At 42.5% G+C, this 142330-nt stretch overlaps 7 protein-coding genes across 11 annotated transcripts; 5 read left to right on the plus strand and 2 right to left on the minus strand.

The window, feature by feature from the left end:
* Positions 1 to 9749: 9749 nt before the first annotated feature.
* On the plus strand, positions 9750 to 12343 carry arf6b (ADP-ribosylation factor 6b). The gene is made up of 2 exons (XM_075447961.1): positions 9750 to 9849; positions 10094 to 12343. The coding sequence occupies exon 2, from the start codon at positions 10763 to 10765 to the stop codon at positions 11288 to 11290; it is 528 nt and encodes a 175-aa protein (XP_075304076.1). The 5' UTR covers positions 9750 to 9849; positions 10094 to 10762; the 3' UTR covers positions 11291 to 12343.
* Positions 12344 to 20090: 7747 nt separating this feature from the next.
* On the minus strand, positions 20091 to 22606 carry vcpkmt (valosin containing protein lysine (K) methyltransferase). Its single transcript, XM_075447860.1, has 5 exons — positions 22340 to 22606; positions 20873 to 20986; positions 20712 to 20784; positions 20471 to 20590; positions 20091 to 20376 (listed from the first exon to the last, which is right to left on the minus strand). The coding sequence occupies exons 1-5, from the start codon at positions 22594 to 22596 to the stop codon at positions 20257 to 20259; spliced, it is 684 nt and encodes a 227-aa protein (XP_075303975.1). The 5' UTR covers positions 22597 to 22606; the 3' UTR covers positions 20091 to 20256.
* Positions 22607 to 23321: 715 nt separating this feature from the next.
* msh4 (mutS homolog 4) lies at positions 23322 to 29409 on the plus strand. The gene is made up of 20 exons (XM_075448644.1): positions 23322 to 23502; positions 23684 to 23821; positions 23928 to 24091; positions 24190 to 24300; positions 24447 to 24562; positions 24652 to 24825; positions 24934 to 25106; positions 25206 to 25273; positions 25391 to 25465; positions 25588 to 25652; positions 25744 to 25913; positions 26013 to 26149; positions 26318 to 26421; positions 26903 to 27027; positions 27676 to 27876; positions 27964 to 28082; positions 28188 to 28316; positions 28521 to 28695; positions 28781 to 28869; positions 29144 to 29409. Exons 1-20 carry the CDS (start codon positions 23322 to 23324, stop codon positions 29339 to 29341), a joined length of 2712 nt encoding a protein of 903 aa, XP_075304759.1. The 3' UTR covers positions 29342 to 29409.
* A 469-nt stretch (positions 29410 to 29878) lies between these two features.
* ktn1 (kinectin 1) lies at positions 29879 to 47909 on the plus strand. Of its 5 annotated transcripts, none has more exons than XM_075448524.1 (36): positions 29879 to 30022; positions 33818 to 34503; positions 34699 to 34857; positions 35226 to 35342; positions 35430 to 35560; positions 35702 to 35806; positions 35940 to 36080; positions 36248 to 36354; positions 36882 to 37026; positions 37571 to 37667; positions 37778 to 37962; positions 38154 to 38222; positions 38325 to 38362; positions 38457 to 38547; positions 38843 to 38911; positions 39004 to 39041; positions 39169 to 39259; positions 39339 to 39407; positions 39508 to 39545; positions 40659 to 40749; positions 40861 to 40949; positions 41060 to 41156; positions 41375 to 41415; positions 41534 to 41624; positions 42410 to 42496; positions 43898 to 43987; positions 44083 to 44169; positions 44261 to 44350; positions 44469 to 44561; positions 44671 to 44739; positions 44840 to 44923; positions 45245 to 45328; positions 46313 to 46396; positions 46494 to 46589; positions 46681 to 46791; positions 46898 to 47909. In XM_075448524.1, the coding sequence occupies exons 2-36, from the start codon at positions 33819 to 33821 to the stop codon at positions 46925 to 46927; spliced, it is 3789 nt and encodes a 1262-aa protein (XP_075304639.1). In that variant the 5' UTR covers positions 29879 to 30022; position 33818; the 3' UTR covers positions 46928 to 47909. The 5 variants fall into 5 exon arrangements, with proteins under 5 accessions (XP_075304639.1, XP_075304641.1, XP_075304642.1 ...); XM_075448526.1 differs by having other exon boundaries at positions 41378 to 41415; XM_075448525.1 differs by lacking the exon at positions 29879 to 30022 and adding an exon at positions 33643 to 33727.
* A 3024-nt stretch (positions 47910 to 50933) lies between these two features.
* On the plus strand, positions 50934 to 62670 carry peli2 (pellino E3 ubiquitin protein ligase family member 2). Its single transcript, XM_075488067.1, has 6 exons — positions 50934 to 51251; positions 56260 to 56389; positions 58536 to 58637; positions 60373 to 60570; positions 60771 to 60959; positions 61125 to 62670. Exons 1-6 carry the CDS (start codon positions 51175 to 51177, stop codon positions 61701 to 61703), a joined length of 1275 nt encoding a protein of 424 aa, XP_075344182.1. The 5' UTR covers positions 50934 to 51174; the 3' UTR covers positions 61704 to 62670.
* Positions 62671 to 71729: 9059 nt separating this feature from the next.
* On the plus strand, positions 71730 to 95978 carry tmem260 (transmembrane protein 260). Its single transcript, XM_075448316.1, has 16 exons — positions 71730 to 72294; positions 75351 to 75382; positions 76769 to 76920; positions 85468 to 85645; positions 85746 to 85859; positions 86204 to 86383; positions 86502 to 86542; positions 88646 to 88732; positions 89624 to 89732; positions 89892 to 90064; positions 91173 to 91344; positions 91915 to 92054; positions 92634 to 92810; positions 93705 to 93758; positions 94023 to 94107; positions 94252 to 95978. Exons 1-16 carry the CDS (start codon positions 72186 to 72188, stop codon positions 94510 to 94512), a joined length of 2064 nt encoding a protein of 687 aa, XP_075304431.1. The 5' UTR covers positions 71730 to 72185; the 3' UTR covers positions 94513 to 95978.
* Positions 95979 to 116152: 20174 nt separating this feature from the next.
* Positions 116153 to 121472, minus strand: otx2b (orthodenticle homeobox 2b). Its single transcript, XM_075447770.1, has 4 exons — positions 121389 to 121472; positions 119066 to 119273; positions 118437 to 118588; positions 116153 to 117932 (listed from the first exon to the last, which is right to left on the minus strand). Exons 2-4 carry the CDS (start codon positions 119160 to 119162, stop codon positions 117309 to 117311), a joined length of 873 nt encoding a protein of 290 aa, XP_075303885.1. The 5' UTR covers positions 119163 to 119273; positions 121389 to 121472; the 3' UTR covers positions 116153 to 117308.
* Between the last annotated feature and the right edge of the window lie 20858 nt (positions 121473 to 142330).

Raw genomic sequence — 142330 nt, forward strand, 5'->3', positions numbered from 1 at the left:
CCATAATTAACACAAAATTATTAAAGCAAACTAAAATAATAAATTAAAACATGTTCTTCTGAAACTGAAAATAATATAAAAACCCTGAACCAAAAATTAAACACTACCAAATCTCAGTATTAATCTTGTAGCACCCAAGCATATGAATAATCATTGAAAAAAATCATTTTGGCTCTTCTTGCATCTTTTTGGGTGGGAATAAACCAATATTTTTGGAATTGGGCTATTTTTGATCATTTTAGGCAATGTTGCATATTTGCAACTGTGGGTGCTACATGGTTAATAATACTTGAGTCCAAAAATTGTTTAAGACCTTTAACATTACCATCAGGATCGTCCACTGTTCGCAGCGCACAGGAGCGAAAAACCCGCTGGCTGCTACTTCTGTAACTCATGTTCTTATTCAGGGGAAAATTCTCCTATGGCCCCATCCTCACTTGGCGACCGACCACTTAATTACTCTTTCAGTGCTTAAGGTCCTGCTCTGAACAGCTGGTTCACACCAATGGCAATGGACAGGGTCTATGATTGATTATGACTGGTAACTTGTAAACTTAAAATGATTAAGCAACAACATTAATTGAAAGAGGAATGAACCAAATAATTAAACAAAAGGCTTTTTGGAAAATAAAAACAAAACCAATACATTAACAACCCAACAACCCTGATTGTGGATCGTCACAAAACACAAAACAATACACAACATTTAACCGTGACATGTGTATGACCATTTCTTTTAAGTGAAAATCTGCGATGACCATGCGCCGAGTCGTGTAGTGCAGCTCTGTTTCTTCTGGTCCAATCCTGTCACTGCTTGGTGTTTGGTTCTCCTTCTGGCTGAACCTCAGTTCAGCAGTCTGATCCGGAGCTAACTTGGAAGGAGAGGTTACGAGCACTTCACTTCCATGAAGGGGTCTTTACCACCCCTTATCCCTAACTAATCTTCTTTTAGGACAATTCAGGAGAGAATTCAGATATGTTTTGTTGACAGTGGTTGAAGATTGTGTGCTTGTTCAACCATCATCTTGGCATGATGGGCACAGCCTTCCAGAATTTCAGATGGACACCTTGTCCGTTGCTTGGCTGTGAGTCCTGTAGTGGTTCTGCTGCTGATGCAGTTAGTCTAACCTGTGGATGAATGTTAGCAGGAAAGAGAACCGAGCAGCACAACAATGCAACATGTCATCTTCCCAATGTTCTACATTCAGGAATTGCCTTTTAACAGGTTCAATCCTAGTATTCATTGGTCGACCAATTAAGTTTTCACACGAACCCCCCCAAAAAAAATAAAGCAACTGGCCAGTTGGTATGAACTGTGTTTTAGGACAATACAAAAGTAGTCACCAATCTGCTATAAAGCATTGATTAGAAATGCAATAACATCAACTTATTTTGCTGTGGAAAAAACTTCAAACCATTGATAGAACACATCAGCACAGAGACAAACACACGAAAAAACAGAAGAAAGACGAAGACTCACACAGAATTTTTGGGAAACGCGAGACGTTTTAGTAAACCATGATTAATTATTGTATCATCCACCCCCCTGACGTGACTTAGTTCGGTCCGTATGTTAATTGCCGAACTCCTCCACTGCAGTTTCTGCTCCTGTGTTGCTCTCTGCTGCAGGACAGAAATGTTTGTGGTCAGATTTTATTTTTGGGAGCAGCACAGCATCAAGCAAGCAGCCATTTCTTCTCAATGAGTAACTAATAAACCTGTTGTTATAAATTGGCTTTATTCTTAGACTTTATGTATTCATATTCTGTAGTTCACTAAATAATCTATGTTCCTAGTCTGTACGTTTACACTCTGCTCATACAAACGAAATGTATGTCAGATAGGTCTGGTATAGTAGATACACGCCTGAAACAACACTCACACACACACATTGTTTATCACATCCAAAGAACACGACAAAGACGGTGGATGGCCTGCTCATATCACTAGCAAATGTCCAATTATACTTTGTCGAGTGTAAGTACAACCTCTGTGAGATAAAGGTGGACATAAATATGAAATGTGTCCGGATATCGGGGCTCTCTCTGATGGAGGTCCTGCGAGGGCTCTGTCTCTCCGAGTTCAGCACGGCTAAACTTCACATGTGACCACCAATAAATACTTTGTTTAACTTAAGATTTCTCCAGCTTGTTCTTGGGCTTCCAATAAAAGAATCGGGCTAACACTGTTTAGGATAAATATTGTCTGCCCTCTCTTAATTCAGCTCAGAGAGTTTAGATAAAAGTTCGGCATTATCTGCTTAATTCTCACTTGTTACTTAATACCAAATTTGATTCTTACCAGTGGCTGTGTTTCGTGATGCTGAGCCATCCACAAACAGTTCAGTATCAGCATTAAGTTTTTCTTTTTTCCTTTATCCACTTGAATCAGAAACACTTCATGTGGTCCCAACAGTGTGACATCAGAGCTGTTTCCAACATCACGTGATACAAAAACATTTTTCCATACAGATTAGAATTAAACCCAAGGTTTATTTTATTTGTTTATTTATATTTGAAGAGAGCCTTGTGGCCTTGTGCTGCTAACCTTTTCCTTAGCAGTGCCACAGCATCGTGCTTGTGTTGTCAGACATCAGATCTTTGGTTGGAGATTGATCACTGTTACCTTGCATGCATGCTTTGAATTAAGGGCCCAGATCCGGTATACTATTCTCACTTTTCTTCTCAATATTGTTTTGTACTAATTTCCTTTGCTCTGCACAGTTTTGGAATGTTAGCCAAATTGTTCAGGATCCTTCTTGTTTTCCTTTGACATAAATGAGGCCTTTAATGGTGTAGTTCAGAGCTCTGTGCTTTACCTTCCTTAGAGCAGCTCTGCCTTCAGTATATTCTGTTTTACTTAAGTGCACCAGAAAAAACAACTTGGGTCATCTCTTATCGAACTTTTCTAATGAACTAAAACACATAAATAAAACTTTTCTCACAGAACATTCCATTCATCCCATTCACATCCTCCCACTTCTGCACCTCACACTCACTCTTCTTTCCGCCTATAAGAATATGTTTGAATCAGTGTATTTAGTTGGTGTTGGGTTTTGTGGGTGGGTTTGAAAACTGAAAACAATCTAAAAAAGATAAATAAATAATAATAAAACGAGTATAGGTCCTTTAAAGGATTCCCCTCAACTATGGTGCTGGCATGAGAATGTCGGCATTAACACTTTAATGTAAGAAACAACTCCTGGAACAGTTCATAGATCATATCAACATTGGCTCTCCAGGTTCCATTATTTCTCTCAGCCATGCCTTGACGTTGTGCTAGATGAACATCTGCTTACCTCTGTATGAATGCTAACAAACACTGAAAGTCTTCAGCCAGAAAAAAAGTCTGAAAAACTCTAAATAAGCAGAACATTGATGATCCAGAAAAAGTAAAAAGACACACTGTAAAACTTTAACATCTGGTAGCACCTTGGTAGGGAGAGCGTGAGGGTTTGGCATCCCTACACAATGTTCCTCCAACACTGAATACTCTCTAACCGGTCGGATTTCTTTATTTTATACCTGTTAATATTGGAGTGTCACACTCACTATGAGCTTTAACCAATAACTCTGCTTGAATTAATCCAAGCTAATTAAATTCAGTTTCATCTATATAGCTCCAAATCCCAACAAAAATCATCTCAAGGCACTTGGTCCCTCAACAATTTTACCTTCTTTGTTTTCTGGCTAATTTGGAAAAATGTGGAATTCTTTTTAACTCTATTATTTTACTCTTGGTAAGCAGAGTTTTATTTTGGACCATGAGTTGTTTGGTACATGTGTGTTAGCTTCTCCTTCAACACACCACTTTTTACCTGATTTTATCTGATTTATGGTGTGTTCTTTGATATGTTATTATCAGCCTGTGGTTTTGCTACCATTGATGCATCAACAGGATTCTGATCATTGTTGCATCTTGTGACAGCACTGATAAACAATTTAACTTCTGAAGCAGTTTGTATAAATTGTGACTTTCAATCGGAAACATTTGTTTTTCCTGTTTGCTTGAATATTGGAAGCTTTATTTTAATAGTTTATCAAAATATACACCCTGGGGAGAACACCAGATTTTTATTTCTAATTTTATCTTATAAAAAACATCTCGCTATGATAAATTGTTGGGTGTCTAATTGGAACAAATATTTGTATTTTAATTTCCATTCTAATGTCAAGGCTGATATAGATGTCACCCCCCTGATCACTTGTTTTCACTTTCTTCATTTTCGCGTGATGTTTATGTTCGGATTCACAGTCTGGCTCTCCCTCTGAGGCCTTTGTTCTGCTTGCAATGATCCCAGATTATTATTATTAGTATAATTGGCCATTTATTAGTGACATGAGCAGGCCATCCACCGTCTTCGCCATGTTCTTTGGATGTGATAAACAACGTGTGAGTGTTGTTTTAGGCATGTAGCTACTGTACCAGTCCTATCTGACCTAGGGACCTAATAGAGACGCTTTATCTGACCCACTTATTTAGTCTCGCTATGCTGTCTTAGAGTCTTGGACCATTTAAGGTCATATATTGTGTAGTATGAGCAGAGTGGAAAAGTACAAAATAGGAACATGGCCTATTTACAAAAATACAGAATATGGATACATAATGTCTAAGAACCAAGCCAATCATAACAATTTTCCCCCTTTTGGCATGATTTTATCATGTCAAATAAATGAGGTAGAAATGTTATATTCTGTATTGTGTCACACCTGTTAACGGCAGCCAATTAAGCAGGCCCCCAAACTGCAAGTGGCCACTTACTTTAAGGTGCAGCACAACCAGATAGGAGATCTTTGTTATCCCCCTTTTGATATAACTTCATTATGTGAGCTTTTATGTGTAAGCTGTTCTTCTTTGCATTTATCAGCAGCAAGCAAGTCATCATTGCACATGCATGTGGAAATAGTAAAACAATTCTATTGCGTAAGCAAAACCTTCTACACAGGAGTGTTTATCATGATGCTAGGAACAGAACCTTTCCTAGAATAGTCCAACCTTCATTACTCAACTGAGCATAACTCTGCAATGAGCACATTTCTTAAAAAGCTAATAAGTATCACGCCTCTACGTATATGCAAGGACTATATGTATAAATGTTTTAATATTTAATATCTTAATTAAAATATCGGCCTGCAATGCTACATCTGATAGAGTGTATATTTCTTAATATAAAATCAATATTCAATATGTGTCTATGCATGAAATCTGCACGGTATCTTTTAACTTATCTTGACTGTTGCTTGTTTTTAAATTCATTCAAATGATTTTATTTGATTCTCTTTATATTCTTTTATGTATTTTTAATGCTTCTTCCACTCCCTGCTGCAATGCTATTTTATGTAAAGCACTTTGAATTGTTTGTACATGAAATGTGCTATACAAATAAATTTGATTTGATTTGATTTATTCTACTTTACTACTTGTTGTTGTAGTTGAAGTAAACTCGTAAAATTTGATTTACTAAATTAAGTTAAATGTTGAATCTGTCACAGATGGATTAATCTCCCTTTCTCAATCAGAGCAGCTCAGACGTCTAATTATTTAAAAGTGGCATCTCTTTAACTGTGAACTGTGGTTTTTTTTTTTTTTTTTTTCACTAATTTTATTCATTGTCTACTGTTTAATTGAGTTAATATTTAATTGCAGGCTTAGAAGCTGCTAATAGTATTAATATATTATTAATCTTATACGGCTCTCTGGTCACTGTGGCTGTTTTTAAATGCACCATAAAAACTTCGTCCCTGATGGGAGATAAGGCTTCGACGATCTGCCTCCATCTGGACCTGTCTTGAGCAGTATGCTGTGCCTCGCCCCAGGTTAGATTCATCTCCTTTAGCTCAGCTGTCACCGTACACCGCCAGTGGTTTAATAAGATCAAATATAAATATTGATGATAAATATTAACTCAGAATTGGTGAAAACATCTCTCTTTACAGGTTGTCAACAGATTTATTGACATCATTATTTAAGCTGTTAAAGATCTGACAATTAAATGTTATGCTGTAATTAATATAAATGCTGTAATCTCTGATGAGTATTATATCAGTTCCTCTAAGATTAGGAAAGTTAATCAATTAGCTGTAATGAAAGCAAACAATGAGTTAAATTCTACATTTTCTGCTCATGTTTCTGGTAAAACTTGTGATGTTGCAAGAGAGCTAACCTCAAATTTAGAAACCCTATCAGCCTAAGTTGGTGATTAAACACCATCTGCACCTGAATGTTAGAATAAAAGGTGATCTCACTGAGCAACAAGCAGTGGAGAAATATTTAGATTAGCTAAATTTGAAGTCATGTTAATATGATCTCTAAAACAATAAAGGCTAACCTTTCCTGCTTTAAGATGATAACTGTTTGACATCTGACTGTCTGATCTTGCTGTTAAATCCTGATATTTCACATATGTCACATGGTTTAACGGTCTGGTCTCTGACCTGCTTCAGGATGTAATTATGAAGTCTCAGTTTGTGAAACATCTTTTCTTTAAACAGTTTTCCAATGAAAGGAGCAAAGATTTTAAATGCTCTGCTTGTTTATCTGAAATCTTCTGAATGTTAACTCTTTAAGAGAGCCGTTAAATCTTAATTTAGCAACAAACTTACTAATTACTAAAAAATAAATTACTAACGTACTAATGTCTAGTTTTAAACATTGTGTTCTTAAAGGGATATGCCACCCCCAGGCCAAATTAAGTGTATCCCTGCATTCCCGAGACATAAATAAGTGTGTGGTGGGAGCGTTCAATCATCAGCATCCGTCTACTCCTTGACTAGTGAAAATAATTTCCACATATAATTAATAACTAGCATGTGCCTTGACCCATAGGTTATCACCCTTCTGTGCACTAAAGGTTGGCCATTGGCACCAAGACATCACCATGAGCAGATGTTTTATGTCCTCTGACTACACCCTCCCACACCACTAACATGACAACAGGACAATAAAGAGGCTTTATTAGGATACGTTTTTGTTTTAAAATGTGCATGTATGTATTTAAAATCTTGAATACCTTTGTATGCTCTGCTCTGCTAGGCTCAGTAGCACCACTGCAGGCTATGAATCTGGTTTGAGCAACGATCTTAAGGCCTATAAGTTTGACAAATAAGAAACTAAGGGTAACACACACTTTTGGTGCTCGGAAGGCTTTACTTTGTGTGATTTTGTTAAAAATCTATTCCTGAAACCCATCATGGGACTCTTACATGAGTTAAGAGGAAGAGACCAACATAATTCCCAGAAGTATGTCTGAGCTTTTTTTTCAAACTTATTTCTAGCCATGTGCTTTCAGCAGAAAACATTTGAGGCAAATCTTTCCCATCAAACATTGCACCCTAAATAAGTGCAAAGTAAAATACTAAGAATGAAAGAGCAGGGCTACATTAGAGCCCTTCCTGTTGTGTAAGTGTGAGATGTTTTTCACATCAAATATATGTCTTTACTACCATAAATTCAAATACTTTGCAAATGAATGCACAGTAAGTGTTTCAGACTTTTTTTTTTCTTTAGCACAAGTTTCTTGTGTTTACCTTAAATGTTCTTATTACAGATTTTCAGTAGATTTTGTTGTGGGTTTTCAGGTTTTTTGCAAGCGTTTGTCCAAGATGTTCGTAGAGGACAAAGAAGTGTGAGCTGGTGGGTTTATAAGCTGACTGGGGAAATATAGGCTCTATGATGTTCCCTGTCCAAAATGTTTGATCAAAGTGAAATAAATGAGAGTACTTTTCACTCATCAGAATTCTGAAAAGGTTCACCAGATGGACAGGAAAGATTAAAGTCGTTAGGCCAGATACATTTATTCATGTGTGTCTGATACTTACCAACTGTGCAAAGGAGGTTTGGGAACTGATAAGAAATATGTAGCGTCCGATAATTACCAGCTGTGTAGGGGAGTTTCAGGCTAAAACAAAGCATCTTGAGAATAACACAGAATCATCCCAGTTAGTGTGTTCAGAAGAGGCACAACAGACGTACACACCATATCCGGGCTTTGTCTACTTAATGAGAGAAGCACCCACAGAGAGACAGAGATTACACAGACATTTGGGCTATGAGGATCTCTCCAGACTTGATGCATCATTCTGTAATTCTGATACGGACCTGGTTGACAATAAAGGTTTCTGTGTTCGACCTAGTCTGTGTCAGCAGAGTTCTTCCTGCACCATCTATACATAGGCTATTTGAAGGCGACCATCCCTGATACACCACTGTTGCAAAGATGATAAGAATCACAAAGGATAATACTGACATATGCATTATCTAGTAAAGTAACCTGTTACTTTGTAGAGGACTGAGGTTATCACACCAGTAGGCCTGCATGCATAATAACACGGCATGAAATGCTTGGGCATATGAATGTGGAACAGTTTTAGAGCTTTAAATTTGACGTGTATGAAACGTGATATTTCCAAAAATGCTAATTTACCTTATTCATCATATGATGGATGTGTGTGTTTCGGTTGTGTTGAATTGTTGCTAAATATTTCTTCTGTCACTATAAGGTTTTGGGTTTAATATCAAAGCCTCTGTAGGGCACATACAGCAAACCACTCTGCGTCTTCTCTGCCCATCTCAGTCAGTCTGGAAAATCCTGGAAAAATTTAGTGGCAAGCCAGGTGTTACTTCCTTTTTTTTTTTGTTGGGGGGGGGGCCTTTGGGAGGTCCTATTTTTCCTTTTCCACGAAAAAAAAATGGCCGTTTATAAGTTCCTACTGCTTCAAAAACTTGATTTTTTTCCTTCTTTATTTTTCTTGATAAAAAAAGAAAAAAACTTTAACTTCAGAGCTGTGGGAGACAGCACACAAACACTCCTCTGCAACAGAGAGGTTTCAAGGCGGACAAAAGAGAAAACTACAGCCCTCCTCAAGTAGGACTTAATGACTTTTGCCACAAGGGGGTGATGCTAGTCTTTACACACAATCCATTAGAACACTTGAATATGAATATTTAAAAAATGAAGACATTACCCTCCTTATGTTAGTTATCGGTGTACGTGAACAATAAAGTAGCTCCACACACTGGACGATTTTGAGATAATTCCCTTTTATATGTGATATTTTTTATAATATTTCTAATGGAAAGAAATATATGAACACTTAAAATATTGAGGCGCTAACAATATTTTGGCCAGATGAAATATTTGCAAAATGTTTGCAGAATGAATAAAACAAACAAACAAAAAAAAAATTATTTGCATCTCAAAGTTAATATTCAGATGAATAAACAAAAATGCTTGAATAAAAGAAAATATTCAAGAATCATAAACCCATCTGAGCAAACACATTTAGGGCCTCGGTGGAAACTGGGGGACGAAAGTAGCTGAGCACCACTTGGGTATCTCAACAATAGGCTATGGGGCCCCGATGACACACATCTGGGGCCACATCTGCCCTTTGGCTGGGTTGCATTGTGATTGTAAACACTTTCCAAACTTTCTTCCTTATTTATCACCCATTTATCACGTTTTTTGTTGGAAGATTTGATGTCATTCGTAGCTGGCATATTTGACATTTTATCCCTCAAAACAGGGAGAAGATTGAACGTGTAATACAAAAAAAAAACGTTAAAAATTTAGAAAATAACAATATAAAATCCAATACTGTAAATTAAATATATATATATATATATATATATATATATTCATGAAGCTACATGTCAGTGAGGGTGTTTGTCCTGATGCTCCAGACAGTCAGACGAACTAGGCGGTATTAGCTGAATGAAGGAGACGGGAGGAAGTGGCTGTTAATGCAGTTCCACACCTTTCCGGTGTAGCTGCACTGCGACCAGCTTTCAGTTAAGGGAGGAAGACGGGAGCTGAGTAAATTTACTAGTGTCCAGAGAGGGAGACAAAAGGTAGATAACTTGTATTTTAGCAGACTGTTTAACTCATTAACGCTGCCGTGAACCATTTTGTTATTTCCTGTTATATTTGATGTCCTGATCGGATTAGTTTACTGCAGCTAACTACCGTTGGCTAGTTAGCTTAGCTCGCTAGGCTGCAAGCTAGCTAATGCTGGCTTACAAACCGTCTTTTACAGCCACGAGCGGTAGCTCGCCGATTTTCAATGTCTGACCCTCCGTCTGAATCTCTTCTCAGGGCGACCAGAGTTTCATGAGTGGATACCATTGTGTCGCTGAGTCGACGGGATTTTTCTCTCGAAGTCGTCCCTTTCGCCACGGTGAGCTCGCCTGGTGCGACGCTCCTTGGAGAAGCCGCAGAAAGCTGCTTTTTCTCCTCAGACAGCAGTGAAGAAAGCAAGGGCGCAGCCGGCGAGGAGGACCGCCACACGCTAACACCAGAAGAAATTTCAGTGAAAGTATCGTGGCTGCTTGGGGGATCCTGTGTACACACAAGCCGTGTATGCGCTCAGCTGCCTGATCGACACAGTCTGTACTTCTCACATAGCTTTGTGTTTAGCTCAGCTGAACAATGAATGTCCAGCAACAACTGCTGCCAAGTTCCTAGTCCAACAGTGTCATGTTGTGTGTAGGCCCTGAATACATCGTGATACTCTGAACATAAATGTCACTGCACTCAGAAGGACCCTGGCAGACTTTTAAGTGAACCCCCCCAAAGTGCTGTTTGTTAGCTTTAAACATGTGTGTGCATTTTTGACTCCCCCCACCTACATATCATCTTCTCTGAGTCATGTTCTCATCACTAAGCCTTTACTAAACCTGAAGTGACGTTGTTTGTGGAAAATCAGTAACGCAGTATAAGAAACTTTTCTTGTAGAAACAAAGTATTTATGCTCAAGGGTTCAAGATGGGGAAAATGCTCTCGAAAATCTTTGGCAACAAGGAGATGAGAATATTGATGCTTGGACTCGATGCCGCTGGAAAGACGACAATCCTTTACAAACTCAAACTGGGACAGTCTGTGACCACAATCCCCACAGTTGGCTTCAATGTGGAAACGGTCACATACAAAAACGTCAAGTTCAACGTGTGGGATGTCGGAGGCCAGGACAAGATACGTCCTCTGTGGCGACACTACTACACAGGCACCCAGGGCTTAATTTTCGTGGTGGATTGTGCGGACAGGGATCGCATCGACGAGGCAAGGCAGGAACTTCACCGCATCATTAATGACCGGGAGATGAGGGATGCCATCATCTTGATTTTTGCCAATAAGCAAGATCTTCCGGATGCCATGAAGCCACATGAAATCCAAGAGAAGCTCGGATTGACCCGCATCAGAGATAGGAATTGGTATGTTCAGCCCTCCTGTGCTACCACAGGTGATGGACTGTATGAGGGTCTGACATGGCTAACCTCAAATTACAAATCTTAATGATTAAGTGCTGACTGTTTTAGGTCAAAACTACAATAAAGTTGCAAGTAACAAATAACTTCTCAAAATGAGTATGTTTAAGAAACTTTGATTATCTCCCATTTATTTTTACTACTACGTTTGCCCCACGACTAATTTCTCTTTGACTGGGTTTGCTTGTGCTCTGTAGCAGGCTTGTATCACTTTCCTTATTGTTGGGGTTTGCTTCAATAATTAAATGAATTGGTCCGAAGGTTGAAGCCACAGAGATCACCATCTTTGCCTATTCTTTTCGCTGTTTTATATAGTTTTTCTAATGAAGTTTTTGTCTTCATTCTTGGACTAAAGCTTGTTTCGAGGTTCTTCATTCTCTGTTGCATTGAACTTAATCTCCCCCCCCCCTTTTTTTCCCTTCCCTTTGAAGGTGAGCTCTTTAATGTCATGTAGCCTACTTGAAGGACTTAGACATCTATGTCAACGCAGTACTGTGATGAAAAGTATTCTTCTCAGTGGTATTGAGAAAGCGGGGGTAAAAATGCAAGGATTAAAAAAAATAATAATAATAATTAGGCACTGCTTACATTTCATAGTCATCGAAAGGAAAAAAGATGAATCCAACACATTTTGTTTCCCCCTCCGATACCCTCATGTGGGCTATATAGTTAATTGATTGACCTTTTGTGTCACGTCTATCTAATTGTGCTGAGTATTCAACAAATAGGCCTCCAGTAACTCAGAAACACGCTTGTCGGGATGCATTTATAATTTTGGATAACACGTAGCCAGTTGACACAATCTTTCCAAAGGAATGTCATTCAGCTATGAGCTCTCAATCTGATACCACAGTTGATTAGTCTCAGTATTGGGACATTATATGATAGCCTATATCTGTAGCATGAGTACGTAAGTACATTAACCCTACATCAGAGTCCATCTGTCGTGCAGTCAGAGGGAGCTGTGTGCTGGTGAGATGTTTAATGACACCCTGTGGTGCAGCTCTTACTCCTCTTTTGACTGGGGGAACTATGTACAGAACAATGTCATTGTAATGTCTTATTAAAAAAGTGATTTTAAGTCTTATGTCTCTTTTTTAATTTTTTTTAATTAAAGCCCGTTGACTTGTGAAAGATGAAAAACTTGGTGGTGGCAGGGATTATTAAGCCGTCCGTACGGCGATTCTTAAGAAGCACAAACTTTTAGTTTAGAAGTAGATGTGTTAAGTTTCAAAATACCCCCCCCCCCCGGCCGGTTCGACCGCTATTTGGCAGATTATTCATGAATGGCTCTACGTCTGTGCTCAGACTAAAAGCTTCTGGCCTCAGTTCCCTTGCCAGTGAACCGAGAGAATGTAAAAAACAGGAAGTTCAACTGCTGGCTTTGAAACAACGGCGGAGCCACGTGATGGTTCGCATGAGAGTTGGAGGGTTTGCTCAGATATACAGCTGAGTTGTGGATTCTTTCTGAGGGTTACATGTCAGCTGTGAACCATAGATGAGTCGATGTGACTTCCTGAGTTTGCCTTCACTTGGGGCAGGCTTTAAAAATCAGAGAGAAACGGTGTTCTAGCTGCTGGGTAGAAAAAAACTAATAATCGCCTGTTGAAAGCAGTCACGATGGAACCACTTCTTCCACTTTTTCTTAACAAGGACACTACTATGAGTTCTATAAATAGGAAAAGACTGACTTCATTAAACTTCTTAAAGATGAATTTCTCGCTAGTTTTGACAAGCAAAGGGTTCTTTGTACTGCAGACGTAAGAGATATCTCGGTAAAGTATCCTGTTAAAGTTCTGCTGAATTTTTCAGTTTAACACAGATAAAGTGAAGCAACATTAGTTTTCATTAGGGCTGAATGGCAAGGGGGTGTTTTATGCCAGAGTGAAGGGTTGATGGTCCCAAATGATCTGACGGCAGTGTTTAAAGTTTCAAAAGATTAGTTAAAATTATTCGGCCAGCTTTACCGAACACCTGTCTTTTTCCATAGTTTCATCCATCCACAACTAACACTTTGTAATGCGAAACAATGTGAGAGGCAGAGGCAATTCAGAGGCAGGCGGTTTGCCTGTCGTTAGATTCCTCTGCATCCACAGACATTTGAGCATTTCTCCATGGTGGGGTTTGTTGTGTGGGAAATCTGGTGCTTTAGCAAGTTACTCCAGAGGCCTCAGGATGTTTGTTTAAGCACTGCAGAGGTTACCGTCAGACAGGTCACGTGACAGAAAGATATGACTCAGCTTCTTGAGATGTTTCACACTACTCGCGTACATAACGACGAAGTCAAATCCTGACTAAAAAGAGCAGCGTTAATGAGAATGACCCTTTACAAAATCTACAAGTTGAGAAAGTTTCCGAGCGGCAGATGGTTATTTGTTAATACTTGCTCTCATGGATAGCTTGGTCAAGGGCCTCCATTAGATGCTGATGGCAGCTTAATTGGCTGGAATGACCGCTTTGGTTCCCACCACTTCATTACAACCATATGATCCTCACAGCTTTATTGGCAACATTCATGCCCCCAGGGCCACGGACAGAGACTGTAAGCAAGTTTTAATGACCTCCCCTCTGTAAAGATGAGACCTCCTGGCCCTTTAGTCAACTCTCAATGCTCAGCTGGAATTCCTTGCACTTCCTTAGAGGAAAGGTTACGAATGGGTCTCAGGTCATAGAAGGAAGCTCAGTAATTTGGGCTTTGTGTAATGACCCTCATTCCTCTTGTTTATGAATTGTTAGGAGGCCGGTCAGGTTTCCCAAAAAGCTGGATTTAGTAAGATTGTCTTTAGTATAGCGATAGAACAGGTTCTAGATATTGCCACATGATGTATTGGCGTCATAATTCACAACATATGAAGGGCTTAATCATTCGCACTGGTTTGCTTAAGACTGTGTGTGACTGACTTGTCTTAGGTGGCCAGAAAGCTTGTTTGTTGGGGCTGTTCCTATGACAGCAGCCTGATGGGATATCTGCCAGTGTGGCCTGGTGTTTTTGGTATCACATAGGTGGCTGAGACTGTGCTTCTGTAAGTTTCCACTCAGTTCCTCTATTCTCCATGAAAAGGGGAAAGCTGTCAGAAGAGACCCCTCTCTCTCTGAGTCAAGTTCTGCATTATCAGAACGAATATTTTCCACTTATTCTCCAACGATGACTCATTACTCATTACTCAACTTCAGAGATAATAAAACAGCTCAGGAGCTGCTGTGGTGATGGCTGTTGAGCTGTACTCCTCCCATGCTTTTTACGAACCTAACCTGAATTATCTTTGTGGTTTTTCACGTGTGTGGCATGTCTTTCTCACTTCACTTCCTCTGAACTCCGGCTGCAGTGCATCATTTCTGCAGGTGGTACTAATATGATACTTATTTCTGACTCTGGGCCTTGAATGTAGTCACTGCTGGCTTAATTTTGGCCTACAATTTAGCAGCCACACCCATCTAGATAATCACTGTAGGATTTGTGATGCATGCAGACACAGATATTCTTGTCCACACAGCCAAACACCATTATTACTGCAGTTTATCTGCCAAATGTTAGGGGGGAAACACCTACTCTAAACCACAGTTCTTGCAGCCTGGTTGAGTGTCTGTTTATCCTCAAGGACACTAAAATTGTCTCTCTGGTTGTGAAGCTGCTCCCTCTATAGCGTCTTGGAGTGTGTGTTGTTGCTGATGAACTCATACAGAGCTCAGTGTAAAACAGGTACGGAAGTAGCTGAAAGTTGTTAGGTTTCCTGCTGAGGGTGAGGTTGAATGACACGGTAAACGCTGCCGTTAGATAGATGCACTCTTATTTCTGTACTGTGGGTGTAGCCTGGGTTTCTTTAGACTGCTGTTTTTTTTCTATGGTTTTGTAATGCTGGCTATAATTTGGTATATAGCCAAGTCAAATGAGGTTGAAAATGTGGTGCTATGAAATCCAAGGTGCACTGGGCAGTGGTCCAAAATGCATTCCATTCATATCTGCATCTGAAGGTTACCTGCTGTGGTGAAATGACAGATTCAAAGAACCAGAAGGTCGCTATGAAGTGTTGGCCTGACATATTTAATTTGTGTGCAACTTGATACACAAAGTGCTCATGCAGGCATGAACTGTATGATTTAAGCACAAACCGTGCCGTTTCACTGGCCTGTAAACGCTGATTTTTCTACCACCCAATTTAAAAGCTGCTACATTAGCTGTTAGTTAAATTCCATCATGTGAAAACAGAGTTCACATGGATCCTCCTGAGAACTGACAGATGTTTTATACAGCTGTGTGTGTGGGTGGGTGGGTAAGAGCGAACAAGTTTGTTTTTCCACGCATAAACAGTGTTTAGCTATAACACACTGAGAGTAAAGAGTATCGTAGCTGAGTGTTAACCATCTTGCATTCAGATTGGAGCTATACAGTATGGGGAACAGTATTAATAGTGCAGCAGCTTGCAGTCACTCGGCTCAGGAGGTATAGAAATATACAGTAGTAGCATCGGTTTCTGGAGCAAAATGACATCAGTTGGAAGTTTTTTTTAAATAATTTGTTTGTTGCAAACATTTGCCCAAGGCTCACAGGTACAGTACACAAAGCACTGACCTTTGCCCCAGAGCATTCGTTTTCCCAGTATCATTAAAAATTGATGTTAGCATCAAAGTGTGCAGCAATGTATGCTGGAGTAATTCACCCAGCAGAAGCACACACTAGCTTTCCCACAGTGACTGACAGGAGGATGAAGATCTATGCGAAACAAGCCCAAAAGCTTCAGTAGTTCGACCACCCTTACCAATTAGATCTGTGTCTCTGACAAGGTCGCTGGAATTACAGCTCAATCAGAGTATTGGGTGACACTGAATCTGGATTAAACAACGGTTTCTGCTTGGAAGAAATTCTCAGATCTGTGGCGAGTCAGGCGCTGCTGCTCACACATGATCTACAATCAGACTACTGAGAAGTTATGAGTCAGGGAAATGCTTCATGCTCACGCAGTTTTCCTTACTGTGCTGGGCCACCACACGTCCTAATCACGACAAACACGACAAACACGACACTCCTCTAGAATGCCGTGGGGACAGCATACATAGGAAGTGAAGGCTCCTCAACTCTCTTTGGTATTTACAGCAAGGAGTTTTGCTATTATATATTAAACATACACAGAGAATATGATAATGGTTTAAAACCTTCAACTGCACCCAAAGACTTTAAGGAGCAGTTTAGGTTTGTGTTGCTGGACTGTCAAATGTTATTACTTGAAACAATTGCAGGCACAGTCTTGATGTGATCGCACTGAAAGGACTGGAAGAAGGGGTAAGTGTGCACAATATTCTCACAGTGCTGGATTTGTGTGCCCTCTCAACTGCAGCACAGCTGTCTTAACAGCACCCCCGCTCTCCTCCCGATCCCCCTTGCAGGGGTGGGAGGGAGTCAGCATTGTGTATCTATAAGCTAGTTGTCCTACAGTGGTACACTGCCAATTCATGCCCTCAAATCAAATCCAGTCAACAAGAGCGGCACAAATTCTCAGCATCGTTGTGTCGGTCCCCTCATTCCAGATGGGGATAGAGACTGTGCTGAAAGATGACACAAGTCACATGCTCTATTTTGAAAGTGTGGTCTGTTGCCTCTTTGTGCAGCAGGAAGTTCAGTTTGCCATGTGAAAGAGAGAAAGGGAATATCTGTGTGGATGTGGCGAGGGGTGGGGGCACGTGTGCAGGACCAGAGGAGACACACATTTATCCAGCCTTCCTTCTATTTTTAATCATCCCAGTCTGATGTCTATTCTTGAGCCACTCCCAAATAGTGAGAAATGAGTCTTCCTTTCTGGAGCAGTGTCTCTTGGCTCCAGGCGGTGTAATGATGATGGTGACACAAAAGATCCTCTGTGTCACTTGGCTGTGATGCAGCAGAGTTGGGCACACCACACAGGCTGGTAGAGTCAGACTCTCTTCCACCCATCTGGTATGGAGAGGCGCTGCGCTGCTGCTACCCCACGTTACCTTGTTTTTATAGAAGACATGTGGATCACGGAGGCAATGCACATTCATTTTATACTCGCCAGTAAAACCACGACGTTGTATTATAATTTAAGAACAGACACGGTTCTAATCCACCCCAGAAATGTATTCAAGTAGTTTCTGAGGACTTGAACTGTATTGTTTTCTTTGCAGGTTTTCCACACAGGTAAGGAGTTACCCCTTTTAAGAGCACCATCTGTTGGCAGCAAATGCCCCCATTCTGTCTTGCTGCAGGCGGTACGTACACGAATAATCATGTAATGGTCACCAGAATCAGCTGTAATGTGCATATGATCACAAATTACACAGACACCACTGCTTCACTGTGGGCTGTCCTCATTTACAGCACGCCTCTTTTTATTCCCCTGTATGTTAGCCTAATTAGCCAACCAAGAACCACAAGAAGGCTGCAACTACACTCTTTTAATCGTTTCCGGTTCATATTTAAGGAGGACAGAAGGCCACAGAGACAGGAAGACAAATTCTAAGTTGTATGACTAGATTAGACAAAGAAATGTTGACACAGGGCAGTGAGGCTCCCCTCTAGTCCTCTAATCTCCCTTGTAACCCCCCCGGGTCCTGTCCCCATCACAACGGGAGACATGGATTTAATACCAGCTGCGAGTCAAATTAATTAGCTGGTCAAAGCCAAAGGAGACCTCAACCAAAGGTTAATTCTTACTGTAACGGTCCGGCTGCTCTAGACACAAGTGAGAGGGCAACAGAGGGCCACAGGGAGCAATTATTTTCAATGATCCGCTGCACTTATTCAAAGTAACTGTAAAAGATAGCAGTTTATTTCAGATCCTGTTGTTAGAGACTTAGTCATTGATAAAGGCCGACTGATTAGACCTAAACGCACCTCCAGCTTTCTCTTTATTTCAGACTTCTTGATTTCACTGTGTATTCAATGTTGGTTATCAATCAGATATTCTATTGGCCCGGGCTGGGTCTTATTTGTATGCGAATGTGTTTTCTGTTGGCTTAAATTAATGTTACATTTAAAGAAATTAAAAGATCTGTTGGCATTTTCAGTCACCTGTGTCTGCTTGAATAAAAAGAAAAAACTAATCATTAAATTCAGGAATATTGATGAATGTTCCCTACGAGACCTTCTTACCTATGATACTGTTATATATCTCAGTTAAGCCTGTTAGCTTTTCAATCAAGAGAAATGTCACTCAGAACATGAGGATCGTTTTCATTAATACATAATTAAACTTGACAAATACGGTTCAATATAGTGATTTTGGTATTCAATGGGACCTTAAAATCCCACAATGTCAACCTCAGCCATAACATTTTTATTTGGTCTGTACGTCAGAGGCCACCCTGCTCATTACACCACAGCTCTACTGTGTAAACAGAGAGCAGCATGAAAGGCTGTGAGGGGCCCCTGCATGCCTGTGGGACTATGGGGCGTACTTCATGGTTTTATGCTTTAAAAGGAGCCTTAATCTTTCACCTAATCTGGGACTTGGAGTGGAATTCCCCGCACATGGAGGACAAAAGCCAGCACACGGTGTGTTGGCCTTGGATTGTTTAAAAACCCTGTAAGCCACAAAAACAAATTAATTGAACCTTTTAATTAATTTTTTTGGAGCCTACTTGATGTAGGAAATAAACATCTTCACGACTGAAATCATCTTTTAGTTGTGGGATAAGCAGCCTGACACTCAAATTAATTGATGTTTTAGTGGCCTGGCTGAATGTTTGAGCCTTATAACTTCTTGTGTTTGGGGATTTTAGCTAACTACTGCCCTCTAGTGTTTCTAATGCGTAAAGTCTGCATTTACAGACCTCACAAAAAAAGCCCCTCTCTCAGCTACTTATCATAAGCCCCTTTCACACTGCGACCCGCTACCTTAGCGGGTCCAAATTGCACCTTCGACCCGCGTCGAGCAATGTGAACGCTTGGCGTGTCAGGGTGACCCTAGTCGCCTGAAGCCGAGTTCAGGGGGCGTTGCCTAGTGGCAGAGCGTCACACGAAACACATAAAATGCTGGGCGTGTACAATGACGTAGGCACAAGCCATGCGTCGGAGGTAGGGTTAAATACACCTGTCTGCATCAAATTTTTCAAAGAAACGATGGCGGGACACCTTGAGATATCGTTTATGCAATTATATATGCAGTTCATGGAGATGTTACTTTACGGTGCGTGGGAAACCACGCTCTCCCATCTTTCTCGCCAGCCCTTCAAGCAGAGGTCCATCCTTCACCGTCCCTGAAATGTGGCGGTAAATAACGTCCTCTGCTCGGAGGCTGAGGAGCTCGCGGACCTCCTTGTCTCCCCAGTTGGCCATATTAAAAAATGTCTCCAACTTGATGTAGGCTAAAACAGAGTAAAACTTGTCCTCACCTGTCGCTGTTATTCTGAATCAGCTGTCCATTCTGTCTGTTAAACTCCTCACGCCACGCCCACGTCCGACCCGCGTCGATTGCGTTCACATCAAACTCGGCTCGGCAAAAAGACTAGGGTCCGAAGCGGGTCGAAAGGCGAGTCGAGTTGACGCGGCAGCCCGGGTCGGCAGTGTGAACGCAACAGCGGACACGCTAAATTCGCGAATTAAACGCGGGTTATTCGGCAGTGTGAAAGGAGCAGGTGCTCATTTTGAAGAAAGGTGTCGAGAATGAAACGTCCTAATATAACAAGATTGTTAACTCATATACAATGGCGAAGATTGGCAATGCTTAAGTGCAGAGATGCGTTACATTTCTTGCAGTAAGGAGACTCATGTATAAACATGAAAAACACTATTATTAATTGCAAGACTAATACTCAACACTAACATCCACTAACAAAAATACGGATATTTATGTGCATCATGTATCCATTCGGGACAATATTTAATGATATTTTATTTCTAAATAGCGAAGCAGTTAAAAACATTATATAAAATACACTTACGTATCCTGTGCAGGCTAAACAGACTTTCAACTTTCTGTTTCACATATTTGACAGGTTTTTTATGTGGTACTGGGATGAATGTCAACAAGAAAACAAGTTTCAACCATAACAAAGTTGGGCTTTTCTTCGAATGTGCAGAATGTGAATATCTGGACTACTGAACTCTGGGTCCTGTTTGTCAGAGGGGATCTTCTCACAGCTGAAGTGTTGTTGCAGCAACTGAAAAATAATGACAAGTACCTCAACTCAGTAAGTGCAAAAGGTAACACCAGAAAGAATAATAAAACAAAATAGGCCTTTGTTTTGCTCTCACATCAAAAAACTGCCTTTCCACCTCTGGATTGACGCCCTCAGTGCGTTGCTCATAGCAACAAATTATGCAGGTCTCCGGCCCAGAAAGCAGCTTCAAACTCTCCACCAGTGGAACAATTGACTGTGGAGGAATAAGTGATGACTCACAATGAGAAGCGTTGCACAGCACACGTTTCAGAATTGTAGTGACCATGAAATTTAACCAATGACGGATTGAACAGTGGAAAACTGTTGCACATCACCTGCTCATAATAGATGCAATCTGCCATCAGGATATAATGTGGGGGGGGCGAGAACTCAGACACATCGTCACCCCTTTTAAGAGGAGAGTTAGAATGTGGTTAACATACAGTTTGTGTACAATTTGAAATATTTTTCAGCATAACATGAAAAATATACAAACCATTTCAGTACCTTGGCAGTTATGGACCCACTGCTGATGAGTGCCTGGTTCTCCTCAATGTTTACGGTCAGAAGACTCTGCAAATCTTCCAGGTCTGTGACGATAACCTGTGCTCTGTTAGTATTTAGGATTAAAAAAAACCAAAACAATAAAAACTAACTAGTGGACTCACGTTTATAATTTGTTTTTATTATAATAACCACCATCAGTGCTGACTCTTGGTATTGGATGTTCAAAAACAGCTATGCAAAGCAAGGTTATATTGTATGTAATAAGACTCTGTGTCTCCATGAGATTACCTGCATAAATAAAGACGACGCTGAAGTTGGCTTCCAATTCGCCAGCCTCCATTTGTGAATGAAAGGGATGGGCATAAAGGGCCATTTCACTGCATTTTGATCACCCTAAACTAGGTCCTGTATGGAAACTTACATTACTTAGACTGCTCAAATCTTGATGGAATTATTCTAAAGAAGCTATAGATTCATTAAAACCTTGTTTGGGATTTGTGAAACCTTTCTTCTTTCTTTTTTATTTTCATTTGGACCATCCAAAACCAGATCCTGTATGAAAAATAATCAAATATGGGCTTAATTATTCAGCACGATATAAATTCTTTCAAACACACTTTATGATTTGTGAAACCTTTCTTTGTCCCAAAATTCACAGAAGTCCTCGCCTCTCCATGTTCATCTTTATTTCCATGAGGATCTCCTGTTTCTCGCTACATAGGAAAAAGAAGTTGCCCGTGGTCAACCTCTGCCACCGCTTCAATCCGTGTCATTTTTCTGACTACGGTACTTCCAGAGCCTTTATTGTTGCCTGTATCAGACACCCCATAGTTCAACCATTACAATGCCCTATTCTGTATTGGATACTTTGATGAAATCTGCATCACAAATGTATTGCTGTCATCTCGTTAATCTTTCCACTAACATGTGCCATCATTTCTGCTTGTCTTCTCCTGCTCCCATCATAGTCATCTTACCTCCCATCTGAGTGCAGACAGGACCTTCTTCGTCCCTTTAACATTTTTTTTATTTACAGATGTCTGTAAAACAACTGTTCAGCCTAGTCTTAGCCTTGCAGCCATTGAGACTGTTTGTGAATGTGATTACCTGCCATTACAAGAAAAGCAGTAAAATGGCCCTGTTCTGCATTTTCACAAATCAGAAAAAGGTCTCACAAATCCCAGACAAGGTTTTAATGAATCTATAGCCTCTTTAGAATAATTCTATCCAGATTTGAGCAGTGTAACTATTGTAGTTTCCATACAGGACCTAGTTTAGGGCGATCAAAATGCATAAAATGCAGTGAAATGGCCCTTTATGCCCATCCCTTCAATTTGCATATCGTGGGCTGGCGAATCGGATGCCAACTTCAGCGTCGTTAAATAAAGGCTAAATAAAAAGTTAAATATGTGAGAGGAATAACATAATACATCCTAAATGTATTTGTTGATCTCACCCGAGTGTTGCTGCCATCAGACCAACCACTCCTGTACCAGCTCCCAACTCAAGCACAGTCCTGCCAGACCACACGTTGACTTCTGAAGACGGATCATAAAATTGTTTTGTCTCCAAATATTTCGCAAGAACCATAGCTGCATCCCAGACAACACACCCAACGTCCCCGATGTAACACTGCTTCACCTGTAAGGCACAGCCGTCATTTCTCTCAATTTCTCTCACAAAATATTTACTATCGTCCATGTCGGCCGCCATGTTGGACAAATGAGGAACCGGAACAACACTTCCGGTTGGATTTTTCCAGAATAAGAGTTACTTTGACAGAAATGTGGTTCGTGTTCACATAACAAGCACTTTTCACTCAACAGAGGGGACATTTGTTTGTGTCTAACTATTCGAATAAAAGTGGTGTCAAATCCTGTTTGAAGATTTTCCCGTTACACGTCCTCTCTGGTTCCAAATTAAAGAAACTTTAACTTTAGTGTTCTAAACATACGCCCAAATATTCCCAGAATAAAGTGAGTGATGGTTCATCATGAGAATGACGTTAGCTTCCTCTTTGCTTTGGCTTGTGGTTTAATTTAGCTCTCGTTTGTTCCTCTTCTTACAAACTCAGCCTAACGTTTTACCCTAATTTTATTACGGCTTCGAGCATTGCACGATTAAGAGACAAACTGCCCTCTTTTCCGCTATGAACTACATTTTTATTTATTATTAATTTAGTTTAAACTGCTCTTTATCATCATCATTGTTTTGAGTGGGAAATGATTTTAATATTAATATTTCTAATTAATTAATTCGTTCTTCTTCTTCTGCTACTTTTTCTTTTGCGCATTTCGCGCGCACGATGACAGTAGCAGTTGTTGCTAGCTAGCTGAACATTGTTTGCATTTAGTAAAGAACTCGATTTTCTGTTTGAATAAGAAGCCAATTGAAAATAAACTCAGCACACGTACACGTGAGTTATACATGTTGTTAAAATGTATCATAGCAGTACAGAGGAGTTAACTGACGGTGACAACTCGGATTGTGGACAAAACGGTGCTTGGTCCCCAGCGGACAGACGAGGAGTGAACGAAACCACTACTTCATATGGCCCGGCGTCATCTTCAGCTCTATTACACGAGAGTTCAAATGAGAGCAGTGCAACCTCCAACCAAGGTGCATCACGACTGCGAATTGCCTCAGGTGATTTTGGATAGACAGAGTAGTTGAAGGTTTACTTGTAATTTTAGTCAGTGGCAATTAGGTCAAACATCATAGAATATACAAGCAATGGCATTTTTGTTATTTCCAGAAAGAATATGACGCAGTAGTTTTCGGATATTGTCTTGACAAACAGTAGGTGAGCGCAACAACAACTTCAGGATAGGGAGGACAGCTTCATCCCTCCTGACGTCTACCTCAGACACCTCTTCTTTTCGCAGCCATGGAGGAACACCGAGATTCAGAAGGACACCGGGGTCTGCCGGGCCCACAGGTTGACACTATGCACAGAAAACTCTGGATGAACTCTTACTTCAACCTCAAATATTGGCACTGTCTGAAATGAGGTCTTTCCCATTCAAATTGATTTTTATTCACAGGAACATGTTCCTCATCTGCATCCACAATCTCTGGGGCCTCTGTGATTGTAGCAGTGGTTGAAGGGCGTGGTTTGGCCAGGGGGGAGATTGGCATGGCCAGTCTCGACTTAAAATGTCCAGAGCTTGTACTTTCCCAGTTTGCAGACACAGGAACATATGCCAAGGTAACCTATCCATTTCGTACTGGCTGACAATAATAAATGAGGAGAGGATGTGAAATACAGCGAGGACGATGACTGAGTCATTTATTGTTCTTATGAAGGTTATAACCAGGATTCACATCTTGGTGCCAGTGGAAATACTGATGCCTGACACAGCCAGTGAGAAGGGGAAAGGGACAAAGCTGTTCAGGCTTATCACAGAGAATTTCCCGGTACAGAGTGGGCATTATGAGTAACACACTTTTATTTGTGATTGATCACATTTGGTTGCACTGCTGCGATTAGCTCTGAAATATCTAATCTAGAACATGCGTTATTGTGAGGTAATATTTGTATTTTTGCATGTTTTCTTTAACAGGGTGTTCCTTTCACTGCAGTCCAAAGAAAGTATTTCAATGAGAGGAAAGGACTGGAGTACATTCAGCAGCTGTGTGCTCCAGAATTTGGCACCGTCCTAATGGAAGTACAAGCAAAGTAAGCCTCTGTACAGTAAACTAATGCACAGAAAGAGGTCTACTGTAGCACTATGCCTTTATATTAATCCAGTGTTATTATTTATGTAGGTATTACTGCCTAGCAGCTGTAGCTGCTTTGCTGAAATACTTAGAGTTCCTCCAGAACTCTGTTTATGCAGCCAGGTCTCTTAAAGTGACCTTTAAAGGAAGTGAACAGACTGCCATGATTGACTCAGCCTCTGCCGCTAACTTGGAGCTGGTGGTCAATAGCAGAGACCACAGGTAAGAGAGACAGCAAGGGGCAGGAATGGGAGCCATCTTTTTATGTGGTGATTTTGTAACTGTTGGCATATTCAGTCTACCTCTGCTTTTACTTGTTTCTTAATGCAGGAGTGAGCATACTCTTTTTGGGGTGCTTAACTTCACAAAGACACCAGGCGGTGCCAGGAGGTTACGCTCCAATATCCTGGAGCCTGTGGTTGATGTGGACACCATCAACATTCGCTTGGATACCATACAAGAGCTGCTGCAAAACGAGGAACTGTTCTTTGGCCTGAAGAACGGTCAGGAGTTGCCATAAAACAGTCTTTAATCACACGCAATATTTTTGCATACTAATGATGAGGGCATGATACAGTATTTGTTCCTTTTGCTCCCATTAGCCGTAGGTAATTTCCTCGATATTGACCGGCTGCTCTCTGTTCTTGTCCAAGTCCCAAAGCAGGAAACGGTGCGTGTTGTTCTCTTATTTCACATGAGCGTACAAGTCACAGCAATTACCTGTTTCAACATTCACAAGTCATTCTGTTTCTGGTCGTTTCTCAGTACTTGGCCTTTTATCGTTCAGGTTCAAGCTGCTGAAGCTAAGATTACTCATGTCATTCAGCTGAAGCACACGCTGGATCTGGTACCACGGCTAAGGGTCTGTGGCTGTTTGTATTCTGAAATAAATTCACAATCATTCAACGGCTACAATTACAATAAAGGGGGGGAAAAAAGTCAGTTAAATGGCATACTAATGATCCCATTCTACTTTATGAACAGATGGCGTTGAAGAACTGCAGCACAGCCCTGCTCAAGGCGTACAGTAGCACACTGGAGGACAACAGGTGCAAAGCCTTCCACCTAATCTTTATTTATCAAATTTACTTACTATTCCATACTGTATTTTACCTCCGTGTATATTTGTTCTTGCTTCAGATTTGACATGATCCTAGAGCAGATCAAAACAGTCATAAATTGTGACACCACATACCTGAAAGGGAGCTTGAACATGCGCACCCAGAAGTGTTACGCAGTGCGCCCCAACATCAACGAGTTCCTCGACATCGCCCGCAGAGCTTACACTGAGATAGTGGATGACATTGCAGGTGCTTCTGCCAGTTGTTCAGTGAATTTCGTCATCTTGCAGTGTTGATGTAATTTATTCATACCTCATGGCATTTTGTGTGTGTCGTTGTTCTGCGCAGGGCTTGTGAACCAGATGGGGGAGAGGTACGGCTTGCCAGTGCGCACCAGCTTCAGCACAGCTCGAGGTTTCTTTATCCAGATGAAGCTGGACGGAGCTGTCTTACCTGAGGGGAAGCTCCCCCCAGAGTTCATCAAGGTAAGATCCGCCACAGACAAAATGACCAACTGAAAGCAAACAGGCTAAGTAGGATAAAGGAGAATTGAGAATCTGCTGGTGATGAAGGAGACAAAATTGACTCCAGCAGGACACTAGAGCTGACACTTCGGAGACAGAAAACCAGCATTTTAATATCTTCCCTCTTAGGTAACCAAGCACAAGAACAACTTTGGCTTTACCACCGCAGACCTGATGAAGATGAATGGACGCTGTGATGAAGCCCTGAGGGAGATCTTTCACATGTCTTATGTGTGAGGAGTCGGTGATCTTTACAAACTTTCACAGTAATGTTTTGTATGCAGTCAAATGTGCAGCACTGAGTGAATTTCTATTATCAACCAAAGAAGGTCTTAGTCTAATTTCAGGACCCATTCGATGAATCGATTAGTTAATGGAATGTAATTTCAGGCGATTATTTATTTGTATTGGATTCGTTAACTTGTACAGACGGGTGAAATCTTGTGGAAGTCTGAAAGTGTTGCATATTGTTTACTTTACTTTGTCGCATTATTGCAGACTTATTTTACCGACTGTTTCTCTGCATGAGAAAACAGTCAACAAAAAAAAACCACAAGCAACTACTCTGTGGGTTAAGGTTGTTAAATGCAGGTTTTGTGCAGTTCTCTCTTGTTTTTTCATTTAATTTTGGATTACTTTGTGTCCACAAGAGGGTGCTGCTTGCAAGCTGTAATTTCTGTTTCAAAGCTTTGATTTCCTCCTGTCTCTCTACAGGGTGATATGTCAACTTCTCAGCACCATCCATGAGCACGTTCACTGCCTTTATAAACTCTCAGACGCTGTTTCCATGTTGGACATGTTGCTGTCACTGGCACATGCGTGCACCATCTCAGACTACGGTAAGCACGACCCAATTGGATCCCGCATCTCAGTCCAGTTAGACCAACAAATTAACTTTAAGTCTGATCTGCCGTCTCAGAGATTCTGTGTGCACATAAGGCGATACCGGCCAGTCTCACACATCACAGCCAGTAACTGCTGCTCTACCGAGCTTGTGTTTCTGCTGGGCTCAGTTGCTTTTTTGTTTTTTTTCCATGTGCAACACAGCTCCATCAGCCATGTGGGTGGTGAGTGCTGGCCCTCAGCTGTCTGAAACTGTCTCTCCATAGATGTGTGCTGACTGCCTGCCCCCTTTTATCCCAGCCAGCTTGTTCTCAGATTACCCTTCTTACATAAGTGTGCGCTGATGTTCTGTATTTTCAGAGACAAGTGCAGGAGTTAACTGCCTGTAACCACTGCACACACCTCACTCAGAAATCATTGTTTTATGATGTTATGGCTCATTTCTCAACCTAGCAGCAGTTGATTGTGTAAACATTTATTTCAACTAATCATATGTTGCATTTCTTATAAACGTAGACAGCACTGATAATCACTTAGTTGCACTTAAATTCCATAAGTAGCCGCTTTTTAATGTTTGTGGATGTAAGGTATAGTATAGAGACAAAACAATACATTAGTGTGTGTTTTTCTGTTGTGTCTGCCAGTGCGTCCGGAATTCACAGACACACTGGCCATCAAGCAAGGTCGTCACCCCATTCTGGAGCGAATGGCTGTCCAGCAGCCTGTATCAAACAACAGCTACATCTCAGAGGGCAGCAACTTTGTCATCATAACAGGACCCAACATGAGCGGCAAATCCACATACCTCAAACAGGTGGCATTGTGTCAGATCATGGCCCAGATAGGTCGGCAGCAAATCTTCCAACCTCGTGTAAAATTGTGCCATTCGTCGATGTGACTGGATTTTTGACCCGTCTGAATTCTTTTCCCAGGCTCCTTTGTCCCTGCTGAGTACGCCTCTTTCCGGGTCGCTGATCAGATTTTCACCAGAATCGGCGTAGATGATGACTTTGAAACAAACTCTTCCACCTTCATGTTGGAAATGAAGGAGGTTTGCTTTTTTGTTTTTTGTTTTCACATTCACATTTCACATTCTGTAATTACATTCTTGGCAAAAAAAAATCTCTGATGCTGTTCGTTTTTTCCCCCCCGTAAGGTCTCTTACATTATTCATAACGCAAGTGACAGGTCATTGATCATCATAGATGAGTTGGGACGTGGCACTAGTGCTGAAGAAGGCGTCGGCATCTGCCACTCAGTTTGTGAGTTCCTCCTTAGCCTGAAGGTAGAGTACACGCCATTGCAGTTCTGCCCTGCCTCTCTTCTCTCTGAATATAAGAACCAGATCATTCAGATTCCTATGCTCTACATCAATCATTTAACATTTTTTTTTTAACTTTGATTAGGAACACCTTTTAGGCTAACATTGAAGAAGTTGCACCCTCTCACCGGTGTTTCTGACTTGAAGGCGTGTCCTGTTTCTCCGCAGGCGTTCACTCTGTTCGCCACGCACTTTCTTGAGCTGTGTCAGTTGGAGTCTCTCTATCCAAACCTGGAGAACCAGCACATGGAGGTCCAGCACACACGCAGTGGCGACTCGGGTGCAGACCGAGTGGTTTATACATATTTGCTAGGTCGAGGATGCGCTGAAGAAAGGCACTATGGTACAGAGCCAGTGAAATGCCAAAAAATAGTCCCGTTGTATTTTGACACGAAAATATTTACAGAGGGTCGGTTTTGCTCTTTTAGGTCTGAGAGCGGCGGAACTGACTGCATTTCCTCCAAGTATTATCCAAGAGGCAAAGACAGTTGCATCTAAAGTCAGCCAGGAGCTTTTGGTATGGTTATCAAAAATGACATTTTGACATCTTCCCATATTTTCTGCCTAAAGTTCTTCTCTGTGCCTTTTGTAGACAATGCATTTTAGCCGATGCTCTTTAAGGCAGGCCCCATACAACGTGCAATAAACAATAAGGCAATATTAACTCCTGAAAAAATGTCCCATTGCCTGAGGACTAAAAGCAAACATTTTAATGTCCCAATAATGGCTGTAGTATTTTTCACAGGAATGTAGGGAAAGGAGACAAACTTTAAAGTGTCTCATTTTTGTAGGCCAGACACCACACTGACCCGGAAACCCAGAGGCAGAGAGCCGTGTACCACCTGGCCACTCGCCTCCTGCAGACTGCCAGAAACTCCAGGCTGGACCCGGAAAGCCTGCGTATGTATCTGAAGGGACTGAAGAAGCAGTATGAAGCTGAGCTGCGGGCTGCGGAGCCGCCGGAGTCCATCGACACACAGGAGGAATAACAGCCTCGGAACTTCACTTGGGAAACTTGGAAACTTGGAAAAACGACAGTTGATAATTCCTTGGAATATTGAGCTTATTTGATATTAAATTGATTTCTTTAACACTTTTTTGTCTGTCTTATTTTAGAAACAATTTTAATCTTTGAAAAAACTCAGGCTTTATGTTTAAAAAAAAAAAAAAAAAATACATATGAGTAGAGCAGCAAATACTTATATTCCTACACATATATTTTTATTTTATTTTATTTTATTCTTATTTTTATTTTTACTGTCTGTACGCTGTTACTGCAAAGCAATTTCCCAGCTTAGCGGAGCTGCCACAGAAACATGTAATATATATGTTTTTTTTTTTTACAAATAGATTTGGGAGTAGCGCAACAATTACTCCGCTTTTTGCCTTGTAATTATTTTTTACTTAAGACTTTAATTATTAAATGTACGGAAAACGTGGCGCCATGTAATGTTATGTCATAACCGGAACGCCACGAGTCACAAAACAAGCGTTCCCCTAGCAGGCTGACTATGACCCGCCCCCGTGAACCAGAAACAGCAGATAGTGTGACGGATAGCGCAACAGAAAGCCAGGCAGGAGCTGCCCTGGGAAGTCGGGAGTCAGCCAGAGTCAACGCAGATAAACGCCACTTCACCATTAGCAAGGGAAACAGTCAACTACAGCTGCAGGTATGTCGTGGACAGCGGTTTGCGCTGATGTTATGTTTATTTCTTGTCAAAAAGCCACTCTTCCCGGTAGTAGCACAGCTTAGCTTTTCACGCAGGCCTGGGAACGGCCCGCAGCAGAGGAACGGAGCCGGAGACCGGTCAGAGATTTCAGGGGAGAAGGAGGCTGGGACTTTAGCACTAGTAAACGAGGCCCGTGAGGGCGGCTGTCCACGCCTTCAGAGAGGCTGAATGCCAGTGAAAGAGCACCGAACTGTTCCTGCTAACATCTGTCAGGGTCGTCTCCGCTATATTACTAATTGGATTGGCCGGCTAGCGTTAGTGTCATGCTCACGTTAGTTTGCTAGTTAGCGCTGTTGTCAGCTAGCTCATTCATAGTGCTGAGCTGTGGACACCAAGACAAACCTAGGAAGTGGTGACGAGCCCTTTCCTGCGTGAATTGAAACAGTATGTACTTGTGGACATGCCCAGGCCACAGTTGAGCCTGCACAGTTAAAGAGATTTTACGCTAGTCATTTTAGGGAAGAGATTTCGTCGACATGCGTGCCTCTTCTTTCGTTTTCATGATTCATTTGTCACTGTGTGACACGGGGTCCAGATGGGATCACTTAACAAGGAGATTGGACCGCTTTCGCTTTTTCTGTGATTTTTCGGCCCGTAGCTTTTGACTTGGTGTAAAGATCAGCTGCCATTACGGGTCTTGATGTAGTAGTCTGTACAAGGCCGGCGATTTACGCTCAGCATGACCAAGCAAGCAGGGACATTGAGTGCTGAGGTGGCGTAAGGGATATCCCCCCCTGTCTCAACACAAGTTGAGTTGCTCTGACTTATTTCTGGTTCTTGCGATGGGCGACACTTGTCCCAGAGAACGCGTCACATCTGAGTTGAGGCGGTGACTAAATATACTGCCACTCACTGTCCTGCTGACCTTTAAGTCCGTCTAGTTTATTTTGCGGAACTGGGTTTAATGCCAAGTGAACTTTGAACTCTTTTCTAAATGTCATTGGAAATCCTCTCTGCTCCAGAGGCGCGTTGGTCTCAGTGTGAGCAAGTTTTTGAGTACGAAAAAGATAACCCTGAGCCTAAGTTTAGTTTGGGACTGATGCTGTGTATCCTTTAGCTCGATGACCTCTTTTCTGGTTTATCAGAAAGCTGTCAGAAGGCTTTTATCTCGGGGATGTTTTGATTGACTCTTTATTAACAGTGCTTTGTAGTTTCCTTATTACAGTCTGACCAGTAAGAGCAGACGGCTTCAGCAATCAGATGTAGTTGCACTGATAACGGTGCTTTATCAGTTTATTATCCTTACAGCCTCGGACAGGACCAACATTTATTTTCCCTTAAGGTTATCACAACTAGATTTTAATGCCTGTTTCTTTTCTGGATACAAGTACCCACATTTTGTTGAATAAGCTTGGTCACTGTCGGTTATAAACTAATACTACTTTCATTTAAAATTTTGTATCACAAACCTTTGCAGTTGTGGGTTAGAGTTGGGGAGGAAAAAAGCATTTTTTTTGTACTGTTCAAAACCATGTGCGTGTTACCAGTTCAGAGATACTAAGCATAGATTATTGCACGGCCTTGTTTTCAAGTACTGACTGTGCTGCTTTTGAGGCCTGATGGTTATCAGGAGTTGTCTCTGCGTCCATGTCTGCCAAATCAGGAGGCCTGGCCAGCCAAGTGGGTAGATTCCGGGGAGCCAACAGCCCGAGAGGGCTTTGTCCTCCAGGCTCATTTTGATGCTGGAACGAGGCTCAGGCTGCATAAGGAACCCCATGCACCTTCCACCATGAGGCCTTGGACTGAAAGACAGAAAGCAAGCCTGAAACTTTTACACCACTCACTCCGCCCATACTCCACATGCCAAGAAGTAATGTTGCTTCATCAGGAGTTATTTTTCAGATTATTCTTTTCTCGCAAGCCACTACAGGTAGTGGTTGTTTTTAAACCAAAACCTTTCCTGTAGAACTCGGTGTACTTAGGATCTTACAATATGTTTGTAGTCGGTTCAAGAGCCGGTTTTAAAGAGTTGTATCATCCAGGGAGCTGGAGTTTTGGGTTTTCTATGCTGCATGTTGGCCTACATTTGAGATTTCTGTTCTGATACGTGGGATTTAATTTTGAACGCGTTCTTCTGAGTTTTTTTCGCCGAGCTTTTGCAGACTGAGTGTGAAGGAATGCGCTCTCAGGAACTGGAGGGGAAAGGTTAACCGTGTAAAGCAATCAGCTTTCAAGATCACACGTTCCGATGTTGTTTAAGTCGAAGCTCTTCAAAAAAGCATTATGGAATACAAAACAAACAAAAAAAAAAGACGTTGGGTAATAACTTATGCTCAGAGGAGAGGTTTATTGTTTCAGAACTCCCAACAGAACCGGCGCATCTTTTTAGTTTGTTGTGGAAGATGTGACGAGAGCTTTTTCGAGGGAGGAGTAAAACCGAATCAACACTACACTATAGGACTAAGCCTTTCAGTGCTCAGGAAGCAACTGCAGTGGAAAGTTATTCTTAAATGTATTATCATGGGTAATCTGCTTAATTACTAAAGAGGCCTGTTCTACGACATTGACTCCTTCACTGTTCGGCTGCCATAGCTCTTGGCTGTAGGATGGGATTGTGCCGCACCGTCGCTCGCTGTCAGAGCCGTCCGGTGTTGTTGACCATGCTGTGCTGATGTCATCACCCTGGGCTTTAACTCGTCCCTATTGTGAAAAAGTCTGTTTTTATTTTTATTGCGTTAGTTTGCCAGAGATGCTCAAGAGGAATGCTTGAAACATGGCCCTTTTATTCACTCTGCCTCTTCTTTAATTGATACCCTTAAAAATGTAATTTCTCTTATTACTGTAACAGTTGTAATTTTTTTTTTTTTAAACTGCAAGAATGAAAGTATAAGAGTGATGTCAGGTGAAAACCATAAGCTCTCTTTATCTGCATTTTGTTCCCCCAGCTCATTCTTACAGTACACAACACATCATTCCTAAGAAATGTGATTGGCAGACGCTAAATCGATGTCTCAGGACCTCTTGACTCTTTGTGGTAGAAAAAGCTCTTCTCCCTTGGCTTTAAGCAGGAAGGGGCCAAACTGCAGCTGTGGCAGACCTCAGCCTGTCACACTTGCATGTGGGTGTATTTTTGCCTCTTGCAAATCCATCCTGATATGAGTTTAGACCTCCACCACGTTGTCCTTATGCGGGCCGACGGAGGGACGTGAGTAAATGAGACTGAGCTATTTTCTTTTTAGCCTAGTTGCCTTTCGGAAGTTATTGACCTATTTTGCTCCGATTTTAAGCCAGTCTGAGTGAAGTCAAGTCTTTTATTTCTCGGCTGATAATCACATTTGTCCTATCTTGCTCTTGCGGTCCATGTTTCAGGTCGTTTGCTGTCTGTGATCACGTATAAACATAAAGAAGGTGTTAAGCTGTCTAGCAGGGGTAGCGTCGACTAATTGGATCATATCACTGAGAGAGGATAGGGTATGTTCTCACTTGCACCATCTCTGTGCTATCTATGTACTAACACCCCCCCCCCCCCCCCCTCGTGAATACATCTCATAAAACAGTGGTTGACCTGCAAATTACTATTCGCTCAGAGGGGCAGAGGCGTGTGCAAGAATTCTAGTGGATGGAAATGTGCTGCACGCTGATTTCACTAATTCGTTGAAATCGTAGGTCATCTCTGAAACATAGCAGCCTTTGACAGTTGTAATTGTGAGTAGAAATTTGTAAGTGTATCAAGTGTAAAGTCTGTTTAAAAATAGTCAGCACAGACTTAAGTGATCCTTTTCTTCCTTTCTTCAGAATGGCGGTGGATATCTACGACTCTCAGTACCTTCTTATCCTGGCCCCCTCCCTGGTCATCGCTGTCATGTTTCTCTTCTTCTGGCTCTTCATGAAAGAAACCTCTTACGACGAGGTGCTAGCAAGGCAGAAACGGGACCTCAAGCTGCCACCAACCAAGCCAGACCCCCGTAAGAAGAACGAGAAGAAGAAGAGCAAGAAGAAGGAGATTGCCAGCGGAGGAAGCGGCGGCGGAGGAGAGTCGGAAGAAGATCTGCGGGATTTCGATGTGGCTGATGGTCCCAACGAGTCCGGTCTGGAGGCAGAAGAGGAACCTGCACTAGTGGTTACACCAGATCCTGCTCCACCAGCACCTGCTGCCTATGTGCCTGTTTCAGTGTCACCAGAGGCTCCTGCTGGCCTAAGGGAGAGAAAGAAGAAGGAGAAGAAGGCCGCCAAGGCTGCAGCAGCTGCAGCTGCCGCCGCTGCAGCAGCAGCAGCTTCTCTCTCAGAGGAACTGGAAGTAAACGACTCCAAGCCAGTCAGCCGCAAGACTGAGACCCCGCCGGCCGCAAGCAAACAATCAATCCCACCTTCTCCGAAATTTGAGGTCCAGATCCAAGCTGTTCAGACTCCTGTTCAGGCTCAGACACCTCCTCAGGTCTCTGGGAAGAAGAAGGACAAGAAGAAGCAGAAAGTGGAGCCTGGTCAGTAAGAAAGGGTGCAGTTCGTTGTTGGGGAGTATCTTTGGTAAATCATGAATAGCTAGTTGGTTGCTTTATTTGGGTTGATACTTTGGTCAATTTTTTTGTTGGAAAAACTAGCCTCTTCCTCACGTTCAGAGATTTATCCCAGTAACTGCAATGATTTAGGTCTTCTGTCCTGGCTTGTCTGGTTTTTAGTGGATGTGCAGCAGCTCGAGGTGAAAACAGATCAGGCCCCAGCACCAGTCAAGAAAGAAGCTCCCACTGTGGCTGAAACCAAAGTGCTGGATGGTGCAACCCCAAGTTCCACCAGTGGAAAAAAGAAGAACTCCGCCAAGAAGCAGAAAACCGAGCCGGGTAATGATCAAATCATAAAGATGCAACGATTGCAATTGTATTGGCCAATTCCATTTTTCCCTATGATTTTTTTTTTTTTTTTTTTTTTTTTTTTTTTTATATATTCATTTTCTAAAGGCCTGACTGGCTGACTCAGATTTTTGCCAGTTTTTTCTAAGAATTACATCAAACTGTTATAAAGTCATTTTTGTGCTTTAATTGAACATTAAACTGTAACTGGTCTTGTCGGTCAAACTGAAAATTGTCCAATGACGCTATCTGGCTAATAAATCGCTGCATCCTCATCAAGTAATCTCAGATGCTAAATAGCTTGGACTGAAGCTTGTATTGTCTTATGAACTTTGTTTTCTTTTTCTCCTAAAATTCAGTCGATGAAACCCACGTTGCGGCAGATTCGGCAGCTTCTTCCAACCACCAGGCAGCTCATAACGATGACGTACAATCCAAAGGGTCTAGCAAGAAACAAAAGAATGAGACTGATAAAGGTCAGGGGTTGTTTTTTTTTTCTCTTCACGCTATGACCCAGCCATTTGATATCCTCTGAAACTGTATCGCTCGGTGTGTCTCATCAGAGAACACGGAGGTGAAGCTGAGGGAGCTGCTCTGCGGTCTGTCCAGCCTGGCTCTGTCGGACTCAGAAGCCGTCAGTGTGATAACTCTCCTCCGAGAGAAGAGCCCCAATGCCTTGGATGCCTGGCACAAAGTGAGAGATTAATACGCGATGAACTTGAATTAAGCGTTGCGACAAATGGCACGCTGCACTGTTTGTAACTGGTAGGAGAGCGATTAGTTTTGGTTTGACCTCCACTGCCTGCTTTTTAAACGTGGCGTCCCTCACCTTCAGTCCACAGGGAGGCCTGACCCAGCCGCACAGGAACGAGAAAAGCTTCTTACAACCCTGCAAGAGGAAGCCTCCATTGCCAAAGACAAAGTGAAACAGCTCAGTCAGGTCTACATTCCTGTCTTCTACTCTATCCATCATAACACCGTTAATCCATTTCCGACTGAGTCGTTGCATTTCTGGCATAATTGCGTTCATTTCGGTCAAGAGCTTCACTTGCCCTCTCGCCTTTCTGCTGTAGGAGCTTCAGGTTGAGAAGCAAAAGACCGGGCGGGTGGAGACTATGATGAGAGACCAACGTGCTGCCATGGAGAAGGAGCTGGGAGGCATGCAGGCCAAAGCCCAGGGCAGCTACAAGGAGCTCCAGACCATGCAAATGAAGGTGAGGGCTCAAGTTTGACTTAGTTGCATTATAGCGGAATGACTAATTCCAGTTTGAACGGTGGGGAAATATAAGGACTTTAAAAGTGAAGAAACTGAACTCTTAACATTCTTTGGGGGTCAAGGCTCATTAAGAACTGATTAAGACTGAATTCTGTTTGTGCGTAGTTTCAGCAGGCGAGGGAGCAGTTGGAGACCCAGATCACTCGTCTGCAACAGGAGAACAGTATCCTCAGGGACGCAGTCAGCTCGGCCACCAACCAGATGGAGAGCAAGTCAGTGTTCCACTCGGTCATGCTCTCAGGAGCTCCATACACTCACTCATCTTAGTGAATGCTTCAGTGACTCATTACATGTCAGCATTTCAGTTCATTGTGTTTTTTGTTTTTTTTTTAGCTTCGTCACAGATGTCCTTTTTTTTTTAATATCAGCGTACGGGGATGAAAACATTTAAAGATTCTTCTGGTTTCTGTCTATGAACCCCTAAATAACACCACACTTCATGATGTTTATTTTTTAAAAGTTGTCGTCGTATGAAAAACGATTTAAATCCTTTTGTTTTAGAAGGTGACTTCAATCATAAATGCTAAAGAAACTAGTAAAGACTCCTTTTTGGTGAACTTTTGTGCATTTTCATGTTGCTCTAACAACACTCTTAAGATGTTATTTTTTTCCATGACATGAAAAGTGAACTTGCACAGCGGAAAGTTTGTTCAGAGCAGGCTATCAGTAATTTGCTTCTTCCAACGACTTCCCGAAAATAATGCCCCCATTAACCATTTTCACATCGTGTGCTTGGTAGGAATTCAGCAGAGCTCAACAAGCTGCGTTCTGAATATGCCGGTCTGATGAAAGAGCTGGCAGACACCAACAGCAAGCAGCAGCAGGAGGAGCACCAAAGGAAGTCACTGGAGGTCAGCTACAAGCAGAACGTGTCCCAGCTGGAGGTACGCTAATCCAGATGCGCAAAGTGTTTATTCAGCCTATGCCTCAGTGACCCCGACCCAGACAAAAATGAGCTAAGTTGTACAAGACCTGGGCTTGCTGCGCAGCTTCAAATCTGGTCAACGGGTGTGGCAGCATTACAAGGGAAATTGGGGGGGGGGGGGTTGTAGTGGAAGTCCCAGGGAGGGTTGTGGGAAACAGAACTTGAGATGGGAGGGTCTGTTGGCTTTGGAGGCTGGAATGTTTGAGGCTTTGTGTTGTGGATAAACAACACTTTTCCTGCTAGACACTCCTATCAGCCCTCCATGTCTTTTCATGTATCGCGATTATATAAGATGGAAACTTGTTGCTTGGTTGCTGGCTTCACAAACAACTTCAGAGTCTAAAACTTCAATGAAACGGTCCACGTGATGATGCCTAGACTTAGAGAGGAAGAAAACTGAATATAGAAATATTGTTTTTCAACGTCTCTGCCTTCTCAAGGCACCCATGCTAAAACTTTCTAAGCACTGGAACAGTTACACAAGTTTCTTCAACCCCCCCCAGGCCCAGCTACAGGATGCCAAGCGACGTTGGGAAGAATTGCAAAACTTCCTCCATAATGTCAATGCCGAACGAGAGAAACTTCAGGCCTCTAACCAAGGTGAGAAAACGGAACACCGTACTTAAAACGCTTTGATTTCTTCTCACTTCTACACGGTAAAAGTAACGGATCGGGTAACATTCAGCAACCGAGTCTGCGTGTCCTTGCAGAGCTCCACAGCCAGCTGCTGGCGGTTGAGACGGAGATGAACAACAAGAACAAGGAGATCCAGAACCTTCACAGCAGCCTGACTGAAGCCATGGTGTCCAAGGACCGGCTGGAGCAGAGAGTGCTGGAGCTTATGGAGATGTCCCAGCACAGCATGCCGGACGAATCGCTGCAGGCCCGGGTTCAGGTGAAGCGTCGCAACATCTGTCACGCACACACACAATAAGCCCATTGTATTGTCATAGCAGGGATAAAAGAAGTGGTTGGTGTCATTACACGGAATGGCACTTCATCAAGTTGCATTATTGATTATTTTAAAGTCCAGTTTTCTGGAGTCGACATCAGAATGAATCACTGATACAATCTTTTTTTTAACAGGAACTCATGAATGAGAACAAAGGTATTCAGGTCCAGAATGAGAACCTACAGGCCCAGATCTCTACACAGGTGTGGGTCAGCTTCACTCATGTCGGATTAAGACTATGAGATCCGTACGTATAAATCTGTGCACGCATGTTGGCTAATGAGATTTCTCTGTTCCACGTCCAGGCCACGCATGTCTCCCACATTGAGGAACTACAAAAGCTGTAAGCGAGACTTTGATCTTTTCAGACTTAATGATGGCATTAAAATTCTATTGGGCCTTAACAGGATGTGCATCGCTTTCCCTGTTTGTTGTAGGCTGGCTGATAAGGAGTTGCAGCGGAAGAGTTTGGAAGATTCTCTGAATGCTGAGAGGAGCAGCGGGGCTGGTAGAGAAACTAACATGCAGGTACGGTTTACAGGGGGCCTCATCGACCGCTTCTTGTACCAACTCGTCAGTGGTTCATTAGTCTGCAGGAATTTGTCATTGTGTTAAGGGGACATGTAGATTTATGACGATATACCAGCATGGCAGGAAGACGCTGTGCTCACATTTGCTGATTTCAAGTGGATATGCTTTATTTCTTGGCTTTATGAACCCAAGAGACTACTTTGAGTGCTGTTCAATTTTTAAATGAGTGTGCCGGCTTTCAGATCCTGTGTTTTCTTAGCATAATGAATGTTACTGGCCTTTTCATCCGCAGGCTTTGCACAATGAGAACATGTCGCTGAAGGCAGAGATTCAGAATCTGCAGGCACAGATTTCTGATCAGGTTAGCTTTGTACCTTCGTTTAAAAGCCCATACGAATCTGCACGTTTTCCCCATTGTGACGCTATTTATATTATTTGGCTGTCCCACTGCAGACTGCATCCCAGCTGGCTTTGGACCAGTTCCAGCAGAGGTGGGTGTGAAAACTACAATATGTTATGCATAAATCAGCTGGTCCAGCTTTTTACTCTCTTATCTATGAAACTAATTACCCATAATTAACAAAGAAGAGAGCTCATAAAACACTGCTTTCCACCCAGTGTTCGGGAGAAGGAGGATAACATGAAAACCGTAGAGGGACTGTTGGAGAAGGGACTGATCGAGGTGGCCAACAAGGAGGAGGAGCTTAAGGTGAGGTCTCGGCCTGTTTTCATCACAATGCTCAATGCTCTGAACAAACCCGTCTGAAGCAATTTTCTCCTTAATGCAGGCTGTGAGAGAGGCGAACGAGGCACAAAGGGAAGAAATCGAGGATCTTAAGAGAAAAACGACGGAACAGGTGAATTCTGAAATTCTCACGGTGGAAAAAAATCATTTCCTGATTTTTCTTTTTAAATCGTATTCTACATTTATTTGTTTTACTTCTTCTTTCCTCAAAGGCGTCATCACAGTGGACGGTGGAAGAACTCCAGAGCAAGTAAGTCCAGTCGAGTTGATTCCGGTAACTATGGGTTGTAATAATGAATCCGAGCTAAGGCTCACTTTCACCCACCAGTTGTTCATCGCACACTAAAACCGCTTTGAGTCAAGCAGTCATCTCCATTAATGTGATGGCAACTGAACATGTTGGCTTCACAGCTGAACTGTGGTAACTTTTAGGGAGAAATTAAGAGCAGTCTTAGAAGTTCAGAACTCGTAACGTAGGAAGAAGGATTTGCATGCAGTCACATTAGTGGCCTGCATAAGTAGATGTGGGTTAACTTGGCATATTATCTGCTTTTTCAATGAATTGCATCATTAAAGACGGTTAGAATGACATCTGAACATTCCCAGTCCGTTCCCTGCAGTCATAAAGGTGCAACACGGAAGCATTTTACCCCGCAGTGACTCAAACGCAAAGAAAGAAAATGATGAATATTCTTCTCTCTTTCTATTTGAAGCACAGCTGCTCCCTTCCACTGTCGGTATGTTTCAAACAACTGTAGGACACTCGTCAGACTTGTTAGGGCCGTCTGACATGTTTTAAGTAAACTGACCTCATTCGTTTTACCTCGCTTTGCGTGTCGTCCAATCTCGCACAAAGTGCGATTATTGCACCTGTACCGTGGCTCACCCTGCGATGGGTTTTCGGAATGAAACCCCGATGATCATCAACTTAATGTCCTTTGTTTAGAATAACAGCTATTTTTAAGAGATAAATGAGGCCATAAATTTTCGTCTCATCCCATGTCTGAAATGAGATGCAAAAAAAGATGCAAAGATCTAACTTTAGTCTCAGGAACTTTGAAGAAGTCAGTTGAGCCACCCCTTACACACTGCTTTGATTAAAAAGTAGCTGATGTGAGTTATAATTGCATGTTATGAAAGCAGAGGCTTTTACTTATGACTTGACCGTAAGCACATCAAACTACTTCCTTGTGGCTCTCCAGGATACTCCTTGGACACGCCCCTCATAAGAATTCTTCTGCCTTCAGAGGTTACCTATTATTAGATGTTTGTCGTTGTTGTTCCCAACGTTTAAATATCAGCCGATTCTGTGTCGCTCCAGAATGTTCCGTCTAACAGGGTCTTGTTTCACTGCGCTCCACAGCATCCAAGAGAGGGATTTAAAGCTTAAGTCATTGGAGGAGAGTCTACAAGCAGCACAGGACAGCAGCTCTGCCAGAGGGAAGACTGTTGAGGTGTGGACTTCTCTCCCTTTCAGTGAAACGATCAGTGTTCAGCAGAAAACATTTGTTCTTGTGATATTTTTCTTGTTTGAGTCCTCGTCTAAATCCGGTTTTGTCTCACAGGCTCTGGAGCTGCAGTTGGAGCAGCTGAGACAAAAGGGGACAGAGGAGGTGATCAGTTCTGGTACCCGCGTCCAAGAGCTGCAGGCTCAGTAAGTCAACCCCACACACACACACACACACACACACAAACACGTCGCTGTGGGAATCTGTTGCGCACTTCTTTGAAATCGGAGTGTTAATGAGCAAATCTGAACCTCAGGCTGGAGGCAAAGGACCAGAAAATCCTGGTGCTGGAGGCTGAGCTGGAGGCAAGGATGAAGGAGCTGAGTGTGAAGGTGGAGCAAGTTCAGCAACAGGTGAGAAGGGAACAACAAAGTGCAATCGTTTTTTTCTTTCTTAGTTTGAAATGCAAAGGTGGAGGAGCATATGACATTTAAGCAGGAGATTCTCTTTACTGAGCTAAAGCTTTTGACACTAAAGTTCATATTCTACTTTCTTAATTGTCTCTTTCTGTTATGAGCATCAAAACATATTTGGCTCTCATTGCGTCCTCACTTCTCTCCTGCTTGTATAGCAGTCCCAGGCAGGAGTGCCAAGCCCAGAGTTCCTCGAGGCGTAAGTACTGTTTTAACATTTTCCCTAACCCACGATTGCATTTTTCTGATGGCTTCTTGTGCCTCCGTACACAATGTCTAAGCATCATAATTGAGCAGTTGTCTCTGTCATATTTCAGGTTGTCAGAGAAGGAGGGGCAGCTCAGCAGTCTTCAGCTTGAGCTGGCTGAGCTGAGGGACTCGATGGAGCTCCATAGGAGAAAGAACAACGTAGGTTCCTTGCAGCATCAGCCTGAACCAAAATGCAGCTGGAGGTTCCTGTTTATGCCTCTGAGAAATCATCCTCCTTCCTTTGTGTGTCACCACAAAACTTCCCCATCCGCACAGGCTTGCACACTGCATATATATCCATACTCCCTGTTGTCCACTGTCACTTAGTCTTACCTGTGTTGCTTTTTGTTTGAATTTTTATGCTTTGTTTTGTAGCCACATTGAAAGCTCTCTACCAAAGAATGTGTATGCAGCATAATAATACACATCAGCACCGGTGTCTGTTTCTGATTTGTATTGCTTAAACTGAGCATTGCATAAGAGGGCTTCCAGCCTACTCTTGTTGTGCTCGCCGTTGGCCATCACTGTTTCAGCGGGCTTGTTTGTGCTTGTGGGTGATTCAGAGCTTTAGAAATGCTCCCGTGTTTTTTTCAGAGGCATATTCGATTTGGGAAGCACAAGCATATGTATTGTCTATTTTCCGACATTTCTCATTTTCAATAGAGCATTTTTACTTTACATATCCTGCTTATTGTTTTTACCCACAAGTGGTGTCAGACTGGGACTCGAGGCCTTTTTTTTTATTTTTTTTTAACCACTTTTATTTTTTCAGGAGTTAGCTGCATGGGCTGAAAGCAGAGTAATTTTGTAATGAAAAATGCGTTCGGATTGTTCTGTCACTCTAGCAGGTTGTAATTAAGGGTCACTAAATGTACCCCCCCTCCCTCCCTCCCTCCCCCGAGGCTGAACTGAAAATAGTATCTTTCTGGAACTGACCAAAACAGGAGCTTCGGGAGAAAAACTGGAGTGCAATGGAAGCTCTGTCAGCCACCGAGTCCATACTGCAAGGGAAACTCAGCAAAGCTGTCAAGGTTCGGCACCTCACCTCAGTCTGCTTCACTCTAGTTCCAATCTGATGCACTCCCCTCCAAAATGTTGTGTTTTGCCATAATTGACCCAGTGAAATTTTTTTTCCGCCATCATCCATGACAACGCTGCATACTCATTTACCTTACCGTCACTTTTCCGCCTTTGTTTGACCTCAAGATTTTTAATTGGCTATGTAATGACTTTGTTGAACTACGCAACTCCGTTTAGGCATCTCCGATTTTGTGAGCACGTAATTAATTTATTTTTTGTCTTCGAGCTTTGCCGTGCTAAAGATCTGCCCGATGCTCAGGCCGATGCTTGGAAATGAGTTTGCAGTGACTTAGTCATTTACTAGATGTCATTAGACTGAGATTCATGGATATCATTTTACAGCTTCCTGTCTTTCTTTCATGTGGCATGGCATGTTTTCCCCCATTCTGCTTTGTGTCACCATACTGTCAAAATAACTAATCAATGGAGATCTTTTATTTCTTCTTTTTTTGTCTTTTAATCAATATGCAACGGTCCTTTTATCTCTCGATGTTCTAACGACGAGCATAAAGCAACTTTTTATTTTTATTTTTTATAAACATTTCGACCTGTTGCTGGTCTCTTTATGTAGTCATGGAGTTGGCAACTAGATCGCTGTTCTATTAACGGTACCACTGAGGTGTGTGTATATTTTCGCCGCCCTCCCCCTACATTAGCTGAGGGCACATGCTGAACCATCAGCAGAGCAGCTGCTCCTCTGCCACTTGAGTACAGTAGAATCACCTTTTCAGAGCCGAGCCGGGGAGCTCCTCTGCAGCTGTTGAGTACTATCAATGCATGCTGGTTGTATTCAGCTTCACTCTTGCCTCAGAGCTGCTTTGTGACAGTGGGTTAATGTGAGGAGGAATTACAGTGCCAGCTGGCTCATCTTTAGGCCTCAGAGTGACAGTGCAGGATGCTGCTTCATCGTGGCCGATCTGATGGCTCCCTGTTTATTTATTGAAGAGTTTCATGGTACCTTTATACTGTGGTGAAAGCAGATTGATGTATTTGCTGTTCCAGGAGGACTAGATCATTTTACATGCACTGAATTTGAGGTTGCTGACACTTGGTCTAAGTGTGGTCTGTTGAAAGACACCCTTATTCTCTCCAGTGCAAATGGAAGTGGGAGTGAGACGGCGTTTATCCTCAATGCCAGATGATGCTAAATGGTTCATTTCTGACTGATTGGAGAAGCCTGATCAATGAACTGATGACTGGATGAAATAATCATGAGAGTATAAGAGGGTTATTGTGGTCATAATGTATTTTTGAATGACCACTGGACAATGTAAGCTCATTAACTGCACTGTTTGCACAGCGAGTCTTCAAACCCCTCCTTTTCTTTTGTTCTTATTCGTTGTACCTTGTAGGAGAACCAGGAAGCACTGGCACTGTCTCAGGCTGAGTGTCGAGATGTTCTGCACAGACTTCTTCCCCATGTGCCTCTGCCCTCTGAACAGGTATTGACAACACTGGCTTAATACGTTTCAAGCTAATTGTATTTGAAAAACAATTATTTCACTCATGTTTGACTTTCACCACAACTGTTTCCCAGAACCATCAGGAGTGGCTGCAAAGATTCGAAAGGGCAGTCGTCGAAAACTCAGCTGCACAATCCAGCCAAGCATCAGGGGACTCTGAGGTAAACAAATACGTGGAAGTGTGTAGTCGAACATCATTTCTGTTTTTTTACCGAAGGTAGAAATGGATAATAAATGCTGTCGTCACGGTAGGAACTGGCTGAGAAGCTTAAAGAAGCCGAGGAAACCCAAAAGATTCTACAGAAAGACTGTGAGACGTACAAGAAGGTTTTGGCAGAAACGGTGAGAGGGGGCTTTTTATCTTTTTTTTTTTTTTTTTTTTTTTTTGAAAGAAGTTACAGTCATGGTTATATGCTGGTCTCGCTTCCAAACTGAGCTGTCGTTCCTGCTGTGGCCACAGGAGGGCATCCTGCAACGCCTCCAGAACAGTGTGGAGCAGGAAGAGTCTCGTTGGAGGGTGAAGCTGGAGGCATCGCAGGCAGAGCTCAAAGAGGTGTGTATTCATGTTCTGCAGGTTACTTAATGAATATTAAATAACTGAGGTCAAATATGATTACACTTGGCACTCTTTTCAATGCACCATTCTTGTTTCTTACCTGTAGATGAATCAGAAAATCACAACTTTGGAGCAAGAGATTGAGAGACTAACAGACGGAGCGGAGCTGGAGAATGTCAGTCCACCTCAAATCTACCGCTCAGATCCAAACTCCCATGTACTTTTGTAAAAACCCGTTTTCATTTCTGTCTCTGCACTTGTGTCGCGCCCTGCAGCTGAGAAGAGAAAAGCAGCACCTGGAGTCTGAGTTGGAGCGGGCAGAGCGTGAGAGCGCCACCTACGTGATGGAAGTCCGAGAGGTGAGCAGAAACTGGGCCGCTTTGCCAAGAGTTCGCTGTGATCGTGTTCAAAAGCAAAAACACCATCTCTGTCATGATATGTTGTGTCATTTGGGGCTCAGGTGAATTTCACAACACAGGTATTGTGAACGTTGTTGCCACCCAAATCCATCGGATACGCATCCCCCTGTAATAACTGTTGCTGTATCATTACATGGCTCGGCTAAAGAATAAAAGCTGTTGCCTTGTGGCCTGATCAGCTTGTATCACTGCTTAAACTTGCTGTCCTAGATCAACTCCCACAGACCCCCATTAAACAAACCATCTCAAACTTGATTTCAGCTCAAAGTTCTGTTGACTGAATTGCAGACCAGACTTGATGGCTCATACACAGAGGCTATCAGGCAGAATGAGGAGCTGAGTTTGGTAAGCTTGGACCACCCTCTAGCTAGAGCTCCTTTAAAATCTATCCCTTACGGCATTGAGCAGTGGCTCTACACTGACTGCCACAGGATGGGGTTCTCCAGCTTCTTGCAAAACTTGGGGTCATCATTTGCAATGTCTTTAAGAAATCTGAGAAATAGATTGTGAATGATGACTTGCCTTCACACGCAGTGACGCTTACAAAACTAAACCTTCTTTTCTTCGCCTGCATTCTGCTTACAACCACGTGTCATTTTCACACGGCTTACCAGTCAACTGTTTCTCTCTGCAGAGGCCAAGCGTGTCTCATTTTGTGCTTCACCTATAACCAACTCCTGCTTCTGTTTTGTCTCAGTCTTTGTCTCGCATAAATGGCACTGGAGTTTTTTCAGCAGATATCATGAGATGTCTGTGGTTTTAGAATATTTTGGTTATGTTGAAACCAACAGTGGCACTCTCAAATGTTTCCCACTTCTTGATGAGAATTTCACAAAAAACTCCTACAAAACTGCTACAAACTAGTGTAAATTTCCTCAGCCAAGGACATAAATGGCAAGCTTGTCAGTTCATGGTGATGATGTGATGGAATTTATCCTTTTATCAATTAGTCATGAAGACGGAGGAAGAAATGACTGCACCTTGTAACTTTCCAGAGCTTTAAAATCTGATTTCAAAGTACTACAAACCAGTGTGTAATGTTATGGTGTCTGATAAGTCATAGGGAGTGAAAATATTACTCAAACTGGACTTCCTGGACTGTGACTCATCGTCTTACTGGTATCTGTTGCGACACGCCTCTTCTCATATAGTGCTGTTCTGGGTTTGAACATTGCCTTAATAGGTCAAGCAAATGTTGGACTCTTTTTTTTTTTTTTTTTTTAATTTATTTTTTTAAGTTGGTGGAACGGTTTTGGAACCTGTTGTATGTTTTGAGAAACTGCCGCCATCAGGAAGTTATCAGGTGCTGAATGTCTTTGTTGATTCCAGCTGAAAACTCGGCTCACTGAGACGCTGTCCAAGTTGGAGGAAGAGGAGAGCGAGAGGCAAAAGGTGGCTGGTGATCTGTACAAGGTAACGACCCCAATTTGTTTTTTTCACAACACTGCTGATAACGATTAAACTCAGTGCTATGTTTTTAATTAGAGGCACTTTCTGACCCTCCTCGCAGGCCCAGCAGTCTCTTGAGCTGATCCAGGGTGAGCTCTCAAATTTAACGGACAACGCTGATGACCTGATAGAGAATAGTAGTCTGTCGTCACAGAGAGTAAGTGTCTGCGGTAGTTTTTGATCGATTAGAGGTGGTGACATTTGGTGCTTTAATAACAGGTTTAAACTGGCTATTGTGTCTCTGGCAGGAGGAGATCGACAGGAAGGAGAAGACGACTGCAGGACTGAATCAAACGGTCACAGAAATGCAGCAGCTGCTCCAAGCCGTCAGCAGGCAACTCTCTAAGGGACAGGAGGGCGTAAGTTTGTGTCCCTTGCGAAAACAATAATACGCTGTCGTCATGTCTTTCAACTTGTAAACAGTGTATTCGAACGTGCAGTTTGAACATTTGTGCTCTCCTCCAGGAGGCTGACAAAGATCTACCCAAGGTATAGTGAGAGGAGGACAGAGCACCTCGCAGCCACCCTGACTGCACTACAGAGACCACGTTTGACCTTCGGTCTTGTCACTACCACACAATACCATACTGTCACACCCAGCCACCTCCTCCCTTCCAACCTCCGTCACGTCACCTGTACTGTAGGCAGCCTCCAACTGACTTTGAGGGGCTGATAAACCACTCCTAGGCTCACTGCTGGCCCATAGGGAGCAGGCAGAGGTTACTGTTCAATTCCAAACACTCCAGGCACGGTACCAAAACACAAACTACTCCACTCCATCCACATTCCTCTTCTTTTGCAGCATCGCCAGTTTCATTTTAAACTTAAAAATGACCTCCAGCATAATTTAAACTGTGTTGCAGCCATTCCTCTGTTTTAAAATGCCTGTATTTTTCCAATGAAATCCTTTTGAATACTGCAGTAGTTTTGTTATTTGTCTCAAGGGGGCAGAGATACAAATTTCCAACTTAACTAAACAAACTTTGAGTTTTCAGTACTTTACTTCTTAACTTAAAAATATGTATTGTTTAAATGTACCCGTTAGGACCTGCTGAAGTACACTATGTCGTTGATTTGTTAATTTGCCTCCTGACCGGAGTTTTACCACAAACTGTACATCGTTGTGCATCCATTGCTCCATGCATACCTTGGCTCAGCACTGGGTGGGAGAGAGCAGAAGAGGTCTCTGCACGTCAGATGGGTCACTACGTGACTGCAACTATGGAGATGCATTGACAAATTGTAGTCAAATCTGTACTGCAGCTCAAAAAAGAAGGGAGTCTGTGACCCTGGCTGTGCAAGGAGAAAGCTGGGTCAACACCTTAGAGGTTTTTAATTCTACCGCAACTACTAGGAATAAGCGTCCCATTTCATCTGTAATCAAAACTCGCGATCTTGTTGCTAAGTTCATTAACACTGAAGATTTTGTTCTTTTTGTAACGGGTGATGTTAATAAAAGGGATGCTTAATAAATCTGTTCAGTGTCCTGTGTTGTTTCAGTTGTTCCGCCGCAGTCTCTCTCTTGGCCACTTGGGGGCAGCACACAACTTTGGTTGATATTTCACATAGATGTGTTTAATAGCCTTGAAATACGTCAATATGCAGAGGGAAATTACTAAATTTCTCTTCATATAGCTTTAGGTGGCAGGTAAGTTCCAATTGGAAATACAATAAATTGTTTGTCACGTGCCTGTGTTATTTTTAGGAGGAATGTGAAGATGTGCTGCAGCCTCAGTGGTGGCACATTCGGGTGTGATCTGATTCCTGTGACGGGGAACATGCTGCACTTTGCCCCAGAGTAGGACACACTTGTTTCAAGAGGTTTTAGGAAATATTTTCAATTGGAATGAAGATGGGGAAAGGAAGTGAGAGCGAATAATAATCCAAAATCTTAACAACTCCAGTTGGTTGTAATGCTGAAAGAAAAGGATTTCAGTCATGTGGCACTTCAGTGAAATAATTTGAAAGTGTACTGCAAGCTCTGAAAGTGCATGCACATAATGGCAAGGGTGCACAGAAGTGCTGTTTTGGGTTATTTTGCCAGTACCACTTTTGTATTTGATTAAAAGTATGAATACAAGTTGTATGCGACTGAACCCGAGTGGATGCCGGCTTTATCTGCGCGGAAAGCTGTTGCTCTCCTGCATGTTAAAAGACCTTTAAAACAACAAGACTGTTGTGCTGGCTGAGAGGGTGGGGGGTGTCAGGTCAGGAGCACAAGCAACATGGGATCAGCACATTCCTCACATTCTCCCACACCGTCATGCTACAGTCAGCTGATTGGAGATCTGGCTTTTATTTTCACGGAAACCTGGCAAAGCATCGCACACCACAGCATCTTCAATATGCGACCTAACCAGATCCCAGAGCCCGCTGATGGGGTTGGTTTGCTGAACTACGTTTGAACGGCCTACTGTGGAGTTGCTGGTTAGAAATATTAGTTGAGATGTTCCGATTTCCAATATGTTCAATCGTGTGATGTCAAATAATATATATAAAAAAAAAAAGAATTATGGTGGGAAATGTTCCATCGCTACTCTTCCTGGGAAAACCTGATTCATAATAATGTGTGGGGAAATGTAGGCAAATCCAGTTTTGGGGGGGGAAGCCTGCGTTTCTTCCATGTAAAGCCTGTCAAATACCAGTTCCAAGTTAACATTGACTTAGTCATTCCGTTGTCATCCTTACTCACAGTCTCCCAATTGTGCGATTTGGCTTGTTTCAGTCGGCCTCTGCTCTGCATGCTTCTTGCCTGGTAACACTTGACTCCTCCTCCCTAAACATAGATTTGCACTTGCACTACGCCAGCACAACTTCAGCAAAACGGCCCACTCCCTGCATCTGCTCTCCATCAGCGTGGTATGTGCCGGAGAGCCTTTAATTCCCACCCACCCCCAACTCCACAGCGAGTGTTTGTGTGTGTGAGTCAGACAGATGCAGAGGAAAAAAAGGAAAAAAAAACTGTAGTGCTGTTTTACACACACAATGCCCAGCAGATGAAAGCAAAGCGAAAAGAGACCCTGACACAAAAGAGCAGTAAACATTCATTATACCCTTAGCATTAAGGGCAGCCGCGAGCCCTGTAGTTACAGGCCTAAAGCTGCTTGTGCACAACTGCTGGAGAAGCTAGGGTTCACTCATTTGCGCTATTAATGGACAAGCATGCGCCGCTATGAACAGAACGGACAGATGCCAAATACATGAGCTCTATTTGTTACAAATGGGGGAAAAAAACACCAGTGTTGTATCTTCCTTTGCTGCGGAGTTTCGAGATGTAGCACATAAGGGTGGAGATGCAAATATCTTCTCCGTGGACCCTAGTGACCCCCTTCTACCTTTTGTTTTTGTGTCAAGTGTTATTGCACTTTGTAACTGAACACCAGTTCAAACAGAAGGCCATAATTACAGAGTCAACGGGGCCACTGGAGGGGCCCGAGGCGGTGGGAGCACCTCCAGCCATGCATGTTCTTGTGAAAACAAGACAGAGGCAGTAAAGTGTTGATGAGACTCGCAGACAAAAAGGGAGAAGTGGCACATTCATCAGAAAGGTGTTAGAACAATTGGACACGTGGGATGTTGGAAGAGACGGCCATGGAAGCTTCATATTCTGGCATAAGATGTAGTTGTGTTTTTTTACGAGTCAGTCTCAGAAGAAGCAACTGAGCAAAGTACAAGGCCTCTACATTATCAGATTGATTTCCGTCTCATCACGTGACTATACAGCCAGTGACTGATAAGAAGTTAGTGAGCTACAGATACACGTGTAAACCTGCTTCCAGGAAATGGAGGAAAACTAAATGAAATTAATCAAAAAGAGCAATTCTAATGTGCCAAAACTTCAATATTTCAAAGCACACAGTTGAATAATTATGTCATAAAGTTGCATAATCAATCACATGTATTAGCAAAACTGCAATAAAGCGCTAATCAAATAAAGCTTCTAAAGAGCTCAAGGGGGTCACGGACAAAATCAGATCTCCCCACCGTTTCACTCAGCCAGGAAACATACCAGGAGGATTATTTTTAAACATGTCGTTCCCACTACTATCCCCTCTACAGTGAACTGACTTAGGTAATAATTTATAAAAACTCGTGATGCTTTAAATTTCTGAAACAGCCGTGAATCTTGTAATCTTAGGACACAGATATATATAAACCCTTAGTTGATAATGACAAACTGAAAAACAGTGAAAATAAATCAGAAAAACGTATTGTCCCTTTAAGAATCCCCAGATTGTACTCTTTGTTTACATAACAGAAGTGTCGACCCATGAACATTGGGAGGGGGCAGTACAGTAGAAGTGTTACACACTCGCTTTTACAACTTGGTCATCCAGGAACAAATTAACCGCACACTATTGTTATGTAGTGATTTAAAACCTTTATATAACAATAAACGGCAAGATCTGACCAGAAACATGGTATCAAAACTGAGTTTGTAAGAACTCCCCCCTCTACATAAAGTAAAGAACAAGTGAATGGTACATTCCGGCCCTGCTCCTCGCTGTTTTTGTATCTGCATTAGAGCGATTCAACCGCCAAGTAAGTTACGTTTCACAATGTCACGCTAAGGAAGTTTGAAAGCAGTTTATTCAAAAGAAAACTGGACTGGTGTGAATATCGACACACATGCTGTTCTTATATGAAATGAGAGCGCTTCGTTTATTTTTAGGGGAGTTCTGGTAATTTGTGAGCCAGTTATTACTGTATAGCTAACGTAACACAGCGAAGCCAGAAGACTCATGTTTTCGTCAAGCCAAGAGGAGCACTGCGCCCTGTCCAAAGACCCAGTGAAATACGGAGAGCTGGTGGTACTGGGGTAAGTTAAGCACTTGTAATGGTTACACAATTGTCGTTTTACTTCATAGGCACGAGAAAGAAAGCGAGGGCCCATGTTAAAAGTTTTCCGAGAGTGCACTCACTTAGCTAACTTAGCTACGTAACGGCAAGTCATTGAAAACTGTAAATCAGCAGTTCTTTATTTCTGTATACAGCTTCGGTCGATTTCAACTACATTGCTTATAGTCACGGAGACCGTCATTTTCAGAAATTTACGAGCTCACGTTACTCCACAAACCAGACACGTGCACAGTAAGAATTGTGTACATGGTGGTTTGACAGAGTTTGAGTCGACGTTTCGCTCCGTCATAAATATAACAACCTGTGCAGATTAGCGACGTTTAGAGCAACTTTTGTGACCGAATGGACAGATCTCATGCTCGGCAGCTCAAACCGGAGCACTTCTCCCTGCCTTGAAGTTGGATTCGTGGGGTTTCAGGAATTCGGAAGTCGTGATGGTCCCCACCCCCAGGCTCCTTCCTTTACTGCTAACACAAGCTCAGACCGCACTAATTTCTGTTGGTATGCGCACATTTGTGTCCAAAATACACACGTTTCGTCTTCGAACTCAGAGGGTCGGTGTGTTTACATTTAACAAGCTAGGGATCTGAACTTTTAACAGTATCAGATGAAGAATGGGGCATGTAAATAAAGGCCTTGACATTGATCATTTGCGAAAAACCGTTCCTGGTTTGAGTAAAGCACTTAAAATTAGACACGTATCAGTTGTGTGAGTCATTGGTCAGCTGACCCATTTTAAGTGAAAGGTGAAAAATGACCTGGGCCATACCACTGTAGGAACTGGTGGTTCTAAAGTGGGGCCAGATACCTCTGCGGGGGTCCTTCAGATACTTCATGGGGTCCCTAGAAAAATTAGAAATGCTGTAATTTACATAACAAGTTACCACAGTGAAAGAGTGCTCTGTCATCACAGCCCTCAGCTTTATTCTGCCCACTTACAGAACTCGGTAATGCCATCATATAGCTGCTGACATCATTGATTACATTTTTTAAAATGGTAAACTGTGAATCCACTGTCAGATTGAACAATGTTGTAATGAAGGCGTTTTTGTTTATTTTAATGAACAAACCCATGTGTTGACAGATTTTCCTAATACAGTGGGCTGAAAAACCCACTGTATATATTGTTTTTCCTCTTGTTTCCACTGTACTCCTTCAATATAAGTCAACTATTTTTATGTCATCGTCACGATAGGCTTTGAAAATTTCCCACTTCAAGGTGCTCGTGCCCTGAGAAAGTTTGAGAACGCATTTGATGTCGAAGTTATGACAAATTACAGTGGCATGCAAATATTTATATTACCTCACACGGAAGCTTATTCTAAAATCTTTTATTTTTTTATGTACTGGTTAGTCAGGGTACCAAAGAACTGTTCGGAGATGACAGTGAGGGCATCTGCATCACATCTGGATAACTTATTTTTCATCTCCATTACAGTCTTGATGTGCTAATATTTGCCAGTGGTTAACTTTTTTGGTTAACTGTTTTGTTTTTTTGCAGAGGTACTTCTTGATAGAAACAAAAACATGTCCATGACACAGAATATTGATTACTGAGAAGTAAAGAAGAAATTTACACATGATCTGAAGGTTTAAAATTGAATTATTTTTTTTTAAGTAGTTGAATAAGTTACATTTACGGTCTCCTGAAGGCCGTAGTTGCATCATCAAACTTGATAGAATCTCTCGACCAACCTAAAACAAATCCACTAATTTCACAAGGATGTGAAACTCTTGCCAAACCCTGCGAAGCTCCAATCACGGTTTAGCACTTTTGCAACAGAAGAACGAATTATCACTCATATGGATAAGTGGATTAATTGTCCATTGATTTATTTATTTATTTATTTTTTCCTCTCATCCACTTGCAGTTTCTCTCAAGCGTTGAGAGTTGAAGCTTTGGTCACATCGATCCTGATTACAACTTCTTCAATTTGAACCTTTTTTATCTGGGTTTCTTGAACTTTGCAGAACTTCACATTGCAGTAGTTGAGTTGGTTATTTTGTTAAACGATAAAGAGATTGTTTTAGGGTGTGTATCGACACCTTAACCAACATATTTATGTATTTATTTATTTTTTAAAGCGAAGCCAGGCTTCGCATTACTGCACACGTCTCGTCTTGCCATGGACTAAAATATGTCATTGCTTTGTTTATGTCGAAACCCGCAACTCGCTTAAAGTTTTTCGACATAATTGACAATAATAAGTGTTTCTGCCGTTTAAATCAAACTTTTACGAGGTTTGTTTTAGACACTTGTAGGGAGTTGTGTGAAGGTTATACACAGAGACACAAAGACTAGTGTTGTTTTGCCGTTATTCTCCACCCGTGCAGCCACAGCCATATTGCTTATTGTAAGGGACAAAAGTAGTGCTGACTGCTTATTACCCCAGGCTGAGCATGTGCAATGTTTGAAGCTGGTACTTTTGTTCTCTGTCCCGACACGAAGACACATATGTGAATCAGATGTGACAGGTGTATAATCACTGCCATGACATCACATCCCATTGATAAAACCGATGGTAGGCAAGATAGCTGACAGCATGGAACAAAGCTTGTTTGAGCAGCAGTTCCCTCGGTGGTTTGTTGCCATGACCGTGGTGGCTCTTATTACTTGCATGGCTGCCCTCCATCTCTGCTGGGGTAGATTGGCTTGGTGCTGGTCAGTGAAAGGAGGGAAGTCTAAGGGGGGCTGCATGGGTATCTTGGAAATGAAAGGATGGATTGATCAGGACTAAGTCTTTGCCTTTCCTCAGCTTCCTCTGTTCATTGTGGCTCGGAGACTAGGCCTATTGATTGAACTTTCTACATTGGCCATAAAGAACTGCTCAGTAAAGGAAGTGTACAAATCAACTTATCAGTGGTACAGACTTCCACTGGTTGTTGTGACCCGATTCCTTCTTTAGAAGTCTCTTTCATCAAAGAGGAAGAGCTGTACCTTTGTCTTTAAGGCGGTGACCAAGAATTTAGGTGTATTTAGCTGAATCTGAGTCAGTTGACTCATGCTGCCCTCACTTATGATGCAGTTCTACAGTTTACATTGACCTACCTGAAACTATAATGGCTGTCGTCTCACTTCTGTTCCATCTTCTGTGGCCCTAAAAGACCACCCATGCCTTCCTGTCATACTCGTGACTGTTACAACTCCTCAGCATATATCCTCCTCATTCTGTAAACACTAGACGTTCATGTTAGCTTAAGAGGTAGGAGGTGCTTTTGGCTCCTTACCGCTGCCCTGGAGGATACGCGATTCGCCAGAGTCTTCTAATCCCCGCTCCTAAGTATTGGAAGGTAAATCCGCCGTCTGTCTGGCACAGGTCAAAAGGGAAAGTGATCACAATTAGTAGGAGCGCTCCTTTAAAGAGTCTGTCTTAGCTAATGTGATGGTTGCAGTTCCTGGATGAAATAATGTTGTTCCTCAGTGCGGCGATGAATCAACTGAAAGAGCGTGTCACATTACCTGCTGGTTAAGTTCGGCAGTAGAATTCATCACGATAAAGGTGTTAGTTTGCGTTTCATCTAAATGTATGGTTCATGTGAGACATTCAGGAGCAAAGGAGGCAGCAAGATGGAGTATAATTATAAACAATATAGGCCCAGCTGGTCTTTATTTAGGAGGGGGGTTCTAAGGAAAGTCTAAGATGACAGTTGTAAAGGGTTAGTACACTGATTAGTTTAATTAGTGGTTTTTTAAAAGAGAGTTCGGTATTCATCTCCCCTATGTTTTTTTTAATCTATTTAATTTAGGCTTACCCTCTGTTCTGGGCCTTTTTTTTTTTGGCTTAACCAACAGTCAGCATAAGAGCAGCAAAACCTGGAGACTTAAGGTGTTTGCGATGTTTTAAACACATGGAAGACATTTTTATTTTGTCCTTTTACACCTCCGCTCTCTCAGTGTTTTAGATATAGTGAGTCCACAGAACCGTCCAGTGCCTCTCTGGCTCTCTGTGGGTGGCTTGTCCTGCAGGCCAGCTTTGTGCACTGTCCTGACTGGGACCATGTGTTTCCGTGCCTGGCCAGCCGTGTGGAGACATGGGACAGGTGGACGAGGTCGGGAGGGAGGCAGGGAGGAGCAGAAGTAAGCTCTGTTGCCTTTATGTTAAAACAAAGAGGAGAAAAGTCTGATTACGTTGTGGTCGGTAGAATTTGCTTCCTCTGATGCATCGCTGTGCGAAGCCGAGGCGTGGGATGGAAATATTTCTGCTGTACAAAGTAGCTGTTTAGTTCTGTGTGGTTACATATGAGGGTGTGACAGAAGGCCTGTGTGTTGGATGGGAGGAAAGCATGGGGTGTCCCAGCTGTATGAACCAGCTGGTGGACAGAGAGAGGAGCAGTCTTACCGGAAGGGGCTTCTCCATTCACAAGGAGCAGCCGAGGCAAGGGGCCTCACGAGCAGAGTGAAGGGTAGAGCTGGAATCTGGTAGTCAGTGATTAGGAAACAGGAGACAGACAGATTTCAGATGCTTTTCTGGTGAGGCTTTGAAATGAGATCTTTGAGCTTTCTGTATCATTATACGCTGTTTTGAGAAAAATGTCGTGTGAGCGAGTTCGCCGCCCAGACTGTGCGTTCCCAAAGTGATAGCAAACCTGACAGGCATCCTAAAATATTCTCTCGCCTGGGACCCAGAGCAAAACAACAGCTGCAGTTTACACAGCGCTAGCTCCCTGAAATCACCAGCCCCAGTGTGCATTATGTAATAAAAACATTATCCAAGGTGACGCTTAGATTACTAATACGGTGTATTTGATTGCCAGTGATGTAATGCGTGGAAAAGCTCCCTTTCAAAACCCAAATGTTTCTAAATCTCCATGTGTACTTGTTATATGATTACAAGAATTTTGCCTGTAAATCTCATTACACACATCTCTTGTCAGCCACAAAAACTCTTTGCATTTTCATCCAGAAAAAAACAAAACAACTGTGAATTTGCTGTCCTTACCTCCCCCCCGAACCCTCTCTGTGACAGGTACAATGGCTCTCTGCCCAATGGAGATCGGGGTAGACGAAAAAGCAGATTTGCGCTATACAAGAGGACCAAAGCCAATGGTGTTAAGCCGAGCACTGTGCACATCCTCAACACACCCCAGGATTGCAAGGTACGGAACAAAGGATGAATTAGCAACTCAACGAACAGACTCCCAGTGCTTGTCGTTTGATGTATATTTTAGACAAAAATGCAAAAGGAAATGTAAACACGTAAGATTGTGTATTTTTCTTAGGTAGCTCTGAATGTTTAAAGTTGATTTGAGTTAGATTATGAGCGCTGTGAAAGTGGAATTACAGTTGAAGGAAAATCGTTAAGCAGCAGAGCAGCCCTCTTGGTGATCTCAGTTGCTTTCTGGACGTGCCGCTGAGCATTTAACGTTATTGTTGGCAGAACTCGATGTTGACTTTTAACTGTAGTTTCTTAGCTGTGCCTCATAGCTTCGCTTCAGACCAGGAGGCCGGCGGGAAATGGCCATATCCAGTATAACACGTTTGGCTTCTTGCATTCCTCTCTTTGATTCCAAAGCAAAACTGCTGAAAAAGGACCTGCTTACCTCTGCACCCTTGGAGGCTGTTATTTCAGGTGTTTCTCATTGGCCAAGCTCTTTCGCCCAAGCATTTCTGGCTCAGGTTACTATCACCCTGTGGAACATGACTCCTGATATCTGCTTAGAGGTCTCACTGCGACAGAAGTCTTTTAATCGCAAACATAGTGCTTTATTTCAGAGGAATTTGAGCTAAAACTTGGTCTGCAGTGCTTTATTCAATTACGTCGATGTTTCATTTTGTAGGCAACATCATAAAATGGTGTTGCATTGGATGTTGCACAACATAGCAGTATGTGACATTTGTCATGCGGCTGTTTTCGGCAATGGGAACTGCTGTCCCCTTCTTCCCCTTTTACCACTGTTCCTCTCTGCTACCCTGTTACCAGGCCTGGGAATAAGGAGGGTAAATTGAGAATTGAGTTGCTGCAGTTGGCCCAAACTCCCATCCCTGGCTGTGCACATAGTCGAAAATAGCTATCCATAAGAGACAAGCAGGGTGGTGAGTTCAATTTTAGGAGGGATACCAATTAGATTTATCAAACCCTAAAGAAGGTAAATGAAAGAAGCCATTTATCTCGCTGTAGACGAGACTGTCAGCCCACACTTGCACCCTCACAGTGCAGCCTACGAATGAACCGAGAGTGATCCGTGGCTGAGAGGGAAGCTCACGTGTCTGTGCACACTCTAGTGTTCATGACAGATAATGAGGAGCTCCCATGATGCTGCTGCCAGCTTTCTATTCAAACCCTTCTTACTTTGACTTTTTCTACTCAGGGAGGGGGCGGGTGTTTATTTAAATGTATTTCTCTCTGCTCAGAGCATGCGGGAACTTCTTTTAGCTGTCGAACAGGTGGAGCAAGATTTGTTTGTAGCGACGCAGTCGAGTCAGGACTGCATGGGATGATGACATTTGTCCCCGTCTGTCTCGGATGTTACAGCAGAGCGTGGCAGCTCCGATGACCCATTTTCCCTCGCTCCCTCCCTCTTTCCCGCTTGCACGTGACAAAGAAGGGGGATGTTTGGGAAATGGAATTTGCAGATAAGAGCCAGATGATAGTGGCATGTGGTTAAGTGTTGATGAGAGCTTGGCTGTAACACACTCTCCCTCAGTACACTGACTGGCAGTTCAGCTGGTAGGCGAACTTGTGCAAACTGAGGCCAGGGGACACTTTACCGTCACTGTCATGGGAATGTGACTTTACAGGCGCTTTCTGTTCCTCTTCCAGAAATTCAACAACAGTCTGTGTTTAGTTAACGCAATAAAATAATTATGCAACAAGCCAGAGGAATTTTTTTTTGCTTGAGTTTTTGCCGGGGAAAAAATGTACAGAGTGACATTGGCATGATTACAAGTTTCCTTCCAACAAGCACTAAAGTTGCTGCTGAATCTCAGGATATGAGCAATTGATCAACAGCCTTGAGTTTTATTTGTAGGGTTGGGTTTTTTTCCTTCTCGTGCAGTGAGTGTGTGTGGTGTTTTTTTAATTTTTTAGTGTAGTTCCTGTTGGTGAATCTGTTCAAGATCCGGTGTTCAATGCCACAAACAAAACAAAACATCAAAGGTTTTCCTCTGACTTCGCTGAAACAAGAAACCGCCGCTTTTGTCGTTGTGTTCTTATCCATCGACCTTTCAGGCCATGCACTAGTTGTGATTTAGCATGGTATCACAATGTAACGAGCCTGTTAGTAACGAGTTGTCCTCTTTCAGGCTGTGAACTGTAAAGGCCAACACAGCATCTCCTACACGCTGTCCAGGAACCAGACGGTGGTGGTGGAGTACAGCCATGATAAAGACACGGACATGTTTCAGGTAAATGTCAGTTCTGTGAGATTGGTACAAGCTTTAAATGACCTGCAACTAACAGTTACTTTTCTTACTGATAAATTATAATTTTGTGATCCTTTTTGTTTGTTTGTTTGTTTCCTCTCACATTCATTGGTCATTCCCCAAACATATTTGTTATAGTACAGTATATGATGATGCAAATTATCTCACCCTCAAATTCGACAGCTGCAATAAGCAAATGCTATGAATTTTTGCTTGAAAATGACTGGACAGGGGATGATAAAAACAAGTTTAGTCTTGGTTTAACTGACTGAACTTTGCGCTTGTATTCTCTTACTCAACCTTAAAAATCTTCCAAGGAACACATGTGCCCCGTCTGCAACGTCAGCGCCGCTCGGCCTGTAGCATTAATGTGAATGCAGAGTCAGGGGGTGATGACAAGAGGGACACGTGCCTCACATTCAGCCCCATATTGTGTCCATGTGGTGTTTAACAACAGTGGAAACAAAGGCACAGCAGAGAGGAAAGAGTTGGTCTAAAAGTAGGACTGCAGGACATTTTCAGCTGAGAAAAGAAATGGGGAAATGAAAGAGGAAATATATTCTTTGTTTTTTCAGCAAGACAACCTGTTTCCTGTATGTATGTATGTATGTATGTATGTATGTATGTATGTACCAACTGACTTCCAGTTCCAAGTTGTGAGACTGTTATCATCAAAATGAAATCAGAATACAGTGATTTGCAAATCTGTAAAAGCCTTTGTGTATTATATTTGTTTCTCAGCAAAGATTTTGAATTTGAACAACAAAAGGTCCATTTTCTACAGTTAAACGACTGGTTATGAAAAAGAACGTCCTAAAGAGGGGTTCGCTACATGATAGAGGCTTTAATTTGTCCTTTCATAATGGAGGCACTCAGAAAAAAATCTTGAAATTGAGGTATTTTATGTTTTGCATTCGCTACTATTTCGTGAGATGTCGCTGAAATTGATCGTGAGGTAACTAGGGCCGAATAGAAATCAAAAATGTAAATAAGCAAGAGGCAGAGTTGCTGCAAGCTGAATCAAAACTTTAATTTCCTAATGGAAATGATGGATCCCTCATCCGTCAAACTGCAAAACAAATGTGCTATCAGCTCTCCCCAGTGTGGGTAAATTACACATCTGCTGGGGCACCATTCACAGTAAAGGTTATATCCTGGTTTTAGATTAGCATGTACTGCTTTGAGATGATGCCATTTTCAGGGAATGCCTAGCATTATTTCAGCAGAACAATGCCAAACCACATTCTGAATGTAGCCCAGGTGCTAAAATTGACCTGAATGCAGCATAGAGCCGTCAAATATGACTTGAAATGATTTGAAATTGGTTGTGAACTTCGAATCAGGCTAAAACGTTTCACACTGTAGCTCAAATGTTGGCAGGAAGTGACGATAACTGCCCCATATCCGTGCCTGTAATTAATCGGTATAAAGATGTTTATGTTTATGCATTTAGCAGACGCTTTTATCCAAAGCGACTTACAATTGAAAAAGATATAACATTACAGCTAAAATCAAAGCTAACAATAAGCTACATAGAAGGAAACCACAAGTCAGAGGTGATAGGGGTGACAGTGTAGCGATAGAGTGCAGGCATAGAAGGAAGTACAGAAGGATAAAGTGCAGTAGAGGGGGCAGGGAAGTACAGGGTAAGATATCGCACAATGTGGAGTAGTTACTGAATTGTGTGGGTTTTTTGTTGTTGTTGTTTTCTGTCCAGATTGGACGTTCCACTGAGAGTCCCATAGATTTTGTTGTGACTGACACGATAGCAGGAGGCCACGAGGGAGAGGATACCCCAATCACACAGAGCACCATCTCCCGCTTTGCCTGCCGAGTGGTCTGCGAACGCCACCCGCCCTTCATTGCTCGCATCTATGCAGCCGGGTTCGACTCATCTAAAAACATCTTCCTTGGGGTAATTACTAGCCAGCCTACCACAGTGGTTCTACGGTATCTCTACTTAGGCTGTCTTTTAAGATTTGAGATTACATGTCTAGTTTTAGTGCCTTTTAGATCTTTTTTTGTGATGCAGTTTTTTTCGTGTAAAAAAAAAAAAAAAAGGGGGGGAAACGTCCATTTGCATCACCATCAACTTGTGCTTTGTGTTGGCGACAGGAAAAAGCTGCAAAATGGAAAAACCCCGATGGTCACATGGACGGCCTAACAACCAACGGGGTGCTGGTGATGCACCCCAAGGGGGGGTTCATGGAAGAGTCCAAGCCCGGCGTTTGGAGAGAGATTTCTGTTTGTGGGGACGTCTACACGCTGAGGGAGACCCGCTCAGCACAGACCCCGGGAAAACTGGTCTGTAGCTTCAAACGTGCAGCATATATATATAGAACAGATATGACACGACTGAAGAAGTTCTGATAACTATACCAGTGTTTTGAATCTTAACTATCTACTTAGCATGAGCAGTTTTTTGGTTTATTGTTCTCAGTTTGTAACTAAATGCCTGTCTCTTCACAGGTAGAGAATGAGAGTAACATACTGCAGGACGGCTCCCTGGTGGATCTGTGTGGGGCCACTCTGCTGTGGCGTACTGCAGAGGGCCTCTTTCACACCCCCACTCAGAAGCACCTGGAGGCTCTCAGGCAGGAGATCAATGCAGCACGTCCTCAGTGCCCCGTGGGTCTCAATACCCTTGCCTTTCCCAGCATGCAACGCAGTCGTGCCCTCTCGTCTCTTGAGGACAAGCAGCCTTGGGTTTACTTGGCATGTGGCCACGTGCACGGTTACCACAACTGGGGCCACCGTTCGGAGCAGGAGCCCAACGCCCAGCGAGAGTGTCCTATGTGCCGCGTGGTGGGACCCTACGTCCCGCTGTGGCTGGGCTGTGAGCCGGCCTTCTACGTGGACACAGGTGCGCCCACACATGCCTTTGTGCCGTGCGGACACGTGTGCTCAGAGAAGTCGGTCAAGTACTGGTCGGAGATCCCTCTGCCCCACGGCACCCATGCCTTCCACGCCGCCTGCCCTTTCTGCGCCTCCCAGCTCAGCCTCACTCAGGGCTGTTCCAAGCTAATCTTCCAGGGCCCCGTGGACTGAGCTGAGGGGACCTGCTCCAGCAGTGAGGAGCAAACGGGAATAACAACATGCTGTGAAACTATTCTGATTATTTGTGCTTTCTTTTGTTCGTGTAAGCCAGTCGTGGAATGGAATAAGTCTAAGTTCTGGTCATTTGCTGTGGATTTGACACAACAGAGAGCCATTACAGATTGTTAAGGGGCCTTTTTTCTGGCTCTTTGGATTTACAGAGTTGTGGAGCACACTGAACCTCAAATACCTGACTCCTCCAGAATAAAATACTGTTTCAGCTGCCCTAACCAACCGGCTGCTCTAAACAAGGACTCCAGCACTGGGCTGTTTAAACTACAATACCCGCCGACTTTTCATCAGAGTGCTGGGACAGTACGGCTGTAGGAGGAATCGACTGAATTAACTCATGAATCAGACTGAAGGAAAACATATTGAGCAGGTGTAGCCGGGTCTGTCGGGAAAGAAAAAGCAGAGAGGATGTATGGTTCAGTTCCTTATAGACCTGGGACAAAGTTTTTACAGAGCCAGACAGCTGGACTGTTGGCTGGGAGAAAAGCCAGGAGAAACTTGGGTTTTATTCATGGCTAAATTATTAAATGCTCCCCACCGGCCTCTTGGCTGTCAACTCTCAAAGGCATCCAAATCATGTAGTTCTCTAGAGGTGGCTTCCATTTGCCGAACAGACTTTTGTGTACAGAGATATAATCCAGTGCCTGAAATCCCAGTTAACTGTGGGAGTATTTTTCATAAATGAGCAAAGATATTTTGTTGAAGGTAAAATGAGAGATAGTTTTGCATACAGAAGACATGAGGAGTTGATTGCCCACATGGATTCTGACACGAGGGGTATTTTACTACACTGAGGCCCTTATACTGTTTTGTAATGCAAATGGTAATATATTTTTCTCCTTCATATATAATGTTTGTATGTGTGTGTGTGAGAGAATGTTGGAGTGTGCGTGTGATTGTGTGTGATTGTGTGTGTGTGGGTGGGTGGGGGGGTAGACTGTGTGGGTGCCCTTGGGCTGTTCAAATTGCCCTGCATCATTTCACCCCAATCTCCTTTTTCTACGATCTGGCCCACCACGCAGAACGCTAACGGAGACGACACAGAAGCTAAAACAAGGTCGCAGGGTTTCTCAATGAATGTACTGAAATACATGAACTCTCCTCGGTGATGGTGCTCAAATTATACGACCTGCTTTCTTAGTATAGGCCGAGGCCTGCTTGCAGTTAGATGCGACATCGGGGCTCTACGACCGCGTTCACCGACAACACCTGCGTGTGAGCGAGCAGGTTGGCGTCCCACGTGTGCTGTATTCATTCTGCACTGTTGTTAGCTTTATCCCATGCTGGGTCTGATCCAATGATTCGTTCGCTGTCAACCCTGGGCACATTCTCAGCAGCATCCAGAGATTATACCAAATATAAGGAGGCGCTGTTTTCTCTCCACACGCAAGATGTAACGGCCACTCTTTCTCCAAAGTGTTTCTGGAAACGAGCCTAAACCCAAACTGCTGCTGTGATGGAATGTTGACAGCTCTGGATTACAGTAAAAGGCTGTTCTGTAGCTCAGTGGGAACAATGATATTATCTTGCTCCATGCCAAATTTAGTAAGTTCCATTGTGCGTAGATGAGTCAAGTTGTCCACAACAAAGTAGCAGATGTATCTGGGACAGAATCTGTGCATTCTTCTGTGAGGATGGCTTACCAGACTGTGTCCATGTGTAGAGTTTAGTCAGTCCTGCCACCAGTTTATCAAAAACAACAGAGCCTTAGAATTCTGACATTCGAGGGGTAATGTCCCTCATACAGCAGTAGAGTTTTCTTCCAGGCTGTATTATGAGGAATCATTTTCATTCAGGTAGCGCTGAGGGGCAAAATCCGCCACGATGAAGGGCTCCTAGACTTCACAAAGAAAAGATGAGATTTCAACAGCAGCGGAGGACTGCTGGGGGGATTTCTCTTTTTGGTTCCCCAGAGAAACATTCTGTTTTTCAAATGTCACCCTTCCACCACACCAATTAGTAACTGCTTGATTTCTGCACATTTTACGTAACTGCCACGCGGGGTCATGCACTAAGCCTCATACTGTACGGTAGCATTCCCTTCTAACACTTTAAGCTCAAACACTGTGCCCGGTGCTTTCGACTGTGTTCTGTAACAGCTGCAGAGTAGCCGCCTCAAACATTCCTCCTTGGTAAACATGGGTGGGGCTCGCAGTGCACCCAAGGGCTTGTTCTATGAAATTGTCTTCTACAGGAACTCTGTACACAAGCCATAGAACACACCGATGCTCCCAATGCCTCCTTTGCAGAGAATAAAATATTTTTGTGAAAACACGCTGCTCTGAGTTGGATTTCTCTCCTCTGACGGTCGGCTTGTATTTTATACTTGTGGGTAATGCTTTGGGACTCGGGTGGGTGGGGGGGGGCCATTTGATCCACTGATTTAAAAGGCTGTGTGCATTTGAAGAGGATTTGTTGTTTTCTTTTTGTTCTTTTTTTTTTGTCTAGCTTTCGCTTTTGAACTCCAGATGCCTGCTCTGTGTTCAGACAACCAACGGCAGTAATGTTTAATCATAGTTACATATGTGTTTCATCATTCCTGTGTGTGAGCATTCCCCTGCTATCTTGGTTGCTAAAATGACTCTGAATTTTGATGGCTCCATGAGAGCCAAGATAAGAGCCAATTTTCTTGAGGTCTGTTTTATTCACATTTCATGTTCTGTCTTATCGGGATCATCTCCATGTTAGAGATCGACTGCACGGGTATCATCTCTCAATAACTGTAGATTCAGTGGGTACTTTCTCCCCTAAGCCACAGGAGGGCACTATTTCCTCAGCAATGGCGCTGTTGGCACTGCGCCCTGCCCATCAAACCACTGAGCCCGAGGTGTCCTGTAGCTACAGAGCAGAGAAATGAAAGTTTGATGTGTATATGAATTCATCACACAAACACATGAGAAACATAATAATCTAAATTGGCACGCCTGTAGATGAATCAAGATCCTGTGTTTGTGCAATTAGGCAAATGGAGGAGATGCATGTTGGCTATAAATGTGAAGGTCTTACTGATGAATCTCACAGTCTGCGTGTCTTTACTGATGCAGCCTAATTAATTATAATGTGCTTTTATTTCCTATCCGAGTCTATCCTGGCGTGATGCAAGAGAAATGCGCGAAATATATGTACAGTTGTTTGCTGTCTTTATTTTTTAATTTTTAATATGTATACAAAAAAAAAAGCATGATGGTGATGATGACATGTTCCATCATTTACATGTGACCATGTCTCCTCTATTATAAGGGCACATGAAAGGGATTGAAACACGTAACATGTCAGTTAGGCACTGGGAGAGGACTGGAGCTGTGGGATGCCATGCTCCTTAATTAACATTTCCGCAGTGGATGTGAGATGGGTTCATATGTCTGCGCACTTGCCTGTTTTTCTGAATGACAGAAGAGACAGCGAAGGTGACAGCATGCTAATTTTGGGATCACTCGGTGGCTCCCCTGCTTTAAGCAGGGCAGGGTTATGCAAATAAAGTGGATTTTTTTTTTTTCTTTCTTGAACCACTTTGCAGGATGAGAAAGGTTCATGTGCAGCACAGACGCTGCTCTTTATAAATACACAAACCGTGGCTCTCTTATCGCCACTTTTCACATTCACAGAACATCACAGGATTGCTTTTTTTTTTTTTGCGCAGTGATTGTACTAAAAAGTTTTTTATTTCCATGTCCTGCACACGTAATGGCTGACCAGCAACAGGCCCATCCCAACTGGCTTCATGAGACACACGTTAGTGACATTTGCCTTGAATATTTGCTTTTTCTAAATATATTTCAATGCCAAAACCTTCAGTGTCATTCTTGAACTCTCTTATGATACCAATCTCACTCCAGATTCACAGAAAACACACATATGCATGGCTGTTTTTGCACCACTTGATTGAGGGCTCTTTAAACAGCAAAGATGAGTGGTGGAAACTCTTACTTAATAGTGAAAAAAAGAATGATTTCAGCCTCATTATGTCGCTGGTGCAGCATTTGCCGTCACTTGTGTGTTTCCTTGCGGCCTGCTCGCCCTGAGACCTAACATGGGAAATGCCACAGGTGGCTGCAGGCTGTGTGCCAAGCTATCAGTGGGGCACCTTAGCTGGCAAGTTGAAGGCTGTGATATTTACCTCAATTACCCAGCGTGCAACTGAGCCGAATTATATGCAGATCGTCATCTGTAAATAAGAGATAGTGCTGTTCCCCTCCTGAAAAATTAAGTAACGGCACAGGCAACCCTCAGCAGTGCGCACAAGACACATTTGTCTCCCTGGTTTCTTAATAATAATCTTGGCAGTTGAGTTTTTTTTTCTTATCTTCAGGCAAATTGGGCTGCCACAGCACAGTGGCAAATATTGGACGGTGCTGTTAATTCCTCACTGTTTCTGTCCTGCTCGGTTAGTCACTATTTATTAAGTAGCCCGGTTTCATCACATTGCACTTCTGTTTTACTTCGAGTTGGGTCCATTGTTCTTTTATCTCATCTCAGGGTGAGACACCCCACACACAACTGTAAGTTTTTCTTGAAAATCATCACACTTTTGGTATTTTTCGGCTTTAGCTTGCAGCCAGCTCTGTCGCGCTACAATTCAAAGCTGTATGCAGTGCAGTTGGAAGAGGATTATGATTATATCAGGCCTATTTACTATTTCATGTGGCTCTTGATGATACTTTGTACTCAGCCTACTCAGCTTATTACTTTCTCAATGAATAACAAATGAGTTGTCAAATAAAAGGCAAATAAACACAGGCTAAAGAGCGGCTCATTCATTAGAACATATGCTGGGGAAAGAGGTTTGGAAAATCAAGCATTAAATTCAAACATTAAAGTGGGGCAGAGTTTGGCTCTTTGAGCACCTCGTATCCTTTTTTCTCTCCTGCTCTTACAGAGGCACATGTGGCGTCTTGCCTACTCATCCAAACAAGAGAACAAATGACTTTAATTACAGAGTAATTGCAGAGTATTGTGTTAATTAAATCTTTATCAGTTCAAGTAAGTGGATTGCTCCCACATGGAAAGCATGCAGCGACGTGCTGTCTTGCTCTCCCCCCTTCTGCTCTGGAGAAATTTCCAGTCTGAGACTGTCTTTTATTCAGTCTCACCCGACTCTGCGTCTCTCACACCCCTGGGTCTCACACTGAAATGATTGGGATTAGCATGATTTGGGGAAGGGGGTTGTTTTGCCAACTCTGTCAGTAGCCAGCTGTGTCTTAAAAACACCATAACAAACATGATAGCACCGACGTGAGGGAGTGTCCTCCACTGGAAAATGAGATACAAGATTTATCTTAGGTTCCTGGTGTTTGACAAAATTGAATCCTCTCATTTTAATTGCTCTCGACTAGGTGTGCTGCTCCAGGCGATGGAACCGTGAGCTCTGTATGTCGTCCCTTGTTCTCTACAGACTATTATGTTCCATTGTGCAAAATGCAGATTATGATTTGCCATATCCTTGTCATCTATCTTATTTAGGATCATTTAGGTAGCCACATGTTACAAAGGAACAGCAGTCAGCCCTGTTATTATGTGTGTTTGAGTCCCCTGCTTCTTGTAATGAGAACAGGATCACAGAGAAGAATTAATCTGTCTGAAGACTTATTCACTTGTTCAAGGCCTCAATACATGTCCATTTTACTGAATAATAATAGAATTATCATTTATTTAGCACATGCAAAAAGACACAATTGCAGTGCTTCACAGATTATTACACAGACATTTTGCAGTGCAGATATCTGCTTAAATGCACAGCCACCTATGGATTTAAAACTGGAACACATAAGAGACCTTGATCAGATGACCCTGGAGAGTGGGCTTGTTTTGCGTTTATGTTTAGTCATTTAGTAAATCTTTTTAACTGATGCAACTTACAAATAAGGAAACAACATTCAAGCTTCAGTGTAATAAAAAAGCCCCGGCCTATACATTGAGCTGTAAATCAATAGAAATCTATCTAAATCACAGAGTACAAGTGGAACAAGTACAGTTGTGCAAGTAAGTGCAGGACGGATGTGTTAGGGGGCTGGTAGCTCACTCCACTATCGCGGAACCACAAATGAGAACTCGTGTGTAGGTTTGGCAGTATCAGACAGTGTTCCTAAGAGGAACGGAGTGGTTAAGAAGGAGCATAAGCCCATATGACTGAGTTTGCATAGCTGGGTGCAGACCCCACAGTCACACTGGAGGCAGCCATTAGTGACTTGAATTTGAATCAGGCAGCCATGTGTAGCCAATAAACTTCAGTGGAGTGACATGTGTCCTTTTTGGCTGATTTAAAAAAAACAGACTCACATTGTGGACCATTTGTGAGTCTGAAGAAGAGTGTTGCAGTGACAAGAGATAACTACAACTGATGCCAAGAGCTGCGTGGCACACTGAGTCAAGTATGGCCTGATTCTCCTGCATTGTGGAGTGCCAAGCAACATGATTAAAAGACAGATGCAGCATGGTGGATGGAGGACACTTAAGGTCATCATGACACCTAGTTTTCTTGCAACTCTTGTTGAACAGGGAGGACCAAAAGCTTGTTGGGTCATCTAGTACAGCTGGGTATGATCTGTATAGCAGTGATATGAGAAGCTACATGACCAGGCCCAAGGAGGTGATGTATATTACAAAAAGGAGTGGTACCAGGACCGACCCTTGGGGCACCTGGGTAGAGAGGTTATGGGGTACATGTTTGACATTGCTGTGACACTGTGAAAGAACGCCCGGTGAGGTATGATTCAATGCGTGCCAGGAAGTTTTGACAGGACTGACACTGGATGTGAAGGGTGTTTTGTTTGCTTTTTATCACCCCAAATTTGAGGTTTGGAACATTGATAACAAACATATCCAGTCTTTTTGCACACCAAAATGAATATCTTGACCGCCTGCAGTTCTAGAATCTGAATGTTTCTCGATTTCTGAGGTTAATATTTAGTTTTTAAAAAATGTGACTTTGACAGAGTTTATTTTCTTAACGAATTCTGAGAGGGAGCTTTAGAAGTAAAATCACATTTTCTTTGGTAGAAAAAAGTAAAACTACCCTTTCACTGAGCTTTGACTGAGTTTAATTTTGTGTTCAAATTTCTTTCCGGCATATACTGATTTACAGATGGGTGACACATTACAATGAAAAAAGCTGTCATGCATTGTTAGGTCATCATTTTCAGCCAGAGTAGTGTCAGTGCTCATTTACATTAATTCTACGAGTGTGTGGACCACCCATTCTCCAAAAGATTCACAAGATTCATTGTTAAACAGTCCAAAAAACTTGCAAAGGCGAGGTCTGGTGACTGGAATGGCCAAAGTAAGCAATTGTCATCATTTTTTTTTTGTATGTATGTAAATATTAATGTTTGGTGCACACTTGATTGCCTTAAATGTTTATACCCAGGAAGAACCAACTAAACACAGATCCTCCTTTTTAAAGGCACAAGCACTGCAATTTTACATCTCTGACTATCTGCAGTGTTCTTACCATTTAGCAGAGAATGTTTATGGAGTGATGAATGGGTGCAATGTGGCTCTGAAGAAGATTCAAAAGGTCTTAACTGGATTACACCTCATTTCAAGGACGCTTAAGGTAAGATTAAAACAGATATGTTGTTAAGTTGAGGAAAATACAAAACCAAATAGACGAAATTTCACTGAGTGGTCTCATAAGCCCCTTGCTCATGCGTGACTCTGCTGTTTTCGCTTGTAAGGCAGATTTAAAAACCATCTGCAGCAAAAATACAAGACAATATGTTGATTTTTTTTGTATAAAAAGATCTCAACAAAGGAGACACGTGCACCTTTTAAATAACAGTTTTGCTCCATTGGACCGTCACAATTCACCATTAATGCCCTTTCTTATCTTGTGCCACAAATCCCCAGAGCGGGCACATTAAAACTCTCTAATCACACAACAGCACGCAAACACACAGATGCATAATCACACACCTCACATACAATCTGAAAAGATAATGAATTTAATGCATCTGCTTTTACAGTCAACTTATGTTTGTTAATAACGTGGTGCCATATGGAATGAGGGCCTCAGCCATGTGGGTAATTCAGCTCTTTGGACAAGCTGTCAATGAAAACCTTGTATTTTTTTTTTTTTGATGCACAGGGGTAGATGGGATAGGCTCGGAGGATGTGATTAATCCAGCAGGCTCTCTAATGATTCCTCTGTGCCTAAACCAGGAGCTGCAGGGCTCAGTGAATGTGCACAGAGCTGTGTTTTACCTTTCCTATCAGAGCTCCAATACGTGTACATTAACACTCAATTGAGCATTTACGCATATGCTATACAGTTTTGTATGTAGCGGGGGTGGGGGGGTAATGAAAGGTGGTTTAAGAAACACTTTATGACGTGCCTCTCCAGCACCCACCCACCAAATTCACTACTGTCTCCTCCCCGCATCCCTCTGCCAGCGCTGCAGCCCGGCGGATAACCAAGCTTGGATTAGCAGTGACATCACACTGAAGAGACGGCTGAGCCCCACTGCGAGGAAGGGTGAGTACTATGGTTTGTGTGTGTCAGATGGGTGTAAGTGTTATGTGTGTGTTCAAGACTGATTAGACGGTGAGGGTGGTGGTGAGAGGGAGGGGAGGATTAGAGAGTTGGTTAGGTGCTGACACCACTCCACCTCACCAAGGGCTCAATTTACTGAGGGATCAGACTCATTTATGGTGGGCTGGGATTATTATCAGTTCAATAGGGCAATTTCTTTATGAAAGTAACCCCTTGACCTGGGAAATGTGGACACTTGTGAGAGACATTTATAAGTTCATGTATCTTGTTCAGATTTAATCTTGTATTTTTACGTACACTTAGTTGTGTAGCAGCCATTGTAGTAACACCCTCCTTTTTTTTTTTTTTTAAATGAAGCAAAGATATCTCAGAAGGCAGAATTAGGGCTGCATTGACTACAGCATGAGCTTTTTAGGACTCTAATTTGGACAAAACCAGCTGTACTTGAGTTTGGATTTACCGAGAATGCCAATACTCAGCTGGTTCTCTGTGTTGAAATCTTTAGAAGGAATTAATCATGATTCACATGATTCTTTGACAACGCGACCCACTGAGAAAACAACTACACAGAGCAACAGTGAAAAGACAGAAGGACGTTTCAGTCCGAGCCTTGAACCAACTGCGGGGGAGGCTGTGCCCCTGAGTCTGGAGCCGCTGTTGGATGACAAATATTTCTTTTGACAGCTCAGTCTGTAGATGGTACATGCACAAATGCTGTAAAAAAGAAAGAATTCCCGGCCAAAATCGTCTCTTCAACACATCCATAATGTAAAATGTTGACGATAACACATGACCTTAGCAGTTAGAGCTTTTCAGTGATGGAAACATGGAAGTCATTCAATACACTTTATTTGAAGGTTTAACTTTTGTCCGCACCTGTTACTAAAAGAAGACACACAAATATTTACTTAAGATTCAAGAGAAATACCTCAAAGACTAATAATTTTGTTCAACATTCAACTGTATCAATTCTAGTATAAAAAAATGTGAACCCTCTCTTGAGGAATGTTACAATGATATATGACCAAAGGCCTCAGAAAACCTGCACAGAAGGCTTGTGGCTGAGAAAAGAAAATCTAAGCCTGGGACTTTGGTGAATGTCATTTATTATTTTTTTCCTATTTATTTATTAATATATTTATTACTGAAAATAACTATTTACAGTTTTAATAATTTTGACCTCAGTTCTCTGAATTTTTCAGTATGTAGATGAGGTATTAATTAGCCTTAATGTGCACTGAATTGATTTTACTGTACGTCAAAAAGACAGATATTTTACATCTATTGTCTCCCTTTGAAAATTAAAAACCAAAAATATATTATATAAATAGATCTATATCTATCTATATATGTATTGAATATATATATAGAAATAAATACTGAAATAAAACAAAAAACGACAGCGGTGCAGATCCTCCCCCAGTCTACCCTGAGAACGATGACACACCTCTGGTTTTCATTCCTGAATCACAGCGAGAGAACCAGGAACTAGTCACTTGGCTTTCACTAGCAACAGGTCTGACACAGAAGTACTCGTCCTCCTCCGCTTGAATGCACAATACGTCATATATTTGCTAGAATAAAATATGCGCTCACAATATAAATCAATACAAATAGCCGGCTAATATAACTTGTAGAGAGGCGCGTCTGTTCGGTAATATCGCGAGTTTAGCTCGTCGGCGTGGATCCCGCTGCTACTTCTCGGGAACAAAAAATGCCTCAACTCCGCATCTCAAGCTCGCAAAAATAAAGCTCAAACGTTTTAATCTGGTGACATATTAACTTCGTTTCAGCCCAGTCGAATATTTTAAGATAGCAGGAAGCTTACAGAACTATTTACTGCTCGCAACGCCACACATGTGTGGATGCTAACGTTAGCTCGCTAGTTAAGCGACATATCAGTGATAGTTATCGGTATTTTTCCTGGAAGTGAAATGTTTGCCGCGCAAAGGACGAGCTGGATAGTGACTGGGACTACAGTCGCCTTCGTCACCGCCCTGTATGTGCCCTGTGTGCAGAGGACTGTCCCCGGTGGAGACTCAGGTTGGTGCTAACAGAGTAGCTAATGTTCATGTGGTCACATGGCTTTGTTGTGTTGTCAGACAGCCAATCAGGTGGCACCTTGTTGATGTAGGGGTGCTGTCCGTGGTGCTGTAGGCGCATTTACATCCGCTTGGACGAACGTGTCAAACGTAAAACTCGCTTAAAAACTATTGACCTAAGCCATAAAACTCTCATCGTTTTGTTTAAAATGTACAACTTTAACAGCTTTAAATTAAACTCCAGCACCGCTATGCTTTGGAATGTTTTCTGTAAAAATAATTAAATGCAGAGTAAATGCGGAATGCATTCCGCTAAAGATTAGAGAAAAGAAAAGTCAAAATAGGCGATGTAATGGGACTTTTGCAACATTTGCAATCATTATAATGAGCAAACAATGTGAAATAATAAAGTTGTCAGACAATTCAACTTATTATATTACAGTAAGATTGTACTGAACATATGTTAATTATTTCTCTCTTGATGAGATAACTGACAAAACGTGTTGTTTTTAGGTTTTTATTGGGTTTTTTTGCGAGTGTTTATTGGATTTGCTAAATTGATTCAGTTACTCTATGTTATTATTTCTGAAAAGAATAAATCATTGCATTTGCTTCTAGTTGGAATTGATCACTTGTACCACAGCAGAACAGATTTTATAGGGATTTTCTTTTTCAAAAAGTTTGAATCACATTCAGGTGCTTGAATATTTTGTACAGATGATTAGGATGAGTTTGCCTTTTTGTTTTGAAAACTATTTAGTTTTGTGATATAACAATGCAGATATTCTCTACTGTGCTGCCTATCTTGGTTTTACTTGTTTGTGACCCAACCTATTAATAGTTACCTACCCAGTTTTGCTGATTTTGTTATTTTATCTTGTGGGTGTGTATTAATTTATCTTGCAGCCCTCTTTGATGAGGCTTCCCAGTGGCCTCAAAAGTGTTTCACAAAATACCTTTCCAAGTTGTAGGTGAATGTGTCTTCCAGGATTTTGTAATGCAGCTTATGCACAATTACAGTGTTCAGAGGTGATAGCAAGGTTACACACTTGTAAATATGGACTTGAAGGCATGGAGGCTCTGCTTGTTAGGTTTGCACTGCTCGGGCGTACAAGCAGCAGAAGGAAATGTATTTTGCAGAATGAAAGCAGAAGAAAAGCTCGGACAGATAGAAATGAGCTAAGGAGAGAGCAGGCAATTGGAGTGCTGAGTAGCCCTGTCGGTTGTGTTGCTGTCTAGCAGGGTCTTTGGGAGGAAAAAAATGGCCAACCCCTTCTCCACAGTGTTTAGGGACGGTGCAGGATGCCCACTCTGATAGTGCCAGCTGAACACCCTTCTGAATTCTCCAGGTCTCCGTCTCTGTGTCCTAATCTCTTTAGGTGTGATGTGCCCTGGAGAGGCTTGAGCGCAGCCCCGTGGGTACACTGTTGTCTAGGAATGTGAAGTGTGGAAATGATGGGGATTATGGGAAGGCTGATGTGGGTGCCCATGCTCCACAATCACAAAGACTCTTGGCACCCGTGCTGCTACCCCGTTGAGTCAATATTTTCCCTTTTTAGTAGTGGGGCTGCAGAACTGCATCTCTGTGGCACTGAGATGAATGTTTTGGCTTAGTACAAGTTTCTGTGTTGAATGAGGTAAAAGTGTGCCACTCCTGAGCGAAAATGAAATTGAGAAACCGATGAAGGATGAGAAAGTGTGATGTAAAATGATGGCAGGTAGCTGGCGGCTCATGCCAGGTGAAATGGAGCTGTGAAAACATTAAAGCTGTGCAGGTGGAGGAGTTCTGACTTCATGGTCCATTAGACTGATAAGACTTTGGGCTCCTCATGTGGCAGAATTTTAGGCATCATAATTCACTGTCGGTATGGTTGCAAAATATAGGAAGCATCCAGTGCCATCTGAAATACAGCCATTCTGTTCCATAATGGTTGGTAGCCCTGGCCGGTCTTGCTGTTCAAGTGTTTATTTTCGATATGTTTTCCATAAATAACCATTTATGTGTATCCTGTTTCTGTTTTAATGTTTGATTTATTAGGAATCAGTGGGATATTCAACGCTCAAGGGAAATTCATCTTAAAACTTGTGTTTTTTAAAAGAAGTTTTAAAAAAAATTTTTTATCTGAGTTATATTTTCTTCATCATACACATTGTCCTCTTTTACTAGGAATCCTAAATAGCTTGTAAAGTAATAGATACATCATTCAGTCATTCATCAGTCAGTGCTGATGCAGTGAAGAAGACCGCTGTTTCTCTGGATTTATTTGATTGGGGCAGGACTACCCACCTATCACCAGTAGAGGGAGCTGTGCTGATCCCCAGCATTTATCAATGTCATTTAATCTGAACCAAATTTCAATTTCCATGAGTGGGAGATGCAAACATTGGGTGAGAAATCAGTATAATTTGAAACGCTCTGGGTGTATTCTGGCACAAATGGGTTTGTGCCCAGATACATTAAAGCTTCCTCAAATAGCTTTTAGGGGTTTTCTTTTCACTTTGTACTGCGCCGCACACAGAGCTTGTCAAAAAATTGTGCAGCCGGCTCTTATTTTTACAGCTTACCTCATTCTGTTACTGTCACAAACGTAGCCTTTCTGTTTGTGCCCAACGGACTAAAGGAGACACTGAGACATTGGGAGTGTGGAAGCAGCAGAGAGGCACGTAGAGCAGATGAAGAAAGAGGAAAGGAAAGGACCCTGATGCATGGGGAGGATGGGACTGGAAGTATTATTCTCAGATCAGCATATGTGTGTCTTTGTGTGACAGAGCAGTGGAGAGGGAGTGTAATGGTTTGTGTGCACGTGTTTATATGTGTGTGTGTGTGTGTGTGTGTGCGGGAGATGAGGGAGGCATCAGGGAAGAAGCGAAAGATGAAGAGAATGAGCGTGCCGCTTAGGAAATGTCACACTGGGAAGATTTGCAGGTTTTGATCCTGGCAAATTAATGCAAAACCCCAGTGCAAGTATTTGATTTGGGAAAACTTTGGGAGCAGACTTGTCTCTTAATAATAATTATTGGGTTTACATTAATTTCCTCCCCTATTTTCTTCCACAGGAGAGCTGATCACCACTGCATGTGAGCTGGGGGTAAGTATTAGCTGTATTGTTTAATCAATTCACTCATTAACTCTTATAAGCATTAAGGAAGTTTAATTAAGCATGGGCAGAAAGCAGATTAATTTACTTTCAGTCCACAGGTTTTTTCCCCTTCTTTTCTATACACTTATTTTACTAAGTTGCAAGTAGAGAATGCTATAATTTGCAACCCGTTTTTCAAATCCAATTAAAGTCAATGGTAAGGCGATGGCTTTTGTAAGCTTTGCCTTATGTACGGTATAAGGCTTATTATATCCACCCCTCTTTTTTGTGTGTGTGTGTAAGCCGCGAAGAATGAACTAAATCGGGTTAACAGTTATAATAAGTTTTATTATTTAATAAAGTTTATTACGCCGCTGTGATCCTTTTAGGGAGGCTGTGTCGGTGTCACTATGCCAGTAATCCTGCCGTTAGTGCTGCAGTCCGTGTGGCCTGCCTGTCTGCTTTTCAGGCCTCCCCTAGGGCCTCGTAGGCCATCCCTTGGCCCCAGGCTGCAGGCCCCCCCGTCTGATCCCCAGAGCTCCAGAGTTCTGCTTCCCTTTGCACCCTGTGGCCTTTATCCCTCAGCCGTCCATCAGCTACATGTCTGTCCACGTGTATCAGCTGTATTATTATTATTATTATTATCATTATTTTTTTTTTTCACTGAGTTACCCACTTATCTGTTATTTTCACCAAACTATCTGTTGGTGTTTTCTGCTACTTACTTAATCTCTATTGCTCCTTTACCTCTTTTGATAGTAATTTTCCATTCACAGCCCCTCTTTCAGATTTGAAATATTTCACAGACTTGAATGTAGCTATAGAGACTTTGCTATGTTTGAGGTTACTGGTGAGGCGGTCACACTTTCACCTTTCCGCTTTGTGCTCATTTGAAGAGCTGCCCCTTCTCCCTGCCTGCATGGTTCATGTTATCAGTGCTGTGGAATGAGCCTGTGTTTAATGACTGAGCCCTTATCTGGGTGGAGGAGACTTAGCGGCTAATTGCTGTGATTGCTGAGATCCCCCAGGCGAGAATGGCTATGGCTCTGAGGTGGTTTGGGGGCTGAGGCTGGCGAGCACCACGTGCTTTACCCTGGGCTCTAGGGAGCTGCATTGTCCTTGGGAAGAAGCCAGAGGAAACGAAGGAGAGGAGGGTTATAGTGTTATAACATAGTCAGCTTGCAGACAGACCCTGCAGGATGTGTCTTAACTCTTAAAGTGGTGGTGGTGGCATTCCACCTCTGGCAACTACTAGAATCAAAGTAAAACATGCACATTCACCATCACAGCCTTATGGCTCCATCTTGCTTATTCCAAGTACAGAAATGGCAGGTTTATGGCTTTGATTTGATCTTCCATTGAGTTGAGTTTTTGACTTTGTTATTGTGTTCTTAGGTGGCTCATCCTCCTGGATATCCAATATTCACCCTCCTAGCTCGCTTAGCTGTGTGTCTACTGCCCTCATTCTCTCCAGCCTACAGTGTCAATCTGATGAGTAGCCTCCTGGGGGCTGCCGCTTGTGGCTGCCTCTGCATAACTGTCTGCAGGTATGAAAACATTTGCTTCTTTTACCCATATGCAGTATGTTCACACATTTTCTTAATGCATTTGTCCTTCAGTTCTGCCATAGTTTTGCCTTTATTGTAGCGATTGTATGAGCAAAAGTAATCTCCATGCATGTCACAGCTGTCTAATATTTGTTTCTTATAACTGGCTTCTACAACAGATGTGATGTTGGTCATAAAGGCTTTTCTCTCAAACTGAGATGCCAGGGCAGTTAAGGCAAGCTCCATCTTCAGAAGGACAAAATAAAATCAAAATTTTTTAGCTAGAGACAGTTTCTAAACATTCCTCTACTTTCTTTTTGTATCTTGATGCTGTTTGCAACAGAGAGCAGTATTTTTAGGTCCTGACAGACAGGCAGTGGTGTCCCTGATCCTCTGTTCAGTATTCAGGAGCAGAGCTCCGCCACCCTCCTCCCTCCCACCGCACTGTCCTGCCTGTTTACCCATCAGCCACCCATTGTGAGTGTGCGTGTATGTGTATGTATATCACAATTATCGTGCCCTGCCGCCCCCCACCCTGACGTCCCTGTTTCCCTGCTCCCCCACTGCCCAGCATGCTCCCAATCCTGACATGGCACGATTTCTAATCTCCCCCTTCTTGCCTCCTGGGTCTGAGGAACAGGATCTCTAACTCTGCTCCTCCCTCTCGCCTCTCTTCAACCACCTCTCCCCTCGCTCAGTCATGAGCGCAGTTTGCGGCCTCTGCATTGCCCTCTATCACCCTGCAGTTTCCCCTGCTGCTGACCCCATCATTTAAGGAGTATTTGACGCATTCCTGCTTTGTCCGTGTGTTTATCTCGGATGGTTGGCCAGAGAACCTTACATCACAGTTTTGCTGATCTCAGTCATTTTCCACGTTGCTTTGTTGGTGGCAGCTTAGTGTCAACATTTTTCCTTTTTGTCCCACTTTATGCATACTGGGGTATTTCCACGCATGTCTTATACATCTAATTTACCTCTTCCACTATTGGAATTGTTGAATATAATATGAATTCATCCAACTGTACACCTTGGCAGGCTGTGAGGACCCAGAGAGAGTGGAAGGAAATCCAATGAAAATGGGATTGTGTGTGTTTGTGTGTTCCTAGACGTGCATTGCTGAGCCTACTTCCTGTGTGCTGGTCATTGTGTATAGGTTTCAGACGATCCAGAGAAGGTCAGAATGAGTAGGGCAGGAGCTGAGGCGACGTCTGGAATGCATCAGCCTCAGACTCTGTGCTGATTTTACCTTAGAGGCGACTCAAAACCTGCCAGTTTCAACAATTCGGGACTTGTTTAAGTCTTAATGCATTTGATGAGGTACCAGACAGTTGGAGAACTGGACTCAGCTCTTGGCCAGGCTTATTTATTTCAAAGCCAGAAAATATTCTTGTAGTCTGGGTGATATTTGGCTCCCAGAGAGCATTTTAACTGTAGTCCTGTTTGTAATCTCTGGGGATTTAGATTCAGTTGTGGATTATAGTCATGTAAAAGGCCATTATTAAGAGCTACAACTACACCCAATACCCACCAGAGTTTGATGGATAGCGAGGACTTGAGCCAGAGCACACAGTCACATTATATAAGCTGAAGTGTGAATGTATAATCTATGCTTTCAATTTGGAAAAATAAGCATAAAAAGCTTTAGTTATTATCTGTTAAGGTCCTACTTTGCTCTGAGGCTGTGGATCAGTCGAAACGTTTTGCAGAGGGAGGGGTAACTGGAGAGGGAGAGAGGGCTGGTGGGAGGGATCTGGATAGTGAAGTCCTCCCTCTCGGGGGGCATTGGGCGCTTTTACAATATTAAGAATATTGGCAGTGATGTCCTGGCACAGCCCTGCAGGGGCACTCTAGCCTGGACTTTGAGGAAATGCCAAAAGTGACCGGTTGATACCTGCTCTGCCGAGCAGTGACACTCCTCTGTTGTGTCTTTGCCCGTCACAATGAAGTTTTGAGGTGTCTTTTGTTACTTCTGTCTCTTTGTGGCCCTCATAAATGTTTTCATTGCTTCTTATCTGTAGATCTGCATCAGCTCAGCAGCAGACCTCCACCCAGTCGAACCGTTGATTTGTGTGATTATGTTCAGATGGCAAAATATATTGAAGTTAATATGGGTAGTCGAATGCAGTTTCTCTCAAATAATAAACTGTAAGACCTTGAAATTCATCTGGAATACACCCAACATGGAAAGCCTTTGATGTATCAATTTAAATTAGTCAGCCAGATTGCTGTGTTTAATGTGGGGGAATGTAAGTTGATAGGCTTGGAAGCCACATCGCTCTCTTGCATAAGTTTAAATGTAGCACTTTAGCCTCCCTTTGATTTGTCAATTATAGCTCTCTTGGCTTGATCATATGGTTTGATGGCCAAATTGCATGTCTTTTTATGTTTTCACACCATGGCCTGACAAGCCTTTGAGGATGCCGGACGTAATGATAATTACTATCGATTGCATTCGGAGGTTCACAGAGGGAAACGTTTCGCTTGTGAAGTGCCACAGGCCTCAGCCATGAGACTCTGGAGGAATGCACCCTTCACAACAGGATAATCCAGACAGCTCGATATTCTGTACTCTTTCGTTTCACAGTTTATCTGCTAAAGCTGCTCTGAATCTGTGCTACCTGAGAGGAATCTCGCTCCATTCCCGAGCTTATCCTGAGAAACCCGGAGCAGACACGTTGGCATGCTGACAGCCATCAGTGCAGAAAAAAGAAAAAAAAAAAAAACAACCTCATAACACCCAGCCATCAGCACTTTTGGTTTGATCACATGATTACATAACAGGCCTGCTGAAGCACTCGTGCTTAGCCTCCCTTTTCCCTGGCGGCCCATGAGGGAAAAATGCACACCTGAGAGAGGCTCCAGCTATCTCAGTGGACGGGAGGGCGGGCGGAGTGCCAACTCCTGCCTTGTGCTGTATCCCCAGCTCCTTCCTCTAGGACCTCCACCATATGGTCACAATTGCTCATTCTTTCCTTTCTCAGGTGTTCTTTTTTTTTTTCCACGGATGTTGGCTTGTGTGTATCAAGTCAGGGTCAAGTCAGGAGCACAGCTTGTGCGTCTGGGGAGTTCTTCTTTGTGTAGTTTTGTCTCTTTAAAACAGCTGAATAAAGTTGTTTTGTTGGATAATGTCCTCACCTCTCCCCGTAGGTGGCAAGGCTGCCCCTCCTTCTCACATCTGCTGTGGTCAGATAAAATCTTCATCCCAAGTGGTAATAGAGGGCACACCCAGTGCTGTTTTTTTATTCTAAAAAATGCAGCAGATAATTTTAAGTTTGTCTGCTGAAAAGGCCCCAATCTCTGGACCTTTTGTTCCTTTTCTGCTGTATCTCACTCGTCATATTGTAGTCCAACAGACCTCCTTAACTCTCCCCATGCTCAGCATGACCAATGGTTCCCCCAGGACTCATCCTCTAATACAGTTAAACAGATGTCTAATGAAGATGTTATTTCCTCATTACTGGCTGCGGGATGGGGGAAGAGAGGAGGAGGGAGGAGGGCTAGATAGACGGCAGAATACAGTACCAGTTTAATATTCCTTTCGCCCGTGGGCCTGAGATTGTGTCTGCCTCGGACGTCAATATTACATTCCTCACCCACCACAGGCTGTCTTAATAAGGCACAGAGACGGATCAGACTCGGCAATTACAATTCACCCAGAATTAGTTAATGGAGTCTATATGGCAGCATTTATATATTCACTGGTGTGTGCCTAATGACTTTGTTGGAAAAAAAAAAACCGGCAATGAAAATGGCATTCAGTGAATTGCATAAACACAAGGTTTTTTTAAATTGTTTTTTTTTTTTCGTACCGCTCTTCCTGTCATTTTTTTTGTGTGTGGGGTGGAGATTAAGATGGCATTCTGGGAAAAATTGTCATGTCAGTGGCTGCATTGTTTGAGCAGAATTGTGGTGATTAATTTTGCATGCACTTGTAGCACTGGAGCACTCTCCTGGAGGAGGGGCGTCTGAGCGGCAGAGCCCGGGACCCTTATTTATCCTCCTCCGTGCGCGAACAGTCAGCCTCATCTACACACACTGGATGAGACGCAGAAGGCAGAGAAGCGCCTGGTTTGGTGATTGGCTGAAATTTGTCTGTGGCCTCCAATATGAAATATCTAAATAGACAATTTTGGAAAAGAATAAGGGCTGGAAATGCTGTGTGATCAAACAATTTCGTAGATCCTCAATGCTTGTGATGAAATTTTGTTGATGGCAGTTGGTTTATTTGAAAGATGATGATGCAAAATAATGTGGAACACATAAAAGTGCCATTTTGTATCAGTGATACATTCATTAAAAGACAGAATAAAATGACTGAAACCAGTACTCTAATATTTGTGTGTGTTTTTCTGACATCACACATAACTTAGTAGTTTAATTTACATGTAAGATAATGAAAACAAAAGAATCATATATGTATATGATTTTCTTGATACAATAAGTATATCCAACCCTTATCACCTAATTAAGCAATTTATCAGTTTCAATAAACCTTTTTTTAATTTAGTTTTATTAAATCTTTATTTTGATACAAAGTGGCACTAGTTGTGTGAAAAAGGGGGAGAAGGGGACACCTCTATAATATTTTCACCTCTGCACCCTCTTCACCTCTCGTAAAGAAGCCTCTCTGTTTAAGTGTTGGCACCTAAGCGTACATAACCCATTTATTTCTATATATTTTTTTTGTAGGTGTTTGGTTGCAGAACCACGGAAGACTTTATACAGCTTTGTTTTTACTAGCGATGCACAGATATATTGGCCTAACATCGGTACTGGATTATATTCAGCTTGTTGACTGAAATCAGCCTGTCGGCAAATAGGACAACATAAAGCGGTGGCAGTGGCCGATACTTATCTTGTGTGTCCTGTTTGTGTTGCATTGACTTTACCCTGAAAGTGACAAGATTTATTTACATTTAATTTGGTATGGACACAAAAAAATTTTGTTAGGCCATGTAAGCACTGAAAGTCATTGAGCTGGCATTGGTTTAACAGGCTGAAAATACTTTTGAAATGTTTTATTTGTGTGTGTGTGTGTGTGTGTGTGTGTGTGTGTGTGTGTGTGCTTGTTTCAAATCTTTTTTTTATGTGAAAGGTTTCTGTGAAGGACTTTAAAACTTTCTTGTTATTTTTTTGTAATGTGTACTGCATATTTTCTCGAGCATTTAAAGGAAAATGAATGAAAAAAACAAAAAAACAAACGGTATCGGCTATCAGCCACTGGCCAAATAATCTTTAACATCGACGTCAGTCCGGAATTTAAAAATCATCCGTAGCTTTTTCCCTTGTGTGATTTGAAATTGAACTTGGCTAAGTGTAAAGACCATAATTATATGCAATGATTATATGACGATGAAACAATTTAGCTGAAATACAGTTAAGTCATTTAGTAATGTTTCTCAACCAAAGCCACATATTGACTTGCTAACTTTGCGGTGTTTGATTTACTGACATACGCTTCAATTTAAATATTTGTATATCATTTGCTGCTTGGCTTTGAGACTTCAAAGCAATACATCAGACACTTACCCGTCATATAATAGCTACTAAGTACCCTGGCTGGTGTCCTGGCCAGAGGGGAGCCCTGGGGTGCGAGCAAGGGCCAGCTGGAAACCTCAGCCTCAGCCTCAGCCTGAACAGGCCACCTCCTCTCTCGGGCGTTTTACCCTCTTCAGGAATGTGTGATTCCTTTCCAGCGCTGCCTCCCAAACCACCACTCAGTTGGAGAACAGTGTAGCTCTGATCTGCGATGGCACAGCTGTGGTATTGTCTGTTCCCTAGGGTGGTGTGTGACAGTGGCTCCCTTGGCCAGCTCCATTGTGAAGCATCATTCAGCGCAGAGTGCTGGTGTAGGCTTTTTGTGTGCTGTTATTTAGTGATGCTGGCATCGGTCCGCCCATGTTGTAGAACCGAGTGGGCAAATGAGGCAGGTCTCATTTTATCACTTCAAAGTGATTATACCGAGCTTTTGTTGTGTCCTTGAAGGGAACATTGCTCATGAGAGTGTCTTTTATTTCTCTCATCTTTAATTTTGTTTGATTTGAACAGTTTTATTTCATCAGTTTAATTCAATCGGCAAAAAAGCAAATACATTTTGGGTTCATTTTCCTTTTTTAATCATGTATTTTGTTACCATGTTTCTGCTTCACTTCAGGGTTAATGCGTAATATTTATCATTCAGTTAATTACCCGAGTGATGACACAGGCATTTTGGCAGGGCGGATCAGTTCAGGGTAGAATAGTCACGTTGTCAGTTGTATTATTCTCCCGCTACGTCTCAACCAGCCCATTGTCACTGAGCCACAACATTTCAGCACAGCAGCATCCTGCACAGCATTGAGTCGTGATAACGGGGAACATGGCCACACTGGTGTCAGAATGTGTCCTGCTTTATCTGCGCGCCCTGGGAGCAGCCAGCCTGGTGAATGAGCTGTGGAGTGGCTGAGAGGCTGACTGGGACCCAGGTGGTCCCTCGCAGACAGACAGGTCATTTACAGGCTGCACTGTACACACATCACTGCACTCCTAATGACTGACAAGCTCTGACAGAGAGATTTGTCAGGCACTCTGAGAGAATAAAGAAGTTAAGGAACAGGAGTGTGTGTGTGTGTGTGTGTGTGTGTGTGTGTGTGTGTGTGTGTGTGTGTGTGTGTGTGTGTGTGTGTGTGTGTGTCTTTGAAAATGTGGCTATGAGAAGAGCTTCAGAAGCAGGGACAAACTTGGTGTAATAACCGCGTCCGTGGACCCCCCATGACTATTCGACACCCTGTGCTACCCCCAAACCAGCCCCCCTGCTAAGTGTATAAGCTGTGGGTTAATTGTCATGCAGTGAGGTAAAATTATGGGTGCGGGAGGTCTCTGCACCTCAACAAAAGTCCCCATCTGGCCCCCCTCCCTCACATCACCACCCTACTTCATCCTTCCTTCAAGTTACAACTAATTCCTGGAGCGGTGCAGCGAGAAAGACGCTGCTATCTCTTATTAAGACCCACTTCTAGACGCCCCAGCCCCAGCCCCCCCCCCCACTCCTTAAGTGCACACACACACTCACATTTACTGTACGTCCTGATTCACCAAGCCTGCCTTACAGAGAAGACAGAGGAAAAATAGTGGCGAGTGGAGGAGAGAAAACCCAAGAAAAAAGGGGAAGTAGTCAGCAAGCACGAGTTTTTTTTTTTTTTTTTTTTTTTTACCCTTCTCTCGGTTTCCTTTTTTTTCTGATTTACCGCGCTTTCCTCAGAAAGCTCCATTGTTCCCCTAGCCTAAGTCTCATCAGGCCTTTTGTGGCTGACTATCACAGCGGCAGGCAGAGAGCTGGAAATGTATAAATGGTATCATGCCTTGTGATTAATGGCGGTGCTTATGAGTCAGGTCTGATAACGGGCCTGCTCTCTACTCAATTTCAGATACCGTTAATGGAATCTGTCTTCTGCGATTGTAATGTGAGAGCGCCTAATTTGCTATGGAGCTTGAAGCTGTCACCGGCAAGGGATTGTGGGGTCATAAGGGACCTGGCAGCCGTTTGGCCTGCAGCTTGTATCTGCGGTGCTGAATAGAGCAGCTCTCTGCCTGTCAGTTAGCTGATAGGCTGATGAGGACTCTAAGCCACTCCACACAATGGTGGAAAGGGCCATACTGCCTGACTTCCCTAATTGTCGAGCCTGCTCATATTTCAGAGCCAGCATGCTGGGGACTGGGCTGCTTTTTTTTTTCTTCTTTTCTCTTCTTTCCCCTCTCTCTACTTGAACTTTTTTTCTTCCTTTTTCTATATTTCATCCTACATCCCGCACGCTGTCTCACCCCTTTAACGCACAGTTCTCAGCGCTATTTTTCTTTTCTTTCCCTACTCGCCGTCATTTCTCTCCCCCTCTGTCTCTCATTTTAGTAAGTGGTGGGTCTTAGCGTATGACAGATTATCCCAAGTTTGCTTCAATTACAGCAAAGGAAATGGAGACAGTACAGGAGAGGAGGAAGGGGAAAACTTTTGTGCACACATTATTTTTAAGTCGCTGAGGATGAAGCGCTATCTCCACCACCGTGGTTTCTGTGCCAGTCTGCTCGAGATGAACTGGCTGCTGGGGAGGGAGTTCTCATGATATGTGAATTATCCCAAATCGCTGTTTTTTTAAGGTCTAGTCCGAGAAGCAAGCTTGGGCAGAGGGAAGATTAAAGTCGGTCCCCAAATTAGTCTGTAGGAAATAGTGCCTTTTTTTTTCTTTTTTTCCTTGACAGGAAGTTTTTGAATGTTGTGTGAAGCTGCTGACTTTGTTGTTTTGCTTTTCTTTTTTTCCCCTGGTGCAGCTCAGAGTAACTCAGATCAAATGGGATATTTTAGAAAGGAACTAAAGTTCTGCAGCTTGTAAAATTGAGCAAAACGAAAATAAGAAGACTAAGATTGGGATGTTTGATTATTGAAAGGTGTTTTAATTTCAGAATGATTGCCAGATAGTGATTATTTTTACATTTCTTCAAAGTTAGAAAAACAAAAAGCTCAGATCTTTCTAAAGTCGTGTTTACCAATCAGACCCTTTTCTGCTACGCTGTCAGGTTGGCAGGTCCTGATCCTGGTGCAGTCCTGGCTGGAGGGCTGTTTGCTGTGTCCAGGCTCAGCTGGCAGTGGTCCGTGGTGGCAGAGGTCTTCACCCTCAACAACCTTTTTGTTGGTCTTCTCTTCTTCTTGACCGCCAGCTTCCACTGTGCTGAAAACGCCACCCAGAGGAGGAAGGTAGCTCAGTGCAACACATGCTCACCCTCACTGGGACCTTGCATCTTAATTGTCAGAGGTTAAACTCACAGTGCTGCACTGTTGTGGTTGTCCCCATCAGGTTGCTCGTTGGGGGGCATTATGCTGTGGTTTGGGGCTCTGTAACCAGCACACCCTGGTGCTCTATGTGCTGGTCATCATTCCCTGGGTCCTTTATCGACTCTTTTCTCTAAAGGTAATTCCTTAGGCCTTGTGATATGGAGCTCACACAAAACTTGTTGACAGGAAAGTAGAAATATGTTTGACTACTTCTAAAACGGCATAAATGGCACAAAAATAATCGAATGTAAAAAGATGCAGATCTGAAAATGATTGACGTTTCTCAGGGAGGAACAGTTTGATGTTAATGATATTTTTAAAAATAGACTAAGAAGGGAAAGTATGAACACAAAGTCAATTTCTGTTCACATTCCACATACTCTGTATCATACTCGTATCATGTTGGTGAGTTAAAAAAAAAACATCCATTTCGATAAGTGCAGTAACATGGAGAGCATCTTTTCTATACAATCTTAACAGGAGCTGTCTTTGCACGAACTTCTATCCCTGGGACTGTGTTTTCTCGCTGGCTTTCTGCCATACATCTACCTGCCCATCTCATCCTACCTCAACACTGCCCGCTGGAGCTGGGGGGACCAGACCACCCTGTCCGGTCTGCTGACCCACCTGCTGAGGGCAGAATACGGCACGTTCAGTCTAGTATGTGCAACATGATTCATCCCAAATCATTTGGTCCGACATGTTATTTTTTTTTTCAATGATCTTTTCTTGATTACTAATGTTTTTAGTTGTGCTGTTTTTTTTGTTTGTTTTGCAGGCAAAGACGGAGAGTTCTGTGAGCCTGACAGAAATGCTACGGTGAGTTTATCAATATTCTCCCATATTGTTTAAAAAACTGAATACAGCTGAGTTCTGAGTATGCAGTTTAGTCTCATTTTATGTATTCGATAATCACAGATTTTTTTGTGGTATAAAAATGGTATCTTCTGAAATGTACGCAAATGAACCTACTTAGTAAAATCTGGAAACCGAAGTGTTGAAAAAAAGCACCGAAAAAGATTGTCAAGTTTTGAAAGAAAAATACAGACGCAAAATTTATACTGGACACAATTGTTGACATCCGTTTGAGCCACTTGAATTAGTCCCTCAAGGAAAATGAAAACAAATAAGGCTCCCCCGCTGTGCTCATTTTCAGTGTTCACATGAGCCCAATTAACCAGCGAAGGGTGGTTTTGCTTCATAAGCACTGGCTGATTGTTCCCACTTTCTTTTTCACAAAGATTTTGAAATCCCTGTTTCAACACTGTGAAACATTATAAAGAAGTTTCACCGTGATGAATCTGTAAAGATGCTTTCAGGATGTGGTACCACGAAGACACTCAAAGGCTGAAATCTGTCTGAAGGTTGGTGTGGATTGTTGGAAAAATAAACAAACTATGTGCAAGACATCTAAATGGCTTCAAGCTGATCTGGAGCAATCTGGAGCACTGATTTCTGGCCAAGATCACACACTGCATACTGAACCCAGTAGGACTCCACGGGGCAAAGAGCAAGTAGGACACCACTATCAAAAAAAAAAAGGTATAACAAGGCGATATTATTGTGAAGAGATATGATTTTACAATTAAGGAATGATCCCTCTGACTAAGACTACTTCTGTCTCATATCTATCGACTGTTTCTTCAAGTTAATGTCATATTTAAAAGAAAAACAGAGATAGGGGTAGAAAAAGACCTTCAGATTTTGTCCTAGATTTCTAATTTGCTGTCATAGAAAACAAACCCAACTACAGCAAATTTGATGTTTAAAAAAGCAGTTTTGATATATCCTCATAGTATGGATTGAATATTATTTGGTTCGTGAAGAAAATAAAAGAAATCTATCTGGCTTAGTAATTGATGAACTTTATTTTTCTGCCCCAACATCTCTGGTTTTTACTTCGAAATTGTACGGACGAGCAGGGAAGAAGCAGTAGAGCTTACAAGGGGTTTGGTTCGGAAGCACAGTGAGGGCCCATCTTGGTCTAGAGATGGAGCATCCAGCCACTCTTTGTGATGGTTCTGGCGGTTTACACAGGTTTAACAGAAGACTCGCCAATCCATCATTTCTGTATCCCATCTCTTTCTTCTCCCGAGCAGCTTTTGTTCTTCCCATTCCACTCTCTTCTATCAAAGCAGAACTGAACCTGCTTAGAGGGCCAAATTGCTGTGTTCTGTTTCTCCAGCAGTTTGAAATGATCACTCAGCTCTGGTGTTTAAGCGTGACAAGCTGTGATGACAGACACTGCAATAGAGCTGGTGAAATTGTATTTTTCCACTTTGGCACCCCCCCACTACTGAATTGCCTCCCTTTCAACCACCGCCACAGTCATCCCACTCCTGGTATCTTTCTCCAACTGACGGGATGGAGGGTGCATGTTCATCTTTAGACCCCCCACTACCAGACCCCCCTCTGCCAGGCACCCACCCCTTCCCATCGCCCCTGCTGCTTGACGGACAAGCACACCTTCAAGATGGGGAAGAGAGCCGAACATGACAGGCTTGTCGCACTGGAGACGTAAACCCGCTGGAGTAGCTGACACACACACTCACGAACACACGCTCATGAGCACATTCACACATTCACACATAGTGTACATTGGGAGATATAGAGACTCAATAAGCTGTCAAATAGAGATGGGTATTAAGGAAGAGGCAGGAAACTATCTCTGTGCTCTGAGCAAGCGCTTTGTGACTGACAGGCGCTGTGAGGAGAGGACGGGGCTGCGGGGGGTGGATGACACAGTCATTCGTATCTGTCAATCCGATTGAAAGGAGGAGCGCACAGTCCAAGGAGTCTGTTTTGAGAGGGGATAGAGGGCATTTGATAATTGCTGTCCTTGAGTTCAGTAGCAGGAAGGGTAATTGAGCTCGTCTTTGGTGTCCATCATATATACGAGTACATGTGTGTTTGTGTGTGCAGGGCCCAGCTGGACCACTGCCTGGCAGATCTTTCACTTCCTGTTTTGGTACTTGCAGGAATAGGCATTCTCCTCTCCTCATGGGACAGGTAGGATTGACTAAGACGCCAACGTGCAACACAAAAATCTAATCCCCTAGAGTGAAAGATGGGGAACAAAACCACTGACAAAATGCTGATCCTAGAAAAAGAAAACACAAAACAACACTGAGGCATCGAGCTGTCAAGCTATCGTAACGCTCCACATTCAGATCAAAAGGGGTTGATGCGTATTTTGGATTTTAAAAAAAAAAAACACGTTTGCCTGTGAAAGTAAATCACTGCTTGTATATGGCAGTGATATTTGATATTTGATATTGGATTTTGTGGGGTGGAGCTGATGAAACGTGGTGATTCCTCTGCAGAGCACTGGCCATTTCTGGCTTCTGCCTCACCTTAAGTGCACTTAAACAACCACATACTCTCACGGATGAAGAATAACGAGGTCATTCCATGCAAATGCTAATTTAAGCATTTGTTTGAAAACTGACATATTTCTAAACATTTAATCCCTCAAATCAGTTCAGCTGATACAGGCCAGTCGATAAAAAAACTATCAGCATCTGTTGGCACGTTAGGATATTCTGACTTAAAACTGTCAGGTTCAGATGATGATTTGTTATTGCCACAAGGATAACATGTTTTCTTTCTAGTCTATAAGTACATTTTACAGCTGTACCTAATGAGTTTGTGACTCAGCATTTTTCTCGAGCTCACGATGACTCAGTCGGCATTAGAATATCAGTCATGTACCTCTTGGCTGGTACATACATTTTCTCAGACTTGTGATCTCCAGCCTTGCATTAACATTTTTACGAACTTATACTAAACATGTATGTTTTTACAGAGCAAGAAGGCATTATGATGCATTAGACTTAATATTCAATAAATTGTAACTGAAACATGTGCAATATTTGTGCTCTAAATAATTATCTTTTCTAGGAAGTGTCGCTCAGTGTCCTGGCTGTTGACTGCCATGCTGTTGGTCTATTCGCTCTTTTTTGCTTGGAGAGCCAACCTGGACATTAGCAGACCTTTGCTGCTTGGAGTGGTGAGCAAAAACTCTTGTAGATATTGGAGCGCCTTATCTTTTATCCAATGTGCATTACATCTGTTTTCCTGCAGCGATATAAGATCTGAATAAACAAACACGCTCACACAAACCTTCAAGAAACAGTGTTGTGTATGTATTGGTGTGCATTTCCTGCAGGTTGAGCGTTTTTGGCTCCAGAGCGATGCTGCAGTGTGTGTGCTGGCTGGCCTCGGCTTGAGCCGGACTCACGCTGAGCTGGAAAGGAGGCTGGGATATGGAGGGGTGTGGAAGACCACAGGCTGGGTCTTCACTGCAGCTCTGCTTGCACATATGGTGCACACCAATCACAGGTGAGAATTACATTTGGTTACAGTAAAGAAAAAAAACTGCTGTTGTTGGATGTTATGAAATCAGACATTGGACTCCGTTAACAGCAGAGCAGTGTTGTTGCTTTTTAACGAGCCTCAAACCCAGTGTGTTTGAGAGGAAAACAAATGCATGGGAGACTGAAATGCAGAATGCACAGAAAAGCAAAGTCAGCATTAAAAGCTCCCGTTGTTTCATTACAAACCAAATATATATATATTATAGTTAATTGCCCCTATTTTGTTATGCTGAGATGGAAATTCGGCTTTTTGACATTTAAATTTGCAGACAATTACAGAACTAATTCTACGAAAGCAAAGATCTTGATCACAGAGGACATAATTATTGTAGCTCATTGTATTGCACTTCCACAGGCTATAGTGATCCCAGGCTCTAATAGTGTCTCTGCACCAGGCTTTACAGATTCTGTCCAATCTGTGAGCATTTATCTGCGTATCCCTGTTGCAAAAAACTACACTGGATCCAAATGTGTATGAAAAAAGAATGATTTTTAAAGTTTAAGCGAATTGAAAACTCCCTTGGTCTAAAATCCCCATCTGTACGTTTTTTTTTCTGAGTCAACCCAATTTGTTTCTCTTGCGCTTCACACCCCAGGTCTGAACTCCACATGTCAGGTTTTTCTCGGTTCACCCCATGGTATGGGCTAAACGGAGGCACGGTTAGCACGTAGATTCTGCTCACAGAGCTCAGCCTGAGATGTTAGCTGTCCGAGAAGGCAGATTACACCAGCGTAGCGCCGGGGAGTGCCAGACAGCCATCACTGAGCGGCTTTGATCAAGGAGAGAGCATGGCCTGTGCTGTCAGACCCATCATACCTGTCTCCCCACGATTAGATAGGCAGCCAGAGAGCTGTGCAGAGGGGAAGGGGCGGGGGCACTGACAACTTACCCTCAGAGCACCTTGAAACCGTTCTTACAGACACGAACATATTCACAGCTGTACATATATACACACACACACAGCTCTGAGCACGGGTAAGGATGCATTCAGAAGTTTCTAAACACCAGTAAACACAACCTGTGTTTTTATGGAAATTGTACTGCATGGTTGCATGTGTGTTGGTGATTCCAGGGACTGTGATCAGAGCACTGACAGTGTGGTGGAGAGGTTTGGCAGGGAGCTTCTGACCTCCATCCCAAAAGACTCCATCATCCTGACCAGAGGAGACCTGCCCGGAAACTCGATGCGTTACTTACACTACTGCCAGGACGTACGGCCTGATGTCCGCCTGGTCGACCAGGAGGTACTGTATTTATCGAGGCTGCGACTGTTCTCTTTAAGACTTTGATATCTGCCTGTAAACCAAAGATTTTAAGGAAAAAATTTGAGTGGTTAGAAATATTAATGTCATAGACAGGAATTAAATGAGGCAAAAGTTCTCTCTGAGCACAGTAAATGTCAGATACTTTATTATTAAAAAGTGAAAAAAGTCTTAGTTGCTGTTTGTCAGCATGATTGCACAAAAAATACAAAGCAGAATTTCATGCAACATACCGTGCGTTAAAGAAGAAATAAGCTTTTTACGTCTGACCGGTGATGTTTTTGGGCAAAACAGTGTTGTGTGATAGCCAATACGTACAGCTTGTGGTCCGGAAACCTTTTTCATTCTTTCTGAATGAGGGACTTAGTCATGAGAGTAGATTATACGTTTGACAACAATGTAAAGACAAAAAGTCTTTAACTTTAAGCTGAAGTGTAATTTAGCAGTCATTTAGATCGGCCTTTATACCACAAATGACACTAATTATAGCGAGCAAATCTTTTACTTTTGAGTGATTTGTGTACCTCTCATTCTTTTTTTTCTTCATGGCAGATGTTGACATATTCTTGGTATGTAGCAAAGCTGGCACAGCACCTCCCTGGAGTCAACTTTCCTGGCCGATGGTGGGACCCGGTTAGCCCTGAGGAGAAAGATTCCTTCAGTCTGGAGCAATTTCTGTCCCACAACACGCAGTGAGTTTCTGACACACATGGAGCGAGCAGAGAGGGAATAAAGGGATGGTCTGACCAGCTAAATAGAAGGATGTTAAATGGAGAGGAAGAAAGAGTGAATTGGGAGGGCAACAATGGTCCAAATGAACAAGTGGGTGATCTAATGAGGCAGAGATCAGTGGGATGGTCGACACAGCGGTGAGTGCAGGGAGAAGATAAGCCCACAGAACAGTTGAGACCATAAAAGGAGTTTGATGAACTACAGAAGTCGACTAATCTACTTGATTTGGTTAAACAGTCTCTGGCGGACTCATTGCTTCTCCCTGCTCTCATGTCTACTCCCCCAAGAAGATCCGAGACCCAGAAACGGGATGGCGTTGTGTTAATACCAAGCCCACCAGGGGGCAGTGTTTGCCAGGCCAACATGTCTGTTTCTCTGTGGGGCAACACTGACCTGTGGGATTAACCCTCAGGGTCTGTGAGCAGCGCACAGCTGAGGGGAAGCTGGGAGGTGTTGGCTTGGGGGAGGAATTGATTGTCTACAATGTATTTTTGGGATTGTCATCAGCAGTCACCATCATTTTTTTTTTTCTTCTACAGGAGGGATGTGTTTACCTGCATAGGGCTGTCTGATGGAGACCCAAGCTGGGAGCATAGTTTCACTCGTTGGCCCCTGGGCGTGTGCGACTACTTGGTGCCCGTTAAAAGGCAGTTTCACCCTGAACAGTGGGCTCAGCGAACTAGAAACATCTACAACTGGAGCGAGCCGCACGACAGGTGCACACTCACAGAGCCGTTAACTCTGAACTGCACGTGTTTTTCTGCCTGAAATAGTATATCAAATAAATGCTCCTAATTTCTGTCAACATATCACATATTTCTTTTTAAATACTGCATGTGTGACTTTTTTGTAGGTGTGAGACACTTGAGGGATTAAAAATGCGCAAAGAGTCATTTTTGTGAGGCTGCTGTTGTCCAAAAAATAGACAAATCCTTCCGAATAAATCCCCTTGCTGCCCTTCTCTCTGTGGTCTTCCTTTCTCAGACTCCACAGAGCTTCCCACAGTGAGGTTGTACTCTGTTCTCCATGCTGTGATCCTGCTCTTTGTGAATTCAACCAGAGCAAGACATTAGGCCCTCAGCCATTTGAAATGAGACTGAAGATGAAAAATAATGAGTTTCTTATTGCGTTTTGTCAATAACTGTGTCAAAACTGGAATTAGTCAAAGCTCCATATTCAGTTGCTGTTGCCAGCAGCCCTTCTTTCACTCAGATATCCACGGCTGAATACTGTGACATTATTTCCCGCACCCCAACGACAAGCGTGTCCGCAGATGCCCACAAGCCAAATATTAGCTCGGAAACCCCGCTAAAATATTCTTTTGAAGAAGAGGTCAAGTGTTTGCAGTCAGCAAAGTGAAAAAAAAAGGCAGATGTGGTTTAACTCCATGTCTAATGTGCTAGCTGGTATTGTTGCTCTGTCATTTAATGTTTATGCAGCAAACATTGAATTTCAGTGTATCAAAAGCTGCAAAGTTGAGTGGAACAATATAGTCATAAATAATCATTTATAGTTAGTGGAACTGTGCATAAGCCAATGCCCAGAGCTGCTTTGTAGAAAGAAATGTGTGTTTTTCTTTTTTTTTTTCAAACTTTTTCTTGTCTGAACAGTTTTCATCCTGCTTCTTGGGAGCGTGTCGCTAATGAGGAGATGTGGCAAGCCAGGTATGTTTAAACCCTTTATAGGAGTCTCCTCTTTGGAGTGCTTGTATACTGCTAGCATGCAAATAAAAAGCTGCGTCACGATGCATACTGGCCCGCTACAACATCTCCATAAACCAGTCTTGTGTGGTAGAGCATCTACATGTACATTCTATTTGGTGCCGGCATCTACATAAATCACTCCATTGGAGTGGTGCGTCTGCGAGTGTGGATCTGCATGGCTCATCCATCCAGCACTTAGCCCTGATCCTGCGTGCTTTGTTTCAGGATGAAGACGGCTTTCTTTCTGTTTGACCTGGCAGAAAGGATGCAGGGAGAGGGGAGAACTCGCCTCTTTGAGTTGTCTTACACTGTGAGTTTGACCTAAAAAAAAAAACAAAACACTTTAATTTATCATAATGGGGCAGATTTAAGTGCCACAGACTAAGTATGGTGTAGTGTTTTTGGTTTTATACGTTTTTACATTCGTCTTTTTGTGTTTGTCTTTGCTGGGCAGCTGTATAAAGAGATTGTAGAGGCCCACTCAGACTACCCTCCAAACTGGGACAAGAACCTGGCACTGGCATGCGAGAGGCTGCTCCGCTCAGGTCACCGGGGCTACAATCCAGACAGCCTGCTGACCTGCAGTACCCAGCACTTTAGTCTATACCTAGAGAAGGAACTCACTGATCCCCAGGCACCAGCCATACGCTCAGCCATTACTCACCTGCTCACAGAGAGAGACAGGCTCCGTCAGAGCCGGAAGCAAAGCCCATGATAAGATCCACGAAGACCCACAGGCGGCTGACACACTGTGTTAAAAGACCGACCAATGTGCACTGCCCTGGGAATCAAGTGCCGATGTGCCTTTTCTCACGGTTGTAAGTTGATGCACCAGAGGGATGCAAACTGGTTTAGCATTGTTTAGTTTGGGTAAATGCATCCGGCCAAACTGAACCTCTGAGTCAGAAAGCGGACTGAGGAGGAATGCTTTTGCATGAGAACTGGCCTCTAGTTATCAAAGAGAACTGTCAGCAAATGACAGACTTGAACTCAGCCACTTCTTTTGATGAATGTTTATGGCTGGCCAGAAGAAGGTCAGAGTTTGACTTCATGAAGCCTTTTCTGACCTCAATCACACTCTGCATGCTCCCCCTAACTCACCCATTCAGTTTATCTTTACATCTCATTCTTTTTTCTCTCCCATTCTGCTCTCAGAGCTTTTAACGTGGTGATTATTTTTGCCTCCGCCTCAGCCTGTGCTCTAGTTCTCTTTTTCTCACATTAGGATGGCAAGGCTGAGATTGAGGGAAACCCAATTTGGGGGCAGAAATGGAGGATTAGAGCGGCTGCTTAATCTAGGACAGACTTGCTCAGTGCCACGCAGCTTTCTCCCCACATTACCACCACTACACACCCACCCCTCTATCCCTCCATCAGTCTATCTTGGATGGTCCTTTAAATGTTTAAAACTAATGGATTTGATGTGTGTTTTTTTTTTTTTTTACTCTCTTCCTTCCTAACAGGAGGGCTATAATCCCTCATGGATTTAAATGAAATGTGAAATGTCACAATGCCAGGGACCCTTTTAGAGGTGTGTGCATGTGTGTCGATTTTTGTTTGTGTGCACTTTCTAAATCTCCACTCCAGCTTTTTTTCTGTCAGAGCCGCACATAAACATGTTCGATTAAAAAAAAGATTGGCCCAATGAAAAGCAAAATGCTTTGATCATTAGAGAAGCACAGACTCATGCAAACTACAGTGATGCATATAGACATGTCAGACTCCCAACTTCCAGGAAAATGGACTTTTGGCCTTTTGAGCATTGGAGAGAGGGTGGAAAGGGACTCTAGAAATTCTCATGCACACCTTCATGACTTTGTTTGACTTTGAAGTGTTGTCGGGATCTGACACCTCAATCACAGACTGTTTTTTTCTTTAAATGTTAGAGTTAATGAGCTGATTACTATGACGTTTACTAAGCAACCATCCTATTTCCGTCAATGTTATAAAACTGCTGGAAAAACTTGCCATTTGAGATATGACTCCAAAGCAAAGGACAGGAAATGCGTGCGTAGTTTTCTCAGAATGTAATCTTTCCCCTCTGTTCTCCGGCCTGCTTAGTGATGGTCAGCTGCCCGGATGATGAGGTTTGACCTGCTGTAGCACAGATGATTTGGTGTCTCATAAAAAAGCGAAAAACTGTCTCTCAGCTGTCTAAAGATTAAACTATTTTGGTAAAGATTCTGTTTCTTTTTATTTCCTAATACATTTTTTGCCCTTTTTTGGTCAGTGAAAATAATTTCCGTTGTTTTGATATATGATTAGATCATGCTTTAACTTCACGTCTGTTATTGTCCTTCAATTTTCCTTTTACTTCATAATTCATGTCCACCCATGTCTCTGCCTCCCATTCCCTCTCACCCTGTCTTTCCATAACCCCTCTGTTCGTCTCTTCTCCCCTGTTTCTGAGAGTCAGTTGCCCACCCTAAATCAGCAAGCTGCCGTGGATTGTGGGAACCCATGGAATCGCCGTGACCAGGGATGCAGGCAGGGAGCCACAGCAACGCTGGAATGTGGGGCGTCTGAGGAGATAAGAGCTGTGAGCCCAGCCAGGGAAAGAGGAGGGATGCAGCGAGTGGGGGGGGGTGGGGGGCTGGAGGAGGACGAGGCAGAGCGAGGAGGGTGAGATGGAAACAGGGAGAGCGGCAAGTCCGTGAATGGGGAGACAGAAACACAACACCATAAACAGCCAGAGAGCAAGACAGTGAGACAGTGAAAGAGAGGAGGGGGACTTAGGAGGGGGGGCACACACTGGAGATGGGAAGCCAGCCTTATTCCTCTTTGCATTTCATTTACATCCCTGGCCGTATCGACCAATCGGATTGGGAGCAAAGCCCAGGGCTTAGGAGGGGAATAAAAAGACAAAATGCCTTTGCTGCTCTCATCCCTCCCTGATAATACCCCTTCTGTTTTTCTTTTCTCCTTTTCTCTAGTCTATAAGTAGATACTGTCCGAAATGCCAGCGGAAAAGCGACACCTCCGCTTGCTGTGTATCTCAGATAGACCGAGCGGGAGCAGGGGCTGAAAAGACAGCTTTAGCAACTGGGCCTATCTCCACTCCTCTCTCTGGCTGGATGGAAGCTTGAAGTGGAGAGAGGCGGAGGGCTGGGGTGTGTTGGTTAGTGTTTGGAAGAGAATAGAGGGTGTGAGAGGCATGATAGACTGAGCTGGCCACAGATTTTGCAGAATCTTCCACTCTGAAAAACTTTGCCTGCAGATTCCTTTCCTAAGCATGAGAAACCTGTTTAAAGGATGTTTACCAGGTGCCACCCATCTTTGCGAAGGTTGAAGATGCCTTGTACTTAACATATTTTTAGCTTTGGTTTGCTTGTTGATATTCTGCTACAGTTTGCTAAACTGATAGGTTTTCTTAAACCTCAGTTTATATTAGCCGTAGTTTCTTTAGCTTAATGAAATGTCTCATCAATGTGTATTGGGTAGAATTAGGCCCATTAACAACAGTCTGTGTTGACTTGATGTCATGATTGACTTGACTCAGCTTTTTGTTTGCCGTCACTCTTCAGTTGTGTGTTGTGTTTGTGTGGTTGACACTATTTGTATGTCAGGCACAGCCTGTTTGCAGGTTTGTTGAGTTCATTTGCACAGGTGTTTGAAGGGCTCTTCACTGTTAATTTGTTTGAATTTGGGTTACTTTGCACCTCTCAAGTGTTTTCCTGTGTTTAAAGGACAATACCATTGTCTTTCTGCTCACATCTTTCTATAGGTGCACCAACACTATTGTTCATCCCTGCTCTGCCATCGCTGCTGATTTTGAGCTCATTGAAAGTGGCTGTAGTTCATCTCAGTTTTGCTTTGTGGCAAAGCATTAAGATATAGCGAGGGTCTGTTACCTGCCCACACCAGATGCCTGTGAGTGATAAGGTCACCCCAGGACACTGTGGATTCTCTCCACCTCCACAGCATCCTCATCCTCAGCACACACAACCTCTCCCCTATATAATAAATCAAACCAAACAACAGAGGCAGATATGGCAGGGATTGGAGGAGGTCAGAGGCTTAGGGAATGCCACATCTCTGTTCCCAGGATCAATCTTCAACTGCCTGGTAATCTCTGGCCCCAGGCCTCACATACCTCCAGTGGTCTCTCTGGCTGGGAGATGGCATTGCCAGCCTGTGTGAGCTGGTACTCATGCTGGGTGTGAGGAGCTGATATGATACTGGGGGTGAATTGGGGGGCTGTTATAACCTGATGGTGTGGGTGGATGGAAGAGCAGGGGGAGAAGTAACAATAGCCCCTCTCTCTGTATCCAAACCTCACCTTAATCCTAACTCACAGGTGTGTGCAGATGCACTTGTGTGTGCGGCGTTTCAGTTTGGAGGTCTCCCACGTGTGTGTGTGTGCACTTTGCGCGAGCGCCCATAAAGTTAGTTTTAATCTGCAAATTTGTAAATGCGGAATAAATTTGAGTTATTCAGAGCAAACTGAATATTATCCCCAAGTTCCCGTTGTTATCTTGTGTACACACATTTGTTTATTTGATACAGCCCCTCTCCAACACAGCACTTGCGTATATCAAAGACAGCAGTGCAGAGCGTAATTGAAAACGGCTACCGTGGAGAAAGGTCTCTCTGCTTTGACTGAGAAGAGGTAGCAAAAGCCTCATTCTCTGCTCCCTTCTTAGATCCATTTAAATAATTGAGGAGTAAACTGACAAATTAGGCACCTTTATAGACACCCCTGGGCTCTCTCTGGGGTCCTTCACTTTTCCCAGTACAAGAAAGCGCCAATAGGCACAGGATGATATCTTGTGTGCTTTGAGAGGGAGGGGGGGGGTAGTGGGCCAGGAGGGGTTTCGCCAATCAAGCGGGCCACACTTCCTCCCCCAGGTTCTAATTTTGTGCCACATTAAAGAGCTCGGCCTCCATTTAGGACACAGAGAGGCATTTTCATAATTTGCCGGGTCTCTCGACTAGCTCGAGGTGCCTTTTTTCCCTCCTTCTCTCACTCTGTATCTGAATGGAAGGCCTGGGGAGGAAGAGGGAAAATTCATTCGTCTCCTTTCAGCCAACCAGCTTCAGTTCTGCATAATGTTGCTGCTAGGTGTGTATAGCAGCTAATATTTATCTCTTTAATAACTCCCCATTAGACCTGAATATTATGTGCCGTATAAAGCCAACACTGCTTATTGTTAGGTCTATATAGAAATAAGGGATTCATGTGTTGTTGATACATCGAGGCTAATTCATACGGGTCGTATTTGGCTTATGGGGATGAGTTAAAGACTGTTGAATATATTCTGCCACCATGCAGCTGAGATGCTTGATAAAAATCTTTGCTATACTATACACACAATGCGTAATCTAGGTTAAAGTTGTTGCTGACACCAACCATTCATGTGCAGCGTGCGTAAGCATTGATTCATATGTGATTGGTCACATAATTCACAGTCTCGGGGGGCATTTCAACGCTGACAGACAAGCTAATCTAAAATCCCCCAATTTACAAATGAAAATCCCACCATCCAATTGAGCTAATAGAGGGACTTGAATGGGATAATAAGATGTGGTGTAATACTGTGTAAAAAGCCTGTAATGTTGTGTTGGTGTAAGAGCCTGTGTGACTGGATGTTTGACTGTTTGCAGTGATTACAGAGGCCTGCGGGTCTGGCGCCGGCTCTGTGGCTGGGACAGGGAGTTTCTGCCCCTTCTGCTGGAGCTTCAAGGGACCAGGATGTCAGGAGGGAGAGCGCTCCCTGCGAGCTCGCTGTCTCCCCGTCGTTCCTGGTCTTGCTGGGTCTGTACTGTTGCAGTGCTTGCAGTTGTGCACAAACAAGGGAGGATTAAAGCAAAACGAATCTAAACAGACAAATGGAATTAGAGTGATGGGTGTCGGTGGGCTGGTTCACAGTGATAAACATAATGATGCTCTGTGTGTGTATGTGAGTGTGTGTGTGTGTGTTCCTGTGTCTAGGGGATTATCAGCAGTTAGGTGTGTGGTGTTTATGGCAGGGTGACTGCTTCTGGGTGTCTTTGTGTGTTTGCCTATCTGTCTATGTTTTTGTAATTATATGTGTGCATATTTACTCTGTTTCTAGTTGCGTGCGTGTGTGTGATAAATGAGTTATTCCATATGGCTTCACAAAAACAACTCTTTGCATCCTCTGCATGCACGTGGATATGTTATGCGTTTTCTTTTTTGTTGGGGTCATAATTCCACCCTGTCTGCCTTTTTTGTTTATGTTTGTCCTGTGCGGCTGCTATTTTAACCTACATGTGCCGAGCAAACATCAAAACTCCTCACCCAGTGTTTACTCTGAATACGAGGGGGGGGGTATCTCATCTTGAAGAGTGCTCTGTTGCTCATGTGCAGATGTGTTGTTTTTTTTTGTGCCAGGGGTCTGTGTGTTTATGTGCATATGTGTGAGGAGGTCAGGAGTGTGTAGGAACCAGCAGGGAGGCCAGTGATCAACTGTCTGAAGCTTCCCTGCAGAGGGGCTCTGGGATTAGGGCTAAACCCTGCCCTGCCAGATGGGCACAACACATCCCCAGCATCGCACACCAGCACCTTTAGGACTGCTCTCGCTCTGCAGCCTTCTTCTGTGGATGCTCAAAACCAGAGGTTACCAAAAGCACTTGTGATCACAGCAGATTATATGTTCTGAAGTCCAACCCAGTGTTTTCCATTTTAAAGACAGTGTTTTATTTAAGGCACAGCCATTCCTCCATCAGTTACAGTTTACATCTGATTTTTGTTACATTAATGCTGGATTGGACAGGATTAGTAAACCAAATGATGTTCGTTCAGAGCAGTAGCGTTTTCAATTTATCCCTCATTATCTTTCCTCAGGACATTGCAGAAATGTGATAGGAGAGGCGAGTGAGAGATTGTCAGGTAGTGGACAGTGTGACCAGTCAGCAGGTTCAAGGACATCAGAAATGAAACTTACAGGCTGGTTTGATGTGCTGTATTTCAGAGCCACAGGCAACACTGAAATGATAAAGTGCGTGTGTGTTGGGGGGGGCAATATCTGTATGAGTACAGATTGGTGGCTTAGGCATCAGCAGCAGGTTGATTGCTTCCTGCTTGACTTTTATCACACACACTAAATGGTATCAGCAGTCTTTAATGTAGTCACTGGAGTTGTATATTTCTTTGCTTGCTTAGGCATGGAATCTTTTATTGTAGAAATACATTTATCTTGTTCAGTGACAATTCCTTCGCTATGACTCTTACTTTATTATTGGAGGAAGCTCAAATAATCACTATGGTGACCAGTTGTGCCCCGTTACTGTTTTATTAGTTACATTTGATTATTATTTCATACTTTAACTTGTTAAAAGTCCTGAAAATGGCCCCATAGAAGCTGTGGGATAAAGTAATAAAGCCCTTTGGCCAGCATCAGCCTACTGGAAGACCTTGGCATACCACCCCACCTGGATCTGTTACCCATTGGTTTTCCAGCATGACTTAGAAAATCATCTCTGTATTACTAGAAAGCAGATTACATGAGACAAGTATACAAACAAATAAAAGATTACAAGCTGTGAACATGATTCAGTCTAATGCCCTTTCAACAAGCAGTGCTCAGCACAATGCTTTTCTCTCCCCAAGCTAAATTTGGATTTCCCCTCTGATGTGAAGGCCTGCTGGCCAGCGATGTCTTCCACCAAGAGCACAACCTCTGTAATGACAGTGTTCCACTTGACTGGCCTGTCTGCTCTGCTGGTATTAGTTAGGCTTTGGAGTTCAAGTGACTACGGGGTTTAAACATGGATTTTTTATTTTTTTTTTTTAAAGGGGGGAAGAAAGAGTCGCTGTTGTTCTTGAAAAGCTGTGTTTATCCAGGATTAGAGACACCAACATGTTAATAATTGTTTCTCACAGAACTGCAAAGAAGCACTTTCCTGTAATCCCCTAATCAGGCATTACACCTCTGAGCGAAGCCACAACGCAGGCGCGTGGTGTCTGTGACGCAGCGCGCCCACACTGTGTAATACGCGCACATCTTCCCCAGCACCACTCCCACTATGTACCCAAGCACCTGCTCTATTCTTTTTCTATGAAATCTGCTTTCCTGCAGCCATGTCACCCATTCACCAATTAGGATCAGATATGTGAACAATCTTTGTTTTCTCCTATTATTTCTCTTTTATGCATCTATCAATGAATTAGAGATTCTTTATACAAATTTAATTCATCCAGTTGAGCGGGAATGGTTATAAAGTGTAACTGAATACTTTTGAGAGATTCTTAAAGAGGAAGATGCTGCTTTGTACTTATTTTACATTAGATATATTTTCCTCCACCACATTTATCTGACCGCTGCAGCTGTTCACTGGTTTTCAGGGTTAAGATTTAACTGACCTTTTAGATTGAAAATCTGGTTAACGAATAAAGTACATAATTGATTTTAAGGGCCAGATGATATTATACGTTGTGACATGCCAATATAACATTGATGGTGTACTTTTCCTTCTTACAGTAAGAAGTAAGAAGTGATTGCATGACACTTACTTCTAACACAGTCCTGCATTGTGCTGCTGACAGTTTTATTTAAGTAAAGATTCACTGAAGACATTATAAACATGCTGAAATTAAAGTCTTTTCTTAAGCTTCGTTGGGCTTTTAGGTCCTCTGCATGGTCTTTAAGAAGACAAATGCTGTTTTTTAGTCAAGTTTTGAAAGACATTTCTGCAGCCTGATCTGGTAATAATGTGAGGAGGAGGAATGTAGGGCCTCTTGTGATGCTGCCAAGGTCAGATAGTTTGATACTTGTAGGTCAGCAGGTCAGCTGTCGTCTGTACTACAGTTACATGGGGTCAGACATGAGGCCACTGTACATGCTGAGATAATGGCACGTCTGTGGTTGGTGTTGATCAGTTGTTCACGTCTCAGTCCTCAGAATGTGGTACAAGTTTAATAAGTTTGAATATTAGGGAAAAAAATGAAAAAGCACCACCGGATTTTCAGTAATTTTCAGTATAAGACCCTTATACAATGAGCTAAACATGGTGGTAATAGTGTCATTTAGGGTTGTTTTGCTGCACCTGTGACAGGACAGCTTGACACCATTGATGAAACAATGAGTTCTGAATTATACAAGAAAATTCTAACTGAATCCCCAGAGAAATAGTTTCATGCAACAAGACAACAACCCTGAGCACACAGATGGTTCTGCCAAAGAACTGTCACCCAGTTGAGAATGTTGTAGACCTGAAGAGGGCAGTTCATGTGAGGAAACCCACTAACATGGAGGGATGAGGTAAGCAGTCGTTCGGGACTGATCAACAGTGACTTGAAACATTTAGATGGAGATGTTAGCCCGATTCTTTCATTGGAAGTCCAAGAACAAACCGAAGAAATCTTCAGTTCACAGACGAAGTATTTATTTTGGTTACAGGTAAAGTATGGCAGCGCTGGGCTCAGAGTGACAGAAATCTCGCTGAGCCCTGATCTCTGGAAATAGTTCATATTTATCTTCTATACATTATATCTAAGAACAAAGCCAATTATAACAGAGAAATATAATACATTCTAAAGAGTTCTCAAACTTTGAAGCAAAACTGTATATAACATTCTGTGAATAACTAGTGGTTACTAACTTACGCATTACTGTTTATATTGGTTTATCTAATGTTGGTGTTCCACACTATTGCATTTTGTCCCATATATTGACTTGCTGAAACCAGACCCATATGCTTGTCAGCATTTTAATTTCCTCATTCATCATTATTGTTGTGATTTGCCTTTTTCTTGTGTCCATTGCTAGCACTTAATGTTTGTTTGTTGTTCTCCTCGCTCTCTGCCCCGTCTCTTTGGAGGGCCAGGTTGGAGAGTGTGTTGAGGGGATCGGCAGGGATTAACCTGGGGAATTTAATTAGTGGAGCTGTCGTCCCTGCCCTTAACATTTCAATCGCTCTGGGCTGGTTAGCGGTGCTGGAGCTGGACCTGTGAGGGCTGTCAGCTCAGGAGGGAGGGAAGGGAGGTTTGGGGAGAGGCAAGGGGGGTATGTAGAGTTCAGAGGCAACACACGTGTTTAACAAACAGATTAGTCAAGCATCCTGGTGGAGTGTGGTGGAGGGAGGCTCAAAAAGCATCAAGGCCATCTTTTAGCCTAATCACACCGTGCAGAAGGAAAATCATCAACTAAACAGAATTGAGTCGTAACCAGCTATAATATTTTTTTTACGTCTATGTTGATTCTTTGATTATCATAGCTTAAACAGAATTTCTCTCACGACACTGCATATTAAAAAAAAAAAAAAAAAAAAAGCATTGATACTATGGACATTAAATTTGGACCAATAAGAAGTTTTCAGTGTAATATTGGCTTTTTTGGTGTTTGACTGTGCAATTAGAAATGTTGAGACATATTTATAATACAAAATGTGTTTTGTGAAAGATATTTTAAAGTCTAAATTTGATTTTAGATCAATAACTTTTGATAGAATCAATGTGTTTGGTTATGGTTTTGATCAATTTGATTGTAGTTTTTATATTACATTTATTCACAGCATGTGAAAATGTCCCAACAGGGCACCATTGTTGGGTAACCAGTATGAGCTTGGAGTAATCACAATTCAATCCAAAGCCACACTATTACATTGTAATCCTGATGCTAAATTTCCTATTACCCCATCTGGGACCCAACAACAGTCCCACCCCCTACCTACCCCCAAAAACACACCCAAAGCAACTGTAGCTGGAAGTGTTGTCTGTCCTGTTAGCACCCGCCTGGGGGATGGAGGGAGGAGGAGGGAGGAATCATGTCCAGCAAATTAAAAAAGCTCCGGTAGGAATGTCGCCAAGTCCCACAGGAGCAACCAGCATCCGTTCCTCTTCCAGAGCTGACCCACTGGTCACCAGTGAATCCCCTGTTTGTATTCCACACACACTCCTGGCCCCGGGGAGCGGTCCCACAAGCCTCCTGTGGGACTGCTGATAATTTAAGTCAAACATGATGTCCCTACTTGTTTGACACCCATTTAAAGCTTTTCAATCACATGTGTTTGCCACAGTTTATTGCGTAGCCTCAGAGCGCGATCCATGTCACACTCGTTCAAACACCTAATCAATTTTGTTTGATCGAGATCCTCATATCAAAACAATTGATTTTCTTCTGAACGAGATTGTCAGATCTCCAAATAGGTTAGATGTCCTTTTGGACATATATTTTTTTGCAAATACAGATTTTTATAAAAGCAGGTTTGACGGCTTTGGTCCCCTCCCCCAGCGGGCCTACCCATCTTCCCAGCATAGCCCCTCCTAGTTGTGGGCTGACTAGTGTCAGTGTGCCACTAATTAAGGGCTCTTAAAGAGCCATGAAGCATACTCATTAATGAACTGTAGCATCCTTACTGTCCACAGAGTGAGTGAGTGAGGAGGGGGGGTGGGGTTGAATCAGTTTGAGGGTCGGCTGGCTGCATGGCTCACAGTTCAGTTGGTGTCCAGAAGATCATGAAAGACCAACTCAGTTGAAAAATAACAAATTATAACGCACATAAATGATTTCATAAGATCAACTGTACCTGTAGTTTTGTAAATAGAGCATCTGTGCTCTAAATGTTTTTGACAACTGCTAGAGATGATGCTTTGATGCTTTTATTAAGCAAAGTTGATTGCTTTTATTAAGCAAAGTTGATTGCTTTTATTACATTTGTATCTGTTTTAGAATCTGTCAGCATTTCACATCAAATAGAATATCATAAACATGAAAATTACACTTATATATTCCCTGCCCTACACAATAACAGCAAAAATCTGCCAGTTGCCCCCTGCCACTTGTTTATTCCATTTTTATGGAAATGCAAAACAAAACAAATGGCTGTGTTTGTCTTTATGAAAGTAGGCCAAACAACCGCAGACAAACAAGAGGGGGAGTTGTAGGTCAGGGCGCCACAAGCCATGTGTAACCGTGCCTGTTGAGAGAGCACGACACGCTGTAGTAAGCCACAATAGACACAATAACATACAGACACTCCTGCCAGAATTATGTAACGCCGTCTAGACTAAACACAAAAACACGCGTGATTACTTCCAATAATAAACATTTAGTTGGAAGATTTCAGTGTAGCGCTAGAAACTAGGATGTAGATTAAAGAGGTCAAACAGAGAGTCAGTAGTCCGTGAACCCTGTAAAATTGCGAACAGTTTTGATATCTTTTATTGGAGCATCATCTCTACCCAATCCCAACACAAATTAAATCTGGCCCCAATCAAAGAAGTGTATCTTTATTTGCCATTCAACTTAATGGAACAAAGATTATGACAAGATAACATCCTCCGGCAAACGGGTAAACCTTCAAGTGTAAAATAATAAAAAGAAATAAGAAAAACTTCCACCACAGGATTATATAGGAAGCTGTGTAGCACAGATTACAAAGCCATGCCAAGAAAAAGACGGTATTAGCTCAGGACCGGTGCAACAGCATTGTGATTATGATTGAAGCTATGAAAGCCTTCTCCTTTATAGTATGTTTAGGGGAGGATGTGCTTTCGTCCATATTTGTCATCTGTTATCGTGACCGTTTAAGTTAAGTCACTCGCTTTTTGCTCCTTACAGCTAAAGATGAAGATGACAAGGTTGCTAGGGGTCATCAGTCACCATCTTTGTCCTCTGTCACAGTTTGAATCGTGTGCTGTTGCTTCATTTTTCCCTGCAGACAAGGAGGTCAAGATCCTCCTGGCCTGGACAGACTCGATTTGTCCTGACCTCCACAACCCTCCTGACCCGAGCGCAATATCCCCGCTGTGTCGTTGCCTTGTTCTCCAATGGAGTTCATAAATTACTCTGCAGCACAGTCACTGGGGAACTGCTGGTCTGCTGCTAGCAGCAAGGCATTGTCTTTTTGAAGTGGTCAATTTAATTGATGTTTGAAGTGATATGGGTGAGCCAGGCAGACCTAAAGTGGAATTTTCTCAGCGTGCGTTGTAGAAATGAAACGCTTTTGTGGCCTTTCGTTGGTTTGGCTGTCAGCAAGATCACACAAAACACTGGAGCATGGATAAACCCGCAAGGGACCCATTAATTCTTGGTTCCGGTCAAACTTTTAAGGGGAAATATCCAAATGTTTATTGAGGGGTTTGGTTGGCTGCACAGTTCATAGAAGCCTTGGTGGAAGCTTGTATTCTCTGAGTGCCTTTCTTGATTATTATAAAAAAAAAAAACAACCCACAAGATAAAATTGGTATGCAATTTTAACCTCTTCCTTTCATTGATCCCCGTTTACCTTTATTTGTTATTAAACAAAAAGTTGTTTTTGAAGGTTTCCAAGCACTTTGCATTCACTGACTCAGCCACCTAGTGCTACAGTGAGTAAAATACCGGTAGATGTGAATTTCATGTGATTCCTATTTGTTTAAACACATTTGATAGATAGATTTGATTTGGACTAGCTTTCATGACATCAGTGCCACTGACTTTTCAGTGTGAGCCTGGTATTCTCTCCAATTTATAGATTTGATTTGCAAAAGGAAACACATTTTCAAGAGTCACATTTGGTTGGAGATAAGAATAAGAGGGGGAACTTTATTCTCTTATCCACAGAGCCCCATGTTGTTCAGTTTGGTCTCAAGGCTGAGGAACTGAATTTGAGGTTTTCCAGGTGGAAGTTGTACTGAGGGGGTTAAATTTTAATTGAATTATTCATACTATGACACATTATAATGCATCTGAAGTGTGTGATTGTTCTCTACAGGGCTAACTCACACCCTCTTTAGTATTGGTTGTTGTCAAATTGTGTTGTTCTTGCATGACAGACGATTACTAAAGAGCACATGAGTGTATAAGTGCTCACATGTGAATTTCATTAGCGGCAGAAGTTGACCTGTTATTACGTAGACTACAATGTATTCAAGTGTGGACCTCATTTAATGATAATAGACGCAATTGTTTTTAGGTGCCCACCCTCCACCTCTCACAAACACATCATCCTCTTTGTCTCCTGCCCTCTTGTTTGGCATAATACCTCAGGTTAGACACACGCGCACACACACGCATACAACAGATGCCCCCTGACGCTCATTCAGATAGAGCGGGCAAGAGATCGACGGCCTCGGGTCCATGGGCTTGCCAGGCTCATGGCATTGTGTTCCCCTTGGGCAGGCAGCCGGCCTCCCTAAATACCCTTTTGTCTTGGGTTGGATAACAAAGCAGTGGCCAAGCCACTGGTGTGGCACGCGCACAGCCACTCGTCCCACTGTTCTGTGACCCAAACAGGTGGATAGGAGGGAAGCGCTGGTGGTGGCGGGTGGACGAGGAGGGATGGTGGGGTGGGGTGGGGGGGGGAGGGGAGAGAAGAGGCTGCATCTGTCCCCACACTCAACGACTCCCTGGGTCAGCCACTGCTCCATATGCTCCCAGGAGAGAGGGAGGCACGCATGCTAACCCAGACTAACAGGTGGAGGGGGGACGAGGAGAGAGGATTAAGAGAGGTAAAACTGATCAGGGAAGGATTTTCAAACTGTCAAATTAGCTGTATGAGAAGAAAGAGAGAGATTTGACCATCCCCGGAAGATTTCACTTTGAAGAGATTCTCAACCCATAAGCCATATTGAAGTGTTCGGGTGACATTATGAGAAGCAGTTTTGTCTGTTGTCAGAATGGTTTTCAGGCCCTGGGGCATCGTGTCTTCAACAGGCAACTGTTGCTGTGTTTGTGTTTTCCACGCAGCTGGCTCTCTTTCACAAGCAAGATAATTAATATGAAGCTCGTATTAGGTCACAAAACATGCACTTTCTCGTGGCCAAAGACTGTTTTGTAAAGCTCTGCCATGAATAAACTCCCTGCTGTGGATGTCAGATAAGCTGTTTTGATCAAATATAAAGCTGCAGCATATTACCTCAAAAGTGGCTGCAAATGAGCTTTATGAAATGTACGTACCTGAATCTTCTGCCTATTTTTTTTCCCGCCAGAATCTTGATAGTTTGAACACGAAGCACATATAAACATAGAAACTTCTGTATAACAGACCTCACTTGGAAGTTATGTTTCACTTTATATTGCACAGTATAAGGTTGAAATGGGCAAAAGAGGAGTGATGGCTGACCTGTAATCTGGCTTTTTGCCTTCAGGGGTACTGAACTCCCAGTTCAGTTCTGATGTTGGTTCTGTGGAAAGGTGTTGGATCTAAGAATCTCAAACAATGAGACAGTGGGTCTCCCCACAGACAAAGCAAGGGAAATCTAAAGCTCATTTATTTAGTTTGCCTCAATTTCTGATTGCCTATGGGTCCATGATTATGTCATTTCATCCCACACACTCAGTAGGTGAGACAAAATAGTGAAATATTGCCATTTGACACAAATTTGAATTGCAGTTAATACTTTAAAAACACAACTGTTTCAAGGTATTTATGGTTTATGACTCTGGAAAGTGAGATTAACTGTAAAATTGAATGTATTTCTGAACTATCTTTATAATCAAATCACTCCCATTTAACCTGAGATCTCCTGGTGTAAAATGTATGTCCCCATAAACCGTTTGGAGACTTCCTTGGAAGGCCCAGCTCCTTCTCTGAAAGGTCTGACTTAGACATTTCAGATTTACCTGCTTTTACAGGAGGCTTGACGAGCCCTCAGCGAGCAGGAGAGGAAGAATACGGCAGTGATGTTCAACCAGACTATCAAAACTGAAACTGCAAAGGTGCCTCGTTAAGGTGGCGACGAACCTATCTCACTCCTGATATTCTTGGTCATCTCAACAGGATGTACACAGGTGTTTGAGGATAAAATTTAGCCATCGTTAATGTAACAGTCATGCGAAAAAGAAAGTACACCCTCTTTTAAATTTAGTGTTTTAAGTGTCGGGGCATAAAAAAAATTCATACATACATGATAATGCAATGATAATAGTGAATAATCTGGTCTTTACCAGATTGTAAAATAGATGATTAACAAATGACATATTACCCCATTTTACAATTTGTTTAACAAGTACCAAGCCAAGCGGAAGAAGCATTATGTAAAAAACTAAGTACACCCCATGATTCAGTAGTGTGTAGAACCACCTTTAGCAGAAATAACATGAAGTAAACATTTTCTGTTTGACGTTACCAGTCTCACATCGCGGTGGAGGAATTTTGGCCCACTCTTCTTTACGATGCTGCCGCAGTTCATTGAGGTTTGCAGCATTCGTTTATAAACCGCTCTCCCAAAGTCCCACCTCAGCATCTAACTCAGGCTGAGGTCTGGACTTTGACCGGACCATTACAACACCTTCATTCTTTTCTTTTTCAGACATTCTGATTTGAAAAATAAGCCCAAATCACCACCCCTCCACCTCTGTCAGCACTTGACAGTTGGCATGAAGTGTTTGTGATATGCTGTTTGAACTTATGGGACATTCACTCCTAATAAGATTGGGATCTCTACTGATTGAATTAACGTTCTCACAGACTCCAAATTGTGGCCTTGGAACCCTTTCCAGATTGACGGGCAACAACGTCTCTCCTTCTGGACATTGTGTCAACAGACATCTGGATGCTCCAGACCAGCAAACTGACAAAACTTCTGCTCTTGCTGATGATCAGTAATGAAGTGCCTTTGATTAACAGCACCTTGCTTTGCCTGCTACTCTCTTATTATGGAAGCAGTTGGGTGCATTTTTCCACATGCTGCTTCTGTATTTTGGCTTTATATTCATGTGAAATAAATTGAGACATGGTGTAATATGTCACATGTTACTCACAGATTAAGGTTGACGATTTTGTTACATGTTCATTTAATCAATCCATTCATTTTCTATACCTGGTTAATCCAATTCACAGTGTAGCCTGCTTACTGTGGGCTTTAAAGTCTGAAGGTACAACATTTATTGTCATTGTGATATTTGACTGGTCTTTTCCCTATTGCATTCCCGAACTGAGCTCAGATTTGTGGCTAATTTTTGAGTCGAATAACTTCAGGATGACTATCTCAGATATTTAGAGGAATAACAGTATATGCAGTGAAAAGTTCAGATTGTGTGTTGCTGGTAGAAAAGAAGCTCAGTTGTGTGGCACTTCCAGAAGTTCCAGAAATATGTTTTGAACTTTTTTGCGACAGGGACGGCTGCTGTCATGTATTCAAGGCACGTTGGATAAAAGCATACACTTTCTGTCCATGAATTCCAAAGGCTTAGCTTTTGTGTGATGACACCCCCGAAACAGTTCATTGATGTATAACACTCAATGAAATATTGAAATAAGAAAGCAGAAATTCTCCTCCTGGGTTTGATTTGTCTTTTTCCTTTTCTCTGTATGCTATTTGTTGTCCATCTGATGGGGGGTGCATGGGTTTGTGGTGGTGTTGGAGCTCTAATCTATTAGATGCAGATAATTAATTTTCAGTTCTTCCAACAAGCCTCCCGTCTCAATAGAGAACAATGTTTGCAGGAGATTAAACAGATAACAGTGTAAGTTAGAAAGGGAGGATCGTGACATGTACCTGTGTTAATTGTTATGATTAGGAGTCTCATGGGCTCAGCTCGAGGATGAGGAGGAGCGAAGTGGCTCTTTTACTGGTAACTACTTTGTTATGCGGCTCAATGGAAACATGAGAATTATTGTCTAAACAAATGCTCAAGAGAGAGGAGAAACGGTTGTGTTGTGCTGCGAGTAATGGTGAATAACTCCCAGACAAAGCTTGCCTTTTGTGAAATCATTCGTGACATTGCTGAATAAATGAGGCAAGGCATTGAGATCTCATCGATAAACTGTATTGGTGTTCTGCTATTTTTCTGTTGCTGTATCTATTTTTTCTTTTTGTTGTGCAGCCTGTGGTTGGTGAGCTCACAGAATGAATAAAAATGGGCCGTATTCACCATGAAGTCATTAAATTTGCAAGCTGTTTGTGATCAAAAGTTGCGTTTGAGGCTATTAAATGTTTGGTTTGATCCCGGCCTGCTTGGAATGTCAAATGTCAGTTGTTCCTGTTTTTTCCTTTAGTTTCAGAAAGAACCACGAGTTAACACGGAAGAAAATGCAAAAATCGTACAATTGAAACATTTTTAAATGCCACTGGAGACGTTTATTTTCCATTATTGTCCCTAATTTACACTTAATCCCTCAAAGTCCTCACTTTTAGCCATGATCCAGTCGGAGTTTAAGTGGGTTTTATGGTACGTCACATTAAATCACACACTCTGATGGTCTCAGTTTCATGTGATAAACCACTGAGAACTATTTGGAGCTAGAAGTTTCACTTTTGAAATGACAACTAAGAGGAAGAAAATCAACGCAAAATTTTGAGCAGTTTAGAGAAGAGTCAGCCTCAGGACCAACTCATATGAACTCTTTATGACAACTTCATCTGTTGAAGAAGGCTGTGAAGGAGCACAAAAATGCTTTTCAGCAGCAGGCATCCATTGCAGAATAGCGACCATCTGCTCCGGCTGATGTGTTTCCTTTAACGTGGCTCTATTTGCCATTTTTGAACGACAGAAACCAGTGTAACAGAACTGAGCATCCTTTACTCGACACTACGTGGCCCATTTGATATATTCACGCAGCAAATCATATGTGTGACCACTTGGACTCGAGCAGAATTAATGACCATTTGTCATCACTTAGGGGTGATTGCACAATGAATGCTTCAGCACATTAGTCTTTACCATGCTGCGAGCTGAGGGACACCATCATTAGGTCGATGCATAATCCACTATGAAAACATTTTTCTGAATAACCTGCAGGCTTAAAACACCTATAAATTTGATCACTTGTTATGCTGTTTTATTTTTTTTTATCTCATGGTCAGCTTTTAGATATCTATAAGTTGTTTTCTTTTAATGTTTAATATATATTTATTCATTGGCCTCAATATACAGTAAAAGACATTTTGGCGCAAAACCGGACAGCCTCTGTCCAGCCTTAACTAAGTGAGCTTTCACTAACTAGGTATTAACTCAACCCATAATGTGTTTTTTAACATATGCTGAGGTCTGTTAATCTTCTTATAGGTTTGAGGTTTTTTTTCCCCCCTCCATCTCTGAATAGCTTAACAAAATATGCCTCAGTAATGGATGGTTATATCCTCATCCATGGCCCTCCTCCCACCAACTATAACTTGAAATAGGCCATCAAGTGGCTAATGAACTGATAAGCGCTCTGTGTCCTGTGGGGCTTATGAACATCATAAGCCAAATGTTAGGGCATATTTAGTGAGACAGGACTTTTTTTTTCTAAAGAGCACTTATATGGGCAAAGGACCCTGTTGCTGCAGCTGCCACTGTATGAAACTGTCTCTTCATATGCATGTGTTTTGCCACAGGAAGTAATGAATAGCTGCGGGCTGTGAAGGAAACGATAAAGTGCTCCGAGTGTTTTTCTGGACATCTCGTAAGTTCTGTGACTGTGTGGCCCTGTGCTACATCAGACCTCCTGCTAGTCGAACTGCTAGTATCATTATCAGTTTTGGATCTCTGTAAATCCATGGATTTGTGTGAGCAGTCTGAGAAATTAGAATAACATGCTTTTTACTCCGCTTACTTCAAATCTCTTTAGACTTCATTTTTTAAAACATCTAAATCTGTTATTATGTAGGCTATACAAAACCGTTTTAATTTAATCTTTGACAAGATTATCAAATTCATTGATGATGTCAAACTTAAATAATTTCAGAAAAAGTCGACTAAGCCTGGATAAGCACTTTCAAGGGGATACTGCCGGATTAGCTAAAAAATATTATTTATTTTTGTTTTTTTTGGTTTTTTTACGAGTTGTTGGCACATTTTCCAAATCATTTAAGTGTTGATTTTTAATTTTTGTTTTCATTTCATTGTTCAGTCACATTACATTTTTTTGAAGCATGCAGGCCATCAGACAAGTTGTACATTTGAAAAATAAAAATGGGGTAATTTGGGACTGATTGCTGCTGAGAGCCTTAAATTAATTTCAAGAATTCAAACTGTCCCACATCCCTGTTTCTGCCTTTCTTTCTTATGTAATAAAGTAAACGTATCTGACTTTTTTTTATCAACTGCCCTTCCTCTGATCATTATGGGTTCCACAGGACTTCACTGAGAACAAAAATGATAGTTTGACTATTTTGCACCCTCAAGTATTATCAGGGAATCGCCCTCTCGTGTTCATCACCTATGATGCAGGTGAACTTAATTGGTGTTGCTAAATAAGATCACTTACTCTGAGCTAATTTCACAGCCCTTCAGATCGGACCACAGCCTCGGTGTGCAGTCCTCCTACAGCCGTCGCGGCCTTAAACCTCTCGCAGGCCGATGCTTTGCAGAGGAACCATCCCGGCTGTTTCAGAGCGGACAGCAGTCAGACCAGGGGTACAAGGGGCGCTGTGCAGCCCCTGTTAGACAAAAACCAGGAGGGATTAATGCAGCGTCTGTTGGTCCCATATGCTCCTTAGCACTTTGGGCTTGATTAAAACTCACTGTATGAATGAAGAATAGTGGAGGCCGGGTGCCTAATCCCCCTCATGACTCGTGCGCTCTGAAGACACGAGACTCTAACAAGAGGGCTGAAGCTGTTTTAGCCGATATTGGCTTAGTATTGATCAGGACACGATTCAGAACATGGATTTAAACTGACAAGGATGGGGAGTCTTATCTTCTTCTAGTTCAATTTACTCACTTTAGTGTTTTGCTGCCATGTCTGGAATCACAGTGAATATGCAGAGGGACTCGTATTCAGCTGCATATGTAAGAATCCCTTACACAGATGCTAAATCAAGACACGATGCATCCATAAGTGTCTTAGAAACCAGCTTTCTATTCAGCTGACATTTGAAAGTGACCCTGCAGTCTGAAACTGTTTTTTTCTTTTTTCTTTCTCAGGAGTCTGTGTGAAGGAGTTGTTGACACTGCATCTCATGAATATTGAGGCTCCCACCAGTCCGAGCTATTGTCTCCAAGTTCAATTGTTTCATTGTTTTATGGCCATAACGCTGTACTTATTTGTGTGTTGCTAAACTTGGCGTCGTGCTCCACTGTTGTGGTTGAGTGCTGCCACCCCCCCCCCCCCCCCCCCCAAAAAAAAAACGTCTCTCTAACATCAACAGTCAAAGCTTGAAAATAATCTTCCGTTTCAACTTCACTCCTGAATAGGTTGTAGGGGTTGGTTTATAATTAGGTCTTTTTAAACCATAGTCCAACCACTCGTACACAAACACATGTGCACGCACCTCCTTTTTTTTTTTTTTTTTTGTGACCACGCAGGAGTGGAATCAAAGTCTCTCTTCTCTTTAACGCTTCGATTATTTCAAGCAACGCTTTTAATTAGTGCGCTCCTTTAGCGGAGACTCCAATAAAAGAGAGATTATTGGCAATGTCAAGGATGCTAATTGAATGTTGGACTTCTAACAATGAGCCCACTGCAGAGCCATGTCGACTCATTACAGATCCCATACCCGCTCTGACTTTATAGTCATCAAAGTTGAGAGTTGACGAGAGCAGCAAATAAAAACAAAACTGGTTTTAAAAGCTGACTTTGCCTCGTGACTCCTCAGATTTAGTTCGAGAGGGCGCAGCCTTTCCTGAGAACGCAGCAAGAGCAAAGTCCCACTTTAATGAGGAGAACTGAATAATTTTCAGGGGGTCGTTATATGGTCATCTGCGCTTGACTGCCCACATGATAATTCAAGAGTATTTTTGGGGGCTTTTTAAAATTTGGAATTTTATCCCATGGACATTTTTCTTCTTTTCTATTCACAACCCAGACTAATATTTACATCAATTATTAACTAGATTAACAAGTATAACATAGCAGGAAAAGATTTGCTCGTTTGTGCTGTTTCTTTACATTCCGTTATTTACTGCAGTGCATCTTCTTCAGTTGTAATAAAAGCACATTAAAGCAGCTTTTTAATCTGTGTGCACACTTCTTGTACAAGATATTAGGCTTCATATCAGAGCGATCGTTTAGGGATCAGGCATGTAAAACCGTGCCTTGGGGCCTTGAATGGGACCACTGCTGCCCTGTGCCCCAGAGAACCCTCCGCGGGTGAAATATTAGGATTAGCAGCTTCGGGAGTCCGGCATTTATTACTGCTTTCTCAAACCGAACTCATCATTACACAAGCTGAATTGCTCCATTGGAAACCTATTAAGGAAAACAGTGTGCAGCGTTGATTGAATTTTTTCACTTAAAAAGAAGAAGATGATTTAGTTTTTGATTGGTATCAACTCTAGAAGGCTGCATTTTAATCCGAAGACAACAAATGGCAGCTTTTTGACTATAAGGACGTCATGCTAAGTTATTATTTGATTGGGAAAAAAAAATCTTAATTATGTATGAGAAAACAGCGTTCGGTCCCTGCTGGCAAACGTAATCATTGCTAATTTAGACGGCAGTTATTGGCCTAATAATTAATAATGAAAAAAAGTATAGACCGCCCAACCCAAATACATCTTCAAGCAAGTTTAATAAAAGTGACCTAGCATTTTACCCCCCACCTAAATCGATCATTTTCCTGGAAATTAAGTCAAATACACATTCAAGAGATCCCCTTTAGAAAAAAACACCCACAGTTAGTTTTACGCACGTTGCCACAGCGCCAATTTGTTGGCTCCCCTCTGAAAACACAAACGCACGCACACAGATCGTTTCTCCACGAAAGAGTAAGCTCACAGGACCTTTATTCATGTCTTTTCAGCGGTGAGGTCACACCATCTTTGGGAGCCAGTGAAGGATCCACAATCACCGTGCGTCGAAATCAATGGAGGGGGACGGGGGCGAGGGGGGGCAAGTGTGGAGCTCTCAGCAGCCGAGAGTCTTTTCCAGTATGGCTAACCATTCATTATTACTACCACCATGTGCTTGTAAAGTCTCGTCTGTCTTTGTGTGATACGGAAATTTAACCAATAGCATATTTCGTTGTCAAAAAAAAAAAAAAAAGGACTTAGAAATCTATGAAAATCACAGCAGAGTCTGATGCGAGGGGGGCTCACAAATTGCATACAATACAACAGATCACAGTTTTAGAAGGCTAGCACAGATAAAAAAAAAACAAAAAAAACACATATGTACCATTTATATAAGACGCACACTGATTGTCTCTTAGAAACTACATATTGATTCCTTATAAACACTTTTTTTTCTTAAATAAAGTAGTGCATCCATGTCCACACGCCATCCTCGTGTCTCTGCCAGCAGGTAGGCAAAGTTGTGAAAGAAGCTTTAAGGAGGTCTGTCCATCCCGAGCACTTCAGCAGAATGAACTTGAGTTTTTGTTCGTGAGTTTTAGTTCCGTGGCTGTGGTGTACTTTTCTTTCCGTGTTCACTCTGTCTTGTCCTCAACAGGTGTTGTTTTTTTTTTTTTGTTTTTTTTTTTTTTTTTTTTTTGCGCACACACTGACAGACATGAATTAGGGGCTACAACTTGGTAATGAACTGAGAAAATCTCTGCCAGTGCTAAAATAAATTAAACCTTTTCCTCTAGGAGGACCAAAGACCGTCATGCCAAAAACTCGAGGCTCCCGATCGCCCTGCCTGGCCGTGCTGGGCCCACATATTAACCAGTCTGATTGTGTGTTTTTATTGAGGGGTGGCAGCGCTTTGTTTCATGTTATCGTCACTGTTTGTGCACTTTTCGACAGCTGATTGCTATGTTCACAGGACCTGGAATTTCCACGAGGATGTTTGATCCTTATAATCCAAGCAATCGGCATTGAAGTTCAGCTTCCACGATGCAGCTTGGTCCTTATAATCCAAGCAGTCTGCTGTGGAGTTGAAGCCCAGGCCGGACGTCCCGTAGCCCTGGGTGGAGAGGGACGCCGGGGACTGGTTCAGATGGCTTGTGACCGCGTTCGTGCTCATCGGACTGAGGGTCGACCCCGGGCCTGACAACTGGTGGTGCATTGGAGTGAGGTAAGAGCCGCAGTCCATACCCCCGAAGTAGGACGTTGACCCAGCGTAGCCCTGGCTGTAGCCCGAGGCCTGGGTGTAGGTCATGGGATAAGACCTCTGCATGCAGGAGGAGGAGGTAGACAGGGGATCTGAGAGAGGAGAGATGGACGCCGGACTCCAAATGGACACTGGGGCGGTGGTGGTTGAGATGGCTGGGACTGTGGTGGTGCTGGTGGGGGGCGTGAACTGGCCGCTGGCCCCGCTCTCCGAGCTCACCTCTCTGGTTGGGGAGCTTTTCTTTTTGGGAGGTCGCACTTTATTCTGTCCCCCGTTCTGCTGCTGTTGCTGCTGCTGGCGACACTTTGCCCGCCTGTTCTTAAACCACACCTGCCAAAATAAAACATTGGAACACGCCATTATAGAAAACATTCCTAATTATGACAGAAATCAACCGTTTCTCACATCGTAAAGCTCAAAGTGTTCAGCTTTTACCCGTTGTGAGGAGCCCTTCTAATTTAGAAGATACGTTTCATACAAAAGTCGCAAAATTGATTATTTTCGTTAGTTTTTAGTCTAAATCATGTCTCCAGACTTTCTACCAACCGACAGTTCGGTGCGAATGCACAGTTTCCTACAGACTACAGATGCAGCACTTTAATTATAAAATATGTATCCCTGTAAATTAGCCATTTTTTCCTCTCTCCATATAACCGAATCAACAGAGAAGCCTACTTGTTAAATCCAACAAAACTGTTAAAAACGTAATTTAAAGTTTATCATTTCATATAAAAAAAGAAAAAAATATATACAGACCCGACAATTTATTTATTTAAAAATATGTGAAGACTATTATTATTATAGCATTTGTGGAATAAGTTCTGCTAAACTCACCTGTACTCTGGACTCAGGCAGGTTGATTTTCAGCGCCACCTCTTCGCGCATGAATATGTCCGGATACCGAGTTTTAGCGAACAACGCCTCCAAAACATCGAGTTGTGCGCGCGTAAAAGTAGTCCTTTCTCGCCTCTGTTTCCGTGGCGTGGCTGCAAATAAAGGAGAAATGTAAGTGAAATGGCCCACGTTACTTAGGGGTATAAGTATAAAGAATAACGTGGGGCTGACCGAAACTAACCGGTTTCTATTTTTGTTGTTTGCGTAATTACGCACGCGTGCTTTGGGACTAAACGCCTGTGACAAATTGACATACGTTAGTCTAACGTTCCATGAATAGACAGTGAAATGAAAATTAATTAAAAAGAACACACTCGGTACATTTTGAGCTAAAAACAATGGCTTCACCAGATTAAAAAAAAAAATTGGAAAATCTAAAACTGAAATCACAAAAGGGGGACTTTAGAATAGTGTGCTTAAAAAAAATGATAAACACATCATCTGATGTTCAAGGTCGCTCAAATGAAGTATTCCGGTAGTTTATCTGTTACTTAAATTCTCACTGTCTGATTTAAGTGCGCAACCATTACACTCCATTTCTTTTCTTTAAAAAAAAAGTTTGAACCCACCTGGATAGCCCACAGATGGATGTAAAAGGTCCATCCCGGAAGTAGTTAAGCTCAAGCCATTGACTGTGTAAGGTGGTTGCTTTAGATACGACATCATGCTAATGTTTGTTTGAGGGCCGAAGTTGGAGAAAATTTTGAAATCTGATGGAGCTCCCGAGGTGCTCTTGGTTTCCTCTGCTCGTCGAGTGGTCCGTGTTGTGCCGGAGACCTGTTCCAGAGAAACAGAAGAAGCTGGTGAGGATGTGTCTTTCTGTGAAGTGATATCAGCTCAGTTTACACGCGTTTGTCGCAAAAAATATGCCTTTTCCAAAGATGCACGTCGCTTCTGATAAAGCAGATGTCCTCCTCACCCTTCGCTTGAACCAAATGAAAACGACACACGGGCGCTGGTATTTCAACAAGTCACTTGGAAATTTACTTAAAGTCACTGGTGCTTGTGCGCAGTAAAAATAAATTAAAGGTTTGAAGTGGTAGAAGAAGAAGATGAAGAAGGGGAAAAGCCATATGACTTCGGCCTGTCTTTGTTTCCGATATTCTGTATTTATTTCTTTTTTTGTAGGGTTCTAATGATTTTTTAAAAATCTAACAAATTAAACCCCCGTTTCATTGAATAAAGCAACAGAGACAAACATTTTCAGACCTAATTTGATATGATAAATCCTCTTTCCTTTTTTTTTTCGAGATTGCCACCGTTTTTTTTAAATAAAAAACGAGGGAATAACTTTCCAATTCAAAAATGAAAAACGGCAAAATATTTTGTTTGGCCAACAGTTCGTTAAAAAAAAAAAAAAAAGGCCATATGCTCCTCACTGCACGTGAGACTGTAGCAGCTCTTTATACAGTAATAAATGTGCGCTGTGATGTTGTCTGGTGAACGCGATTGCTGTCACTTCAACTTCAGTGACCCTCACCACCCGTTATCCCCACTGTGCCTCTTGATTAGTTGCATTTTTTGCCCCCCTCAATATCCAACGGTTTTAACCCCCTTATCCCAATCTGTCACACTTAAAACACACTCGTCAAACCAGTTGCTCACGCGCACCCGCTCAATAATAATTACCCTGTGTCCAGTGATTAATTATGATAAATGTTTTTGCTGCTGATGAATTAACGAGGTAATCTGTGTGGCAACTGAGCGGAGCTGCTGTCTGGTGTCGGTGCAGCACGAACTGCTTCAGGCTCCCCAAAAAGAATGCTGAAAAATCAAACGAAGGCTACTTTTGTCCTTGATAAATGTTTTTGCAAGTGCATGCGCAGAAAATGTATATGTTACATTTACATTTTTGTCAAATGTGAGTAGTTTGAAACAAAGTGATTACCTTTATGGAAATGTCATCTCAGTTGAGCCAAACTCCTGAGTCAGACGGTTAAATACAGTCTGCCACCAGAGCCCCCAAAAGACGGGTGAAATATATTAAATATGGCGTGTTGGTTTATTGTCTCCTGAATTATTTATCTCAGCAGGCAGGAGAACAGCTATAGTAGGAGGCCCTGTAGGAGTTTTTCCCATAACAGGCCTAAATATGTCCCTCTCTCTTTTAAAAAATAAAAATTAAGTGGTGCAGCTTTCAGACCAAAATGCCTCCACAATATTCCCTTTTTGCTGCATTAATTCCCTTTACTTTGACGACAAGTGTGCCATGTCAAGATTTTATTTGCCCAGTTTTTTCCAAGTCTCGAAAACTTGGTTCTGCTAATGTGACTCTGCTTCTTCTGCTCTGTCAGAGAAAAGGGTGAAATTGACAAAAAAAAAAAAAAGTATTATAAATATTTGACCTTCTGGTGCCACACTACAGACTAAAGGCATTGAAAAGTCAGACAAGCTTCAGCTTAGCTGTGAAAGTGTCGTTGTTTCTTATTAGATGAAATACAAAATTTAATTTATTCTGTCTGATAGACAATTATCAGAGGTGAATTTCGCAGCATATAGTGTGTGAATTTGCAACAGAAGCGTCTTTAAGGTTTAAGTTACTCTGAGCAGTAAATGTTCCCGTCGACTGAACAAATTGAATAAAAAAAATAATAAAAAAATGATTGAGCGAGTTTAGCTTGATTTGCAATTAAGCGCCAAAGAACTCTGAGACCTTCCTATTGGCATTTCTTTTAGTGCCTTTAAAAAAAAATAAAAATAGTTTTGGTATCAGTGACACAGCTCTGACACTTTGCCTCCCACAGTTCATTTTCTTCGTAAAGAAAATGAACTGTGGCTTATTTCTAACAGAATGGCCTTCGAATTGAGCCTTTTTTTTTCCAGGCTTACGCCTTTCTTTATCGATGGTGTCAAATCACAAAACAAAGATGATAATAATGATAATGAACTTACCCTGGTGATGACGCGTGAAAGTTCTTTGTCTGCTTGGTTTCTTTCAGGTGAAATAACAAAACTCAGTATAAATCAACGAAGTCCTGTTGTTTTTTTTTTTTTGTTTTGTTTTTTTTTTTTAAAGAAAAGTATCTCAAAACCAACCAGCGGCAGGATCAGGTGCAGCCTTCTTCAGCGGCAGAACAATAGCGCGGATAAAAGTTCAGCGTTGAGCTCCTGCATCAGGTTTTGAAGCGACGCGACGGCGGCGGACTGATGGAGGAGGCTGCGCGTAGCCTTTAGGATTTGTTGGTGTGTTTGAGAGTGAAGTGGTTTGAGTTAGATTTTGTACCAGCTGCCAGCCAATGGGAGCTGCAGGACTGAGCTGAGGTCTGTCTCCGTCTCCGTCTCTCACACTGGTGGGGAGGGTTTCTTTCTTTCTTTCTCTCTTTTTTTTCAGGGGAACAAATGTCTCCAGCTACTTTTTTTTTTTTGACGCACAGTCCTCAGCCAATAGCAGCGAGAGGGCGAGTGACAACATCCCCATCCCACAACGGAGAGGGTGCACTGATGATAAATAAACGGTATTCTGGTGGATGATGAGAAGGGGAGTTTAAAGCATGGAAAAGTCCGTGTATTTACGTTTCTATTGCGTTCTGTGTCAGGCACTGCTGTCATGGTGTTGGGCATTAAAGTGAGAGGCTAAATGCATCCACAAATAAAGAGTTTTCTAAAAACACAACAGAAAAGGGGGTGCACACTCCAAAAATAAGCAGTTCGTGTTCAATTAGTGAGCATATCGTTTGTTTTTGTTTAAAACAAATCGTATTCAAGAGAATAAGACTGAAAAAGTTCTTGTAGGAAATTGGATGCTACTTTAACCATCTTTAAGTAGAGCCTGAAATAAAAAGTAGGAATAATCTGTGAAGAAAAAAGGAAAAAAGGGGGTCCAAAGCAGAGCTCTCCGTGTGAAGGCTGCACCGTCCTCTCACATTCCAGCGCGTCGCAAAAAAAAGGGGATTTACAGCGACTTATTTCCTTAAAAGTGTCCTCCCATCCGCAGAGGCAGCCAGTCTGCTGCCATCAGCCACATGCGGGCCTGCGCCGAAATTTGCCCAGAATATTTACAGGTGGCTTCCCACCGGGACTTACAGGGACCGCACCTGCCATGCACATCCAGCCAGAGATGAAGATATATACAATGGAGAGAGAACAAAAAATGAATAAAAAAAAATGTTTTCTATGCAGTGACATGCTGGAAGACTTCGGCTAGTGTCTGCTGAAACGATTACTGCAAGACGAGGAAAATCAAAGACTTCTTCATATGAAGGTAGGCCTCTTTTATTTCAGATTGCATTGAAAAGAGTGTGCTTTTTGGTAGGTTTAGTGGTGCAAAATTGTTCTGGCATGTAATAATAATAATAATAATAATAATAATAATAATAGTAATAAAAATGATAATAATGATAACATCAATAATGATAATAATAATAATAACTGCCACTGTTAAAGTGATTTTATTTCCATAATAGCTGCTTAGCGCTGGATGGAGATTATATTTACAGTAGGACCAACAAACAGCGACGGACAAATAAGCCTCGTCTACGTCACTTGAATTTTGAACCTGCGTGCCCATCTCAAAATAATATGCCGAGGGTTTTTGTCACGGCTTGGTAAATGTATCATCTTAAGAGGCTTTGTGGAACACCTACACACACACACACACTCTCTCTCACACACACACACACACACGCGGTGTCGCACACTGCAGCGCGCTCGCACGGACACACCCGCTCACTTCAAACAGATTTGAATATTGATTTAGATTTATAAACACAGGCAGACGGTGGCTTTTTTACGAATCGTCACTTGCCTCTGTGCTCCGTGGCTCGTGTGGAAAGGCCAGAGTCAGAGGTGCTGTGACAGCTGCCGGGAGGACCGCTTTTCCCTCAGAGCTGCAGCTACCACAGCTGATGCGCAGCACTCTGTGTCAACTCTGTAAAGTCAGTGACATCTCTTTTGACAGATTTCGATCGGAAGAGGCGGCCGAATGGATCATAAACATGGATTTCCGAGATCTGGTGTCAGCACAGAAAAAAAAAAGTTTTGCTGGAACTCTTGAGGGGTGAAAGGGAAGGAGCTGCAACACACCCAGGTATCCTCGCCTGTTTCTCCTGTTATTCACTAGTTTTCATTTCTGTTCTTTATACTCATGGGATTTCCCCATCTTTCACTGGAATGTCACATTTTATTTGATCTCAATTGAATTAATGTCACTGTATCATATAGAGAGGAACTTCAAATGGGTGTGAGGATCTAGTCTTGGGTGATATGTTTATATATATTTAATTTGATGCTGTTTGTAGCACAGGGCTTGCATCACCAGCCTCACTACAAAAATCATCCAATTTAGTGAGTCCTGAAGCTCTTTTATAATATTTTACGAGCACTCTCTAAGAATTAATAAAACAAACAAACAAACAAAAAGACACAATTTGCCACTAAAGCCTTTTTTTTTCCTTTTTAATATTCCGCCTGAAAATGATTCTTTACACAGTTCCTCGTGGCTGATTTAGCAGCTGCATGATAATGCATCCTAACGCGAGACTTTCAAACTGCAGCGTGGAAAATTCTGACGTCTGGTGCTGTTATCTGCTGCATCTCACCGTTTAAATAGCTAAATAATTTATTAAACTGTAAAGCCAGGCCCTCCGCGGGGACTTTGTATCTTAAAAGGACGTTTAAAGGGAGAAGGAGTTAAACGCCTCTGGCGAGCAGCGCTCCCACTGACTCCCGGCTAATTGACGACGACGGCTTTTATCTCCGCCTCTGCTACACTCAACCTGAGGGTGAGGATTTCACCAGGCCTGCTCCAACCTGTGATTTCCACCAGTTAATGCGTGGCCGTGCATCTTTTCAAATAAACTGCACAGGCTTGGATGTTTGACCCCTGTTTGATAGTCTTGAAAGGGGGAAAAGAAAAAAAAAATCACATTTTAAGATTGGATGATTACAGGCAGCCCCCTTCTCTCCCAGCTCAGTGCCTTTATCCAGGCGTGAAAAGAAGTAATCAACACATTATAGAATGATCAAATGTATAGTTTTTTTTTTAAATACATAAATCTAGAGCTGGAAATTTGAGGGGAAAAAAACAACAACAACAAAAAAAAAAAAAAAACAGGAGCTGCTACAATTTTAATAGAATTAAAAGTAACACATTTATGGCATTCATCTTCTTATCAGGCAGCTTTCCTCTCTCTTCAGTCTCTTTTGCTGGATTTGTGCATGGCTGGATATGAGGAATGTGTTGGTGGAATTCATTCCTAGCTTAAAAAGAAAAAAGGGAACAAAATCCAATGAAGAATTCACATAGAAATGCTGATAATTTCAGAAAAACCTTTCCCTCTGTCCTCTAGTTTTCCAAATTGACCTCAGCCAATATCACTTATACCTGTCTTAACTTTTCTTTTAAGATACTCTTTTTTATTTCTTTATAAAATTCAGTGACCAATAGTAAACCAAATATTGACAAAACATTACACTTGATCATCAGAATATCCCATTCCCTCCACAAAATTGTTTCGACTGCAAAAAATAAAATTGTGATGCAAATGCAGTGTTAATGTCTTCATTTCAAATTCTTTGTTTTCACCATCACAGGAAGCTAAGAGTCAAACTGATAAAAATTCATAATTTGCTGCTGATACAGACAATAATTACTGTAGATATTTGGTGTGTGTTTGGTGGGGAGTGTGTGGGTGACGGAGAGAGAAAGAAAGCGAGGCAGAGGAGCTGGAGAAGGATAATCATGAGCTGTATTTTAATTAGCCTGGCAGGTTTGATGGATACATTGCAACTGTTGCCGCTGCTGCTTTAAAAAAAAAAAAAAAAAAGAATCTAAACTGAGGGATTTCCCTGCACTCTTCCCTTATCACAAAGGAGCTAAACCTTTGTGTAATGTAACATGTAAGTGACCCCAGAGGTCATCAGAACACATGCAGTCTCCTCCCCAGGGATTAAAGGGGCACAAACCCCATTCAGCGCCTGATTGAGAAAAGTAAAAAAAAAAAAAGTCAAATGCAGAGCCTCTGTGGTGTCATGGCTTTAGTTTGTTCTTTCTGTTAATATGACATGCCTTTTTAATAGGTGCCATAATTGTTTGTGCTGTGTTTACGCAGGAGTTGCAGCAAACAAATAGATGCAGCCAACGCGCTTGCCTTCGGATCGTCTGCAAGGAGACCGGGTCAACATGAGTAGAGAGCTGACGAGGACAAGTAAGGAGAGGAAGACTCATGGTGAAGTGAACGATGTGGAGAGAGGTCGTCTTTTCCCATTCTGCATCATTTTTCCACAAACAAGCGTCTCTCACTGTTTTTTTTATTTCACATGTGCACTTTTCCAAAACTCTTAGCCGCAGATTTCTTATTCCGTTTCTGTTTATTCTAAGTTGTAATAAAAGAATCATTTGCAAATAAAAACCTTTTTGTTTCCAACATTGTCAGAGCTCCACTCTGTTCTGATTCTCCTTTCACCTGTAAGCATGAGTATCCTTCCCCTGTGTGTGCTGAGGTGTCTGCTTGGCGTGGTAAAACCTGCCCTGCAGATCGGACCTCTCGAGTCTTCAAAGGAGGAAGAACTCAATGTGGGGGGATTTGTTCAGGCTTATTTGGTAACCTAGGATTTGAATTGAATTCTTGGAGGCATTCATAACACATTTGAAAATGTTACATTGTGTGATTTTGTGTGTAATCCCCATAATAAATTTCAGAAATGGTCACAGCACTCGCACAACTGTGACTATTCATGATTTATCAAATGCTTTTCTTGTCTTGCCTCTTGGGGGTGAGGTGTGTGTTCCCTGCAGGGACTCGGGGGGCGATCGCTGCCATTGGTTTGGGAGAACCGGTGAATTCTGCAGTTCTTTTTACCTCTCTCTCTAAACTGTTTTGTTTACTTGACCTGAATGTGTGATAGGGTCAGCTACTGAGCTTTCAGAGGGATTCTCACAGACCCCCCAACAGCACTGGAGCATTTCAACCTCTAGTGGATAATACCTATCTGGAAAAAGGGTTAGTGTACATGCACACACTATCACACAGACATCACGGCTATATTAAACTTTATGTTTATTCAATCAAAAGCCACAGTCCAAGATTTCTGTCCTTGATCGGGATTTGTAAAGTGCAGTGAAGTAGAAAACAGCTACATCATTTTGCACCAGATCCCATCCAAGCGTGTTTTATGATATATTAAGAAACCATACTGTGAATGATATAGGAACTATAGATAATTTAATCCACATCTTCTCACAGATTAATCGGTAAATTAAATATTGGCTCAACTGGAAAGTCTGATTTTGATCAAATGCTCCCAACAGTTGCTGATTGGACCATGAGTGGCTCTAGACACTTGTGATGTCACAAAACTAATACCTTTTACACTCACATTTAAAGTGCAGAAAGACAGCCTTTGCCCTTCTGCATAGGTGAATGTGAAAGGTGAAGATAAAGCATCTACATGCGGGGGGAAAGAATAGATTTTTGTAATATTCCCCGGCTGTTTGCAACAGGGGTCCAGAGGTACTGAATAACATTATCAAGTGAACTTACTTTCTGTTTGAAAACACTTCATCATATGGTTTAGTGGCTCCGCTGCTTGGATCTGTAGTTTGGTACATGTAACTCAATAAGAGCGAGAGTGATGTTTTGTGTGTGTGTGCGCGTGTAAATCAGTATTTGTGCCTTGTCCAAACCCCACTTTGCTTTGAATGACACTTTGGCGATGCCCCCAGCTCTCCACTCTCACTTCTCAAGCATACCCCCTGTCAGTGCCAACTCTGCCAATTCCTCTCATGTCTTTAATATCTCTCTTTGGACCCTTGGGTTTTGCCAGTGAAGGCTCCCCTGTGACAGTTGGACATCGCTGTCACATTTGGGAGACAGCGGCGGGTGTTTGTAGCGTTCCCAGCCACAGGCCGGCGGGGAATCTGTGATGGCTCGCCTGTCAGCCGGCCCCTCCCCTGTAATTAGGAGAGTAAACACAGCGTCTGGCTCGGCTTGAGGGACAAGCAGGAGGGAGCGGAGGAGGGGACCGTCCGGCTCCTGTCCTGCCGCTACTTGAGCTGTCCAGGAGCAGCTTTGGATTGACACACTGCGATGTGCACCCCATCACATCCCTGCAAAGAGATGAGATAAGGAGGAGTGTTAACATGTCAAGGAGCTCGAGAGTTTAATTTGTACCTCTTGTGAGGAACATTTTCATTGAAGTAAGCCTTTGTTGAGAAAAAGAGAGAAACTGATCATCAAGTCAGATCTGAGAGCGAAGAGAATGTGCCTACAGTAAAGAAAAATCTGTAGACTATAAGTTGCTCTGTTAGGTATTTCTTGTATTTCATCACCAGTGTAAAGACTCTCGTCGATAATATAAAACACACCACGGCTAAGCCTTGGTCTCTCCTCCCTTCACCTCTCTCCTGGTTGCTGGGGGGACTGGTCAGTGGCTGCAGGAATGTGTTGTGAGCTGGAGTTGTGGCCGTAGCTTTGGACTAGCTTTGGGGGAGCGCCATCCCACCCTTCCCCAGCCACTGCGCTCTGCCCAGGCAGGGAGGTGGGCTGTGGGAATGCTGAGACCAGGAGGGGAAGAATTTCACTGGAGGACCTGCCAGAGAAATGCCACGCAGAGAGCGATGAAGAGAGCAACCTAGATAGTGAGAGAAACTCAGATCTTAGCCAGTTGAAACCCAGCCTGTCAGTGTCATTTTGGTTTTGTAGGATGCTCACTGATGATGGGCCAGTTACTGGTGGCCACTCAGACACTGTGGCACCGCATCTGACTCAGATCGTTTTCAGATGGCTTACAGTTCAGGAGGCATAACTAAAGTACAATTTCTTCTTTGGGATTAAAAGTAAAAATTCAGTTTTCATCATCCACCTGCCTGGGTGTACCTCCTTTACATGTGCACAATCACCTGAAATACTTTCATTCTAAATGTATTTTTAATCAGATGGTGTGCATCAGTGTGTGCATGTGGCCGACAGGGAGACCACAAAGGGAGGGGTGCGTGAAGGCCCAGTGTACTTGCCAAAGTCTTTACGGCGCCCAGAGAGCCATGCTGCAGCATCATGGTCCACAGCATGGAAAGACATGGGGCAGATGGGTGCAGTGTAGCAGCACAACCTCCCCCTTCTTCTCCCAAATGTGAGGCAGCAGTGGTGGGAATGGCACAGTGTGAGAGGGAGTCTGGGTTCATGGCTGAAACAGAAAAGCTGTTGGAGGGGCATTTGGGGGGCTGGGAGAGAGAGAGTGGGGGCTGAAAGCTGTTTTGGGTGGGGGGGTTAGAGAAGCTGCTGGTGGGGAAGGGATCCTGCAATGGAGAAGGCAAAGCCAGTCCCCCAATCACATCCCTTTGAAATCCAAGTGCAGGGGCACGAGCCCAGAGAGGAGTGGCAGTGTGGCCCAGCGCCTGAGCAGACAGGCAGTCACCGCACTGGGCTATCGTCCAGCTCGCCTGGCCCTTTCCCACTCGCGCCCACCCCGTCTGGCCCAAGCTTACGGGAGTCAGGCAGCCGACCCCCAGTGGACAGACCGGAGCCCTACGCTACTGAGTCCCATCTCAGATTTGAAACAGCGGCAACATCCCCCGGGGAGAGAGAGCCTGCAGAGATGAGGGGGTGCATCCACTGCCTCACAGCTTCTCCTACACCCAGGCCTCTGGATGGGGGCCCAGAGTAGTCTGCTGCTGATGATAACCCCCACCTCGCCATCAGGCCATTCTGCCTTCAGGGCCTGTGCAGGTCCACACATCCCCATGGCAACAGTGGCAAGGCCGTCCACACAATGTGAGTGGGCAACAAGCCAAGTGCTGCCAAATTGGGATGAGGGAGAGACATTTTGGGAGAATGCTCAATCCAGAATCTTTTCACCTTTACTTTGTCTCTGGGTAATCGTATTTTTGGCTTCAGTGATCTAATATCAGAGACTTGGACAGCATTTGTGACTGAACAGTGGTCAGAAGCAGAAGAGCCACTTCTGCTACATGTTTCCTGAATATTGCTCACCTCTCTTTTTAAAACTGTCAGTTTTTATAACAGCAATGACTGTTTTAAAACATATCAGTGCAGAATTGAACTGATATGTTTTGAGGCATGCGCTGTTTGTCTAAAGAGACCTTGTCACTGCAATATTAAGCCTGCGTAAACACAAGTAGTTCAATGACATTCACAGCAACCACCTAAAGTTGACTCCCCACCCCCTCTAAGCCACTTGGAAGATACTGCATAAGTGGATGGGTGGTGTTTACTGAAAGTGGATATCTGCTGTTTGTTTGGTTGCTCTGCTTTCCGACCGTAAACACTGCATAGATTTCCTTGAGTGGTGTTTGAAACGTGTTTGTGTGTGTGCCATGTGTTATATTTGCTGATAACAGGATTTACTCAAATTGCGAATCACCAGTTGAGAAAGGTTAATTGTCAGTGTAAGTGGTGGAATGGGTACATGCAATAATTATTAGTCTAAGTTGCTTTATTATTTAACGATGCTAATTAGGCATTAACTGTGGTCCTCTTTTTGGATCACGACTTCAAATGCATGTCAAATTGCATTAGGTTCACTTTGACATCCATTTATCAAACTAAAGGAGTGCTGTTTTGTAGATGTCCTTAGTGTGCTTATTATTCTGTAACAGATCTGTTCTTGAGGTACTGATCAGAAAACTAGCAGAGGGATTTTCAGAAATGGCTCAATGAAGCGCGTCCTCTTTCTATTAGCTGTGAGGACAATTCATCTTACGATTGGTGCCTTTTCTGATTTCTTTTTTCTTTTTGGGATACTGGTGGTTTTACTGGTTTGGCCTTTCAAGCCTTAAGGAGCATATTTAATATATACACAAAAGCCTAAATATGAAGTGTTTTTTTTCAGATGGACCATTGTTACTGTTTGCTTGTGTGCCACCCATGTGGATAAGACTGGCATGAGTCTGGCATTAAGGTGAGATGGAAAGTGACAAGAAAAGAAAGCAAGAGATCAAGGCATGACTGCCAGTGCATGTCATTGCCCTACACTCTCATCAAATAGCCCCGTGCTGCTTATGTTGCTGCCCAGACGCAAATTAATTTGGACGCCTGGAAAGACTGCAGAGCCCAGGACTCATCTCTGCCCTTTAAAAAAGAAAAGACACCAGCAGAGAGCACTCTTCCAACAAGAGGGGGCAGGGGCCGAAGGAGAGGTTTTGATGGATTTCAGTGGAGGGCAACACAGTGTCTGGAATAAGATGGGAGGGTACAGAGGACACGGTTGAATATGCTTGTCCTGCTATGATGACAAGATGGCTCAGCCACTACTGTGCCGCTGGCCTCCCCCTGCTTTCACCCTCCCCTCCCTCCCCCTGGTACTCCCCCCCTCAGGACACCAGAGAGGGAGGAAGGAGGGAGGGAGGGGAGAGGACTACTGACGGTTAGCTGCCGTTTAATCTTCTCCTTGGCTCACTGGAGATTCTTTCACTACATGCCCCACTCCCTCTTCTCCCCAAATCTGTACCTGCTCATCCCTGGGCCCGCTTTACAGGGGCGCTCTTGATCAGTGAGGTGATGGAGAATGGCCCTCGTCACACACTCCAAATAGGATCGGATTGCCTGGGAGTAAAAGGTTAGAACTACATGGAGCCTGGTAAAAAAAATAAATAAATAAAGGAGGTGGTGGTGTGGGGATGCTTCAGCAACCAGACACAACCAATAAAATGAGCTCTGTGTGAGATGGACTGTCCAGAGTTTGGAGGTTTTAAAAGGGATTGCGCTGGTACAAAACAACCACAAAACTCTTAGCATGTGTGTGTTTGCTGGTACAAAGATTGGCCAAGAGAGGAGGGGAGGAGGGTGGAGGTCGTGTTCTCTACTGGCATGTCGTTGGCACGTCGTTAACCTCCCAAGGCTCGGGGGAAAAGAATCAGGCCCCTGCGTGCTTTAAAATCAAGGTTCGTTTGAAAGGTGCCTGTGGAGAGCTGGACCCCTGCTGGAGGACAAGGTAACAAAACAGCAGCATGCTGACAAAAGGAGGGATGGACACTGGAGTAAAGGGTTAAATAAAAACACATGCTGGGTCACAGAGTGACCCCCTGGGTCCAGTGTTATACATTTAAGTGGCTCAAATAAGTGTTTCAATAATGTTGAAATGTATACCGTATGATTTTAACCAAACTCGTCACCGATCATGTATAATTATCTGTAGATGTAAAAATGATGTATTACGAGAAAAATTCTGCTTTGAATGGTAAACCACTGCTCTTCTTGTTTGTCATTTTGTGTCTGTTTTAATGACATTCTAGGCCTGTTTTCGGTACTTTTTTCATCTGTTTGCGTATGTTTTTAATGACTTTTAAGTCACCTTTTGTGTCTGTGTGGTATTTTTCTTTCTCTCTGTATTCATTTTCCCCTCTTTGTGACAATTTTTGACTTTTTTCTGAGCTAGTTTTTCTTTTTCTCCATGTATGTGTTTTTCTTTTCCCTCTCTTCATGGTTATTTTTTTTTCTACGTTGCTTTTTTGGACCTCTTTTGTAACTGTGTCTCTTGTCATTCTTTTATCGTTTTTAATTTTTTTTTGCGATCCCTCTTTTCCCTCTAAATTTAGTCAGATCTAATGTCAATTTGTGACACTACCTTATCTCATCCATTTTGCTCCAATATATGGTAATATATTATATTGTATATTATATTATATATATATTGTAATATAATATCTATGTATGACCTCTTTGCACCCCTTTTGTGGTAGAATTTATCTCTCTGTGGTGATTTGCGTCTGTTTGTAGTCATCCTGCTTCTCTTTTTGCCCAAAAAGAGTCCCATTCAATCATTATTCCCTTGATAAATGTGACGGAAGTTCCTTCTATAAAGCAGGGGAGTATTTAAGCAGCAGCAGTAGATGTTTTGAGAAAAATGCTTGCTTTTATTTCCTGTTGAGAGTTTGAGAGTTGGAGGGAAAAGGAAAATAAAACATTTCGGGATTTCAGGCTGAGAATATAGGGTAGAAAAATGGGCAGAGAGGTGGAGAACAAGAGCTTGGTAACTCTTGCTAGTCTTGTGATCAAACACCAGTGGTGACATTACAAACTTCTATCCCCTCTTTTCAGCGCTGCACTTTCCACCCCCTTCTTCTCTACAGTAGTAATGCCCCTCACTATTTTTCTACATCTTATCCCTTTTAATTAGAAAGCAAATTCTGCAGCCTGGAGAGACCTAATCCCCTACTGCCCAACAATGCACAGAGTGGCTTTGAACAGCCGACCTGCAACCTCAACCCCCAGTGCTTCGAATTCCCCCTACCCTGCTGGACCTTCAAGGGGGAAGGGGCCTTTTTCTTCTCAGAACATTATTACTGAAGGATACAAGCATTGCAGTATTTGCAGAACTGGATATTTGCATTTTAGGAACGTTAACAGTAATTAACAACTAAGTGACACATGTGACAGAAACACACGAGCCAACTTGCTCTATCTCCCCTGCGAGAGATGTAGCTGCAGCTGATTTGCATATATATTAATGTCCCTTATTGTATAGATTAGATCCCATTAGTTGTGGTGATTCTTGTAGAAGGTGCAGTCACTAGAATGCTAAAAGTCCTGCTGTTATGTTAACACCATATTTAAATTGTAGGAGGGAAAAGAAAAAGAAGAGGTTATGGCAGTGATACAAGGTTAAGGGTGATAAGACACCCTGACCATTTTAACAATAGGCTGAGATTAGATTTTAAAAGCCTGAAAAGGGAGAAAAAAAAAACGCTTCCATAAAAGGGAGCTTCATTAGCTGTCTATGCATTTACACTGCTTGTATCTAAAATGACTAGCTTCCGTAGCTTAATAAACTGTCTGAAAGGAGCGCACAGCTCGCTGAAATTCAGTTCCGGCTTCATTGCAGGGTTGTCGAGCTTTACATCAACTCTGGGAGTTAACATCGGGGCAAAGTGATCATTTGCTGAGCTGTTTGTCAAGAGAATTATGAAGCTGTCAGAGGCTCCTCCCGTGCCATCTGAAGACGAGAGGTCATCAGATAGCAGTGATGATGAGAGAGAGGAGGAGAGAATCAGGCACAGAGAGAGAGACTCTGACAATGGCAACAGTTTAATCTGCTGATTGCTGCTTGTGATTTACAAGAGAGCTGAAACCTTGTAAAGTGAGTCTTTGTGCTGCTTTGCCTCCAGTATAGATTTTCTTTACCAACAATGTACTTTATTTACCACTATAGAAGCAGACCGAGGCAAGATCAGGCAGATTAAGTGGAATTTCCTGATTTCATCTCAGGAAGATTATATTTCATTGTTAAGTTTATTGGTCAATAGAGAAAAAGGACCAATGGCATGTTTTTCAAAACACCTACTGAGTTTCAGACAATCTGTCATATAGATAGCCATTAATATTCAAAACACACCGTTAAGTTGTTAAGATTCAGCTTACTGGGGGTGCCTGGATTGACCCATAGAGACACAAGAGGAGCTTTTTGAGCTGCCACTTCTCCAAGTAAAAAGGAACCAGTTGAGGTGGTTCAGGTATCTGCAAGCAGGACAAGCTCGAGGGGCAGGGTTAGAAAATGCCTCAGTGTTTCCGTCAGAGGAGGTTCAGGACACAAAGTATGCAGATAGATAAAAGTACCAAAAACTACTCTATGCTACCTGCTCTGCATTAAACACTAAATCCAGTGCAGTTAAAATGATCCAATAGCTGGAGAACACAGAGAAACATTCAACCCTTAGAGTCAGATATCGATAAGAATGGAGCAAATTTACATCCTCTTTAAAAAAAAAAATGGAATGCTGAGTAAAATTTGAATAAGAACAAAGTCCAATGACTTGCAAATCATTTAAACCCTTTAATAATGAAAAATGGAACAAGAAACTGTTAGCCCGATTCTTTCATTGGAAGCCCAAGAACAAGCCGGAGAAATCTTAAGTTAAACAAAGTATTTATTAGTGGTCACATGTAAAGTTTGGCAGCGCTGGACTCGGAGTGACAGAGCCCTCTCAGGAAATCTGATATCCAGAAACATTTCATATTTATGTTCACCTTTATCTCACAGAGGTTGTACTTACACTCGACAGAGTATAATTGGACAGTTGCTAGTGATATGAGCAGGCCATCCACCGTCTTCGTCATGTTCTTTGGATGTGATAAACAACGTGTGTGTGAGTGTTGTTTTAGGCATGTATCCACTGTACCAGACCTATCTGTCCTAATAGAGTCGCTTTATCTGACCCAGTTATTTAGTCCCACTATGTCATCTTAAAGTTTTGGACATACATTGCGTTTGTATGAGCAGAGTGGTATAGTACAAACTAGGAACATAGACTATTTAGTAAAATACAGAATATGAATACATAAAGTCTAAGAACAAAGCCAATTATACCAAAACATACTAAACTTTTAAAATGAAAATGCTTTTTTGGAAAACAAATTAGAAAGCCAATTGCTGGACTTTTGAAATCAAAATTCTTTCCCACACTTGCTTTATCTAGAGTTTGAGGCCTCCTTTGTCATATTTCTAGTTTCACAATGCACCAAATATTTTCTGTTGGCAGGCAGGCCACTTCAGCACCTTACTGCAGCTATGCTGTGGATGCGGTTTGGCACCGTTTTGTACCAATGCTGCCCCCGAAACAAATCAGTGGCAATTAACCATTTAAACCCCTGGAATTTAATATTTTTACATTTTGCAAATAAATAAACACTTTGAATGATTTGCAAACTCTTGAACTTTAGTTTTCATTTACAGTTTACACAATGTCACTTCTTTTTTCGTTTTTGAAAATGGGGCTCTTACAAATAAGTGCTCAGAAAAAACCATCACTATATGTGACATGCAGCTTTATCATTTTATTGGATTGTATCATTTTAATGTGCTTTTCAGTCTGAATAACATTATTCAGTTTGTCCTCATAGTGACATTTACACAGACAGACTGCAGCAGGAAATGCCAGAAAAGAATAATGAATAAATGGGGCTTGTGTGCTATTCTTGGTCATTTTCAGGCTACATTCTTCAAAGCTGCATGTCTTTCTCATTTTCAATCCCTCAGCTTCAGCAACTCTCCCTCTCAGTTTAACTGTGTTTTCTTATATGAATTCAAACAGACCTTTATTGACATAATGAACACTGTTTCAAAAGAAACAACGATTACAGGAAATAACTTAATTTAGCCTCCATATTAATCATTGCTCAGCTAATTAACATTAGGAGAGTTGCCCTCAGCAGAGTAGTGTTCTTTTTGTGTGAGTGTGTGTGTGTGTGTGTGTAGGGGTGGGAAGTGCTGGGAGATGAGGGCATTCTCACACCTCCCTTTACTCAGAGCTCAGAGGATCTTTCTTGCATCCTGTCTCAATTAGTTACTCACGCTGTCACTCTGTCTGTCACATCCCGGTGTGTCACACTGACACAACAGTGGAGTGGGTTGCCTGAATGAACAAACAACAATACTGAGCGCGAGTATCCAGTGTGAGAGCGTGGGTCACACTCTGTGCCTAAGGCCACCGTATTCCTTTCCTACTCAAGGGTTCAATTTTCAGAAAGCTACTTAGGTATTATTCTAATCCCCACCCAGCTTTTTTCTCCCCAAGGCCAGAACCTCAGGTTACCACTTTGGACACTTGATCAGGCACAGTGCTAAAGTTTGAAGTTACACTTCACGGTTTAGTTTGTTACAACACTGTGTGTGGCATAGGAAGCCAACAACATTAGATTTGAGGTGTTCGGTCTTATTTCAGATCTGCAATGGTCTGGTGCTCTCAATTGATATGTAGCTGTTTAGGGGAAGACGGAGCTGCCAATCTATGGGTGGAGCTGGCACTAACTTATTAATAAAACATCATCTCTTAATTTGCTATAACAACACATTAGCATGACAAAATCAATGGCTTTGATTTGGTATTCATGTATTTCTCTGAACATATTTGCTGTTCTCTCAGGCCCATCAGTGCTGTGAGGTTGTGTATCTCCAGGCTGCTGCAGATGGGAGAGCAGTGGAGGTTATGGCGAGGACTGCTGGGATTTGTGGGGACGGCCGCCTCTGCGGGATGTTTTCCTCTTGTACAGTTTTGTTGTCTAAATGTTTTACAAACTTAATTGGCATCCCCGGGGGAAGGCTGCCAGCTGTCTGCCTGATGGCGAGGGTTTCTAATTTGGTGCACGGCGAAGGTTAGTTGACGTGGTAGCTAGCGGAGCGGAGCAGGGCGTGCAACACGCCGCATGCTGCACACGGTCTGATCAAGCCCAGGGTTTGCTTGTTTTTCCCTCGTTTGTTCTACAACAGCTTCACCAGGAAAGAGTGAAACAGCTGCTATCTAACAAGCAGAGTGCAGAGAGTGCTGGTCCGTGATGTTGGAGAGAACTGGCCAACCGCTGGTGGAGCTGGCAACTGGCAGGGTGCATGAGCGTAGTCATGGCCTGGTATTCACCAGCTCTAACATATAGGTAGCTCTTATTCTGTACCCAAAAGATTATTATTATTATTATTTTTTTTTAAGTCACAGTTAAAGTAAGATTTAAGAATTAGGTCTCTGAAGTCTCAAACTCTTCACAGCAAAGTGATTTATTACCTTCCACTCAACAACTCTCATCATCTCAGGTGAATCCCCAAGTTTTCTGGTAACTCATCTCAACCCTTTAAATTTGACAATCTGATGCCACAGAGGGATTTCAAAGGTCACGACACCAATTTAAAAAGTCAAACTAAGCTTGATTTCTGCTTTAAGTACTAATTTTCATAAAAGGGTAGAATAAAGAGCTTTTGAGTATTAAAGATTTAGTTAAAGAATGATGGCGGAAAAGAAACTGCTGACATTATAATTCACTCTAACCAAAGAGTTTTCTTTTTATAAAATTAACTTACAAAGACAATAAACTGTGTGATATATTGTTCCTCTTAAAAGCTTTCATATAATGTCAAGATACAGTATTTGATGATTATTTTTTAGAAAGGCATTACAGTATAACAATCCTGAAGTTGATATTGCACATAATGACTTTAATTGCACTGATAGTTTTAGCTTCAGGGACCTTGACAGTTCAATGCACTTCACATGCAAATAAAGAAAGCTGTTAAAATACCAGTTTGACAACTTGTTCACAGCTTTTAGAGGATATATTACTAGGAAGTTAAAATACAAAGTGTAAATGAAGAAAACACAACCAAATACAGAAACATGTGGAAAAGACTACAACAACTATATTTTCAGAGTGTGCCAAAATTGAATGTCTCGAACACACTTGTTGGTGTTAAGACTCATGAACTGAATCGCTGAATTTGTCTATCTGATAGTGATGCTTCTAAAATATTCGACAAATGCTTTCCAGCTAATGTCAGACATTTGTTACCCCCCCCCCCCCCCCCCCCGTATTTACTTGTGTTTTCTTATTTTGCAGTTTTTCTTCTTGCAACACATGCATTGTCACATTTGTGAAACTGTTGTGTTAGACCTTTTTTAAACTGGTCAAAACATCCCCTAAAACTCACTAACATTTGACTTGAGTGCAGTAGGAAAGTGTTTAATCAGCATCCAGTCTCATGTATGATGACTGCAGTAGTCACAGGTATGAAGTTATTGGCTCCAGCTCCGGCTAGCATTGACGCGGACACACATCTGACTTTCCCTGAAGGCGCTTTACATGAGGCTGCAATAGTATAGCCCACTTTTCAAGTGCACAACACACATGTATTTTCCCTGTCTGTATCACACTTGGTAGATCACTTTCATCTGCAGTATAGTCAAAAATAAAACATTTGTCGAATTGACTGAGGAGAGTCATGATTATAAGAAACTATTGTCCATCATTGCCTGTAGAATAAAGTGTAATGTCGTCCTTTTTAGTTGTTGTAGCTTAAAGACTTGTCCTCTGGGAGTTAATGGAAGTAACTGGGCCAGTCCTGAATGCATTGTAGTCTCCAGAGCACTGAGGGTGAATATGATACAACTAGCGGTGGAAAAGGGTTTAATCAGCTTGTTTTAGTGGGTGTAAGTTTGTTTTGAAAACCTGTTTAACATGCTACCTTTGGTGCAAAAATGACATTAGATTCCCCGCGTCCTCCCTTCAGATTTTAGCTCAGAGGCCCAACCACAAACACCCTGTGATGATATTTACCTGAAAAAACGAGGTTCCTCATAGTGGAAGGTGCGTGATTTCCACATCTGTCCACTTATACATAGTGTTTGCACACAAATCCATCCATAGCCTGTCTTCATCACAGCTAACATAGGCAATCCCTGCTGTAGTGGTCTACACGGCTGGGTGGGCTGTGGCTTTCTAACCCTGCCAACGAGCTCCGTCTGTAGGACATGTTGACTCTGCACACATTATCACCAATGCATGGTGCTGCATAGTCATACAGGATAATTGGGCTGCAGTGGTGGCACAACAGCAGGAAGTGTAAAAGTTTGCTAGTTGTTCAAGGGTAAACAGGACTCGTCTCCCTGATAAAGTGATGATGACAACTGAGTGATTTATAAACACTTTCCTAAAACTGTCCACTGCACAGTATTTCGGTTTCACTCGAGATTCAACCGTCGAGTTGAGCAGGAACGAAGAATCTCCAAGTGTTCCCCTCTGTAAGTTTTACTTGTGTGACCAGAAAAGCAGACATTACTTGAGTACTCTATCAGGAGATGACTAACAGCTGCAACCTCTCTACTAAAGATGGCATACTCTGCAAAAGTCTTGGCTCAAGACTCTTTTTTTTTTTTTTAAACAAGAGGCCGGATGTGAAGGATGTAGAGGATCAAGGGATCTAAAGCTTAGTAAGAGCACTGCATTCATGGCGCATGTGTCTGGTGGCTGAGACTGGAGCGAACATATGCTGAGGTCTTTATTGGCATTCTGGGAGATTGGAGGGACAATCAATGAGCTATGAAGCTGTGTGTCCCTGGGGGCTCATTGGATATCCAGATGACTTAGCAGTAATACACACACCAAGATGCTAAATTCACTGGGCTTGGCTAAGGTGAATGCTACTAAATATTATTAAAGGATGACAAGTGTATTGGCAGGTATGGGTGGATAAAGTGAACAATATAGAATCTGAACTTGGGTGGTGTGCAGACTAGCCTGGAGTTAATGTAGCAACTCTTGACTTTAATTGGCCTCCTAGTCTAATTGATAGGTGTTGTGAGTGGGACAGGAAGAGGGCACCCTGGCTGTGGTGCATACTTGAGAGGAGCATGCGGGGGCACTGCTGATTATTCAACATGTTTCTCTAATCCCAGCCCTTGTGGTAGGAACCTGTGAAAGAGCCTGGTCTTTGTGCCGGGGGGCTAATCGTGTTTTGGAAACGCTGATCGAGGCTAATCTTCTGGCCTGCCCCTAATGTGGAGCCGCTGATATCCTCTGCTGTGATAAATTAAGCTACTTATTAATCTAATTATGGTACATTCATCCTCACAAACTTTCATGTGACTTGGAAAGCCTCCTTCATCATTAACTCCTGCTCCCCTCCATCCACCCCTCTCCAAACTCAGATCTTGAGACTGACTGCCCTCTTTCTCTCTCAGGCTGCCTGGCCCTGGCCGGCCCAATTAAGAACCCTCAGGATCTTGCCTGTAACGAGCCTCCAGGCTCCAGCCAGCCTCTCCACTCAGACTGGGGTCAGTCTAACTTATTCTCCAACCACCCCTCTCCAGCCCCTCTAAAATCTCCACCTGCTCCAATCCTTGTCTTTAATCATTTTTTCTTTGCCCTGCTTGGAGAACATACCTTTTTTTTTTACCCCTCATATTTCAACTTCCATTTCTGCATATTTCCAAAGACCTTAGCTTCTTAATTAACCAGATGTTCTAGATTGTTTGGCTTTCATCTTTTGCTCCATTCAGACACCCTTTGTTATCCCTTTTTCCATTTTGACTTAATCTGAAGTGAACCTCTTAAAAACTTGCCCGCTGTGAAAGACAGTGTGTCCTCTTTTTGTGAGATACCTCTGCTTCTCATAGTGCCGCTCTCAGCTTTGGTTCAATGCTGCTCTTGCTGCGTCTGCTGGTCTCTCATAGGGTGCCACGGCCTTGTTTGGTGGGAATGTTGAGGATCTGGGAAATTCTCTGTGGGGAAGTGAGAGCAGAATGACTGGGCCCTTCCCTCCATGGACAGTGACCCTGAAGGAAGATGAAAGAGCTTCACGTCTGCACTTTAGCGGTTCAAACAGGGCTCCAATCATCCGTGAAGGCTCTCTTACCCATCCCACCCCTGCTGTTTCTCTTGTGCACCTCTCCCCTTCCCCACTTTCTTTGATTTTGGGTGAAGTCAAGAGAAGTGTTAGTACCTGGTGTTTGGATACTTCTCTTTCCTTAACTGCTTTTTGTGTCTTTCTTTTGTGTTTGCTCTTTTTCTTAGTCTTTAAGGCCAATGAGAAGTGCTCCATTTTCTCTCAGTCTTTCACTTTCAGAAGCTGACTTTGTTGGCTCCAAAAGCAGTGTGAACTACTTCTTTGTTGCAGCTCTGGCAGACAATGTTCTATGTAGGTCTACTTTATTTCATTTTCTTATAAAACAAACACAAAAATCTCTTTAATCAGATTCTCAATCATTCATTGCTGGTCTACATAAATCAACTTTCACAGGTATAATCTGAGTGACATTAACCTTCTGGTGCTCCCTCACTGATGTCGAGAATGTGTTCTTTCCTCAAAGCGAAATGAAGGCAGGAAGGCACTCGCTGTCGTTTGTTCTTAGAAACAAAGGTTCTATGCTGCTATCAAACTCCCATTAGATATGGAGAATTGAGTGTGCGGTCTTCACCACATACCAAACAGTGAGGTGATAACACAACGCAGAGGCAGGCCAGGATGCTAATTGCATGCCGAATATTTATAGTCCAGACAATTAGCTGTTGCCTTTTATATGCAAAATAACAACAACAGCAGTGGCAACAGAAAGAGGGATGGGGATGTGGGGGGGTGATTAATTAAGATGCTCAAAACAGGACAGGGACATGCAGTCTGTTGTGCTCTGATTTGTTGCTAACAAACACAATAATTAGCCTGTTATTGCTGGATAATGAAGTTGCCAGTGTCCTTTTCTGTCAGCCAAGTGCCATCCTGAACAAGGATGTTCCCAACACTGCTGCTGTTAGTGTTGACAGGACCCTGAGGATGAGCATGCTGAGAGGTTCTGGGGCACAAAGTATTTTGTGGATCTTGTCCTGGTAACATGACATCTGGATTGTATACAGTGGTTTACATATTAGAAAGGAATACATTTGACTTAGCAAAAGGTAGTTTGGATATAAAGTTATAATTCTGGTTTTGCAATGACAGTATTACAATAGAAAGTGCACTGCCTCCATTTGACTGAGTGCACATGCATTAGTCATTCTGCCTGTGCGTAACTCCATATGGTTGTGACCGCAGGTTCACTGAATCAACAATGCTGTCTGGCAGGATTAGGTGCAGCTCGAGCTGATTTGATATTTGTGGCTGATAGTGCTTGTAAGCACGTCTTTGTTCCCTCCCATTGTGGCCGAGATTAAGGCAAACCTCCTCTTCATCATCCTGCTCCGGTGTAGTAATAACCTAGATAAAGCTACTCTTTGATTGAATCATTTCTGCGTGTGTTCAGGATCTCCTCACTCTCACTCCCTGTCAGCTGTCGCTTGTGCGTCAGACACTTCCTTTTTTTTTTCTTTCTTTCCTCTTATAAATCTGTCCCTGTCAATTATCAGTTTTTAACTTTTCATCTCTAATACCTGTCAGTCACAGCCAGATACTAATGAGAATATTTGTATGCTGATTTCCACTAATGATGTCTTGAATATTACTGAATATTTACTTGTAAATGTTCAACTGTGCGAGGAACTTTTGCAAGAACTTTTAATAGAATCTAGAAACATCAAGTCTCTAATATGGATGATTGGCTTTCATTTTTTTTAAACATATTTACTAATTGCAGGATACTTGTGTCATGTTTTCTGATGATGTCAGAGGCTATTGAAGTGTTGATACCATAT

This window comes from Odontesthes bonariensis, chromosome 17, assembly GCF_027942865.1.
Source record: "Odontesthes bonariensis isolate fOdoBon6 chromosome 17, fOdoBon6.hap1, whole genome shotgun sequence".
In the NCBI taxonomy this organism is placed as follows: Eukaryota; Metazoa; Chordata; class Actinopteri; order Atheriniformes; family Atherinopsidae; genus Odontesthes; species Odontesthes bonariensis.

Bases quoted from the DNA above. Each gene is read 5' to 3' on its own strand.
- arf6b (XM_075447961.1), top strand. From the start codon at position 10,763: ATGGGGAAAATGCTCTCGAAAATCTTTGGCAACAAGGAGATGAGAATA.
- vcpkmt (XM_075447860.1), bottom strand. From the start codon at position 22,596: ATGGCGGCCGACATGGACGATAGTAAATATTTTGTGAGAGAAATTGAG. The intron at 20,987-22,339 runs GTGAGATCAACA...AAATACTAACAG, and splicing joins CTGATGGCAGCAACACTCGG to AGCACAGGTTATCGTCACAG. The intron at 20,785-20,872 runs GTTTGTATATTT...TCCTCTTAAAAG, and splicing joins ACTGCCAAGGTACTGAAATG to GGGTGACGATGTGTCTGAGT.
- msh4 (XM_075448644.1), top strand. From the start codon at position 23,322: ATGTATCATAGCAGTACAGAGGAGTTAACTGACGGTGACAACTCGGAT. The intron at 24,301-24,446 runs GTACAGAGTGGG...TTTCTTTAACAG, and splicing joins TTATCACAGAGAATTTCCCG to GGTGTTCCTTTCACTGCAGT. The intron at 28,083-28,187 runs GTTTGCTTTTTT...CCCCCCCGTAAG, and splicing joins TCATGTTGGAAATGAAGGAG to GTCTCTTACATTATTCATAA.
- ktn1 (XM_075448524.1), top strand. From the start codon at position 33,819: ATGGCGGTGGATATCTACGACTCTCAGTACCTTCTTATCCTGGCCCCC. The intron at 36,081-36,247 runs GTGAGGGCTCAA...GTTTGTGCGTAG, and splicing joins TCCAGACCATGCAAATGAAG to TTTCAGCAGGCGAGGGAGCA. The intron at 37,027-37,570 runs GTACGCTAATCC...AACCCCCCCCAG, and splicing joins AGAACGTGTCCCAGCTGGAG to GCCCAGCTACAGGATGCCAA.
- peli2 (XM_075488067.1), top strand. From the start codon at position 51,175: ATGTTTTCGTCAAGCCAAGAGGAGCACTGCGCCCTGTCCAAAGACCCA. The intron at 56,390-58,535 runs GTACGGAACAAA...GTCCTCTTTCAG, and splicing joins ACACACCCCAGGATTGCAAG to GCTGTGAACTGTAAAGGCCA. The intron at 60,571-60,770 runs GTAATTACTAGC...TGTTGGCGACAG, and splicing joins CTAAAAACATCTTCCTTGGG to GAAAAAGCTGCAAAATGGAA.
- tmem260 (XM_075448316.1), top strand. From the start codon at position 72,186: ATGTTTGCCGCGCAAAGGACGAGCTGGATAGTGACTGGGACTACAGTC. The intron at 88,733-89,623 runs GTAGGATTGACT...TATCTTTTCTAG, and splicing joins CTCCTCTCCTCATGGGACAG to GAAGTGTCGCTCAGTGTCCT. The intron at 92,055-92,633 runs GTGAGTTTCTGA...TTTCTTCTACAG, and splicing joins TTTCTGTCCCACAACACGCA to GAGGGATGTGTTTACCTGCA.
- otx2b (XM_075447770.1), bottom strand. From the start codon at position 119,162: ATGATGTCGTATCTAAAGCAACCACCTTACACAGTCAATGGCTTGAGC. The intron at 118,589-119,065 runs GTGGGTTCAAAC...CTTTATTTGCAG, and splicing joins TCCATCTGTGGGCTATCCAG to CCACGCCACGGAAACAGAGG. The intron at 117,933-118,436 runs GTGAGTTTAGCA...TTATTTTGGCAG, and splicing joins TGCCTGAGTCCAGAGTACAG to GTGTGGTTTAAGAACAGGCG.